This window comes from Micromys minutus (genome assembly GCF_963924665.1).
Source record: "Micromys minutus genome assembly, chromosome: X".
NCBI classification, from domain to species: Eukaryota; Metazoa; Chordata; class Mammalia; order Rodentia; family Muridae; genus Micromys; species Micromys minutus.
This window is the reverse complement of record NC_137970.1, coordinates 100,085,723-100,229,901: the sequence shown is the minus strand read 5'-3', so window position 1 is coordinate 100,229,901 and position 144,179 is coordinate 100,085,723.

The window sequence follows — 144,179 nt, the reverse complement described above, 5'->3', positions numbered from 1 at the left end:
GTCCTGGTTTTCTTTTCTGATTTCTGCACTAACTCCGGGTTATACACTCACATCTGAAGGTTTGAAGCTATGAGCCTCAACTAAGCTATGTTCTGTTTTGTCGGTTTGTGTGGGTCTGGGCTATGTCAATCAATGTTTTTTTTCTAGTTTCACTCATTTACTGAAAAAGTTTAGAATCTCCTTTATTTGGTAGCTGAAAAATTCTACCGTCTATTATGTGCTATATTTTCATTATTCATCAGTTGTTTCCATTTCCTAGCAGTTATCAATAGAGGAGCAATGGACATGGCTGTGCTTTTGGATTGAATGCCAATGATTGGTAGCACTGGATTATATGGTAGATTTTTTTTTCGAGGTTTGAGAATTTACCACCAGATTTCCAGAGTTACTGCACCAGTTTCCAATCCCACCCACAGTGAATGAGGGTTCCCTTTTCTCTGGATCTCCTCCAGCATTTGTAGCCAGAGGTTTGATTTATCTTAGCCACTCTGACTAGGGTAAAATGAAATCTCAATGTTCTTTTGATTTGTGTTTCCCTTATGACTGAGGATGATGAACTTTTTTTTGAGATATTTCCTAGTCATTTTTTATTTCTTCTTTTGTGAATTTTCTCTTCGGAGCCACGGAACATTTTTAAATGTGTCATTTGTTTTCGTGACTCTGGTTTCTGAGTTCTGTATTTGTTTTAGATATTAATCCTTTGTTTGCTGTGCAATTCTATTCCACTCTGTGGGCTTCCTTTCCACTAGGTTGTTTCTTAGCTGGACATAAGCTTTTTAGTTTTCATTTGATGTTTTCTTAGAGGTGTTTCAGAATACCAAGTTTCACATTTAGATCTTTGATCCATCTTGCAAAATAAACCAATATCTGTGCAAGGTGATGAATACAGGTCTAATTGCATACTTTACATGCAAACATATAACTTTCTCATGCAGTATTTGTTGAAGATGCTATGTTTTTTCCAGTGTATGATTTTGGCATCTTAATCAAATGTCAGCTGGTCGTAGTGACATGTTTTCATGCTTTCATCTTCTGTTTTGATCCACTTATCTTTACGCTTTTTTTTTTTTTTGTGCCACTACCCTGCTAGTTTTACTACTATAGCTTTGTAATATATCTTGAAATTAGGAATGGTAATCTCTCCAGGTACACATCGACCTAGAGAGATTAGGTAAAGACGAGGACACTAGGGAAGATACATGGACCTCTCTGGGAAGGTGGAGTAAAGTAGACCTTTTGGCAAGACTGGGGGCAGGTGGTATCTGAGTTGGAGGGATCAGGTAGGAAATAAGGGGTAGAAGGAGAGATTATGGGAGAGACAGCTAGAATTGGGCTGAGAGATGGAACTGGGAAAGCTAGTGAAGTGGAAATTTTCTGGAATCTATGAGTGTGATTGTTATTAGGACTCCTGGTAATGGAGTATATGAAGTCTCAACTGCACATGTCTTACAGAAATTCAAGCCTTCCAGTAACAGGACTGTGTTGCATTCAATTGAGTCATTGGCCAAGGGAGGGGCATGGAATTTTTCAAACCACTCAGGGTGATGATAAGATAAAGGGTTGCTCTCTGCAAACTGATAGTGGGGCTGCTCTCCCAAGAATGACATCTATATAATTAATTGAACATGGAGAAGTCAAGCTGGTGCCTGCATAGACTCCCCTATGTTCTAGTCTCTTTGCTGTGGGAATGTTCTCTGAAGGCTACCCAAAGAGAAACTTAAATACCAAGCTAACCACAAAACCCATTACCTACAATCTCTCCTTCCTGCAAAATATGCTAGGGCAATGTTGGCACAGAACTTGTGGGAGTAATCCAATGTGTGATTTGACTTAAGACTCTCTCCATGAGAAGGAATCCATACCTGACACTGCTTGGGTAACCAAGAACCAGAGACTATATTTGCTAGAAACCTACAGTAAAACCAAACCAAACATTACTGTTCTAAAAACAAAACAAAACAAAGCAGCAAAAAAAAAAAAAAAAAAAAAAAAAAAAAAAAAACTCAACAACAATGAAAAACAAAGAAATGTTTACTGATGCCTAATGATATCCTGCAATACTCACAGAGCAGTGCCTGGTCCAGTTGTTGTCAGAAAGGCTGCCTCCAGCAGCAGATGAGGTTTGGTTCAGATACCCACAGCCTTATCCATCAGTTCCTTCTTGTTGGTGATCAAAGAACCCTGCTGAACAGGCAGAGGAATGATTGTAGAAGTCAGAGGGGGATGGAGGACAGTGACCAGGAGAGTATGGCCCACTGAATCAAGTAGGCAGGTTCATATGGGCTCACAGAGATTGAAGTAGTAAGCATGGGGTCAGCATGAGTCTGTATTAGGTCCTCTGTATACATGTTAAGGTTGTGTAGTTTGGTGTTTTGTGCGGACTCTTAACAGTTTGAGCAGGTATATGTTTTCTTCCTATTGGGTGGCCTTGCCTTAGTATGATGACTTTTGCCATGTCTTGCATCTTGTTTTGTCCTATTTGACTGTCCTTTCTTTGAGGTGTTCTCTTCTCTGAAGAGGAAATGGAGGGGGAGTGGATTTGGAGGACAGGAGAGGTAGAGGGAGCTGAGAGGAGTGAGGGCAGGAGAAACTGTGTTTAGGATGTTTTGTATGAGTGAAGATTCTCTTCTCAAAATAATTTTTAAAAAGATTATCTTGCTTTAAAATAAGAAAATTATGAAAATTAATACAGATCAGTATTTTTATTGTGTTAAGAGTGGTGAGTTGATATTTAAGTGAGTATAGAAAAAATACATAAAGTTGAACTAACATTAATTGGGAAAATCTTGCAATAGGCTAATTAGCATATCTGTGTCTCGGTACCCTAGTCAGTAAAGATAATAGGTGCTCAAAACAGTACCTAGTTTGTAGGGAGCATGAAATACTTGATCCAAAGAACCTAGAATGGGTTGCTTTTAAGTCTTTCTGGTGGTGCCTTGGTACTTAGGGACCTGAACACTGGCCAATGTATTCTATCGCTGGGCATCTACAGAAAGTAATAATTTAAAGTTCTGTACCAGGCATCTCTTAACCTGAAAGGTTAATAAGAAGGAGAGATAAATAAAAATAAAGTGAGCTTTTCTTTTTCACTCACTCATATATATATATATTAGAGATGGAAGGTTTTAGTCTTAAGCAAAGCACTAAAAGTCACTTTGCTTGGAGGAGAGACTTCTTTCCAGACTTAGAGGATGCTTGGTGCTTTGCCACCTTCGAAAGCACAGGTGTAAAGTAGTTAGTTAGTTAGGCATGGTGGCTCTCTGCGATTTCCTCATTCTTCAGTTGATACAAAGAAAGCCTGATTACTTGGAGTTGGTGCCTGACAATAGGCAGCAGCTGTGGGTTCACAACAATTGCTGGGAGGAAACATTTTCTCCTACCCAGGACATATTTAAATCAGGGGAGCTGCTTTATGGAAGAAAGGCTGGAAAAGATTGCTGCTGCGGGTGGTCTTGCTTAAGAAGCTTAGGCATGTCGAACTCCCCTAAAAGATCTGCTACATTATTGGGGTGGTTATTTTTTAGACTACAAAAGAATGTCTTAAAAATTGAAGGTGCTTTTGTGCTTTGTTAACATATCATAGGCCATTGATTGAGAGGATTCAACACTACAGTGTTTGCAGCTATTGATCATTGAAGATCCATTAGGAAAACACATCAGTCTCTGGAGTGAGTGAAAAAGAAGAGCTCACTTTATTTATACTCCTGCTGCTTTGCTCCCTGTACAGAGTTTCTACAATAGGCCAGGCATTGTAATAGACATTGGGAATATAAAAGATACCCCCTATCATCAACAGTTTCCCTTTTGGAATTTGGAGGAAATGGTGACCTCAATACATGACGAAGAGTATGGGCACCAAAGTGAGGTTATTTGTACACTTCAACTCTATTCACCAGCCTCTTCTAGTTCCTACTCAGTAGATAATAAGAGGCCATTTCCCCCTATTTAAAACAATGGGAGTGTATTTCTCATACTCTGCAGGAGTATAAGATGTACCTATGGATTCTAGCCCTAACAACCTGTGGTTGCCTATTGTTATTGCTGTATCTTTGAATCCGAGTTCTTTCTTTGATTAATAAGATAAGAATTTGGGTGCTAGCAATAGTCTCTCAGTGCCCCCTTTTCTGTTTTTTAATTATCTGTCTGTTTTTCTTCTACCTCATTTCTTATCTCCCTCCCTTCATGCTCTATATCCCCTTTCACTTACTTTGCCTCTATGCTGGTGATTTGTGCCCACTGAAGCTTTTAAATCAGAAGAGGATATGTGAGGCACACTTAGTATTAGAGAAGTAGTTGCTGTCTTCCTCCAGAAAGCCATAAAAATGAAGATACAAGCAACAGTTGGCCCTAATCTGTTCAGAAATTTTTGAATTATATAAGATTCAAGATAAGGTCTAGGAAAGAAATAATGGCAGAAAAGGTTACAATACCATAAGTTGAGTGTTTATGTTTGAGAAATATGTCACTCTGGGAACCTAGTATTTGTTAGTATTAAATTGGGGTCTTTGAATGAACTCTTTTGTATGGCTATAATAATGGATGGCACTAATTCTCTTTAATTCTAATATTGGAAACATTGCTGGGCTAGTTTTCGGCCATTGATTGATTGACTGACAGGATATATATGCCGGGTTGGTCAGAAACCCATTATGTAAGCAAGGCCAGCCCTGGACTTGCAATCTGCTTGTTTCAGCCTTCTAAGTATAATTACAGAGGTGGACAGTGATTTCCCCCCCTTCTTTTTTTCGTTGTTGTTGTTCTGACAGAAACTTATAAAATATCTTTAGTAAAACCATGAAGTAAGACGTAATCCTTGGTAGTCCTTCCTCTTCCATAGCATCCTGACCGGATTCCTCCATGTATGTGCATGCACACACATGAGCCCACATCTGAACATCTATGTTTTCATGTATAAAGCCTGAAAGATGATATCAGATATCTTCTATTACTTTCCTCTTTATCTTGGGACACTCTCAATGAATGTGGAGATGAAAACTTCAAATTGTTTTTTTGGGATTTGAATAGAAATTTCCATGGATAGAAATTTCCATGGATCCTTCTGTCTCTCTTTCCCTGGTGCTGTTACTGGCACATGAAACCATGCCTGATTTCCATGTTGGTGCTGGAGAACCAAGCTCAGCCTTTATGCTTACATAGAAGACACTTTACAGACTGAGATATCTCCTTGGCCTTCTTAACTCCTTGTAATCCTTTAAATAATCTGTCTGTTTTCCATTCTCAGTCACACATACATCAAATGCTTCTTCTGGAAGGTATGGGGGAGGTTTCATCAGAAGGGTAAGACACTGAGGGCTCCTTTAAGAGCCTTAAGATAAGGCAGGTATTTGACTGGGGTAGAGTCAATTTCCATATGAAATGTGCAGTATCTGATAGGATAAGGTGTGAGGTCAGGGCTTGCAAAGGATGGAAACATTTTGTTTTCTTTCTGATACACCTTGAATGTGAGACACACAGTCTCTCTCTGTTTAGCATCCTGTAAGAAAATCATGGCTTTGAAATTCAGTAAAGATGAAATCTTGAAATCTCCAGATTCCTCACTATGTAGCAGCATGATTTAAATAATTCTTTATGTGTACCACAATATTTGTAAATGTAGGTAGAAAAACAAAGCTCATAGGGGTGCTGTAAGGAATGAAGATAAGGCTCTTGTTATCATAGATAGTCTTGAGTTATCATACATTTACTATTACAATCTTCTCATTTTTTTCCTTAGAAACTTCCATAGTTCCCATTTTGCTAAAGAGTCAAGTTTAAAACTCTCTTGTTTTGGCATTCAGGATTCATAATATTGGAATTTTATTGGAAACACTCTTTGACTGTTTAAATTTTTCTTTTTTCATTCATTCCTCAAACCATAGAGTTGATTCAATTTTAAAATAGGAGTTATATCCTCCTGGAGAGCAATATGCTGTGTATAAAAATAAGTAAAGCCAGTTATTTTCTGTAGGAGAAATATGAAAATCTAAAATCCTCTTTATTTGGAGGCAGACAGAAACAGATCATGGATGCATTCAGGAAAATACTGTTAATCCAACCAAAACCAAATAACAGTTTCTCATCACAATTAAGAATCTGATGCTCAAAGAGAAAACATACACACACACATGCACACACACACACACACACACACACACACACACACACACAGAGAGAGAGAGAGAGAGAGAGGGAGAGAGAGAGGGAGAGAGAGAAACTATTTTGAGATTTTAAATTAGGGCTATGCAATCATGACTCTTTATCTGGCAGATTTTAGAACAATATGTAGTTGCTGTTCTGTGATGCCTCCTGTTAGCTAGGGGTTTGAGTGCAGGGATGAATGACAAAACTCATTGTCAGCCACTACGGATCAGGGGATCAGGTGTGATTATTTTCTCTAAGCAACTGGCAATCCCATGTGATATTCTAAGTGAAGGGGGGTCACTTAAACAGATAAGGGATAAGTGAGAGTCATGAGCTACAACAGGGAGAAGAACACCAGATGGTATGCAGGGATGACAGACAGCATGAGGACACTGGGCATCTGGAGAGCAGAGAGCCAGAAGGGGGATGAAAGCATGCCCCAAGCAAGATTCTATTTCTCAAACTTGTATGTGTATTTCACTTGCTTACCATGGGAACATGGGTGGGAGATTAGCAAGATAAAGGGTTGATTTGCTTGACATCTTCTGAAGAGAAGTCATATAATCCTGACCTTTGTTCACTCAGTGAGAAAAATTCTGAATTAAAGATTGCTTATTGCAGTTTTAAAAACATTCATGGATGCATGCTTTTGTAAATGATATGTAGTACTGAATGGTACTTGGGTATGAATTTACTGTTGAAGAGTATATGAGGTTCAGTTTATCAAAATTACTTAGGAATTCAGTCTTCTGGGATTGTCATTAATGAATTCATTTGTATGCTCAGAGATTCCATCAGGTACATGGCTGGACCTCAACATGACACCTAACATCATTGTTTAGTGTAATGACATCTTAGAACCCAATCTATTGTAGTTGTTACTGCTGTTGGTTTGGCTTGGTTTTTGAGACAGAGCTTCTCTGTATAGCCTGGCAGTCCTAGAACTTGCTCTGTAGATGAGGCTGACCTCAGACTAAGAGATATGCCTGTCTCTGCCTCCTGAGTGCTAACATCTACCACCACCCACCCAGTTTTCAAAACCAATCTCAAACCCACTTAAAAAGTAACTAGATTTACAAGACCCATGCAAGGTCAAACCAGGCTAAATTCCAACATGAAGAGGAGAGAATATATTGACTCTATCTGAGAATATGTTGGCTAATAGTAGTGGCTGAGAGAGGAAGAACCAGTTTTTTTTTTTTTTTTTTTTTTTTTTTTTTTATGGTTGTAGTCCTTGTTAGGTTGGCCAATCACACTCCAATGAAAGTCCACATATCCAAGTATTTATGGGTAGTATTAATTGGACTATGTTTCGCTGTTGTTGTTTTTTGTTTGTTGTGTTTAGAAAAAAATTAGATGAGTAGGAAATGAAAGTGAATCTGAGTAGTTAGGGAGGAGGGTGAATATGATCAAATCATAGTATAAAATTTTCAAAGAACTAAAATTAAAACAAAACAAAATAAAATAAAATAAGAACAACCAGATTTCAAAAGAGTATTTCCGTGGACTCAAATTCTTATGACAGGTGACAATAGGAGTATCTTTTTTTTGTTGTATTTTTCTTTTTTTTGAACAACTTTATTTTAAAAAACAAAGATAAATGTACAAATTTAAGCATTTTTGCATAAAAGTATATGAGTACATTTTTGTCAGTGCTTGGCTTTTTTTTTAAAGGTTTGATAGCATGCATTAAGATCTTACTAGTTACAATGAGCATAAAGTACATGTAAAACAGGATGTAAACTGGAATTAGTCAAAGTTTTCTTGGTCTGTAAGGAGGAGTATCTTTTAACATATGTGTGCTTAAGGGACCAAACCAGTAAGGTAGTCTCTTCATATTGGGAAGAGTAGGTAATGATTATTAGCTGATTAACTTGCTGATTGATTCCTCCTGAATCTAGTCTCTCCTCCATGAAAGCAGAATAATTTCCTGACCTCAGAATACTAGGACGCCTGCACTGTCAGCAGCTATTCTGAATCAGGCAAAGGCCTGAGGGTTTGAAAAAGAAAGACATAACTCATGACTGTGTCTTTCATATTACAAAAATGCCATTTTACTCTCTGAATCCAGCTCTCAAGATATCAGCTACAAAGGCAGTATGCAAATTCTCTAGCTGCTCCATAGAAGAGACACCCCCTGGGTTGAACCTGTAACCTGCAGCATTGTAAACAGGAACACAGGTGTGAGTCATTGGCTTGTGACTGGGCACATCTAAACTTCAAGGGAGGGTGCATTATTTTCCCAAAATCTAGGCATACAATCGGTCAGTTCAGCTAACCCCTGGGGGGGAGGCATCGCTCCCAACAATAAGATTGTGTTTTTTTTTTTTTTTTTAACTATTAAATTTGTTTAGTAAAGACAATTTTGCTCATACAAAACAACAGTTTACAACAGTTGAACACACCATTAAAGACATGGGAGGGGCTGCAGACATCTGGGCCCTGCCCCAGGCCCACAGATGCCCAGGAGCCCCTCCTCCACCAACCCCTGAGGGAGACACCCCTCCTCCAGCAGGAGAAGAATGGGGGACCATGGCACAAAGACTCTTCCCCACCTGCTCCTCCTCAATCCTGGGGAGCCCCCACCCAGGTTGAGTAGTTCGGGGTAAGGTGGATCGTAGGCAGGGACAGAGTCAAGACATCTTTGGTGCGAAGACTGTCCCACCCACCAGACCACATGGTGGAAATCCAGGAAGACCACGTGTGGTTGTGGTTTTGATTGAACAAGGAAACATGTAAATCTACATGGTGACCTGTAGCATATAGAAGGATACCACTGGTGGAACTGCAGCTAAGAGGAGATAAAATACTATATATACAACTGTAAATATTAATATTGCAAGTTAGTAAAAGGCAGTGGTTTAGCGTTCTGGAATCACTGCATGATATCGCATTCTGCCTCTGCCATCTACTAGCTGTGAATTTTTGGGCAACTCTCCAATGATTCATTTGCTTATTTATACAGTGGAACAATAGCAAACTTACTTCTGTAAAATAACTACAAATAGTAGCTTCTCACAATACCTGGAACAGAGTAAAACTGTAAAGACACCTTCCACTCACACTGTACAGCAACAGCCAAATTTTCCACATGCAAATATATTTGATAATTGAACAACTTTGTGAGATTAATTGAACAACTTTGTGAGATTGACACGTCCTCTCATCACCATTTTACAAAGATGTTGATTATTCACTTAAGAATCCACAGCAAGTGGATGATAGGCATTTGATTAGAACTGCAATTCATGTCATATGGCTGCAAGTGAATTTTGAGAGCAGCTGGATAATGTCAGACTAGTAAGGCAGAATGTTTTGCCTTGCTCACTCAAAGGTAGCAGTAGACATCCTCTTCTGCTCATATTTAGGCTGTGAACTAGTATGTGGAATATTATTTCTATGGACTGAGTATTTTTATGTCTCCTTTATAAATTTATATATCAAATTTCTATCTCCCTACTGTATAATGGTATAAGGAGTGAGGGCTATATGGATGGTGGTTATGTCATGAGGATACAAACTGCATGAGTAGAATTAGTAAGGTAGAAGTTGCCTACCTGGTATATATTACACCCTGGCTTTGATGCCCCATGTGATTAACTAATGAACTAAGATTAATCTCCTTATAAAGGGGATGTCAGAAATAGGCCCTTACAAGAGAGTAGTACATCTACTGGCAGAGTGATCTTGGACTTCCCAGCCTCCATAATTATGAGAAACAAATTCCTATTGCTCATATGAATCTTAGTCTGTGGTATTATCATATTGCAACCTAAAAGGAACAAGACAAATATTGAGTTATCTAATGGGTCATGAGGATAGAGACAATGAGGTTTTGTTCAGTCTGTGTTCATACTAGAATTGAATTTCTTAACTTGTGGTCCACAGTTTTGCTTAATAATGGAATCAGGTTTTGAAAAATGCATCATTAGGTAATTTCATCATCGTCATCATCACAAACATTGCAGGGCATACAAACAAATCTCACTATTTGTAGAAACTATTGAACACCCGGGCTATGTGGTTTTTTACATTTGTATGAAAGGTCTGCCAATGATTAAAGTACCACTATATTGTACATGATTGTGCTAATAAATATATTTCACCATGAACTATTTTACAACTTCTTTCTAGTATAAAGTAAGAATATCAGTTTAGTCTTGTGCTATATAAGCCTTTCTCTTATATGCCTGTTTCTTATATGAGGCTGTCCTTAAAAAAAAAAAAAAAAAAAAAAAAAAAAAAAAAAAAAAACTTTGTTAATCACAGCAGATATCTCTGTCATTTGGGGACCCACTTTGTATTAATGAATATGGATTTGACTCTTCCTAATTGTTCTCTGAACACCTCCTAATTTTCAAGAGGGTAATTGATTTCAATCAACTTCTTTAGTGCACTCTCTACACTCTTGAAGCTTGCAATTTTCAAGTTCAATATTTGTGTGCTCACACCCTCAGGAGTGCTTCCGTTGGATCTCATTATAGCCCTGGAATTCTATCTAGTCACTGGCTTGAAATATATATGCATGAAACTTATTTATTTTCTAGTACAAATGAACTATTTTTTTTTAAAAAAATACCTTATACTGGGTAATACCTAAATTGCCTGAAGAGAAAAAATACCAGTTCTTTAACATTTTAAATATAAACAATGTAATACCTTGAACTGGGTGATGGCTCTTAGAATATTTAAAGGCTAATGGTGCAGGTTCAATCCCTGGAACCTAAATGGTAGAAGAACATTGACTTTTCACATTGTTTTCTAACCTCCCAGTATGTGCACCACCCCTCTCCCCTCCCACAGAGAATCAAGGCCTAATAAATAAATATGAAGGAATTTAATTTCAGTGCATAGTATATCGCCCTTGGGATATAATAGCATCTGGGTCAAAACAATAAAGGTCAGACATTTATTGTAGACAGTCAAAGACAATGCAGGTGCTCATTGAGAAAACTGTATTTGATTCAAAATTCAATTTTAGTTTAATTTCTAGGAATGCTAGAAACAATGCATATATTTCCATATTTCACATGGTAGATTTTGTTGTTGAAGATACTTTTCTCATAGTGACATTGTTTCTTTTCTCCAAGATCTACATCCAAAGGCCTCTGCAGATGATTTACTATAGTGGTGACTAATTGTACTCTGCTCTGGGAACTCCATTATTATTTTTGACTCTGCAAGTACAAATTCTTTACTAGATTTTTGGAACAAATGCCTCAGTTGAGAATTTCAGCACTTGCATTGCCATCTCTGCATGAAGATTTTGTTGTTTTATTTTCTCTCTTGACAGATTCTTACTCTGTAGCCCAGTATTGGTTCACATTCATTCACAGCAATACTCTTTCTTTGGCCTTCCCAGTGCTAGGATTACAGGCATGGGCCTCCATGCCTGACTCTCTCTGAGGTTCATATCATCATTCAACTTGTCTACTGTAAGATGTAAGGGGATATTTTTTCCCTTTCTCTCCAAACACACTTCCCAGAATATGTCCCCCAAGCATTGTGTCCTTCCCTTCTTAGATTGGTAATAGCTTCCTTTTATCATCAAGTGTAATCCGATACATTTTACTTCACTTTTCTAATTTGATTTGATGTTACAAATCAATATACCATATGCATCAGCCAGCCAGACACATTATTATGATACCTTGAACATTCCATACACAGGTACACCTTTGGGACTGCTTATGCTACTCTCTCAACCAGCTTTATCCTTCCTAACTTTCTCTATGTATTTGAACTGCATATGTCTGCATTTGTTAAGATAAACATATACTTTTTAAACAAAGAGAATAGAAAGTGGCTTGCCATTGGAGAAGTTAATTTCCCTCTCACGCAATAGTTTCTTGTGGCGTCTTTCGAAACACCACTATTTCTGTTTTACACGATTGTTCAGGACATGAGGTTTCTTAGCTGTTGTCAATTGAATAAATTATTGTTGCACCGTCCCCGAGGATATGGTCATTTGAGCAGTCAGAGTTGTGTCAGTTCACTCTGTGGCTTCGATTCTAGAAAGAAGGAGACTGAGCAACACACACACTCTTTTGGAAGTAGAATATGCTTCTCTGCTCATATCACATTGGAAGTTAGTCACATTCCCACACAACTGCAGGGAAGTCTGGAAAATACAGCCAAGTCACTTGCATTAAAAAAAAAGATCAGTGGACATTTTTTTGATAGCTTTCTCAAAATTTGTGCTGCATTCTTACAGTACACCCCAGGTGTCATGTTTCTTGAGGCTTTTTCTGCCCCCTGAAATGGAAGAATTTCTCCTTTCTCTGAACTAACTATACTTACGGGTCTTTTCAAATTGTAATAAACATAAGACTAACCTATGGAACTTTTTAAGACTACAGAGTCTGGATCAATTGGTCAGGGCTAGGGGGTGAGAATCCATATTTCTAACAAGCTCCCAGGTGATACCCATGTATTCATCAACAGAACACACTTTGAATGTACTATTTTTTTGTTTCTCTCATATGAGGTATAACCTTTTGTACCCCATATTACTATTCATATGCATATCTTAGCCTCCATACTAGACAGTTCCCATAACAGACTCTAAATTTCTTTGGCATCTGTCACTTTCATCCTGCCTCCCTCCAGCACCAAGAATAAAGCCTTGAACACTTACGGGTAATTAATAACTGCTTGAATAATTGATGAGTGACTTCATCTAATTCAGAGTTGAGCATAAACTTCAGAAGGGCAACATGACTTATGCTAGTTTCAGGACTCTTCTTAGTATAATTACTTGTTTGAAAATGGCCCATTGAAAATCCCTCTCTAAGTCTAGCCAGGCCAAGAGAAAAATGCAAGAGTGCTGAGCTAAGTGAAACTCAGGAACTAGAAACCACATTTTATCAAGGACTTTCCTCTCTATGTGCTGTGACTCTTTCAAAGAAAATGTTAATGCCTATGTTGGGAATGCATTTTCCAAGAGCCTCTCTCTTTAACAAGAGTGAATTTTTCTTGCGCCCACAACATTTCATGAGCCAATTTGATCAATTTTATTGAAGGAGTGGCTTTTGTCTTTCACCTGGAAACACTCAATGATCTTCCACTTGGAAAATTTCAAGTTGGGTACCAATTAAAGCAAATGAGAATGATTACTCTCAGCGTGGCTTTGTTTTAGCTCATTCTTTACCAAGTTCTGATATATGCAGTCATGCTGTGGGATATGAAACTTAGAGGAAGATACAATATGTGTAGAGCTTAAAACAGAACTTCCTTTGTAATCTAGGCTAGTCACATGGAGCAAAATAAGAAGACCAGAATGTCTCCTTCAACAACATACCAGCATGAAGAAACGCCTAACTGGAAGCATTTTCAACTTGGAATTTATATTGGAATAAGATAATACTGAGGATCCCTTTTGGATTCTATACAAGGAAAGATTCCACAGACTATTATGATATGAATATAAAATATCCCCTGTAGTTTTATGTCATGAGCTCTTCTTCCTCAGATTGCCTATTGTTTTGGGGGGCTATGGAATCTTTATGAGACTGGCTCTAGCTGGCAGAGGTAGATTGTTAGGAATGGACCTTTGAAAGTTATAGCCTGGTCCTAATTCAATAGCATTACCCTGCTTTCCAAACTATGAAGTGGTAAGCCAATGTAAAACTTTACTCTGTAAGTAGTTTATGTTGGGGATTTTGTTACAATGATACAAAAGTAATAGGCAAGCAAATGAGTTATGTTATCCAAATTTCAGAAATACCATAGTTGAAGAAATCAGTTCTGTTTTCTACTAACTCTTAGGTTGAATCAACCAATGCATTAGTACAACCCATAGAACTTCAAGGTAGGACATTTAGCCTTCACCTGTAGACTGTCTTCTTGGCAATGTCACGTGGATATTCAGACATGCTAGTACTTTACAATGGCTTCTGCCTTTCCTTATAGTAATGACATATAAGAATTTATGGTATTATCACCATATGTTCTAATAAATATTTTCCACATCGGCACATGATTTTATAAGTATCATATATTTTTGTTGTTTATGCTCTTTCAGCTAGACTTTAGAACATTATAGTTCAAGAAAAGAAGTATTATTAATAGGCCAGTGACTAAGGTGAAGCTCTACAGACCTCAAAGGAACAAAATTTCTTGCAGTGCTAACTCTCTTGCTGACCAAGTATAAGAACCTCCCTAAGTTTCAAGCCCTATGTATTTTGCTTGTCTTACTCTGATTTCGTTTCATAATTTCAAGAGACTATCTGAAATATGTTTCATACAAGAGTCAGTCCTAATATTTTACTCTATATTTTGTTACCATGTCTGTGTGACAAGAGATACAATTAAAATGTAGTTCAGCAAAAATGATTTTATTAATTACACGGAGGTAAGACTAGCCTTCTGTTTATATGCCCTCTATAATGTGGCTGAGCAAAGTCTTGCCATAGATTTTTTTAATGAACACACATTAATTATTGGCTCTGAGGATCTTGAGTTTAACTCTTGACATTACTTTTTAGTCTCAAAGGTCCTTGATTTTTTCAGACCATCAATAGCACATGTAAATGTAGAAAACACTCTTATCCTACTGCCTAGCTGTAGCTCACTTGCAAGGCATGTGTGAATACCACCTAATTAGCTGTGAAGTGCATTTTGGCATATGTCGGAAGTTAAAGCCACTTTCTTAGAGGAACTCAAACTCTGAATTTATCTTTATTAAGGCCTTGTCCAAATGATAAATATACACTGCCTCCTTGCTATCTACTGCTTGGAAATAAATCACTTTAGGATTGATTTGCTAACGGCTTTCTTCACTCAAAGGGTCCTCCTGCCCGGGAGGTCACACTGTCCTTCTTTACAAACAAATGCTGATAACAAAATAGAAGACACTGCACTGACCATATAGAGAATGAAGAAGGGAGTCTGGGGTGATGGCAAGCATGTCCTTTTACACAGCCTGGAAGCAACAGTTTCACTAAGACATAGTATTATTTTATGTAAAGAGAGACAAAAAAAAGAGAAAGAAACCCAAAAGATTTTTGAGTGTATGAGTGAACAGATGGAGTGCATTTTGTTTGTTCAATAAAGTAGCATGAAGTTTGATACTTTAGACAGGAATTACAAACTCCTCCAGGATTCTGAGTGGAAATATAAATAAGTGAAAGTGTATGGGTCTGATACATTCAGAAATGATATAGAATCCATGGGGATGAAGAATCATCTCCCACCCACCGCAGCCTCCTTCTGCCACTTGAATACATGGTCCAAATCTTGTTACATTTTTTGATTCTTCAAAAGCAGCAAACAGGTAATTTGATTTTTTTTTTGTTAAAACATGATAGTTTCAATTTGTAAAGTTTAGAAAGTAAGCTTAGGAAACTTTTAAAGTCATTGTGTGGGACAAATACGATATTACCAAAGACACTGTCAAATCCCTATCTACCTAATAAATGCAGGTCTCTTGCAGCTTCTCTGCTGCTGTTCCTAACCCAGCACTTAGTTGACCAAGAACAACTAGGACTATAATTAGCACGTGCAAAATTGATTTGCAGCTTCTGATGCTCACAAGGCCATCTTCCTCTCCATCATTGGATGCCTTCTGTACCAGAGTGTGATATTGGGCATGTAGGTAATGATGCCTAGAGTAACAGAGGCATCCTGATCCTGAAGTAGCCCATTGGGCACAACTTTGTCACCAACTAGGATAACACAGAGAACTGGTGCCATATCTTTTACAATAAGGTGCATATTTACCCCCAACTGACACCCCTGTGTTACTCACCAAAGACTGCCCGAACCTCAAGGCCAATCAGGAAAACATGACCCAGATCATGTTTAGACCTTCTACACCCAGCCATGTATTGAGCCATTCAGTAGGTGCTATCCTAGATACTTCTGGTCTTACCACCAACTTGTGATAGACTCCAGGCTTGCTTGGATCTAACAGATTATGTCATGAAGATCCTGACTGAGTGTCATTATAATTTCTTTACATAGTCCAGTGGGAAATTGAAAATGACATCAAGGAGAAACTGTTCTATGTCACTATGGACCCTGAATAAGAAATAATCATCACTGTGTCTTTCTCCTTCCTGGGGAGGAGCTATGAGCTGCCTAATAGCCAGATCATCACTATTGGTAATGAATAGGCCCACTGCCCAGAGAATCTCATCTAACATTCCTTCCTGACTATAGAATCCTTCATCATCCAAAAAATTACTTTGAATTCCAACATGATATGGTGCCAATATTTGCGAAAAAAAATTCTCTGCTAACATAGTGGTGTCTGGTGGCATCACTGTATGACCATATATCAATGACAGGATGAAGAAGGAGATTACTGCTCTTGCTACTAGAACCATGAGGATCAAGATTTCATTCCATTAAATACACATATTCTGTGTGGATCAGTGGCTCTATCCTGGTCTCATTAACCACTTTCTAGAAGATATGGGTAATTAAAGAAGAGTACAATGAGTCTGGATCCTCCATCATTCACTGTTTTTGGTCTCCTTGGAAATGCACAGAGGTGTCAAGGCATCTAGGGCTTGCATATACACTAACTTGAGACAGGTTTATTAAAAGTACACACCTTATAAGTAACAATAAGCAAATTATCACTGAAGAACACATTTGCCTTTCTAAAACTTAAAGCCTAGCTACTTTAGATTTGTGGACCACATTTCAATATGGTTTTTATGTCTTTTAATGACCTTGACTTTATGTATAGCATATATATATATTTGTGAGATGGAGAGAAGTCTTCAATGGTGTAGCTACTGCTGTATAATGAGGCCCATTCATGCCATTATAAGCAACAGTAATAAAACTAATTGGGTCATAAAACCAAAAGGAAACAAAAAACATTGCAATGGCTATTCCTGGCTCTACCATCCCATGCAGACAACTATTCCTTCTTGGCATGGCATTTCTTTACCTGCTTGGGTTTTAGTGGAACCTGAACATTTAACTAAGGGCAACCAAGTTACCTTGTGACCTAAGTTGACCATCATGAACTGGAATTTATCTGACTCACCAAACCATAAAGTAAGTTGTATAGAGCAGCAATCCATTATTAAATGGAAGTGGTATATATGTGATTGAGCCCAACCAGGTTCTGAAGACACACGCAACTTATATGAAGATGTTATCCAAATGTTTATGGTTGCTAGTCCTGCTACAGTGTTATTTTCTCCCAAGTATGCACCTATAGACCCATTTGGTGTGTCCTATGATTGATTGACTGAGAAAGAGAAGAGAAGGGTGGCCAGGTTTACTGATGATCCTGCACTTCATGCAGGTAGTACCGAGAAGTGGGGAGCTATACCATTACAATCCTGTTGGCTTAGATATTTCAAGCCCTACTTTAATAAGGGTGTTTAAACACTTTAAAATCCCTTTTAAAATATTTTAACTTTCCTTCTAGCCCACCACTCACCAGAGGTAGTGGGAAAGAAAGGGTAATATGAAACACGGCTTGTGGCCCTGTTTGGAAATAGTTCTTTGGGGGCTATCCCAATCTTAGTTGTCAGCAATTCACCCCACTAGCAAAACATGCATCAGCAGCACAGTTCAGTCTACTTGGCAATCGCCACTCATGAATCAGCAATGACAGTTCTATTCAGAAGAAACTCTGTGGCTCCAACAATCGGCCTGAGTCCACAGAAGCAGCAAGAAGCCACTCGAGTATGATGGTAAGTTCTTTGGCAAAGTACTCGCTACAATGTCACAATTAGGAAAGATCAGCAACGTGGTACAAGGTGAACAAAACATCCTCTCGCCCGTGTCTGCTTCAGCAAAACATATGACATAACTGAGTTTCCAAAGAAACCTGAAAGTTCCACTTCACAACCCCTTTCTTGGCCAACCCTGAAAGACACCAGCAAAGGGAAATCTTCATAGTAGGTAGAACTTCAGTCAGTACACACTTTTGAAGGTGAAGGAAAAATGGCCAGGTGCACGATGTCTCATTGATTCATGGGCTATAGCCAATGGATTGGCAGCATGGTAAGGGGGATGTAGAAAACATGTTTCGAAAGTTGGTAAGAAAGACATTTGGGGAGAAAGTATATGGCTAGCTATGGACAAGGATGTGAAATATTTGTGTCCCATGTAAATCTCAACAAAATGTGACTCAGCTGAAGAGGGGTTTAATAATCAGGTAAAGAGGATGATCTGTTCTGTAGCTCATTAACCTCTTTCTCTAGCCATCTCTATCATTGCCAAACGGGATCATTAACAAAGTGGTCATGGTGGCAGAGATGGGGCTTAGACGTGGGTTCTAGAACATGAACTTCCACCATTTGTGGACTAACAGAATGCCTTATCTGCTGTCATGGTATTCCACAAAATATTGCTTCTGACCAAAGAACTCACTTCAGAGCCAGAGAAATAAATTGGTGGGCCCATGGAACCCACTAGTCTTACCATGTTCCTCATCATCCTGATAGAAAGATGGAATGGCATGCTGAAGACATAGTTACAATGCCTATTAGGTGACAGCACCCTGAAGACTAGGGCAAAGTTCTCCAGAATTCAGTGTATGTTTTGAATCAGTGTCCAATATATGGTAGGTTTCTCCTATATTCATAGTCCTAGGAATCAAAATACAGAAAAGGAGATAATTTCACTCGCTATCATCTTTACTGACCCACTAGGAAAAGTTTTGTTTCCTGTTCCAGTGACCTTAAGCACTGCTTCTCTAGTTTGGTTTCCAGAGTGTGGAGTGTTCCTGCCAAGAGCCATAAAAAACATTCTATTGAACCTGAAGCTTATACTTCCCCTGGTTACTTTGGGGTTCAGTTATCTCTAGGAGGGGTAATTGGTCAAGATTACCATGGGGAAATTGGATAGCTTCTCCACAATGAAGGTAAGCAAGATCACATTTGGAGTTCAAGAGCTCCTTTAGAAAATCTCTTGGTAATACTATGTCCTGTGAAACTACAACAGCCTAATCCAGGCAGGATGACAAATGGCAATGACCCATCAGGAATCAAGTTATTGGCCCATAAAATACTCTTTCAGAAAAAAAAAGCCAAGACCTGCTAACGTGCTTGTTGTGGGTGGAACAAAAACAAAAAGGGTAGTAGAGTAAACCAAGGTTAAAATGATATGAGGGGTCCTTGTCATATATTGTTAAGAATGTGTTTGTATGGATGTTTGTGGGTTTCTTGTCTTGTTTTGTTTTTAACAACTTTATTTAAAAAAACAGAGATACATGTACAGATTTTTAAAAGCATTTTGCCATAAAACTATATGAATATATTTTTGTCAGTACTTGATTCTTTTTAAAGGTTTGATAGTAGGCATTGAAATCTTACTAGTTACAATGAGCATGAAGTACATGTAAAACAAGATGTAACATGGAAATAGTCAAATTTTTCTTGGTGTGTAAAGATTAAACATAATAATTTTTTTAAATGTCAAAAATTGCCACAAGGCTATTTTCTTAGTTCTTGAGTTATTAATGATTTAAGGTCTAGGTGTACCCCACTCTGAGAGGGTGCTATACACATATTTTTTTCTAAAAAGGACTGAGGCTTCCACATTTTGGCCTTTCTTTTTTTTGAGCTTCATATGGTCTGTGAGTTGTTTCTTGGGTATTCAGAGCTTTCTGGGGTTAGTATCCAATTATCAGTGACTGCATATTATGTCTGTTCTTCTGTGACTGGGTTACCTTAATCAGAATGATATTCTCTAGATATATCCATTTTCCTAGGAATTTCATAAAATCATTGTTTCTAATAGCTGAGTATTACTCCAGTGTGTAAATATACCACAATTTCTGTATCCATTCATCTACTGAAGGACATTGGGTTCTTTCCAGCTCGCAGCTATTATAGATAAGGCTGCTATGAACATGGCGGAGCATGTGTCCTTATTGTATGTAGGAGCATCTTTGAGGTATATGTCCAGAAATGGAATAACTGGGTCTTCAGGTAGTACTATGTCCAATTTTCTGAGGAACCGGCAGACTGATTTTCAGAGTGGTTGTACCAGCTTACAACCCCACCAACAGTGGAGGAGTGTTCCTCTTTCTCTGCATCCTTGCCAGCATCTGCTGTCATCTGAGTTTTTGATCTTAGCCATTCTGACTCTGTGAGGTGGAATCGTAGGGTTGTTTTGATTTGCATTTCTCTGATGACTAGGCATGTTCAGCATTTCCTTGAGTGCTTCCCAGCCATTCAATATTCCTCAATTGAGAATTCTTTGTTTAGCTCTGTACCCCATTTTTTAATAGGATTGCTTGCTTCTCGGGCATCTAACTTCTTGAGTTCTTTGTATATACTGGATATTAGACCTCCATCAGATGTGGGATTGGTAAAGATCTTTTCCCAATATGTTGGCTGCTGTTTTGTTTTCTTGACAGTGTCCTTAGCCTTACAGAAACTTTGCAATCTCATTAAGTCCCATTTGTGGATATTTGAACTTAGAGCACAAGCCATTGGTGTCCTGTTCAGGAAATTTCTCCCTGTGCCTATGTGTTCTAAGTTTTTCCCCACTTTCTCTTCTTCTTGTACAAAGCTCAAGTGCAAGTGGATCAAATATCTCAACATAAAACCAGGTATACTGAAACTATTAGAAGATATTTGTGATTTCTTTTTTTATATTTTGATTGGTTATTTTATTTATTTACATTTCAAATGTTATCCCCTTTCCATTTTCCCCTCCACAGATTCCCTATCATCTCTCATACCCTGACTTTATGAGGATGCTCCCCAATCCACCAACCAACTCATGCCTCAGCATCCTAGCCTTCCCCTACAACTAGTCATCCAGAGCTCCACAGGATCAAGGGGCTCTCCTTCCATTGATGCCAGATAAGTCCATCCTCTAGTACATATCTGGCTAGAGCCATGAGTCCCTCCATGTGTACTCTGTGGTTGGTGGTTTAGTCCCTCTTTGGGGGAGGGTTTGTTTGGTTGATATTTTTGTTCTTCCTGGGGGTTGCAAACTTTAGCTCCTTTAGTGGGTGCCAACTCCTCCACTGGGGTCCCCGAGCTCAGACCAATTGTTGGCTGTGTACATATGCATCTGTATTGATTAGTCTCTGGAAGAAAGCTATACCAGGTTCCTGCCAGCAAGCTCTTCTTGGCACCAGCAGTAGTGTCTGGGTTTGGTATCTGAAGACAGGATAGGTCCATATATGGGGCCGTCTCTGGATGGCCTTTCCCTCAGACTCTGCTCTACTCTTTGTCCCTTCATTTCCTCTTGACAGGAGAAATTTTGGATAATCATTTTTCAGGTGGGTGTGTGACTCAACCCGGGCTGTACCTATCCACTGGATATGGTCTCTACAGGTTCTATCTCTCCTTTGTTGTATATTTCATCTAATTTCCTCTCTGTTGGGTTTTGGGCACCTCTTGGATTCCTGGCATCTAGAACTTTCTAGTGTCTAACCCCAGTTCACCATCCTTTACTGCTACTCTCCTCCTTTCAAATTCCTGACCCTCTGTCCTTCTCCCCATATCTTCCTGTATATGAACCTGCCCACTTTTTTCCCCTCTCCCTTCCCCCTCCCTCCCTCCCAAATCCTCCTCTCCTTCTACCTCCTGAAATTGTCTTCCCCCTTCTGAGTAAGACTGTAGCATCCACACTTTGGTGTGGTCTTCTTTCTCCTTGGGTTTCATATGGTCTGCAATTTGTATTGTGGTATTCTGAGCTTTTCTGTTATGTTCTTTTCTTTTCTTTTCTTTTCTTTCTTTTTTTTTGGCTAATATCCACTTACCAGTGAGTACATAACATTTGTCTTATTTCGTGACTGGGTTACCTCACTCAGGATGGTATTTTCAAGTTTCAGTTCCTGAATTTCTTTATCATGTAATGTGACATCAATTAAGAGAATATCAGAAGGTATTATATTTTAGTTTTGAGATTATAAAGAATATCCCTCAAGGGACATTTCCAAATATTCTAAAATTTATAATGTGTTGTGGTTGTTCATGAGACAGTTATAGTTTGTTAGGCATAATTATAATCTGATTATTGTTTTCATTAGGAAATTAAGCATGCCCTAAGGAGATATGATTGTGTGTCAAGTTGACAAGGGTGCAATTGTGATGGCTCTTCGTGGTTGTCAACTTGATTACATCTGGAATTAACTAAAATCGAAGTGGCCTGGTACACACCTGTGAATGATATTTTTTTTAACAAAATCATTGAAAATGTGAAGACTCATTTTGGGGGGGTTGATGATTTTTAAATTGGATTTCTGTATTTACACATTTCAAATGTTATCTCCTTTTCCCTACTCCCATCCCCCTCCCCCTCCACTTCCTTCCATGAAGCTGCTCCCTCTTCCAAACACCCTCTCCCACCTCAGCTCCCTGGCATTCCCTTACACAGGGAGAATGTGCCTTCACTGGACCAAAGGCCTCTCCTCCCACTGATGGCAGACAATGCTATCCTCTGCTACATATGCAACTGGAGCCATGGGTCTCGCCATGTGTGCTTATTGGTTGGTGTTTTAGTCCCTAGGAGCTCTGGAGGGTTTGGTTGGATAATAATGTTGTTCCTCCCATGGAGTTGCAGACCCTTTCAGCTCCTTTAGTCCTTTCTCCAGCTCCCTCATTGGGATCCCTGTGTTCAGTATAATGTTTATTTGCAAACATCCTCAACTGTATCTGTATGATTCTGGCAGAGCCTCTGCAGAGGTATCCATATTAGACTCCTGCCAGTAAGCACTTCTTGGCATCATAAATAGTACCTGGTTTTTTTTTTTTTTTTTGGCTGCATATGGGGTGGATCCCCAGGTGAGGCAGTCTGTGGATTTTTCTTTAATCCCTGCTCCTCTATTTGTTTCTTTATTTCCTCCCCTGGGTGTTTTGTTCTCCCCTCTAAGAAAGACTGAGGCATCCACAATCCGGCCTTCCTTCTTTTTGAGTTTCATAAGGTCTGTGAATTGTTGTTTCCTAGGTATTCAGAGCTTTGGGGGGCTAGTATCCACTTATCAGTGAGTGCATACCATGTGTGTTCTTTTGTGACTGGGTTACCTCACTCAGGATGATATTCTCTAGTTCGATCCATTTGCCTAGGAATTTCATAAAGTTATTGTCTCCAATAGTTTTGTAGTACTCCATTGTCTAAATATACCAAAATTTCTGTATCCATTCTTCTGTTGAAGGACATCTGGGTTCTTTTCAGCTTCTGGTTATTATAAATAAGGCTGCTATGAACATGATGGAGTTTGTGTCCTTATAATATGGAAGGCCCACTTTTAAACCATACCTTTAGAGTTGGGAACATCCACTTTTATCTTGAGCTACACCTTCTGTGTGCAGCCTATATAAACAACACAAAAGAAGGAAGCATTTGCTCTTTGCTTGCTTGCTCTTACTGGCAAGTCCATTCCTTCCCTGTCTTTAGAGCCTACCTCTTTCGGATTTTCATGTCTACTGAAGACCAGCTGAGACATCAAGCATCATGGATTGAATAACAACTGGAATCCTGCGCTTTTTGTTAGTAGCTCACGGATTCTGAAGTGGGACATGGTGGTAGTTGAAAAGGGGAGATGGAGAAGTAGGAGTGATATAGGTGATGTTCTGATGCGTATTAAAACATGAAGTTTCACAAAAAGAATACAATTATATTTAAAAATATTGTATGTTCTTAAGAGTGCCTGATGAGCTCACCCTACCTATGTAGCAGATGTGAAAGTTAGTCCTCATGTGGGTCCCCTAACAACTGGAGCTGTGGCTTACCCTGACTCTGCGTTGCCTGTCTGTAGATCCTGCTCCCATAACTGGATTGTCTTGACTGGCCTCAGTGCGAGATGTACCATACAGTGACTTGAGGTGCCAGGATTCATTTTGCAATAAAAACAATACCAGGTGTCTCTGAAAATCTTGCCAAAATAATTCTATGTACAAGGGTTTTCCAGAAGACAACAATTGTTGCTTAGACATAGCCAACAATTTGGACAAAGACTAAGAAGATCTAAGACTCTTACTTCTTCAGTCTCTGCCAAGGAATTGCTACCTGTGTGAATAACCCAGGACACAGGGGCTTCCAGTGCCCTTGTCTTCCTGGGATAAAGGACAGATAACCTATGAGTCTTCCACTGATTCCTGTGAGGGACCACCTGCCAACATAGAGACATCTTTCATAAAGACTCTGAACTTCATATCTGTATCTGCTCTGCTGGATATGCTGGGAGGTTCTGTGAGACCGATCACAATGAGTATGCTTCCAGCCCTTGTCATAATGGTGCTATGTGCCAGTATGGAATCAATGGACACTCTTGCTTCTGAGTGCCTGGATACCAAGTCATTGTGACTTAGAAGTGGGTGAATGTGTTTCTTAGCCCCACACTAATAAAACTGTGTGCCCCAGTGATACAGGAAGACACACATGCGTCTGTCTTTGGTAGTACTCTGGTGGAAACTGTAAGTTAGAAATTGATGAATGTGGATCCCAGCCATGCCTACAGGTCAGTGTCCCCTTGAGGCTTACTTACCTGAATCCCTTGGGGACTACTGTGAGCTCAACTTTGATGAATGTGCCAGTCAGTCATGCCTTCATAGAAGTCTATGTGTGGATTCCGGAGCAACTACTACTGAGAGAGCATAGGTAGTGGATTCACAGGCACACACTGTGAGATTTTGGTACCTCTTTTGGTCAAAGCCTTGTCACAATATACATGTGAAGACACTGTTGACAGCTATATTTGTTACTGCTGGCCTGGATACCCAGGTGCCCTGTGTGAGACAGACATGCAGTAGCAACCCCTGCCAATTTTGTTTTTTGGGAGGTGCTGAACTATCCTCAGAGGATCCACAGGGTCACATTACAGGCCTGTCTCCATCCTTCAACTACCTTGGAGTCTCAGGCCATCTTTGTATCTGTCAACCTGGATTCACAGACAGGAGCCTGGCACAGCTGTCCTGTGAGAGACTCGACCCAGCAGCTGACTGAAACAGATGCAGAGACCCACAGCCAAACACTGTGTGGAGCTTGGGAAATCTGTGGAAGAGTTGATGGGAGGATTAAGGAACTTAGAAGGGGTAAAGATTCCACAAGAAGACCAATACTCAACTATCCGTGACCCTTGAGGGGGTCCTAGAGACTGAACCACCAACTGAAAAGCATACGAGTCAGATTTAAGCCCCGCTGCAATATGCAACTTGTTCTTCATGTCTGTCCCTCAATAACTGTAGCAGTGGCTTACCTTGATTCGGTTGCCTGCCTGTGGATCCTGTTCCTCTTACTGGGCTGCCTTGTCTGATCTTAATGAGAAAAGATATGCCTAGTGGATGTGCCTAGTGACATGAGGGGCCAGAGTGGTTTGATACTTATGGTGGGGACCTCTCCCTTCTCAGAAGTGAAGTGGAGGGGTGGGGGAGGTTGAGGGATGCATTCAGGATATAAAGTAAATGAATGAATGAATGAATGAATGAATGAATGAATGAATGAAAAGGGATACCTGATGGTTTATCGCAAATAGAGTGGGGAGCTCCTAAAAGATAAGCAACCCATACCCTGCGCCTGTACCTTAGAGGACATTTCAGAGAGAATTACCAAGGTTGGAGAGAATGTCCTGCACAGGACACAAATCTAGATGGAACACAGAAGTAAAAAGGAGAGTGCCAGGTAGTGAAAACATTTCTTTCTGTTTCTTGTCTACCATGATGTGAGTACCTCTGCCACAGGCTCCTTACTGCTATGCTTCTGACTCATGGCCCAGAATCAATGGGGGAAAACATTAAAGATTTAAATATTTAAAGCCAACAGCTTAAAGAGATAGGGTTATTTCAGCAGTTCTCAGAGCAGTACTCTGAGAGATTGTTCTACAGATATCCAATCTCCCCACCTGGAGAAGTGATTTTGTACACACTGAAAGTCTCCTGAGAGGCTCTGCAGAGCTTCACCAGTACAGATGCAGATGCTTACAGCCAACCATAGAACTGAGTACAGGGACCCTAAAGGAGGAGTTAGTGGAAAGACTGAAGGAGCTGAAAGGCTGTATAACACCATAGGAAGAACAATAATATCAACCAACCAGACCCCCAGAGCTCCCAGGGTCTAAACCACCAACCAAAGAGTACACATGGAGGACCCATGGCTCCATTTGCATATGTAGCAGAGGATGGCCTTATCAGACATCAATAGGAGGAGAAGCCCTTGGTTCTGTGGAGGCTAGGTTCTCAGTGTAGGGGAATGCCAGGGCAGTGAGGGCAGGGAGGGGGGAATGGGTAAATGGGTGGATGAGCACCCTCATATAAGCAGGGGGGTGGGATAGGGTTTGCATAGGGAAAACTGGGAAGGGGGTTTTTGAAATGTAAATAAATAAATAAAACAACACACACACACACATATATAAACTATATTGAGTATTTTCTGTCAAAAACAAAAAATAACACACAGTTGCTAAAATAACAAAGCTTCATTTTTGATAGTTAAGTTTAAAATAATCTGTCTGTGTACTTACCCTGGAGCATCCTGTTGGCAGTCTAATCACCCTCTTAGTATTTCCACTGCACAGCTGGGGGAACCTGATTTTCATTAGCTACTGCAGCTGACTGTCCTACCTTCAGAAGGAGGTCATAAGAGTCCCTGGTAATTACCTGCTTCAGGAGTAAGATAAGGCAGGTAGAAATAGTGTCTTAAGCTTTGAATTTCTAATTTTTTTGATATTTTGCTCTTCTCCTGGCCTTATTCATTGTGACTTCTCATATGTGTATTTTTGAGTTTGGTGATTGTTCACTAATAGAGATAGAACTTGATTTCTGCTAGCTGCTGCTTGACAGAATTACGTTCTCTTTTCTTTGTTTTCCTTGTCGATTGGGATAGCATTTCTTCAATTTTTCCCTGTCTCATATATATTCTAAGTCAGCTTGTAGGTTTTTCTTCACTCATGATATACAATGTAAAATTTTCTCATGACCTATGTAAATGCAAACATACTTAAAACCATTTAGCTACCCTGTTACTTGATATAAATAGAGATCCCTCTTCTGCTTCTCTTACTGCTTTTGTGATCAAAATCTGTCCTTTAACTTAATAGATGTTGTTCAGTATTCTGAACAGGGTGACAATACTTTTTACACAGTACTGCTTCATGTTACTTCACCTGTGCCCTCCTGTCTTATTTCTTCTTTTTATAATGCATAGGAGAATTCTAAATTACTCTCTTTCCATTTAGAGAGAGCTGCCTCCTTTCCTTTCAGGGTCTTTGCTACTTAACACTCTCAGGTCATTAGAGTTAGAGGATGAACTTTGTGAACCTGTAAAAATGAACTAAGTTTATTTTTGGAAATCAACTAAAGAATATAATACTGAAAACTTGCTATCTAATACCTTGGGTTTTCAAAACTTTGTCCCGTGAATCTTATTAGTAATAATGGAACATTTCAATCTTGCCTGAAAGCAGTCTTAATTTCCCATTCAGTTGTTGAGTTTCAAATAAAGGATTTTAGACACATTTGTTTTAATGCATTAGTTTCCAAGGAGTCAGGACACCAGATCTATTTCTGATCCTAGGGATGATATTGACCTATTTACATATACCCCCGCTTTCCCTTGAGATTACCAAAATGATATTTCATTTAAATTTCATCTGTATTGTTTTATCCCTCCAATTAGGTATAATGCTCTTTTGTTTGTTTGCTTTTGGTTAGGTGCCTATATTTTCTGATGTTTGGTCTATTATTTTATCAAATTAACAAATTTAGCTTTGTTGCACTACAATTATGTATCTGGAAATCTTCACTAAATGTCCTTTATTACTTTTTGCTCTATTGCACCATACAATGCATATCTGTTTTCTCTATAAGAGAACTTACCTTTATTATAGTTTAATTCCTGAGAGGCAAATTTGCATTTTATCTTCAGTAGTATAAAATAATGTTTAGGCCATGCTGAGAAAGAGGGGGGGGAGGGATAAAAGAATGAGTGAAGGAAGGAAAAAAAGGACACCCATAACTCTAAAGTTGTAACAACAACAACAATAACAACAACAACAACAACAAAGCAAAAAACAAACAGACAAACAAAAAACCAAAACTAAACTAAAAACTCCTATTTTTGTCTGGGGAATCAGAAGATCAGGAATATATCTGTCAAGCATTCAATGCACAATTGTGAAAGTTAGGAAGCTTGAGACCAATGTGCCTATGCATTTAATGTCTAACTCCTAGAGCATTTTTGCATTATGGGGGGCTTAGATATCCTAGGTTCTATTTTTAAACATACTAATTCTTATAATGAGGGCTCTTCAATCAAGACTAAATCGATTTACCATCTCCCCACCTCTTATTACTATCATCTTGAGAAACAGGACCCAAGAATGTAGATTAAAGCAGACTAATTCCAAGTTGTAACTAGCTACATGATTTTGGACATGCTATTTTTTTCATGCTAGTAAGTGGAGATGAGGCTACTTATTTGATTTTGAGAATTAAATGAAATGGCTTATGAAAAAAGGCTTGTTATGAAATCTGAACATATGGTAAATACTCAGTAAACATGAACTGATGATTTTCATCATGAAACCTCTTGCCCTTAATCTTTCAAGATGCCATATACTTACATCCTTCTCTGCTTCCTTGAAAGACTATGTTTCACTTAGTTATTGCATTAATTATTTTGCCAGGGAGAATGAATTTGCTTTGACCCAGTTACAGAGTATTGAATCCATGTTTGGATGGCTCCATGCATTTGGAGCCTGGGTTCTTGAAGACATGCCTCTAATGATATAATTCCTCTAGTGTTATCTACCTCCCAAAAATCTATAAACCTCTCAAAATAGTAAAATTTTCATACATATATAATGGTGTTATTCAACATCACCATACACTAAAGGTTTGTTGCTCTTCAACCTCTTCTGAGCCCAGAAAAATGAACAAATGGTTGTCAAAGGATGAATGACAACTAGCTAATAAGTATATGAAGGCTTCTGATTAATCCTCCAATGCCTGAGCCTGTGGGTGGCATTTTGTTGGCCAGTCATAACCATCCTAGAGAATAGTACCATGTATGTATTTTCTTTGTTTAGATATAAAATCTATTGAGTGTGAAATTTTTGTATTATTTATCCATTTTCTCTATAGGAAAAATGCATTTATATGCCATGGGTACGTGCTAGGTACTCTACATTTCTGTCATTAAACAGTTTTCCTGAAAAAAGAGCCAGAAGTAATGTGCAGAGCTGGGCCAGACTGATCAAGGCAGTGCTTGCAATGGCTGTTAGCCGTTTGTTGTGTGGCATGAACCACTTCTTTCTGGAGTAGTTTTAGAATCTATCAATTGAAGAGTATTTATGAACCCCCTTTCTTATAGTTCATTTGGGAATTGAAATTAGAGGCAGAAACCTTGTGGTGATGGCACATGCCTTTACTCTCAGGACTTGGGAGGCAGAGGCAGGCAGATCTCCGTGAGTATGAAGTCAGCCTCTTCTACACAGAGAGTTCCAGGACTTCCAGGGCTATACTGAGAAAACCCTCTCTCTAAAAACAATTTTACAAAAGAAAAAGAAAAAAATAAATGAAAACCAGAAAAATCGATACTTTTGCTGTTGGATGGGTTTAGTTCTATGAATGTCTGTTCAGTTCTTGAGGTATTTTTGTGAACTTCTCATTTCTACACACCAAGAAAGGGAATAATAAGCAGGGGTAGAAAGATGCGAAAGTTTCCCTCTGAAAGTTCCACTTTTGTGTCTTTCCGCAGATGCCGTCGTCTCAATGGCACTACCACTGTGGTACTTTTAGTATTCTCTGAGGGGTTATAATGGATGTTAACGAAGCTGCCTTTGATCCCCTGGTGTGCTCTCCGAAAATAAAAACCCCAATATATAGTGCTGGCTTCTTTTCTTCCTCCCACCTCTCTCTCTTTTTCATTTCCTCTTAGATTCCAGTGTAAACAGTCAAATCTCCAATGCATTCTGCCTAGTTTTTCTTATTGTCACCTTAGTAAATATAACTTGAGTTTCTTAGCTATGTATGGCAAAACGGAGTGTTATTCAAAAAATATATTCAGATGTCCCTGGGAAACCTTCTCTTTTTTGAGAGTGGTGAGGGAGTTTGGGGAGAGACTAGGGAAGGGAAGGCGAGGGGAAGCTACAGCCAGGATGTAATATATGAAAGAAGAACAAAATAAACGAGGAAAACAAGAAAAAGTATATTCTGAAACTTTATACCCAACCGAAACAACTTATTGATAGTAATTTTCACCCGTCACTGCTCTCTGCCAGATGCACCGTTCTTAACCTAACTGGGAATATTTAAATGGACTTTACTTTTTAGAGTTTTGACTTCACAGCAACATTGAGAAAAACATTCAGAGATTTCTGATACACTTTCTGCCACTGAACATGACCAGGTCTCTCTCCACTGTCAACAATCCCCACCAGAACAGTTTACTTGTTACTAATGGTGACCCTTTATATACCCAAAGTCCACAATTTATATTAGATTTCACTATTGTACATTCTATGGATTTCAATAAATGGTACTGTACCTGTTTTATTGCTATTAAGACTCTTATGAGACCAAAGAAATGAACAAATAATTATCAAAAGATGCAAGACAACTATGTAATGCGCATATGAATATCTTCATCAATCATCATAGACATAGAAATCAAAACTTAACCAACCTCCCATCTTTTCTACCGCAAGAACGTGGCCCTCAGAATTAACTGACCAGGACTCACTCATGTAAATTTGAGAGATCAGGGAGTCTGTAGGGGTCTGACTTAGGTCTTCTACATATATGTTTTGGCTGAGTAGCTTGGTGTTTTTGTGAGAATTCTAACAGTGAGGGTGGGAGCTGTTCTGATTCTTTTGCCTACTTGTGAAACCCTTTTCATTAATACTGGGCTGCCTAGTCCTGCCTTGATGTGATGAGATCTGCTTGGTCTTATTGTAACTTGTTATCCAGTGTTTGTTTGATGTCCCCGGGAGGCCTGCTTTTTTTTCTGAGGAAAGGCAGGAGAGAGGGTCTGAGGGAAAGTGTCAGTAGGAGAAAAGGCTGGGGAACAGGAAGGAGGGGGAATCTGTGGTCAGATGCAATATATGAGAGAAAACTGAAAAAAAAAAAAGAACCATCAAAAAGAAAAACAAATAACAAATGCTGTCAAGGATGTGGAGAAATGGGAGCCTTTTATTTACTCCTGGTGGGAATATAAACTAATCAAGCCACTTTGCTGTTCAATATGGGCATTAAAAATGTAACTAGACTGTTAGTATGACCGAAAGATACTACTTCTGGGTATTTGCCTGAAGGATCCCAAGTTAACATATCCCAGATAACCTGCACCTTAATAATTATTTCAGTATTATTTCTAATAGCTACATTATGGAACCAACCTAGAGGTCCAATGATAGAAAATAGATAAGGAAAATGAAGTTATGTTGTTTGTAAAATAAGAAAAAACCTAGGGATAATCATCTTAAATAAATGAAGCCATTCTCAAAAAGGACAACTATCATATGTCTTCTCTCACTTAAGATGACCAGATTTTATATAGGCACAGAAAATCCTAACTGTATCTACAGCATAAAAGTAGAAGTGAGAAGACTTGTGGAAAGGTGAGGCGTACAGAAAGGGCTTGTGCGATAAGGATCAGAATATGGGGAATATAGAGTGCACTTCTGTAAAACTAAACATTATGTCCTCTGAGCCTTGCCTGTTCATGTCCCTTGCTATTGGAAACCACTGGCTTATTTTTTTAAAATCTCCCCACAGTGCTGTCTCCAATATGTCAGATAATTGAAACCACATCACAGGCTTCCTTACTTCACTTAGCTATTTAAGTTGCCTTCACATCTCTTCAGGGCTTGATGCTCATTTATTTTTAGCATGGAATAATTTTCCGCATCTTGATGTGCCATTATTTATCCATTTACTTACTAAAGGACTTCTTGGTTGCGTCTATGTTTTGACAATTATAAATAAATCTACTATAGCAACCATGCATGGGTGTTGTTCAGGACAGAAGTTTTCAGTACATTTGAGTAAGTATCAAAGAGTGTGATGGCTAGCTTTTTAAGGTAACAGTATGATTAGTTTGTATAATAGACTGGTATAAGGTGGCTCTATCATTTTTCATTCTAATAAACCAATGGTTCTCAACCTTCCTAATGCTGAGACCATTTATTATGGTTCTTCAGTTTGTGGACCCAGACCATTAATTTTTGTTGCCATTTCATAAGTATAATTTTGCTACTGGTATGAATCATAATGTAAATTATTGGATATGCAAGATATCTAATATGTAACCCCCGTGGAAGGGTCATTTGCCCCCCAATGGGATTGAGACCCACAGATTGAGAACTGTTATAATAAACAATGAACAAAAATTCCTACTGTATCATATCCCTGTTGGCCTTTGCTGTTGCCAGTAATCTGGATGTTAGCCATCCTAGTAGGTATGGTATATTAGCCAAGTGTTTTAGTTTGCGTTTTCATGATGGGCAGCATTTTTCATATGTTTGACATTTGTATGTCTTTTTAATTGAAGTATCTGTTAAGGACTTTGACTAGTTTTAATTGGGTTATTTTCTTATTTGTTTTCAATAATTTCCTCATTTTGGATTATAGTTCTTTATCAGGTATATACTTTACAAAAACAATTTTGTATATTTTAAAAATGCAAAGCAAGATTTCTATTTTAATATTTTATTTCTTCTTCTCTCCCATCTCTCTTCCTCCCTCCGCTGCCCTACCCTGTGTGTGCATGTAAAAGAGGACAACTTGCAAGAATATTTTTTTCTCCTTCCATCATATGTGATTAGTTAGGTTTTGTGGCAAGAGCCTTTACCCGAAGAGTCATCTATTTCCTCCATTTTGCAGAAGAAAGATCCATCTTTCAATGATTTACGGCTTAAATTACATTTTTTACTCTTCTCATGATTTGCCTCTCTTCTGCCCACCTTGCCTAGCATCCTGCATGCATTTCTTGGTTTATCCTGGCAGTAACAATCAAGAGCACTCTAGCCCAACTACTGATATTGTATAATTCCTTCAAACAATTTTTAAAAAGTCCTATTTTCTACCTTTCTGTTTTTTAACCTGCTTGCATTTGCATTACCATGTGGCTTAGTTATACAAGATAGACTACTCTTTGTTTAGAATTTGATACAGTTTGGCATCATCCATAGCTTGAGCCCCACTTACGTAATTTTATCATATTATAGAAGCAGGGGAGAGAAGCTGGGATACAGGGTTTCTGGTGGGCAAACTGGGAGAGGGGATAACATTTGAAATGTAAATAAATAAAATATACAATAAAAACTACAAAAAATAATTTGATAATGAAATGTGTTTCCGTATAAGCTTAAGAAAGCAAAGCACATAGATGACAAGGCTATCTATATTTTTATTAATATCACCATGCAAGAGTGAAGAAACAAGAATACTTGAATATAACATACCTAAATATAAGTACTGCTCAAAGTTCAAGGCCAGCCTAGTCTCTATAATGCCTTCCAAGCTAACCAGTGCTATAAAAGTAAGAATAATCAAAAACTTCTCCAGGCAAAAGTGAGGAGTTGAGAATCAAGTTCATGTTTGGAAATGTGATAAATGCTAGTCCACCTGGAAGCGTCTGCATACTTCTTTCCAAATCCAGATTCTTTCTCTGATTCCTTTATGGTCTCAAATGTTAAGGATGAAATAGAAAGGCTTCCATGAAGGGTAGTCTATTCAGTTTCCATAGAGGTAATGGTCACAAGAAGTTACCTAAGATGTCATATCTACATATTATAAAATGGGGCTTTAATAAAACATAGGTTTAAATAATGGAGAAGGGATAGTACAGCAATAACCACCTGCATATAGGATAGGTAAGGGAACTGGGAGCTTCTGAGTCCAAGTACTTGAACATCTTAGCCATCACAACATAATGCTGAAGGCCTGAAAGCTGCATACAGAATGTTGATACTGAGTTGACATCAAGAGGAACTGGCTCAAGAAGAAGCAGGGAGGCCTATGCCCAAGCTGGTTTTCCCCTACACTACTTCTTTTTTAAACTGACAGCCTGTTAAAGGCATTGCTAATATTTATGTTTTTTTTTCCTTTTTAGACACTGTCATAGATGTGAGTCACCTCTAAAAATACTTCTATAAACCCGCAGTGTGTTTTACCCTAGATAACACTAATCTGGTCATCCATCACAGGAAGCTTCTGGGTCTTGATTGTTATTAGTAATTATTAACTTGGTCAAATCTAGAATTCTCTAAGAGATGGGCCTATGAATGTGTCTTTAGAGAATTTTCTTGATTATAGTAATTGAAGTGAAAAGACCCATCCACTACAGGTGGCTCCATTCCATGGGACAAGTATTGGAATGAATAAAAAGAAGAGAGAAAACTAAACACAAGCCTCTTGTTTTTTGTTTCTTGATGGTAAATTCAGTGTGGCCAGCTAGCTCTTGCTCCAGATGTTGTGTCTTCTCCACAAGTATGGGATGTAGTATGCTATTTCCACAATGATGTGGAACTTTGAGCCAATATAAACCCTTTATCCTTTAGCTTAAACTTGTCAGTATATTTTTTACTGAAACAGAAAAAGTGAATCACAATGTTACTGAAAGCTAATCAGTTGGTCTTCAATAGTTAGCCTTCAATATCTCAAATCCAGCTGAATAATTCCAATATAGATTTGATTATCAATTCAAATCAATTTTCAATAGGTAATTTCTTTTTATAACTTGACAAAGCCTTATTTTTATCTTGTGTGTATGAGTGTTTTGCCTGCATATATGCATGTAGACTACACATATGCCAGATGACCACAGAGGCAAGAAGATATAAGATCTCCAAAGAAGGTATGGTATTCCCTGGAGTTGCACTTACAGATGGTTTTGAGACGCTATGTAGAATTCAAGCTGACATACTCTACAAGAGTAGCAAATCCTCTTAAGCACTAAGACTACCTTTCAACTCTGTCTTTTCAGATATTTTTTTCTTTAATAGGCAAATACTTTGTTTATTTTCCATGGTTTATGAGAACAACAACACAAACATGTTGTCCATGGAATGTTATGCAGTAAAATACTGGGTAATGGAATTGACAGGGGAACTGAAATTAGATTCTTGTGTTATAAAATAAAAGTAGCAGCTGAATCTTATCAGTGATTCTTCTACTAGTTTTTAAAATTGAAGTGATTGTAATTACTATTTTCACAGAACCTTATTTTCACAATATAGTAATATAAAATAGAATGTCAATGTTGTTAGGAAATTTCTAGAAATTATTCATTTACACACCTGAAGCTATACCTATGAAACTGCAACCTGTAACTCGCCTTGTCTCAGTCTCTAATGACCAACATTCTACACTTTGCCTCTATTAATCTGATTCTTTTAAATTCACATATAGATGGTAGTGTGGTAGTTGTCCCTCTATAACTGGTCTATCTCAGCATAATCCAAGTGGGCCCATGTCTCAAATAATGAACTTTTTTTTCTATTAAAGGTTGAATAATGTTTCACTTTATGTACAGACCATATTGTCTATTTTCATTCATCCCTAAATGGGTAGTTAAGTTCTTTGTGGATTTTGGATGTTGAGAATAATGCCACAATGAACACAAAATTGCAGGATCTTTCTTCAGGATCCCCATTTTCCTTCTGCCATACACTCAGAATGTATTTGCTGAGTCATGTAGAAATATCTGCTTGTAGGTTTTGGAGGAGAAATCTATTTTGTTTTCTTTTGATTTTGTTATAATTGAGTCTCCAATTTATATTCCCGTTAATAGTGTATTAGGATCCCAATTCTTCTAGACCCTTGCCATTGTGCTTTAAATATAAAATATCTCTCACAGCCTCATGTACTGAGGACTTCATTCCCATTTCATAGTGCTGCTTTCAAAAATTTCTGGAATTTTAGGAGGTACTGTCTAAGCCCCTGGGGTTGTATCCTTGGGAACTATGTTTCTCTGGAACCCTATTTGACTTGAGCTCTTCTTTTTGGCCAACGTGAGAGAACAAACTCTACCCTTCTATGTCATTCCTGCTCTAATGCTCTGCCTCAACGTGATGTGAATTAATGGATAGAAATTTTAAAAATTTAGGGCAAAAACAAAATCTGTCCTCATTTGCAAGTGCTCTGTTGGGTGTTTTGTTACAACAGTGTTAAGTCTAGCCTCCCTTACAGCAGTTAACCTTTTGTTTGTTTGTTTGTTTTTTGTTTGTTTTTTGGCAGTGACCATTGTAGAAGAATGTTAATCCACCAAAACAAGTGCTCTGGCAAGGGATCATTTCCAAAGACCTACATATGTGTGATCTGGCTGGAAGACAGACCTGCTTTTAATCCCAGGGGACAGAGGCAAGCAGATCACTGAGTTCAAGAACAGCCTGATATAGAGCAAGTTTCAGGTAAAGAAAAGCTTAGGTCTAGGTGTAATGCCTTTAATCACAGTGCTCCTTAGAGAGAGGCATGCAGATCTCTGAGTTCTAGTCTGCTCTGTTGAGTCAGAGAGTTGAGAGAGGTAGTGGTGGAGTAAAGTTCATGGCAGTTCATACTGAAGAGTGCAAAGGCAGTTTTTACATGACCTTTTACAGAGGCAGGTTGCAGAGTGAACAAACAAAAGACAGGTAAAGACAGACAAAGGGAGAGAGTGGGTGGCAGGTCAGAACATGATAACAAATTGCCAAAGTTAGATTAAAGCCAAGCAATTCAGTGAGAAGTTGAGAGAATTCATATTGAATCTGAGCTTGGAGAAGAGTTTGGCCAGAACTGCTAAATTAAACTAGCCAGCCAGATTTCAGAAAGAGCTAGAAAGGGTGAGCTTTTTTCAGCAATAAATCTCAGAGGCTGAAAATATTGTAGACCCAGATTAGATTGTGTAGAGGCTACAAGCTTCCAGGACTAGGCCTACCTAGGTTATCAGTTGGAAGCTGTAAGCCTCTGAAACTACAATTACATCAGGTGAATAAAAGTTACTTTTATAGGCCATCTAAACAGTATTGATGAAACATCTCATTGTAGTTTTGACTTTTATTTCCTAAATAATTGATGACACTGAACATCATTTCATGCACATGTACATTTCTGTCTTTAAAGAAATACCTGTATGCATCCTTTACTCACTAAAACCTCATTTGCTGTTGAATGGTAGGCTGTTCTCATCCATTTTGGGCAGTTACATCATATAAATTCTTATATGAAAGCTCCCTTAAAGCTATCAGCTTGAGGCTACTGAATATACTGTTAGAAAGGGATGGGTTCAATGTAATCTTGTTTATCATTTTGTATGGGTTACGGCATCCTACTGTTTTGAACTTTATCACCTACAACTTTTAGTTTTGACCCTGTTCCTTTTCTCTTCTGTCACAACATACATACATACATACATACATACATACATACATACATACAATAGTTTAAAATATCAAAGTTAAATAGAAAGCTGCTGATTCTAAAATAAATCATGAAAAGTGAAAGGGTTTCTATAGGTTTTACTTCCATACACAGACAGGGTTGTGTTGATGGTTACTGTTTTGTAGCAATTTAAGCAGGAGCAGCAGGAAAGACTGCCATTATATAGTTCTGTTTCTGATTTGACAAGAGAATGCCTGAAAGAAGATATTTGGTTATTCTATAGTAGTAGATTCTCTAAGATACCTCTTATAATAGACAAAGTCCTCTATCCATTATTTGTGGTAAAGCCAATAGGGATCATGATGTGTGTGTGTGTGTGTGTGTGTGTGTGTGTGTGTATCAATATATTGTTCATCCTTGTATTTTCCTTGTTCTTACATGCTGTTTTAAAAGCTCCTTCCAGTTCAGATACTTTTTTTTTTTTTTGCTGTCAACAGAAATTTCTTCAAATTAAATGCAATTGCCCTAGTTTAGAAGACAAGCATGGATGAATAGAGCTGTGGTTACTTGCAATCGGTCCAGTTGGGGGAAGCAGAGAGACAGATAGAACAACTATTTGGCTAAAACTACTTAACATGTATGAGGTTTTGTCTTCATTCCTTCCATTTTCCTAGATGTCTCCTGCTTATGCCTCAGCCCCTGCCCAACTGCTTCATACAGTCCCCACTTTCTTATCTTTGTCTCTCAGGCTGGAGTTCAACAAACATCACTTGCAGAAGCTTAAAAAAAAAAACTAAGCAATGGACTACTAACTTCGGATATATTCATAGCATTCCTGAAACCATAGGGACAAATTACCTGTTCTGTGCTAGTAAAAGCTGAACAGGTAATTCTCCAGAATAAGTTAAAAGGGTATATGCCTGCGAGTATATATCTACATTATACTTATTTTAATATGGGTACTTATATATACATATATATTATTCTTTCATCGAATTCCATGGGGACAGAACATTCTTGCAGAATGTTGTGTTGATTTTTGTCAACTCCTATATATAACCAAACTACAGTTGTGAGTCATAAGTGAATTTCATACCAACACAAATGTGGTAGACATTTCCAGTTATATTAAAGGAGTACTAAAAGTGAATTAATGAAGATCCATATTAGAACCTTATTAGTTTATTAGTAATGTGGACTTATTTTCTGAATCAGAAAATAATTTTTAATGACAAAACAAGTCATTTATGTTTTATGCAAATGTAGATGTAATGGCTACAGATATAACAGTTTTAAATTTTATTTGCATTACTAGATCCATTATCTTTCAATATCTAGACTATCAATAAAACAAACTATCAAATCTTGAGTTTTAGTGGTTTCTAATCTTCATGCTATAAATATTCTACCCATGGCTGATATCACACTACAGTTGTAATGTCAGGAAAGGAGGAGTTTGAAGAGGTTTGTAGCAGCCCTCTGCTATGTGAGATCTCAACCATACAGATCCTATGAACTACTTTCAAGGGCAATGGGAGTGAAATATAGTTGCATGGGTTAGAAAGAGGTACATATGCGGTGTCACCTCTCATTTTAATATAATTCAATTATAAGCATTTGCAATTTAAGGTTTAACAATGGCTTTCCAGATTTAACAAATGGACCAGGAAACAGTTGGGTCTTCTGAAGTGGAATGCATTAACTTTCAGCACACTGAAAATAAACCAAACGTTTAAAGGACCTATGACAGATTTCACGCTGTATATATAATTCACCTTTAAATTTATTGTCTTAATTTATCTCTAAGGTTACTTAATTCAACATCTTTACATCATGCTGTAATATCTTTAATGTCTTTGACTATTCCAGTCCTCCCTATTCAGGCAAAAAGCCTAGAGGATTGGTTTAGGAATCAAACTCAAGTGACAGATACACAAATGTGTTTTGTAGTATCCCTGAGATTATGCTATTCCAGTCTTGGCAGTAACTGATCACGGTCAAAGAATCTCTTATTTTTCTTTGCCATGATTATCTTCCAGGAACTCTCTCAGAATACATGGGAATAGGATATTGTTGGTTCATTCATGGATTTTACCAGGTATATTCAAGTCTGTCTGAATCCTAAATAGATACTAGTTGTGGGCCCTGATCTATATGCTGCGTCTCATTTAATTTCTATTAAATACCATAGAAACAGTTCATAAAATCTATTAAGTACTTAATAATAACATGTCTTTCTATGAATTAAGTGTTTACTTAAATTAGTAATAAAAATTCTATGATATTTGGTCTATTAGCGTTTTTCATTTTTTTTCCAAATGCAACCTAAGTTCAGAATGGTTCTTCTCTTGTCCTTAGCCATTTGGGGATACAATTCAGTCAACATGTATCTAATACTTAATTTTTGCAGGCACTGGTTTTAGCATTAGTAGGAGGTAGAGAAATGAGTATTAAGGAGCTTCCAACTTATTGACAGAGAACACTATATCCTAAAATACTATTTTAAATAATGTGGAAAAGAACCTAAATGTATTTGTTTTATTATAAACACAACCTGCTCATTTTGAGGGCCTTGTCTTATGCGTTAAATTTGATGGATTTTCATGTTAGAATGATTCTTTTGTGAGTATCAATAATCTGTGTCTGTAAGAATCATTCTAAGGATAGGCCACCACCGTAAGGTTACAAATTGACTGGATAACCCACATTACAGAACATTACAAATTGGCTCTTGGCTTGCACAGGGGGTTATGTGTAATGCTTTGTTCTTGCCTGGCTCCTCATTAACAGTCACTGAAGGGCAGCCTAAGCTTCATCTGATTTCCCATTGCTTCCCAGACCTTTCACCCCACTTTCAGGTTGGCATTTCCTGCCTTCCCCACCATCCACGGTTTCCCTTTCCGAGTCTAATTAGTAGATTGTGAGGGAGGTAGCCTCAGGAAGGAAAGGTTTGTTCCTATGTTCCTAGCATTCTTAGCTACAGGCCAGCCGTTTGGACTTTAGCTGGCTTCAGAGGGCCCCTGAGTGCCTTGTCCTTTGTGGATCAGAAGCTTAATTACTTAATAAACTAAATAGGAGTCCTTCAGAAGTGCAAAGTTAGCACTTCTTCTTAAGAGTACAACTTATGCAAGTTGGAGGGTATTCCAGGCAGTGGAAGAAGCAGCCAAAGGCAAAGCTGGAGAAATCTGTTTTGAATGCTCCTAGTGTAAAGTGTTCTTTCATTATATAGCTAGTAGTAAAACCACTATACAGCCTCCAGATACCTTCTGCCTTGTCTTTCCTTTTCCATGCTTCTTCCTACATTAGATCCTTTCCTAGAGATTCCTTTAAACACAGTATATGCTTTATTTTTATTTTGGGAAATGTTCAGTTGCTCTGATTAAAAGATGTTTCTATTACTACTAAGGACCCACCCTTGTAAGATGTAAGCCAATGGACAGGCATTCTGTCAAATTACCTAATATTATTAATGATTTTATGAAATTGATATTTTTTTGTATTCATGATAGAGGTAAAAAAACAAAAGAAAGTTCAGGAAGACTAAGTGACTTGTCTAAGACCATAGTTCTAGGAGCCAGGGAATATACAATAATTATCTTTCTATGTTTGTTTGTTTTTATTTGTGTGTGTAGTATGTGGGTATGTGTTGATAAGGCACAAATTTGGAGGTCAGAAGACAACTTACAACAGTCAGTTCTCTCTTTCTACCATATGGATGTCCAGGATCAGAAAGAGCAGATATTTTAATCCAGGATAGCTCACCATAGTACCCACATTCTACAAATGACTAAATTTCAATGACAACTGTATATTTGAAGGACTTGCCATAGTTTGCATCAAAGTTTACATAATTTCTTAACTTTTTTTCCCAGAATGTCGATCCTATGATTTAATTTGTCATATATCTATTGAGTACCTCCTGTAAACCAGATGATATTTTAATTTTAGCAGTAACATTTAATGTTGCAATTTTTAGAAATGATTAATGTAGATATCGTGAGTGGATTAAGAAACAATTAAATGTTAAATTGCATGACATCAACAGTAAGTACCCTAGTATCGAGGGAGGTACAGTTTTGTTATGGTTGGATTGTTGTAAGTAAAGGAACATAGGCATTACATGTTGTGGTACAGCATTGCAAAGAATGGAATTAAGAAAATGAGGAGGAAACACCTGCTGGTGTTTTTCAAGTCTTTAGGTAATTAAGGTTTTAAACCTTGTGAACACAGCCCTTCCTGCTCCATTGACTGAGGAAATTTTTTAGAAGGGCAGGCATGTTGTTCTGTAACACAAGTTAGCATTTGCAACGACATAGTTTTGTACAACGTCTAGAAGAGTTTCTTCATTTTGTACCCAAAACAGGCTTTACCCTTGAGCTGCTAGTCTCTTCCACTTCTGGATGAGAAAACAGAGTTTCAGAGATGCCAAGAAACTTGCTAAAGGCCAAATCACTTGGAATAAACAGTGCTCTTTGGTGAACAGAGGTAGTCTGGCTCTAAAACGTATGTTAACCATGAGGCTGTTATTGTCTGTTGAGCTAAATTGCCACTTTTAGGTCCACGTGGTCCCTCTCTCAGACATTCCTCTAGTTTGTGAAGCCAAACAACATTTTTTTTTTTTTTTTTTTTTTTTTTTTTTTTTGCTTTTGAGAAGACTAGTTTGGCCTCCTTTGTATCCTACACAAAAAGTTGATCAAATTATCCTGATTTTCCTTGCCTAGGACTCAGTGTTGTTTTTGACCTTGAGAGCCTTCACCAATCTTGAGAAATTCAAGTCACAAAGACAAAACTCAGTGTAAACACATCATTCCTCATACAATCTAGAGTATGAATGGCCACAATTATCTTCATTAGGGTTTTTGTGTTACATGGCCTACTAAATCCTGTTGGATCTTAATAAGGTACAAAGGCCCCTCCAATTGGACACTTGGATAGAAATAATTACTTTCTAAATAGGACTCAGTAAAAAGAACAGTTTCACAGACGCATCTGTTATTCTACCAGGAGTTATATCTTCCAACAAGACTGACTGGATTACTCAAGGCCGTTTTGACTTTCAGACTTAACTAAAGCCTCTCTCTGTGTTCTAGAGAACAGAGAGAAGATAGAGAGAAAACCTTAAGCTCTTCTTAGCCATTATATGCTGAAGTCACTATTATTAGAGCTAATGGTCCAGCCCATGGTTACACAGAAACTTTATATTTTCCTTTAATCAAAGGTCTTGATGAAAAGTCTAAAATTTCCACTTTATCAATGTAAGCTGATCTTTCTTTCTAATAGATGCTACCTAGGCCAAGGCAGATGAATACTTACACTTGTAAAACTTTTGTAAATACCTCTTTCATGTATTTCTTGTCCCTACACTTCTGAAATTGTTCTGTAGTACAAGTTAATTATATGAATCAAACTATAATAGAAGGCTACTTCATATTTCTTAATGCACCACACAGCCATATTAGTACAGCCTTTACAGAAAGGATTTACAACATATACATTATCACATATTGGCCCATACCCAACAAAAATTAACTCTAAAACCTTCATTTTCCTCTCAGATACACCTCTGTTTTCAGCAGTTACTTTTCTAAGACACAGCAGTATGTCTCCCATCATCCTATCAAACCAAACAACTTCACTTTCCTTTTCTGACAAAAATAGGCTTTACATAGAAGGTTGAACGTTGCTGTTTTAATTCTTGTGCAGTGGACCAACATGATGAGAATGATGATGCTGAAGGTTGATTCATAGCATATCCAATCTTTTTCTTAATGTATTAATCATTTTTATTTGTTTACATTTCAAATGTTATCCCCCTTCCTATTCTTCTCTCTATGAAACCTCCATCCCTCTCCCTCCCCTTTGCCTCTGAGATGCTGTTCTCCACCACCCTCCTACCCATTTCTGCCTCATCCCTCTAGCATCCCCCTTTTTTGGAGCATCAAGCCTCCACAAGACCAAGTGCCTCCCCTTCTACCGATGCCAGATGAGGCAGTCAGTCTTCTGCTACACATGCAGCAGGAGCCAAGGACCAGCCTATGTGTGCTTTTTGGTTGGTGATTTAGTCCCTGGGAAGTCTTAGGGGTCCTGTTAATTGATACTGTTGTTCTTCCTATGAGGTTGCAATTCCCTTCAGCTCCCAATCTTAATACAGCATTTCTTGCCTCATTCTGCCACTACCATGCCACTTTTCTTCTTCAAAAGTTGTGAACTCCTTGTAGCATACGTATTAATCTCTACCTGTGGTACTAGTGAAGAGCTAGTTAATGTAAAAGGGAAGCAGGAAGAGCAAATGATAATGGCAGAGTGGTACAAGGAGAGGTTTCTGTCCAGGTGGAGTAAGTAATGAGAATGAGGGTCTTGGTATGACCTAAATGAGTGTGCTACTACAAGTGTACATGCTAGTATAACATGGGTCAAAGAGTGAAGAATTTGAGAGAACATCAAGATTTGAAAGTTGAAAACTAAAAAGAAAAATGAAAAATATAAGAAAAATAGATAGGCCATACTGTGGATATTAAGAGAGATACATATTTTTTGTTCCATATTTGAGGTGAGAACCAATTGAGAGATTTTAGAGTAACAAATAAAACAATAACAAGATATATTAGTGTTTGTGAGCTATAAATCTTTTATTATATAGTGATTGTCTCACCATTACAATTGAGTTCTTTCTAAGAACATAGCTTATGTTGCTACATTCCCACATGACCCAAAATAGCCTCAACATACTCCCAGGTCAGGAAAGCATGAAAGAGAAAGACACAGTGAAAGTAAGTCATCTTTTTATGTCAAATGCTCTATCATAAGTAATTTAGGCTTTGTAAATTATAAGACTGAGCTCTATCAAGACTGTTTGCATTTTTTGTTGTGGTAAGAACATATCCACTGAAAGTAGGAAGATAACTAGCATAGCTGTGTTTCAATAAAACTTTATTGACAAAACAATGGAACAAATAGATTTCTTTCAGAGATTGGAGTTTTCCAATCCATGACAAAAAAACAGAGTTGAATTAACTCATCAATCTCACTAATAAAGCAGTCCTTGAGACAAAGAGGATGAGAGATCCCTTGAAATGCCAGATATACTATATTGGTGAGAGTTTCAACATGTAAATATAAAAACCAGAAAACCATTGTCCTTCTAATAGATATCTCTGGACAAAAAAAGGTAATATAGATAGATTTGTGGAGAGAAGAAAGTCAGCATCACACTATCTTTTCAATTCTGTTTGGTGATCACATTGATACCTCGAGATTGGCCATGGTAAGAATATAAAGAGCATGGGAACTGGGAGAATTTAGAAATCCTGGACCTCCCCTATTCCTCTTCAACAAGTCTCAAGTCTTCAAGCACTTGCTAGCATATCAATGAATGTTGGAAACATGGGTATGGGTTTAAAATATAATAGACGTAGAGTCTGGTGATAGTCTTCTGCTTGGACAAGAGACCTTAAAAGTTCATAATAGAGGAGCATAGTAAGCAAAGAGTTAGATAAATGGCCTAGTCACAATCCATAGTTCTTAAAATTGACAACAGAAGCTGAAATGAGATATAGTAAATGGAAAAGCAAGGAAGATGTACCATTGTATCACATCAGCATTGCTCAGTCCCTATGATGTTAGGCTTCTTGGTGAATGTATCAAAAGAAGAAAATCAGGTTTGCATGTAAGAGGAAAAAGAGACTCCAGGGAACCTACAGACTTGAGATTTGTGTCCTTCTTAGGCTTTCTCTCTGCCTTGCATGCTGAGTCCATTAAGGTCTTAGAAGACAATATTCAGAGCAACTAATATGATGCAACCTAGAACTAATAGTTTAAAGACCCAGAATTTCAAATGATCATAAGGATTAATTAATCATAATTCATAAGGATTCCAGCTGCTATAGTGGTTTAAAGCCATAGACTGCAGTCTAGGCTGAGAAATAGAACTAGAATTCTCTCTGATTAAACAAGAACAGTCTATCAGCTAATCTTATTTATTAGAAATGTTTTCACTAGTCACAGTTGTCTATTTGTATTGAGGTGAGGCATGTCAGGTCTCTATAGCGCATCCTCACTCCTTTCTGTGGGATTCTGAAACACATGAAGGGGTTTTTGATTTTGTAGTTCAAGTCTTTCAGTCCATCTTCTGACTCTGGTGCTCTTTTATTTCTGTCCAACACTACCTCCATGTAAGTTGCACACCACTCAAATAAAGCTCTTCATTTACTAATCATGTCCTATGCTCAAACATAAGAATTTCAGATAAAGCCACATTGAGGGTCATCAAAATATTTGAGCTATTATATCAGTCCTTTGCTAGTGAGGCTAATCAAAACTTTGGTGTCTTCTTATGGTGTTCTGGTCCTCAGATGTCACTCTGTGTTCAGTTCCTAAATTTACTAGGCTATCTTGGAGATTTGTGAGGCTAATCTGTCTGCCATGTCTTTCCTTTTTGGCTCTAGCCAATTGAGATTCAGTAATCCGTCACTGCCTTGCAGGACTGATTAGATCTCTAGTGGTTTAGGACCATCCTTTCTATGCTGTCTCTGCCTTACCCCAGTTTCACCTTTTCCTGTTCTGACTCTGAGTAAGAGGAATTCCTTGGTTTTTAACAAGCAGACAAGTCTGGAATTCAAGAAACATGTGAGAAAAGAGCTACCCCTAATCTTCCTGGTATGGCTGACTTATACTTTCCTATAATGACCCCCTAAGGGTTGAAAGTACACAGCCAAGGTGGAGAAATATCCTATCTCAGCCCATTTTTGTGATGCTCTAACAGGATACTACAGATCTAGTAATGGATAGAGGACAGTTTTTGTTTTCCTTCACAGTTCTAGAGGTTAAAAATCCAACATTACACTGTTGATACCCTGTGAGGGTTTCCTTGCTGTGTCATATCATGAAAGGAGACAAGGGCATATATGCCTGAGTGGAAGCAGAGAAAAGGTTTAAAATTATCTTGTAATAAAATCAACCAATGTTAGTAGATCCAATTCACTCTTTAAAGGTTCCAACCTAGGAATGTGGTTGGATTGAGCATTAAGTTTCAAACCCAAGTACTTTGGAAGGTCACAAGCTGGCATAGCAGCTATCTTGGAAGCTATCATCAGAATTAATATGTACTTTATGAGATATCAGGATGACAGAGACTGTTGGTATCCGATAAGGAATTTGGAAGTAGCTCAGTTGTAGATCTGGGATTGTTCCATCACTCTAACTTGTTTTAAAGGACAAAGATTATGTGTGGTAACTTTGAGTCCTTAGGAAGATTGTCTACATGGATCCTGGGAAATGTACAATGTGGCATTTCCCAGGATCCATGTGAAGAGTGGCTAAGATTTCTTACATATCTCTACAATTTTACTTTCTTGGATTCTATCTCCCCCAAACCGCCTTTTACTTGTTCAAAGTGTCCACTTCTAATTGTACTGTGCTTTCATTTTCATGACATATTTTGAAAGATAAAAACAAAGCTAAGTGGGAAGAAATCTCACACGTTAGAGAATTATTCCAAGAATGAAGTTCTACCAGTTCTTGAGTCTAGATTTATGTGAATGTGGTCATTTTTTAAAATTGTTTTCCAGAGATGTCTAAGTAGTTTGCTTTCTTTCCTTTACCCTGAAATGATAAGTGCAAGCCCTCTGGTTGTTGAATAGGTCCACCTCACCAGCATGTATGTATAACTTCTCTTCTTTTTTGTGAACCAGCCTGCAGAGGCTGGGGAGATTTAAAGAACCAAGGTTCATAAAGTAGAGTTCCAGGCCTTGGATTGCAAGGACCACACTGAGGAGCAGACACATGCCACAGGCCTGGCTGGGAAACAAGCTTCTGGCTCCCTTGGATTTGACTTAACTGCAAGATCACTCAAGTGTTCCCACTTTGTTTTCAAGCTGCTTAATAACTAGCAAACAACTCCAGCGTCTCAGCCAGTTGGCCAGCTGGAGATGCAGAGTAGCATGGGGCACTGATTAAAATGAGGTGGCACTTTCAAAACCTGGAGCCAATTGACCTTAGCTGTGTTTCTTCCTGCTTTTATATGTCATTTTTGAAGCTGCAGGTAAGTGATTTGCTGGCCTTGACTCTGGAGAGATTTTATATATTGTTCCTGTGGTCATAATTCTCACCCATTTTCCTTTCATGCTTCTCAGGTAGGGGAATAATTACTGCTTAGGGCTCTTGCTTTTGGAGGTCTGATTATGTGATTCACTGAAAAGCCTGGTTTGTCTGTCCTTTCTACTTCCTTCCTCCCTTTCTCCTTTTAACGTCTCTTTGTTAGAAGAAAAATCAATTTTTGAATTGATTTCAAATTGCATTTGAATTTGGAAAATTAAAACAGATGAACAGCAAAATACCATTATTTTTAGCGCTCATAAGACAAAGCCTGGCTGACTTAGGGTTTTGACTATTGGTTCTTATAACAAATGGCTCCTTTAAGATGGCACCAAAGTCAATACTAATGGTTATTATGATTAAGTACAGCTCCCTTGGCGTCCGTTTCCTGCTCTTTGGCTTCCCTCCCCTCACCAGTGCATACACATGGTTTCTGTAAAGTCAAATGTCCCTGAGATACAAACTAGCCAAGGAGAGAAAGTTTCTAGCTATAATTCCTTTCTCCTTTTCCCTATTTTATCTAAGAACTCAATACTCTGGGTTTATTGTGGCCCCACTGAACGTGGCTTATGTTCATCCTGAAAATGTATTCCTAGCTTAACAATACTACTTCCGTTATTTCTTGCCCAATCACTACCTCCCCTGGTTCCACCACTCTACTAGGGTACAGCTATCTCTGCTCATTGATAAAATCAAATGTCCCCACTAAAGGGTTGCATTTGTTTCAATGAATTATGTATCCCATATATGATAATAGGGCTTGGAGGGGGGGACTTAGGTTATTCATCCCAGAGAAAGAGCATTGGTGCCATTTGGAACTTCTTAAGTCATTAAAATATCTCTCATAGTTGTACAGGATTCTTGCCATTCGTTACTTCACTCATTGCTATGACAAAACACTTGCCAATAGTAACTTAAGGAAGAAAAGGTTTGAGAAGGGCTACAGTTCATCATGGTCAAAATGCTAGTGGTAGAAGCATGAAATGGCTGTTCATGTTGCATCTGTAGTCAGAACGTGGAGATGAATGATGCTGCTCCATCATTTCCTCCATGTTTTCCTTGTTTATTCAGTCTGTGGTCCCATGCACACTCAGAGTGAGTCTTCCCTCCAGAGTTAAACCTCTTTGTATATAGCCCTATACACACAACCAGTGAATGTGACATATACATCACCCTGGGTAATTCCAATGCAGTCAAGTTGTTAGTAAGGATTACCACTACAACTGTTTATATTACCATGACATTTTACATCTATCATCTTACACAGTTACTTGGAACCAAATGGCATTACAAGTTAGGGGATACAAATTAATATGAACAAATGAAGTAGCTTAGGCCCAGAAATGTTAACAGTTTGTCTGGCATCAGGCAGCTGATAAATGATCTTGCTGAAACTCAACCCAGCTTATCTGACTGACTTGAAATTCTCTGAATTTTCTGTTTGGGTAATGTAACATAATTAGTCATCTGTCAAATTGTTAGAGCACCAAATGTGCCAGGATCTGTGGTGAACACAGCGTTGGGTAAAACAAATGGATCCCTATTTTCGACTGGAGATTGTCACACACTAAATGTGGGGAAATGAGTGGACATGTATGTTAGCAATTACAAATCATGGGCAATTCTATGAAAGCAAGATCAGAATACAAATGGATTGTCTGATAATATTCCTTGTAGATGCTGATGTTTAGACTGATGTCCAGAAACTAAGAAGGAAACAAGTAGAAGTCTTGTGATGAGGAGACCAGATCATCTAGCAATTTGAAAAATGTTTCTAATACATATTCACAGAATACATATAGTTGTCTGTCCCTTTCCAAATTATGTGCTCAGAAGCTAGTTTCTGTTGGCACAGATAATTTTAGGACTTGAAAAAAACTCAATGGTAATTGCTATAGTATCAGGAAAACCATATATGCACACTCCCTTACATGCTGAGAAGGTTTTCCTATTATAATAAGGCTCATAGAACTTCAACTGATTCTTCAAGGGAGCTTCATAAAGGTTCACTGTTGAAGGAGGTTTTTTGTTTGTTTGTTTTTTGTTACCAAGCCACGCTTCCAGCTTCATTGGTTATTTTCACAAATATGGTATCTCACATAGGAGCCTATGGACACCGAAGCAAACATATCCCTACACTTGGATATACCATTTATAGGGAGCATACTCAGGGAATCATATTGTGATCAATGAAACTTTGCGTGTGAAGATTACTATAATGAGCAACACACTGTGTGTTTTAAGTTCATTAAAACAGGGGATTTGGGCCTCTTTTGTCAACTTGCTTCCATCACAGTAAGATGAGGAAGCATTGCATTTAATAAATGATTAAACAATGTCGTGCTAATGAAAAAATATTAGGATAAACTGTAGATTGTCCTGAAGTTGTTTGTATTTTAATGTTAATTCCATTTCTCCAAGAAGGGCTAGCTAGTCTTGTGACTTCAACTGAACCTTCTCCTTTTAATTAGCAAAATTAAGGAAAGCCAGTGACTGGGCAGGACAAGGGAAGCAGAGAGGGCTAAGAGCTCTGAGGAGGTGAGAGGACGGAGGTCAGAGATCTTGGCAACATGGAGCTTCCCAAGGACCAGCTGGACCCAGGTGGGATTTATTGGTGTTAAAAAGCTATGAACATTAAGGATTTTATAGGTCTAATATCTCATGTAGAAGGGCAGTCTTGTTGTGTAGAGGGTTTGTGGATTGAGAGTTGAATACATAAACCTGAATGAAAAGATATCAGGATGTAGACTTGTGTTTGTGGGAGTTTTGGGTACAGTAACACCCCGGGACAGAGGCAGAGAACAGACGGTAGTAAACCACCAAGGGAAGGGAGTTTCACAGACGAGTTGGGCCGTGGGGGTGGTTCAGACTGGGCGCCAGAGCTGCGTGGGGCTCCGTATCAGGGTCGGGCCTGAGGAGTGAGACCTCAGGGCCGGTAAAGAGATAAACCAATTTTTATTCTTAATATTTACTGCAACAATAAACTATTTACCTCTCTCACTATTAATCTTCCTTTCTGGATCTTCTAAATCACATACTTATTTACTTAACCCCCTAGCTGTGTGTTCCTTGTGGTAAAGCAAGTATTGCTATCATAGTCCTGTTCTGTGGCTGTTATAATCTTCATGAGCAATGCGCCTTAGAATTAGAGAAGAAATAAGATCTGAGATTTCTTCAAACGTGTCATGGTTATATGGAGAAGGATCATAAGCTATAAGCATTCAGGCAAAATGGTGATAAGTTTTAAATGGTCAGACTGGGCAAAAGGGCTAGAAAGGTGGGAGGAGCTGTATCTACAGAGAATGAGCATAAGAGAACATTTCATGAGGTAGCATTGCTGTGGCCCAGATAATAGTTTCTCGGCCTTTCCTGGTTAGGCTCTCTGTTGCTGCATCTGCAGACTAACAGATTCCAGCGGGTCAGGGAGAATGGTACACAGCTGCAGCAGCTTTGGTGCTGATAATGCCCCGAGGCAAGGAGTGGGAAACACTCCCTTTTCACTGAGCCTCTTAAGGCAGTCTGCTGTATTTGTAGATTTGTATTTTTCCTTTACAAGGATGCTCTTAAAGTTCAGTTGCAATTGGTGGTGGCGCTGGTGGTGGGGTAAAATTGGAAGAATGATATGGTTGGGGTTTAAGCAGATCATTTTCATTATTGGGAACATTTCTTAAGAATGACATGAGCTTTCAGTAATAGATTTTGTATGAACAGAAGTGTGGAGTTGGACTGGATGTAATTTAGGTATGAGGAGGGGAGCTTGAGATGACATGATTACTACAAGTGAAGAAATTTAAGAAATACAACTGCAAACACTACACAGTAGGTTTAGGGATGCCCACCAAAGCTATGGAGGTACTGAAGAAGCAGAAGACATGTGTATGCCCTTATAAACCATCTGGCATGGTTACAAAGCCATAGCACACAATGCAAATGTTATCACAGGAGGTCTCAGAATGTCCTGTGATGCAGTGTCTGGATCCTTTGTGTCTTGGGCATGTTATAGTGAAATAAAGGAAGGTTCTTGTTGCAGGTCCTTGGTCTTATTGAAAGAATTTTTTTGTTAAAGTTTTCTTGTTTTGTAAATTTTTTTTGTTTAGTTTTGTTTTCTTTATTTCTTGGACTTCATACAGTCTGTGAGTTATTTCTGGGGGAGTGCAAGCCTCTGGAGTTAGCATCCCACTATCAGTGATTGCATATTACGTCTCTTCTTTTGTGACTGGGTTATCTCACTCAGGATGATATTCTCTAGATGCAGCCATTTTCTTAAGAATTTGGTTAAGTCATTGTTTCTGGTGGCTGAGTAGTATTCCATTGTGTAAATGTACCACAATTTTTGTATCCATTCATCTTATGAAGGACATCTGGGTTCTTTCCAGCTTCTGGCTATTATAAATAGAGCCTCTATGAACATTGTGGTGCATATATCTTTGTTGTGTATTAAAGTGTCTCTGGGGTATATGCCCAGAAGTGGAATAGCTGGGTCTTCAGGTAGTACTATATCCAATTTTCTGAGGTATCGCCAGACAGATTTCCAGAGTGGTTGTATTAGCTTGCAACCCCACCAATGGTGGAGAAGTGTTCCTCTTTCTCTGCAGCCTCGCCAGCATCTGCTGTCATCTGAGTTTTGGATCTTGGCCAATCTGACTGGTGTGAGGTGGAATCTCAGGGTTGTTTTGATTTGCATTTCTCTGATGGCTAAGGATGTGGAGCACTTCCTCAGATGTTTCTCGGCCATTCGGTGTTCCTCAACTGAAAACATTTTGTTTAGCTCTGTACCCCATTTTTTAATAGGGTTATTTGATTCTCTGGTGTCTAGCTTTTTGAGTTCCTTGTACACCTTGGATATTAGGCCTCTATCTGATGTGGTGTTGGTAAAGATCTTTTCCCATTCTGTTGGTTGCCTTTTTGTTTTCTTGACAATGTCCTTAGCCTTACAGAAACTTTGCAATCTCATTAAGTCCCATTTGTTAATCTTTGACCTTAGAGCTTGAGCCATTGGTGTTTTGTTCAGGAAATTTTCTCCTGTGCCTATGTGTTCTAAGTTTTTCCCTACTTTCTCATCTAATAGTTTCAGTGTATCTGGTTTAATGTGGAGATCTTTGATCCACTTACACTTGAGCTTTGTACAAGGAGATAAGAAAGGGTCTATTTTCATTCTTTTGCATGCTGAGTGCCAGTTGGACCAGCACCATTTGTTGAATAGGCTGTCCTTTTTCCATTGAATGTTTACTGCTCCTTTATCAAAAATCAGGTGACCATATACATGAGGGCTCATTTCTGGATCTTCTATTCTATTACATTGATCAACATGCCTATTTCTGTACCAGTACCATGCAGTTTTCAGCACAATTGCCTTGTAATATAGCTTGAGGTCAGGGATAGTGATTCCCGCAGATGTTTTTTTGTTTTTGAGGATGGATTTTGCTATTCTAGGTCTTTTGTTATTCCATATGAAATTGCACATTGATCTTTCCAATTCCATCAAGAACTGGGCTGGAATTTTGATGGGGATTGCATTGAATCTGTAGATTGCTTTTGGTAGGATGGCCATTTTTAAGATGTTAATTTTTCCAATCCATGAGCATGGGAGATCTTTCCATTTTCTGAGATCCTCCTCAATTTCTTTCTTTAGAGGTTTGAAGTTCTTGTCATACAGGTCCTTCACTTGCTTAGTTAGAGTCACACCAAGGTATTTCATAGTTTTTGTGACGATTGTGAAGGGTACCTTTTCCCTAATTTCTTTCTCCACATGTTTGTCCTTTAAGTATAGGAAGGCTACTGATTTGTTTGAGTTAATTTTGTATCCAGCCACTTTGCTGAACTTGTTTATCAGCTGTAGGAGTTCTCTGGTGGAATTTTTGGGGTCACTCAAGTACACTATCATGTCATCGGCAAAGAGTGATGTTTTTATTTCTTCCTTTCCGATTTGTATCCCCTTGATCTCCTTTTGCTGTCTAATTGCTCCCGTCAGGACTTCCAGTACTATGTTGAATAGGTAGGGGGAGAGTGGGCAGCCTTGTGAGTCCCTGATTTTAGTAGGATTGCTTCAAGTTTCTCACCATTAACTTTGATGTTTGCTGTTGGTTTGCTGTATATTTCTTTTATTATGTTTAAGTATGGGCCTTGGATTCCTGTTCTTTCCAGGACTTTTAACATGAATGGGTGTTGGATTTTGTCGAATGCTTTCTCAGCCTCTAGTGAGATGACCATGTGATTTTGGTCTTTGAGTTTGTTTATATGGTGGATTATGTTGATGGATTTCCTTATGTTAAACCATCCCTGCATCCCAGGGATGAAGCCTAATTGGTCATGATGAATGATCATTTTGATGTGTTCTTGGATTCGGTTTGAAAGGATTTTGTTGAGTATTTTTGCATCAATGTTCATAAGTGAGATTGGTCTGAACTTCTCTTTCCTTGTAGGGTCTTTGTGTGGTTTAGATACGAGGGTTATTGTAGCCTCAAAAAATGAGTTGGGTAATATTCCATCTGATTCTATCTTTTGGAATAGTTTGGCGAGTATTGGTGTTATATCCTCAATAAATGTCTGATAAAATTCTGCACTGAACCCGTCTGGACCTGGGCTTTTTTTGGTTGGGAGGCTTTTGATGACTTCTTCTATTTCTTTAGGTGTTATAGGGTTATTTAGATGGTTTACTTGGTCCTGGTTTAACTTTGGGACCTTGTATCTGTCTAGGAATTCGTCCTTTTTTTCCAGGTTTTCCAATTTATTGGAGTATAAGTTTTTGTAGTAGGATATGATGATTTCTTGAATTTCCTCAGTTTCAGTTGTTATGTCACCACTTTCCTTTCTGATTTTGTTAATTTGGATACTCTCTCTTTGCCCTCTAGTTAGTCTGGCTAGGGGTTTATCAATCTTGTTGATTTTCTCAAAGAACCAACTCTTGGTTTTGTTGATTTTTTCAATGGTTCTTTTTGTTTCTATTTGGTCTATTTTTGCCCTAATTTTGATTATTTCTTGATGTCTACTCTTTTTTTTTTTTTTTTTTTTTTTTTTTTTTTTTTTTTTTGGTATATCTGCTTCCTTTTGTTCTAGGGCTTTTAGCTGTGCTGTCAGGTTGCTGATGTGAGCTCTCTCCAGTTTCTTTTTGGAAGCACTTAGGGCTATGAGTTTTCCTCTCAATACTGCTTTCATTGCATCCCATAGGTTTGGGTATGTTGTGTTTTCATTTTCGTTGAATTCTAGAAAATCCTTGATTTCGTTCTTTATTTCTTCTTTGACCCTGCTATCCTTTAACAGACTGTTGTTTAGTTTCCATGTGTATGTGGGCTTTTTGTTGTCTTTGTTGTTGTTAAAGACCAGCCATAGACCATGGTGATCTGAGAGGATGCATGGGAGTATTTCAATCTTCTTATATTGATGGAGGCTCGTTCTGTGTCCAATTATGTGGTCAATTTTCGAGAAGGTGCCATGGGGTGGTGAGAAGAAGTTGTATTCTTTTACTTTGGGATAGTATGTTCTGTATATATCTATTAATTCTAGTTGGTTCAAAGTCTCTGCTAGTTTTGCAGTGTCCTTGTTCAGTTTCTGTTTCCCTGATCTGTCCATTGGTGAGAGTGGGGTATTAAAGTCTCCCACTATTATTGTGTGGGGTGAAATGTATTTTTTGAGCTTTAGTAGGGTTTCTTTTATGAATGTGGGTGATTTTTTATTTGGAGCATATATGTTAAGGATTGAGAGTTCCTCCTGACAGATTTCTTCGGTAATGAGTAAAAAGTGTCCTTCCTTATCTTTTTTGATAACTTTTGGTTGGAAATTTACTTTATTCGATATTAGAATAGCCACTCCAGCTTGCTTCTTGGAGCTGTTTGCTTGGAAGTTTTTTTCCCACCCTTTTACTCTGAGATAGTGTCTGTCTCTGTCTCTGAGATGAGTTTCTTGTATGCAGCAAAAGGCTGGATTTTGTTTATGTATCCAGTCTGATAGTCTATGTCTCTTTATTGGGGAGTTGAGACCATTTATGTTAATAGATATCAAGTAATAATTGTTTCTGTTTCCTGCCATTATTGCTTTTTTGGGTTGAGTTGTGTCTGTGTTTTTTTCTTCTTTTAGTTTTCTTGTTTAGTTTTCTTGTTTTTACTAGGCTGTATTTTCCCTCATTGTATTGGGTTTTCCACCTATAATTTGTTGTAGTGCTGGGTTTGTGGTCAGATATTGTGTGAATTTTGATTTGTCTTGAAATATCTTCGTCTCTCCATCGATGGTGATTGATAGTTTTGCTGGGTATAGCAGCTTGGGCTGGCACTTGTGCTCTCTTAAGGAGTGCATGATGTCTGTCCAGGCTCTTCTAGCTTTCATAGACTCTGTTGAGAAATCGGGTGTGAGTCTGATTGGCCTGCCTTTATATGTTACCTGATCTTTTTCCCTTACTGCTTTTAGTATTCTTTCTTTGCTTTGGGCACTTGATATTTTTACTATTATGTGTCGAGAGTTATTTCTTTTCTGGTCCAACCTATTTGGAGTTCTGAAGGCTTGTTTTATGCTCGTGGTTATCTCATTCTTGAGGGTAGGGAAGTTTTCTTCTATGAATTTGTTGAAGATATTTACTCTGCCTCTTAGTTGATACTCTTCTCCCTCTTCTATTCCTATTATCCTTAGGTTAGGTCTTCTCATTGTGTCTTGGATTTCCTGGACATTTTGGGTTAGGTGCTTTTTGTTTTTTGCATCTTCTCTGGCTGTTCTGTCTATGTTTGCAATGTTGTCTTCTGCCCCCGAGATTATTCTCTCTTCGATCTCTTGTAATCTATTGGAAATGCTTGCTTCTGTGACTCCTGATTTCTTTTATTGGTGTTCTGACTCTAGGGTTATCTCTTTTAGCATTTTCTTTATTGTGTCAATTCTGTTTGAATTTCCCTCTTCCATTCCTTTATTTCTTTGGTTCTGTTTTCCTCTAGTTCTTTGAGTTCTTTGAGTGTTTTTCTTGTTTCTTCTTTAAAAGCTTCTGAATCTTTTTGCTTTTCCTCCCTTTCTTGTTTAAGTATCTCTATCAGCATCTTGAGGTATGATTTCAGGTCTGTGTCTTCTTTTTCTGGAGTGTTTGGAATTCCGATGTTTGCTGCTATGGGAGAGCTGGGCTCTGGTGTTGCTAGATTGTCTTGGTTCCATTGGGATATACTCTTTCTCTTTCTTCTTGCCATTTTGTTGTCAGTGATATGTTCTTGCCTTTCCCTTGTATCTGGTCTCTGTCCCTGGTTCTCCACTGGTCCAGGTGTCAGATGGGCCGAGCCCTGTTTTATGCCTCAGAGTCGTCGGGTGTGAGCAGAAGTTCCAAAGTTCTGTTTCTGGTTGCTGGATCAGGCACGGCAGGGCAGGGCAAGGCAGGGGGTGCTCTTTCTGTGTGTACTCCGTAGAGATCTCTCTGCTCCCCAACAGCCCAGGTCTCCCACCCACCAGTTGCTCAGCCTCTACGTGCCTCTGTTCCGGGTGGCAGAATGGCCAGGTCTGCTCTGCGTCCTGAAGTTGCCTCCGGGTGGAGACAGAAGTTCTAATTTTCTGTTCCCAATTGCTGGATCTGGCAAGGCAGAGTAGGGCAAGGTAAGGTGTGCACTTTCCGTGTGCACTCCGCAGAGATCTCTCTGCTCCCCGGCAGCTCAGGTCTCCCACCCACCAGTTGCTCAGCCTCTATTATTGAAAGAATTTTAAAACAAGACTCGAAAGGAAGCTCAGCAACCATTTTATTAGTGTTTGAGAAAAACATACACAGGAAAGGCAAGCTGTAGATCCTAGCAGTTTCTGGGAGAGGGAAACAGAAGAAGGGCACTGGTTTTTTTTTTTTTTTTTTTTTTTTTTTTTTTTTTTTTTTTGTGCGTGTGAAATCAACAATAGATGTCTGAAAAGAGATGTAGAAGGTTGTGTGGATTCTCCAAGGAAACAGGAATAACACCCAGAATGTCCAACCAAGCATGCTTAGAATGTTGACTTGGAAAAGAGATTGAAAGTAGAAAGTAGAAAAGGGAAAGTTATGCTTCTGAGTTAGAACTAAGAAAAGCTGACATGTTTAACAGTGAAGATCTATAAGCAATTGCCTACAAGGACTCATGGGATGTATAAATGCATTTATCCCATTAAGGGACTAATTATTCCTCCCATCTCTTTAACATGCTTTCAGGTGGATCAGCTTCCCTGAGGGGTATTCTCTTGGACAAATGATTAACTCTGAAGAGAGGGGAAATAATATGTAAGGTTTTAATATTTGGGGAAGAGTAGCATTCTGTGTCTCTGTCCAGGGCTAGATACAGAATACATATTCTATTCTTCTGACCAAGAGGAGGTATCTCTTAAGGCATCTCAATAGAGTTGTGATATATCCAGCGTTTTATATGGCTAATGGAAGATGAGGTGGAAAGCTGATCTTAAAGAAGACCTCCATCTTCAGTAGTCTCCAAGGTTGTTAATGTCTATCTAGCTACCTAACAGCAGGTGCCGGGGTTAGGACATCTGCAGGAATTCTTGGAAGGTTTCTGGGAATTAGGTCAAAAGGTGGGCATGTCATCATTAGAGAAGTTTCAGGAGCAGAAGAGGCTGCCTTCTGTGGCACTGAGCTTCTTCCTAGTTAAAATGTTTCAAGGTAGAATGCTTCCCCACTTGGGATGATACCATTGACACAAAGCATGCTTCACATACCCTGACCTCTCTTTTCTAGAGCCTGGGAGTTTGCAGCTTCAGGCCTTTTAAGTGATTTTACACGTTGACAGGCATGTAACCCACCCATGGTCCTAGCACATGTTTGTATAGCACATTGGAAGGGCTCACCAGACTAAAGACCTCAAGTCAGGCATGCAGCATGATCTGTGCCTGGCTTAGAGAGACTGAAAAAGACTTCACAGACTTCACTGCTTCAGGGCTGCTCTGGGTAAGTGGTTTCAGACATCTCTCTTCATAGACAGGTGTCAGCCAAATGTGTGGTAAGTCTCTGCACCTTGGGAGGTGCTTTTATGCAAAAAAGCTCAGGGAAAAAGTAGAACTAAAACATTGCCTGAGGGAATGTGCCTAAGGTTTGGCTCCGAACACCTTCCCATTCAGCTAATGAGGAAGGTCTGATTGAAAGCGGCAAAGGAAAAATAAAATAAAACAAAATAAAATAAAATAAAATAAAAAGAAGGAAGCAGCTTTTACCATAACAAGCTTCTGCCCACTTCATTAAGGCAACAGCCTGGCCACAACCCTCTAGTGGAGAATATGAAGCTCAAAGAACCTCTGTGACACTTTCCTCGTGGCTTCTAAATTGAATTTGGGGACCCTACTTTGGTATCAGCACTGAGTTCCTGGGCTTGGAAAGATTCTTCTTAATGGTCTCAGAGGACTAGGATTCTACTGAAAGCAAAATTCACTTCCAAGCCTTACACAAATCAGGAACAAAATTCATGGAGTTAGATTGAGCTCCATTAGAAGATGATAAGCTATTACTTAAAGTTCACAGAGGTCTCAGGAGCCATGATGAAGAGGGCAGAGAAGCCAAAGAGCTCTGCTTCCTGATGATATAGTTCATGGCCTAGGTCTAGCTTTCCAGTAGATATAAAGGAATTATCACAATGATTCATATTCATGGCAGATCCAATTTAGCTTTCCATTGCAGAATTGCCAACACGAACCCCAGGGGACTCACCTGGGGGCTATGATGGGGAATTGAAGTATGAAATCAAGGTCCAAGCTAGGTATGTGACATTTATCAAGAGTCTGATATCCATCTAATTTAAGGATTAGGTATAACCTGGCTCATCTCAATAGCAATTTCTACATTTATGGTTCTACTCTTAGTTGTACATTTGATTTTCTTCATGTCCCACCTCTTTGGGAGATTGAATTTAGTATGTAGGTAACTGCATGAGATAGGGTAGTCTTTTGTTTGCCTTTGGAAATTTATTTCTATCCTTAATGTCCTTTGTGGTCCTCAGCTCAGGGCTTGAACCAGCAATGAAGTCTGCTTTGACCTCAATTTCTCTGACAAGGGATAGTAACAAACTCTTCATTGGGTTGCTCTGTACCAATGATACCTTCTCTGTTCAGTTTAGTTAAGTGTTTTGTTTACTCCAAAATTAAGGCACTTCACATGGTAACTGCCTAGGACTAAGTGTGGCTTCCAAGACTCTCTTGGCAGATTATTTCAAGGTTTCCTGTGCCTGGGAGCAAAACTTGAATGTACCTGTGATTTTGTTATCTTTTCCTAGGGATTCAAAATCAGAGGCTCCTATGGCCCTGATATGTACTCCCACCCCCAGAATATTCTCCGTTCTCTGTTCTCTTTTCCCCTTGTTGAAATATGTTTCTAATCTTCCAGGCTCTCAAATGCATCAGTGTTTCCTGCTTCAGTGGTCCCGGAGGAGTCACTCATGCTGTATTTAATGTATTCCGCACTTTAAATGGGCCTGTTAATTACTCCCTCCTCACACTGAATTTACTAATTTATTGATCAAATTTCTTTTTGTGCATGTGGATTTTATTTTGTATGTGCAAAGAATTTATTTGGATCAATTTTATTGACCCCCACTCCTACCCCTGCCTCCTGGGATACTTTTCCAAATTTTAATTAAGTCTCTGGGAAGTCTTTTTGCTTAAAGAGAAGCAAGCCTTTAGCTTCCTCCTTTTGTGAGCATTGATAGCATAGCTGTGCTCCAGTCTATGGTGAGTCTAAGTACTTTCTGGGAGCAGGCGGCTATTTTGCAGACTTATTTGAGTGGAGAATTGGAGAAGGAGCTGTCAGAAGTATGCTTCAGGACTGAAGATATAGTTCAGTTAGTAGAATGTTTAAAGGGATCCCAGAATGATGAAGTTGCTGAGGGGTAAGTGTATACATCAGAAGTATTGGAGCCTTCTATTTCTTTACTATACCAAGAAGACTGCCCTTGGTCTGCATACCTGAATGATTGATTGTCTCTACCTCTTACGAAGTACCACTAAGAAAGTAAATGGAGGATGCAGATTTAGGGAGGTTCTGGGAAAGTGAAATGTCACCATCAACTCTGGTACCCGATCCACTGAGCATGCTGGATATTCTAAGATCCCCCTGGCACCTCTTAGATACACATGAGACCAAATATATCCAAAGAAGAAAACTGTGTTCCCTAGATGAGTTGCTTCAGCACCCACTAGGACCTTGTTAGAAAAACCTATCTTAAATCTACCCAGTCCTACTGTATCAGGAAGTCTGAAGTGGAACCCAGCACTCTGGATTTTACCAAATCCCTGAGGGGGGGGGGGTTGATGCTTACATACGTGTGAGAACTACAGTTCCATTTCAGGGCTAGACTATTGAAAATTTGTTCCTTGGTGGGATCCATATTGTGTTTTGAATGGCACATAATAGCCTACTAGTCTCTGCTGACTGGGTGCCAGGGGCACTTCTGAGTTGGAGAAACCAAAAATGTCTCCAGATATTGTCAGATATCTCAAAGAGGGATAAAATCATCCCTAATGAAGCATCATGGCACTAAAAGTCTCATTTTAGAATCACATTCTTGTTTCCCTTGGACACTGTATATGTTAAGTAAATATAAGACTTAGCACCATGGTTTCTAATATGTGGCTTTGTGTTGTTTTCTGCTAATGGATTTCCTATCTCCACACAATTTGAGGTAGGCAGATACTAAGCCCCAAACCTGATTTGTTCCAGCAGACCATTTTGTGCCCAAAAATGCATGTCTCATTTCCTGATCTAGGTATAAAACTAACTTTTCCACAGGATTAAGATTTCCATACCTCTCAGTGACTTGAAGTCATACCCAGGCAGTAGAAGAAGTGAGAATATTTAGAAGTCATCATGAAAGAGGAAAAGGAGAAGAAGAAGTTTTTTTGCCCATTTCTCTATCATTGTTGTGAATAGCCAAGTAGCACAGTCAAGATGGACAAGTGAAAGGTACTCTCAGTGCCTGGAATCAATGAATAAGGGTAAATGAATTTGCCTCTGGATACATGTTCTATTGACTAACTGGCTTCATCTATGCAGAGTGACTTCCTCTGTTCCTTTACTGTTCCAGAGAAAGGCTGCATACCTGAATGCCTATCTGTACTTCTCAATGAGTAGCACTGTGTAAATAAAGGCAGGATGCAGATTTAGGGAGGGCCTGGGCATATGGCAATGCCACCATCAACTCTAGGACCTGATCCACTGAGAGAGGCTGTCATGGAAACCTCCTTCCCTCTGCCAGAAATTTTTCTGGTTTTCATCATGCCAATCTGAAAGATGAAGTGCCTGACCCAAAAAAGTAGTGCCTTTAAACCCATGGGGCATATGCCCCTTGCCCAGGCCAGGTGGCCAATCAAGAGGCCGCCAGCTGGGGGGCTTTCCATAGAGCAGGTCTAGATAGGCCCTAAAGCATTATTGGAATAAACCAGCAGTCCTATGCCAGTTTGTTCAGGTTTCTGTACAGACTTCACAGAACTGGTGACATGTAAATTGGTTCTGCTCCTTCCCAAGTTGACGACATCCTCTAGTGCAAATTAAAAAGACAAACCAAACAAACACCACCACCACCAATTTTGCAGGCACAGTTAGCTGACATCCTAACGCCTAGTAATGTATGGCAGAGTGCTGATAATGGCAACAAAAGATTTCGTTGCTACACCTTACAACCTTTTAATATGAGTCTCCAGAAACTGTGATGCAGAAATGTGCAAAAGCACAATGAAGAGCAAGAATGAAGAAAAATGGGCAATATCTAGCTGAAACAGCTTCAGCGGGTGGAAGCGAATTTATAAACGACTGTGCTGTTACTAATAGAAAAATCAGCTTGCTGTTTTATCACGTTTAAATTATTGTTAAATAAATACTTGAAAAACATGCCAAAGCATCTCTGAATCTCAGGCCATCCCTGCTCCAGACTGCAGAGAGGATATAGAAATAAACCGTGCTCATTGGCTTTTGGGAATTAGAACTGTCAGGCCCTGCCTATCCTCTACCTGCCTGCACCACAGTTTGCTAGGTGAGCATCTGTGTTTCCAAATATGCCGTTTTCTGCCTAGTTTCTCCTTTCTCACTGTGCTTTCTTTAGACTTTAGTCGGATTCCCATAGAAGCTGCCAATAGGAATTTCTCCATGCGTGCTTCCATCTTTAGAAATGCTATCCATGTGCACCCGCGGCAGAGATGAATCTCAGAACCCAAATCAGGTGTGCATAAAATGTAGCTTTCTTAATTCTTTCAGTGGCTGTGAAAAAAAGAGCATGCAGACTTAGAATTTTTAATTAAGTCTTAGCTGGGTATAAGAAGTATATTACAGAAAGGAGAGGAGAGAGTAGTAGGCAAAAGCAAGAAGCCACTGGCTTATTACATCCCTGACACTTACATTGAAAGTACAGGCCACTTTTTAAACATAACATGCCTTTTCCACAATTCCAGGGAATGAGCATCCTAGTGACCCTTAGGTAGAGAAGTTAAGAGTTCCTGACACCTACAAGTGTGCAACTAGTAGACCTATGTTGCCAAACTTCTTAAAGGCTGTTTAAAAGAGGCACTGGTCCATCTGAAATGGAGGTCATTTTGTTTAGTGAAGCATTAGGGATACCCATATCTAAATAGCAAGGCTTCTTTTCTAATGTTGATATGTGTGTGTGTGTGTGTGTGTGTGTGTGTGTGTGTGTGTGTGTGTTTACACCATGGCAGCCAAAATAGGGTGTCAGATTCTCTGGAGTTAGATATGATTGTGAGCCACCTGGTGTGGACACTGGAATCTGAACTCAGGTTTTCTGCAAAAGTGTCAGGTGCTTTTAACTGCTGAGCTCTCTCCCCAGCCTCTGGAATGTATTTTTAGTGGGGGGAATCTAATTTTCTCTTAACAGTTTATCCTTTGTGATTCTCTGATATTTACTTGGAGTCATTTATTATTTACTTTTATGTGTACTTGGCTATAAACATGCTTTACTAAGGTTTATCCTTGTCAAACATCATTGTAAGAGAGTCATGAAGGAGGTAGATAGACAGCGGGAGGCAGGAAGGAAAGGCCTCCCTGGCAGATAATGTAAATTACAATGACAAGCAAGGTGAGCATGGTTAATAAGGCTTGGTTGGTATCAGCTCAGTTACTTTAATAGTTCAAAGAGTCTTACAATTAACTACCCATGTGTTTCATTATAATTGTTACCTCTGAGTCATAGATAGTAAAAACAGAGCTCACTTCTCTTTGACACTAAAGATGGCACAGGGCTTTGGGTTTTCACACTGCTCAGGCTGGGCTCAACCTCATAGCAATCCTTCTGCCTCAGTCTCATTTTTATTGCCCAGCATAGACTATGAGATCTTCTGTGGTATCTGTATTTTGCAGAGGAGTTAAGTGTGTTGTGTTTGGTCTTTGAATCATTAGCACACTGGTTTATAATTGGCAGGAGCTTTGCAGTTATAGATGTTTCTTCTTATATTCTAGACTCCACATAATTTAATGTGTGTGGGCCTAGGGATCATCATAGGATATAATTCTTTTTGTTATGTGTGACTTTGAGACGGTTTGACTTTTGGAAGACATTTACGAAGCTGTGGTGCCCTAGCTGGCATGGATGTCTTGGTGTGGGATGCAGGACTGGAGTGCAGGCAGGATAAATACTGAAAGCACTGTAGATAATAATCCTTGACTCCAAGGCTGCAGTGCACTCTTCACACTTTATAGTAACTGCCAGAATATAGCTGGAGGACAATTTCATGTAGGCTGAGTACCAGACACCAGTGCATTGTAACTCACAGGTCCATTCATAATTTGAAGGGCACTAGGCCACCTAAGGACTGTTTCATGGCAGAATGCACTTAGTCCTTGCTTACTGCTGTGTATTTTACTTTTGTTCCCACTTTGCCAGGACATTGAGGGTGGTAAAGAATATGTATTTGAAATTTGTTTTTTTACAGCTTTAGGTGCATGTTGAAAAATGTTTCCCATAAAGTAAAAGCATGGTCTGATTTCATGGGAAGAGGAAGTCCCCCGGAGAAGAATGTGTACCAGGAGCATTTATTAAAAACAACAGCAATAGCATTGTCCTGACAGCAGAGGAATGCCTTGGGCCATCCTGAAAAAAAGGCACCTTCCCACAAAGAGATGGGTGTTTCCCACTACCAGGAAACAGTTAATAAAATCAATTTGCTGGTGGGTGATGGGCAATCAAATCCAGTGGTGTCGAATGTCACATTTGGAACCGCTAGCCTGCTCTGTAAGCAGGGCAAAGCAGGTAGCTTACATACAAGGAGCAAACACTGTCATGGAAATATCCAGTGTAAATTAGGCCTTTTGATTTATTTCATCACCTCTCCCATTTACCTACATTTACTTTAAATTCAGTACATTAGCTAAAAGAGGGCGAGAATTCTTACAGTCTAGAGATTCCTGTTAAGATCTGGGACAAAGACCAGAGGAAGCATACTGTGTTTGAGCAGTCTTCTTACTGAGGCTCTATTGTGTGCATGCAGCAGCTGGGGCCTAGTGAAAGAATAGAGGACTATCATATATAAGGCAACAATCTGGATGCCTATATGAGAAACAGTATGAGCCATGGGTGTCACTTTGAGCATGTCCCTCTGAAGATTTTTTGTTACCTGACAAAGATATCTATCTGCTTGCGAAAGATAGGTCTCTTCAAAATCAAGTAAATGTATAAAATGGCCAGTCTAAAGGTCTTACTTTCTCTGTATTGAAAATAATATCATAAAATTTCACATGAATTTATAGCTCCAAATTAATTACACATATACAATTATACTTCTAAGGGTGCCCCTAACAGGATGAATTCTGTCACTAATTACACAGACTTATAAATATTAAACACACAGTTTCCTTCCTTTATCCTCTTTTCATTTATTATTGAGATTATAATCCACAATTCCCCCTTCAAATAGTCTCATATATCCTTCCCCATTCTCCTTCAAATCCAAGGCCTTTTTTTCTCTATTATTTGGTGCATATATGGATGTGAATATGCACACAATATAAACATTTCACACCATGTAAGGTTACTTGTAAGTAGGTATTCAGGGCTGACTGTTTTTGACACTAAACAACAAATTGGTGTGCTCTTCCATGTCTAAATACAGTGAGTTGATTCTTTTAAACTTCTCTATGCCTAATTAAAAAAAATCCATTCAGGCAAAGAAAAAGTATACCAACTTAAGAATGGCTCTTACCACTGAGATACTCAGGTTTGGAGGGCTGCTGGATTCACATGACAACTCTGAAAAGGGGTCTTGGGCCCTATTTACAATTTTACCAGTGAGTCCATAACCTCAAGACATGAGTGGTAGATGGCCCTTTCTCATTGCACTTACATACATTATGAATTAACTATGCAGCTTTCATCCCAGTTGATAAAATCTTATAATACATTAACATTTTTCTTATCCCAAAGAATTTGGAAGCAGATGGGATCCTTAGATATGCTGAGACATTTTACATTCATTCATGTTCTTGAGACTGCACATATCTTAAAGATACTTAATTTTGTGCAGAATTAAATTCTTGGCGGTTTTTTGGTTTTATCTGATTTCAAATCTCAGTTTCAGGGGGACAACTATGAGTGCCTATCATCCAAGCCAAGCAGCTACCACTTGGAGGAGTTGAGCTGTGCTAGCCTGGATTGATCGACTGTTTACACCCTTGGTGGAGGGTAGAACGGGTCACAAGACATTATCTGAGTGTCCCTCTACTTACTACCACTTGTGGAATAAATCTCTGCCTTAATTGAACAGGGCCTCAGGGAGGGACTAAAGTGTATAGGCCAGGAAAGACTGGGAGAAGGAGGGTTCCATTTGTCTTATGGGGGGAACCCTCATCCCTGTTAAGTAAAGGCTATGCAGGTGTTGCTTATTTCAGACGAGGAGCATCCACACCCTTGTAAATATTCCAGACTCATGTTCTGTAAGGAAACCTATTTGTAAGAAACTCATCTGTTTCCCAGAGTAAACTTGGGCAGAATTGCCCCCTCTGTTTGTTGTTGGGACCTTAGGAGAAGCAATAGGTGTCGTTTATTTCTCCTCCTGGGAAGAACATTGCTAACAGCGATATATCATAATTTTGCCTGTTTTTCCAAATGCCCATCAACTTGCATATGTGATATTTTAGTTCCTCTATTCTCCATTGATAGAAAAGATGAGTTGATAGTGCCTTATGAGTGAGATGCAAGGCTCTATAGAAATGCATTGTATTCTGTTCATCTAATTTTAGAAACATATGTTACTATTTCTCTTTGTAGGGTCATAGAAGCAGGGCTTCTTGGAGAGTTACTGTATTTCTTTCAATTCTAAGCATTATTATCTCTGGGATGTGCAAATTATGATTACTTTGGTCAATGGAAGTCATTTCTATTTTTATTCCTGAATACTTCTAATAGTTAATAACAGAAAGTTTTGTTGCTATTTGGCACAAGTCTTTCTAGGTTCACTTTTCTGCCCCAGGCATAGAATCTCTTGTTTTTTTCCCAAAGAGCCATGATTCTTTTATAGTGGAAAAAATGGTCTCAGAATCCAGAATCTGGACACTAGAGGGCAATGTGGGGAGGAATATTACTCCTGGATTATTTCAGTGAATAGAGGTAGAAAGATCTGTGATTTTTTTTCTTGTATCTATTGCTATTTTCACTTCATTTCTCATGGAACAAAATTTCTTTCCAAATTTTTATATCCAACATAGTAAATATAAAAGTCCTTGCTTATGTGGCTTAGAAAAAAAGTATGGGATAAAGCTCAAGGTTTTCTACAAAGCTTTTTTTTTTTTTTTTCCTTAGCTGTACTCCACTAACAACGTGCAATGATTTATTCTCAAATCATTCAAAATCCCCTCTGTATGATCAAATAGGTATTTGTGTGATGATGGATTCATTTAACTACCTGTTTTCTATTTGAAAACCTTGCCTGTTATCAATAGTCTTTATAATGTTTAGACCCTGAAGACTTTCTTGTAGCACTCTTTTCCTGGTAGAGATAGGAAATAAAAGAGATAAGAGGGCACATTTACCTGGAATCAATGTAAACATTCAGATATTTAATTGTCAATGTTTTATTTTATATATGATGCCAAAAGATTAATGCTTGTTGTTTCTTTCTGAATAGACTATGTCTGATCCTATATTTAGTTTCCAGTAATATTAGAATATCTTTTCTACACAGGCAATTACATTCAACTCTACTTATTACCATGTTTAAATGATTAATTTTTTGCTATTATCTTATTCCTTACATTGCAACATTCGTTCCAACTACATACTATTGATAACATTTATAGTTAATGGAATTATATTCTAATTTATATTGTATGACTGCAATGACATTCACAACCTTTATTTGTTTGGGATATATAGAATATTAGAATTCTCTATGATTCTGAGAATCAATGCCCACATCATTTTGAGGGATTTGCTCCAAAGCTTTTGATCTGTAGATCATGAAACAGATTTTCCTTTATAGGTGTTCAGCCAAAACTTTATTGGAATCAAATATATTTCTATTGTAGAATTTCACCTTCATGGGGCCTTTGGATAAATGGATTGATTCTATATGAACTCAGGCTTCTAAAAACCAATTTAAAACATTGGGAAATATAACCCAATTATTTAAATAATAAAGCATAGCAATTACTGGAAGCATATGGCTTTAAAAATTACCCGGAGGCTTCATGTTGATTTTTTTCTATAAATTTGAAACGTTTCCAGATGATTTTTCTTCCAGAATTTATAGGGAAATGCTTTTAAAATTATAACAATTTCCACTGAGATCCCATTATCGAGGTTTCATTTACATAAAGCTTTAAGTATTTTCATTTCAGTGCAGAAATCCAAATCTTTGTGCAGGCATAAATATGCCAGGCCTTGTTTTTAATTCTGTTTCCTATTGGTGCTGCATACAGCTGTGTTCTTTAATATTAAGGTGCATTGAAATATTACCCATTTTCTTATACAATGTATTTTTCTAACATATGCTAAATTTAAAGGCACTCAGTCCTAAATTCCAACACAAGTGACACATGGTTTAGAAATTATTATTTTCTAAAAAATAAGAGATGTGAAGTGGACTGATTCATGGCCTGTAAGCAAATTTCCCCTGTATGCCATAGTGCATAGCTGTGTTTTTCTGGCACTGCCTGTCTCAGGAAAGTGGGTCAAATATTTCTTGACCCCAGACTGAAGAAAACCCAGAGGTATCCCATTTAGTCAAGACACAAACGAATTCTTGCAAATTCTGAAGTTGAAATAGAAAATATTTACAATGAAATTATACTGGCCGACTATGTTCCTACTAGAATGTATGAAATTGTTCTAAAGAGAAATAAAGAAAACAAAACAAAAATATAGGTGAACAAGAGTCCCAGACAAGAAAGGGTGCTAATGAGGAGGGTAAAGTTCTGATAGGTGTCTAGAGGCTGCTTGCCTCACTGTCTTCCACTGTATTCAGTGCTGCCTTTTGTTCTGTAGAGGATTACTATTTCCTTGATTTAGAACCTGCAACTAAGGAGTTCTTGACACTGTTTCTGTGAAGACTCCAGGGCTCTAGCACCTTTTGGCTGTCTTGGAGATAAGATAAGAAGTGACAAAGGCCTTGTCTCTTTTATTTCCATAAATAATTGAAAAAAGACTCATTCACTTTATAATTTGTGCTAAGACACTCTGTCTTTACAGGAGACTGACTTCCGTACTTCTAAGGGCTTTTGTAAGCTTTCAGGACTTAAAGGGGCAGAAGGATTTGCTAGCTAGATCTGTTTTCTCCTCTGATATATGCTACTCTTGTGTTAATAAGCAGAGTTACTTGATTTCATGAAGGAAAAGGGACACCCAAGACGATTATTCCTTCAACCAATAGAGGTTTTTTTTTTTTTTTTTTTTTTTTTTTTTCTTTTTGACTACTATGATAGTAAATCTAAGGACCTTCAGACAGTGAAGGCTGTGGAAAATATCATATCTGAGGTTAGCTGAAAACTAAGCTGCTTTCTGGCTCTATTCTCACAGTATGTGTATGTGTGTGTGTGTGTGTGTGTGTGTGTGTGTGTGTGTGTGTGTGTGTGTGTAGATAAATTGTGGAAGTTGATTTTCTTCTTCCACCATCTGGGTTCCCAACATTTAACTCTGGTTATCAGGCTTGGTGGCAAGTGTCTTTATTCCCCAACCCCTTTTTTAAAGCTGAGTTGGCAGAAAAGAAAAGGAAGTATGTTTTATTAATCTAGTAATAATGTTTAAAGAAAATAAACTAGGCATGTTAGTTAGGGTTTCTATTGTGAAGATACACCATGATGCTGGCAACTCTTATAAGGTAAACATTTCACTGGAGCTGGTTTACAAGCTTCAGAGGTCATTGTCATGGCAGCATGCAGGCTGACATGCTAGAGAAGGCATGGACAGTTCTATATCTTGGTCTGCAGGTAGCAGAATGTTGCCCCACTGGGTAGAACTTGAGCATATGAAACCTGAAAACTTGCCTCTACAGTGACACACTTCCTCCAACCAGGCTACACACCTACTCCAATAATGGTCACACCTCTGAATAGTGTGAGCCAAGCATTCAAACACATGAGTCCATGGGAGCCATACTTATTCCAACCACCTCATCAGGTTTTCCACTTCACTCACCCAGGGAAATGACTGAAGGAAAGGTCAGCCTCGAGAGATTCTGACTTTTAAGGGATATCTTTTCTACTCTCTCCCTTCTCTCTCCTCCCTAGCCTCTTCTTTCCCTCCCCTCACTCCTCTTTTGTCCCCTCTACTCTCCCCTCTTTCTTTCTCCCTTCTTCTCTCCCCTCTCTCTGCTTCCTTATTGCCATATTGCAACTGTAGAGACAAGATAAAAAGATGCCAGTTCAGGAAATACAGAAGGTACAATGGATAAACAGAAAAAAAAATAGAGGACTTTGTTGTTACTACAAGTTTAAATAAAAAATAATGCTGGAGATAGACAGGGTCTTATAAATATCACTTTGTTATATCCCCAGAACATTTGTTTTGTGGTGATGCTTTGGGAGAATGGGAGACATTAGATCCACAGAGGAAGGGAGTAGGTACTTGAAGGCAAATTATTTGGAGCAAGAGAAAGGCATGCAGTGCTAAGTGATGTATAGAATATGAGTCCCATGAGGAGTTTGTGAGACTGTGGACACCCACTTGGCAGCAGACCTCAACAGTGCATAGTAAGTTACTTATCACTTGAAAAGTATTTCTGAATATCAGATAATATCACATTCTAGAATCTCAATGATAAGCTGAATGTTAATGGCTGCAAACAAACAAGCGAAACCCCCAATGTATCCAACCATAAGGGAGTGAGGCTGCACCTGCACATCTAAAAATATATAGGTGGTAAAAGATTCAAGAACATTTAAGTGGTGAAAGATTCAAGAACATTTAGACAAGCCAAGTTGTTGGGTAAATTATCATTGTCTTAGTGAGCGTTTCCATATCTGTGATAAAATGTCATGATCAAAGACAACTTGGGGAGGAGTTTATTATACCTTACACTTCCAGGTGATGATGTATAGAAAATGTACTTTCAGTACATCACTGTTGCTCTCTCCTGGCTTGCTCAGCCTGCTTTCATATAGTACCCAGCATCACCAGCCCTGGGATATCACTACCCACAGGGAATGCTCCTACATCCTACATTCTGATTTTTTAAAATGCTCTACAGGCTTCCCTTTCAGGCCAGTCTTCTGGAGGCATTTTCTGAATTGAGAATTCCACTTCCCTAATGAATCTAGCTTGTGTCAAGTTGATATAAAGTAGTCAGCACAAACTTTTCTCAAAAACCCTCAGAAGGCCATTCCTATCAATAAGTCTGTATTTTATTCTTTATGCCAAAAGATGAACATAGGCAATTTTTTTACTAGATAAATTTAAAAGAATGAGAGAGAACTTTTGAAGTCTCTAGTATCACTTTGAACATTTTATTTGTTCTAAAAGTATAAAAGACAAAGAAAGGGATAAAGCCTTTGGCTTGGTATAACAGGGCAAAATTCAAAAAGTTCCTTTAGAAACTCTTGGCCTACCATGTGGAGAGTGGCATTCAGATAGGCTTAATAGTCCACAATTCTATTAAAGTCACAAGCATGCACCCTGTGTTTAGTAATTATGAAGTACACTTATGCTAATGAGCCCAGATTTACAGATTAGCAATGCATTTTAATGATTTAATTATAACCCTGAATTCATATGTACGGTGTAAAATTGTACACTGGAATGTTGTTAGTGAATAGAACTGCTTTGTTTTCTTATTATTTCTAAAGGTGTGCACTCGTGGATGGGGGAATGGGAGATTTATATGAGTTCCAGGAATGCTTATGTAATAGATCCCTGGTCTGTAATAAACCAAGTAGAGCAGAAAAACTGCAGTCCTGTACAGTCAGCAGATGGGATTTCCAAGAAGTGCTCAGTCTCTGAAAAGATAAACTAAGCAAGAGGCCACCTACCTGCAAATGTCACCCCATCCCCCACTAACAGACCATAAATGAAGGATTTCACTGAAATTAGTATTTAACCAGTTAACACATAGTAAGCTGCTTGGAGTCAGACCCTATCTTGTGCCACTTGCCTATTTAGCACCCACTGTCATTTAGTCGAGAGCAGAGTCTCCAGAGGAGACTGAAAGAAAACTTGACAGGTGTTTAGCAGCAAGGAAAAGATAAAGAGTTGGCAATGTGAGTCTTCCTTGGACTTGGAAATCACAGCAGAAGGGCATCTGGGCCAGGAGAGAGACAGAGGATTACAGACAAAACTCTACCTCCCTTTTTCCAAATTTAGCGCTAGTTAGTCTATCATTACTCCACCAGGAAAGCTGGAGCTAGACAGATAAGCCGCTCCATTTTTATAACACTTTCTAGCTTTGTAATGGGCTCTGCTCATTATCACTTTGGATTTTCACAAGACCTTGTGAAGTTAGCATAGTCAGGTTCTATTCTATGCACTTGGCAAATAGCCTCCTGTGTTTTTATCCTCTTCTCTTTTGTGGCAGATCATTCTTAAGCAGGGAAAGGGTTCAAAGAACTAGGTAAGTACTTAGAGAAATAAGCTGCTGACATGAAGCAAAAAAGAATATTTACTGTTCTATCTTGATCATGCTTAAAATTTTCCCAATTAAGGTGTAATGAGCATCCAAAATATAATCACACAAACAGAACATGCCTTCTTCGATAAGTTTACATGTGTACACACACACACACACACACACACACACACACACATGCACACATATGTGTGTGTCCACACATAATATACTTCCAAAAAGTTATCATACCATCAGGTATTGAACCTAACAAACACTCTAAAAGTGCTTTTCTCCTCTGTTGTCATCCCTTCCTCTCCCTCTCCCCCTCTTTATCCCCCCCTCTTTCCCTCCCCCCTTTCATCCCTGCTCTGATTCTTTTGTTTTTCTTTCTAATTTGGACAACATGTAATTCTTATAATTTTCTAAGGTAGAAATTGAGGTCACTAATTTTAAGTGTTGCATTTTTTTCTATGCACTTAAAAAAGCTATGGAATCTCCCTCATGAATTTATCAGGATCTCAGAAAAGAAGTGGGTTATATGATTTTTAAATTTTAGGTATTTTTCCTAGATAATTTTACTTAATTTTCCACTATAGTTTGTCCTTCTTTATCTATGGCTTTGGTCTTTGAAACTTCATTAAATCCTGACAAAGCACAGTTGGAAGATATTACACTAAAATCACACAAATAAGTTTTAAGACTCATACAGACACTGTAATGAGGTGAAAACCCACACAAGTCATTTTGAACATGAGTCATCCCTAATGTATGTGTGTGTGTGTGTGTGTGTGTTCATATATGGTTTTAGCATTTTTCAAAGTTTCAAGCATCAAACATGAGTCATGCAATGCACATACTGTAGGAAATAGGGTTCTAACATACTGGTTTATCATTTAGTCACATTGTAGAGAAAGATTATACTTTGTATTATTTGAATCCATTGAAATGTATTGAATCTTTTTAATGACCCACAATATGCTTTTTGTTGGTAAGTTTTCTGTATGTACCCAAAAGTAATGTGTGTTTTTTTTTGTCATTGAATAGTGTGCTGTATGAATATCAGCTAGGTCATATTAGTCAGCATTTTCGATGCTTCGTGTTCAACTTGACAGGGATTTACCTAGGAGACAAGCCCCAGGCACACTCATGAAAGAATATCTTACATAGGAAGACCTATCCTAAAAGAAGGCATGTATAAAAAGGGAGATGAGCACTGATTATAGACACCACATGACCAAATGCCTCTCCTGTCACAGTGACTTCTCTGCCATGATGGATGTGAGTCAAATTAAATTCTTCAGTCAAGTTGTCCTTGCAAAGCATTTTGTCACAGTACTATAAAAGTGACTAAGATAGTAGTGTTGTTAAAATATAGCATGGTTTTCTGTGAAATGCTATTATAAGTTACAGATATAAAGGTGGTAAGAACTCAAATTATGGCTTTGCTCATAATAATAATAATTTTAGTTTTAATTCTATCATCTGAAATTTATTTTCCATATTTGTCCCACCTTTTTTTAAGTCCTCGTTTCTTGTTTTGTGCATTCATTATAAATTAACTGAATATTATTATGATTGATTTTTTCATTCCTTTGGTGGTCTGTTTGTTGAATTGTTTTATCATGGTAGTCAGATTAATGCTTATAGTGATAGTCTAACTTTTCGGTTACAGTGTAAATAAACTTTACAACAATTTATTTCTATTTCTCTTATCCACAACTTTGTCTATTCATTGTCTCATACATTTTGCTTACATATAAACCTCTGATTACATTTTAGATTTTGTTCCAGCAGTACATTATTTTTAATGTAATATTAAAATGAAGACAAATGTGTCACATATTTCCATATATAGTTACTGTGATGCTTATTTATTTGTGTATGTCTGGATTTCCATCTGCCACCATTTCCCTTTTTCCCCATGGTAAAATCTGTCAGCCCCAAATAAAGCCTCCCGAGAAGAGGAAGAAATACTATTGCACTTCTAAAACAATGAGGTTTGTTTTCAGGGATTACTGGCTTATAGAGCTCTGGTCCTATCTATGCCAGGAAGAGTAAAAGTGTCTAAGCTGTGTTTAGTAGCTCTGAATATAATCCCCATTGTGGTGCACAGGAAATAGCCTTGGATGCTTATTGGGGAAGAAATGACAAATGAGTATATAGTGATCAGGTATAAGTTTACCTTTTAGTCTAAGACTTGTCTTGGAAGAGTTCATTATTCAAAGATATGTCTGGGGACTGTTTATCAGATTGCCATGTAGAAAGGTGTTCCTAGAAAATATAATGGAAATATTTATATTAAGTTATCCAGTGTAGTAAGTATGTATAATATGTTTGGTACATGGTATTGTATAGAAAAGGATAGTGAAAATGTTAATTAGACTCCTCTAACATCCTAAGGCTACTAAAGTAGTCTGAATTATAGCTAAAGAGGTTTGAGTATTTCAGTGGCTATGAATAATATGAGCATTTATTATGATGAAGATAAGATTAAAATTATGTAGAGACTAAATAAATAAATCTTTTACAACAATAATGATCTCTAGAAAAGAACAGGCTTTCACTGTGCTTATTTACATTCATCAAATTTAAACCACGTATTTGGCTTTGTATACAAACAGTTATTCCCATTTTCAGTTATGCCATCTTCCATAGTAAGAAGATTACCAATTTCCTGTTTAACTTACCCTCATCAACAAAAAGAACTGGTTCGTTGTTAGATGCAGTCATAAAAGGCAAATTGAGTGTCACTTTTTAAGATTCTTTGTAAAAAGAAAATATCTCCTTCATTCCTTTTCTTTTCTCCTCCATCTTTATTTAATTGTGGGTGAATGTAAGAGCATAAAGCACTTGGCAAAGGAGAACCAAATTCAAATTTCACATGTCTCACTATCAGACTTTATGTAATAAACTCAGCTACTTTGTTTAAAATGCAAATATTTTGTGGTCTATCTTATAACTTAACAGCTTTAACTAATTTGCCTATCTAGCTATATAGTAAGAACAGTCAGTAGAACATCTTATCATGTGAAACACAAAACATATTCCTCCCAAATCAGAATGCCATCTTCCACACTGTGTTCCCCTTACAAACAGTGCTCCTCTATAAATATAGACCTGAATTTAATAAAATCTTGAAAAGAAGATTTTTTTCCTGTTTAATAAAAAAAAGTGCTTGTCTTAGGGTTTTTCTGCTATGAACAGACACCATGGCCACGGCAACTCTTATAATGACAACATTTAACTGGGGCTGACTTACATCAGAGATTCAGTCCAATATCATTAGGGAAGGAGCATGGCAGCATCCAGGCAGGCATGGTACCGGAAGAGCTTAGAGTTCTATGTCTTCATCTGAAGCTCTCTAGAAGACTGTGTCTTCCAGGATGCTAGGAGGAGGGTCTCAAATCCTAGTCCCACAGTGACAAACTTCCCCCAACAAGGCCACACCTATTCATACCACTTTCTGGGAAAGGCATATTCCAGCCACCACAGTACTCTTTGAAATCCTCCAAAATGAAGTTATAGAAAGTATTAAGTGGGTTTTTTTAAAGTAATATATTAACATGAATAGAAAGCAGGAGCTTTGAGATGGATTTAGTTGGTTGCTTGCTTGATTTCTATAACCCCTATATTTGATGTAATAGGATGAATAACATTTTTTTAAAAAATATTTCCTAGAAATTTGATAACTGTATTAGTTTTCTTTTGAAGTATGGGGTAGGTAACACAATGTTCCCTATTCCTCAGAAGCCTGCCTACTAATTTCCAAGTACCCTTGTGAACTTGTATATGACAAAGCAGGCCTTGGAGATATGAGGGAGTTAAAAATCTTGAGATGGGAAGATGATTCAGATTATCTGGTTAGATCTCATATAGTTAATTACAGGAGTCTTGATAAAGTGAAATTGGAAATATCAGACTAAGTGAATGAAGTGTGAAAAGAGAATCTGAAATTATTAATTATTAGAGAGATAAAGGGATGGCTTTTTAAAAAATTGCTTCTGGCATTGAAAAAGAATGCAGAAAAATGAGCTTAAAAAGCCAAAGAAATAATGCAGGTGGCCTCAAGGAGCTGGAGGGGTCAACAACAGATACCTGACTAAAACCTGCAGAAATAGAATCTATCCAATACATTAATTTTAGGACTAACAAATTTCCAAATTATGTGATAGTACACATCAATTCTATCAAATAATAGGATCATGATAATAAGTTAGAAGAGCAAAAAAGAAATCAAATATCCTATATAGAAATGATTCCAAGATTAGGGAGAAACAGTATGCATTTATTATAGATTTTGCAGACCAAAAGTTTGGCTGGGGTTTAAATAGGTCCTTAACAAATTCCTGTTAGAAGGTCTTGAGTTGCCATGTAAAGAATAGCATTCAGTTAGACTTAATAGTGTAAAAGTCTAATCACAACTATTCAAACCCTGTTTAGTAATTATGGAGTATGTTTATGCTAATGATCCAAGATTTATAGATAAGCAATGTATTTTAATGATCTAATTATAGTCTCAAAGTAACATATACAATTTAAAATTATATGTTGCAGTGTTGTTTCCTATCAGAGCTCACAAAGCTGCAGCAAAGTTGTCAGCCGTTTGCTTGAAGTGGTGGTATACACCTATAATCTTAGTACTCAGAAGAGTAGAAGTAGAGGTTGAAAGATGACGTGTTCAAGGCCAGCCTCATCTACCTTAGGCCATCCCTTGAATTAAGCCAAACAAACAACAACAACAAAAAAAAAATAAGTCAACTACTGATGTTCTGTTTGGACTTTTAATTAATAGGGATCTGTTCACAAGGTGGTTCACATTGCCAGTTGACTGTATCTCCTGCATAATAGCTCACTGTTTTTCCTGGTTATAGACCAGATGTTTTTGGTATCTACAGTCCTTGTCATATAATCTTCTCCTTAGGTCCTTTTCAGTATGTGTATATTTTCATGGTAGTGACATCTTGTCAGTAAAGCTACATATAAGGATAATGTATCCTAATGAAAAGATTGACACCAAACAGCTCTGTCCCTCTTTGATTTAGATCCGAATTAGAGGTCACCCCACAATCAAGAAGAATGGACTTTTCAGGATGTATCATGGAGGCTACCCTATGTTCTGTTCAGCATCCTTGGTATTTAAAATGTACAATAATTAATTAGTCCTGTCAGCTGTTGTCTAGTGAGATTTGGAATCAGGCAGAGCTTTGAGCTTGGCAGAGATTAAAAAACAAAGTCCATGAGAACATGCATATGTTCTTCAAAATACATGGGCTAGAATGTTTGTAATAATCCTATTTATGACAACTAATGATAGAGAATGTTTGAATTTCTTCTCAATAGAAGACTGGCTAAGTGAATTATATGACTTTACTTGAATGGAAAATAAAAAGTAAGAATAAACAGCAAAATTGTGTTTAACTATGAATAAATATCTAAAATACAAGATTGAGCATAAGAAATCAGAGTGTATAGTACCTGCCTCAGTTAGGCTTTTATTACTGTGAAGAGACACACCATGATCACAGCAACTCTTACAAAGAAAAACATTTTACTGGGGCTAACTTACAATTTCAGAGGTTCTGTTGATTATCACCATGGTGGGAAGCATGGTCAAACACAGGCAGACATGGTGCTGAAGAAGGAGCTGGCAGGTTTTTAGTTTCTTTGTTTGTTTGTTTGGATAGGCAGGCAGTAGAAAAAGAGTGACATTGGGTCTGACTTGAGCATTTGAAACCTCAAAGCATACACCCACTGACACACTTTCTCCAAGAAGCTCACATCTACTCCAACAAGACTACACCTCCGAATAGTGTCATTTACTCTGAGCCTACAGGGATATTTTAATTCAAACCACTACAGTACTTAAATTTATATAAAAAAAGAGATAAAAGTCAATCAGTACTGATATAATCAACACAGTAAAAGTTTTTGGGTGATAGAGGTTGGATAGGATCTGGTAAACTTTGGGGAGATGCTAGTAAAAATTTAGTTTTGATCCAAGAATCAGTTATATGAATAGGTTTAGTTTGTGAAAATACTTATAATTTGTGCATTATCTGTCCTCAATATATTATGTTATAATTGAATGCTTTTAAGTCCAGGCATCCCCCAAATAAAACAAAACAAAATAAAGGTTTTGGATGGCTTAGTAGGATTCAGTGAGATGTACTGTGTTGGCCTAAAGGTACCAAACACTGTTGTAAAGTGGTGGACAATCCATTCAAGAAGGGACCTGGAATTATATCCAAAAGCTGCCTGAGGTCAGCCCTTGGCACAATGTCAGGATATACTCAGTACTTTCCAAGGCCTATGTTTAGCACCTAGTGGAAGCAGTCTTGGAAGAAGTGAGGTTTATACTTTCCCCCCTTTTACCAAGGATACTTCTGAAAAAGTAAACTACCCGTGGATGAGAAAAACGGATCCCCCTTTACTCCTAGGGAGATAATAAACTATTAGTATGGAATCAAGAGGCCTTGTGTGCCTATGTGAAACCCATCTTGCCTAGGTTCCTGAGGGGCTTGTCTTTTTGTGGGCTGGCCATAAACTGTCAGCCGATGATGCTAGGATCTAAAATGGAAGAAAAACCCACAAACACTCTCAGAGTCAATTAGGTGCCCCAACGGAGCATTCTGGTATGTGGCTTCACGTCACAGACTTCATGTTGGCCTTTGTGGACCTTTTATTTACTTTTAGGATAGCACTTCTCACTGGAGTCCAGAGGAAACGGCAAGCAAATGGCACAAAGCCAGAGTCCTCCACTAGTGAGCTCTTTATCTTCCTTCTACAGAAGCTCAGTGCAGAAGCAGCAACTCTGGCTCTCGCTTAAACAGCTTCATTGTCAAAGGCTCAATAGAATTCTCCTTTCGAACAAAGGAAGATACATTTCTTTATCTTGCTAATTAATGCTTAGACTTTAAAAAAAAATGTGTTCAGTCTGCAGCCTGGAGGATGAGCTATCTGGAAAAAAAAGAAAAAAATGTTTTCTTTTAAAAGGAAAAAAAAAAGTTGCTGTTGTTTCTGCCTTATGGATTTTCACATCATCCAGGGGGCTTGATAGAGATTCAGAGAAAAAGATTCTGGGGGGAGCGGTTGTATTCTCCTCCCTCCCAGACACTCAGGCTCCATTTCCCATTATCTAGCAGTCTAGTAGGTTAGAATGGAGCAAATGCAGATTTTTGTGAGCTACAGTAAATGTGGGTTGCACCAACCCCTGCTTAATATGTGCAATGCTTTCTGCCTTCACGGTTATGCATTTTCCAGTCCTCTGCCAAAAGACCAATCATCAAAATGTAGTGTGATGGTGGGGAGCGGAAATAAGTGCAGAATGCATCCAAACTTTCTGCCTCTCAGATCAATTCTAAATTGACCCTGCTGGCTTAAAGAACTGGGTACATGGATCTGCCAAAATGTACCTCTTTTTTGCTATTTCTTGTCTTGGTGACAGGCTCTCTCCACTGCTTTCTGACGACCATGGGACTCTTCCTGACAAATCTCAATTTGTGGTCATTTGAATATCTCACAATAGCCATGAAATAGAAAAGGATCATACAACTGGACAATGAAAGAAAGAGTGGCATTTCATCAATTGTCTAGCAAAAAGGCGTGGGATCTTTGTAACACCCACCTGTAAAGAATATAGGGCATTGGGTCTCAACCTTTCTAATGCACATACTTCCTGCTGCTGAGGTACCTCTGGCCATAAAAGTATTTTGTTTTCATGTCATTACTGTAATTTTGCTACTGTTATAAATAGTAATGTTACTATCAGATATGCAGGTTTAGAGATACTGATCTAGAGAGTGAGGGAGATATAGGCTTATATTCTGTACCTATTATACAGAAGAACTTTTGAAAGAGATTGTGAAGTCATAAACAGAGAGGAAAAGAAGCCAGACAGCAGAGCAAATTGTTCTCTGCTGCCTCCTTGGAAAATAGATATTATTCTATTTGAAGTAAGGCCTCTATTCTGTAGCTTCTTTGCTTCTGAGACCTAAGATGGTCCCTAGAGTCAACAAATCCAGGCTATATCTACAGGCATTGTGCCTTTCTGGGGATTCCAGGCCTACTTCTGTTCTTTAGGTTCGAATTTCTTTTCAGCAGATTGTCTTATCAGACTTAGCCCCTCTGACCCATTGTTGGTTAGATATTAGCAGAGTCCCCTGTGCACAGCTTTGGTTTAAGCTCTCCTATTGGTTGCCCTCATGAAAAGCCAACTAGGTTTGAGGAATGAAGCTTCATGATCAAGCAGAAAAGCTATGTATAATTCCAAAGAGGAAAGTTGAAAGGGAGTTGAGAGAGGAAAGAGGCACTCTGAAGGAGACAAGCTACAGCTGATAAGCCATGGAATCACCTCGGAGCTGAAACACTCAGACCACAGAAGGGCTGTGCTGTGTGGGCTGCATTGGGTCAGCTTGCTTTTTCTAGTTACTCATGAAAAGTTTTGGTGGCTCCATAAGACTCTTCTAAATACATTCAAACCACTATAACAAAATATCACATGCTAAATGACTGATATTTCTACTTTTTGTGGAGTCTGGGAAGTTAAGTCCAGGAGCTTCAGTGTCTACTGAGGGCCTTATTTCTGGTTCATATACTAAAATCATACTGTCTAGTCTCACACGGTATGAACACATTAAAATAGGGGGTAGAGGAGGACAGAGGAGAGGCAATTGGGTCACCAAACCCAGAAAATATTGTGGTTACCAAGAAGTGTATACTGATAGGAGCCTGATATAGCTGTCTCCTGAGAGGTTCTGCCATAGCCTGAGAAATACAGTTGGACGCTCTCAACCAACCATTGGACTGAGAATGTGGTCCCCAATGGAGGAGTTAGAAAAAGGACTGAAGGAGCAGAAGGGGTTTGCAACCCCACAGGAAGAACAACAGTATCAACCAACCAGAGCTCCCCAGAACTCCCAGAGACTAAACCACCAACCAGTGAGTACGCATGGAGGGATGCATGGCTCCAGCAGCATATGCAGCAGAGGATGGCCTTATCAGGCATCAATGAGAGGAGAGGCCCTTGGCCCTGTGAAGGCTCAAAGCCTAAGTGTAGAGAAATGCCAGGCAGGAGATGGGAGGGAGTGGGTTGGTGGGGTAACACTCTCATAGAGACAGGAGGAGGTGAAGGAGATAGGGGAGTTTCAGAGGGGAACCCAGGAAAGGGGGTAACATTTGAAATGTAAGTAAATAAAATAATAATAATAATAAAGCAATAGGGAAGACAGTTTCTCCTTTCTGGTCATGAGAATTAAATCCTGGCCATTCTAGCTGACTAAATATTAATATGATCACCCTCTCTCTCCTCTCTCCTATACTTGCATGCAGAGAAATCTCACTTTGATTCCTGTTTGATATATAATGCCGTTTCTGAAAGTTCCATTCTCAGTTCTAGTATCTGACACCCATCCAGGGGAAGAGGGCATATCTCACTGTCCTCTTGGGCAGCTGAAAGCCTTCTTCTGTCCAACATATTTCAGCTATTCCCACTCAGATAGCTCTGCTCCACAGGCCCAGTCTCCTACTAGATTTCTTTCCATGTTATTTAAAGAATAGTTTTCTAAATAAATAAAATTACAAACAACCTTTTAATATCTCATTAGTCAATATTGCCTCTCGTCTATACTTATCCCTGCTCTCTGGAGTGTACTGTCATGTCTACTTGTAATCAATCAGAATTGGGATGGAATTTATAGAGCTTGCATATTCTAGCATTATACAAGCATCAGCTCATTTAAGTTACCCAGTGTTTCCATGATGCAGTAGAGTACCATCAATTCTATTGTACAGGTAAGGAAACATATCCAGAAAGGTGAAGTACCTTAGCCAAGTTTTAAGTGACAGGGCCAAACATGAAAGCTAATATGATTTAACTCTAGATCCTCTTAGCCTCTTTAACTAGCTTTTATGGAGGCTATTTGGTAGAATCTGGCCTGGGGAGCTTTATCTATTTTCCCTATTCACTTGAGCCAGACTCTCAAGCTCTGACTAAGTAAATGGCATTGTCAGATTTATCCAGGGATTTTTTTTTTGGTTTGTTTGTTTGATTGTTTTTATATTGTAGGTGGAGTTTTTCTCTATGTCACCTCTGGAGAAATATAAAAGCTTGAGAAAGGTATCAGAAAAAGAAACTTTTTTTTTTTTTCCGGTGCTGGGAATGAAACCCAGGACTTCACACATGTGAAGGTAAGCTCTCTAACACTACCTCTGTCCCATATCCATAGACTTAGAAACTTTCAAAATTGATATCCTCTTTTTTAAAAAAAATCATTCATTCTCTTTTTATTTATTTTCAATTTTATTGGATATTGTCTGTATTTGCATTTCAAATGTTATACTCTTCCCCCCACTCCCCCTCAACTTGATTCCATGAAGGTACCCCCTCAAATGATCTTTACCAACTTCACATCAGATAGAGGCCTAATATCCAAGGTATAAAAAGAACTCTAAAAGCAAGACAACAGAGAATCAAACAACCCTATTAAAAATGGGGTACAGACATAAACAAAAAGTTCTCAATCGCAGAATATCGAATGGCTGAGAAACATCTAAGGAAGTGCTCAACATCCTTAGCCATCAGGGAAATGCAAATCAAAACAACCCTGAGATTCCACTTCACACCAGTCAGATTGGCCAAGATCCAAAACTCAGATGATAACAGATGCTGGTGAGGATGTGGAGAAAGAGGAACACTTCTCCACTGTTGGTGGGGTTGTAAACTGATACAACCACTCTGAAAATCAGTCTGGTGGTTCCTCAGAAAAATGGACATAGTACTACCTGAAGACCCAGTTATTCCACTTCTGGGCATATACCCCAGAGATGCTCCAACATACAACAAAGATACATGCACCAAAATGTTCATTGCAGCTATATTTATAATAGCCAGAAGCTGGAAAGAACCCAGATGTCCTTCAGTAGAAGAATGGATAAAAAAATTGTGGTACATTTACACAATGGAGTACTACTCAGCTATCAGAAACAATGGCTTAACAAAATTCTTAAGAAAATGAATGTATCTAGAGAATATCATCCTGAGTGAGATAACCCAGTCACAAAAGAAAAGACATAATATGCAGTCACTGACAGTGGCATGCTAACCCCAGAGGCTTGGACTGCCACAGAAACAACTCACAAACTGTGTGAAGTTCAACAAAAAAAGAATATATTTTAATTAAAATAGAACTGTATCACATCCCCCTTTCCTCCCTACAGCCCCTCCTAGTCTCTCTCCTATCCTCTCAAATAAATAGCCCCTTTTCCTATATTGTTGTTACCTATATACATATGTATATGTATATATACCCACAAATACTTTATTACCTTATAAATGTATTCGTATACTTTTATGCAAAAATGGTGAAAATTTGTACATTTATCTTTGTTTTTTTAAAATAAAGTAAAAAAAATTGAAGAGGAAAAGGAGAAAGGAGAATTAAAGCTTTTATTCGGGGGAAGAAAAGGTGCTCCCTTTCCAAAACACCCTCTCCACCTCAGTGCCTTGGCTGATGATGATGTTGTTCTTCACATGAGGGTACAAATCTTACAAATATTTCAGTCCTTTCTTTAGCTCTTACATTGGGGTCCCCAGGTTCAGTCTGATGTTCAGCTGCAAACATCTTCATCTGTATCTGTATGACTCTGGGAGAGCCTCTGAGGAGACATCCATGTCTGATTCCTGCCAGGAAACACTTCTTGGCATCAGCAATAGTGCTTGGGTTTAGTGGTTGCTTATGCAGTGGTTCTCCAGGTGAGGCTGTCTCTGCAGATCTTTTCTTCAATCCCTGCTCCTCTATTTCCTCCTTGTATTTCTTCCCCTATTTTGTTTTCCATTCTAAGAAGGGCTGAGGTATCCACATTCTGGTCTTCCTTCTTTTTGAGCTTCATAAGTTCTGTGATTGGTTCTTGGGTATTCAGAGCTCTTTTTAATTGGGTGTGGGGCTGGTATCCATTTATAAGTGAGTACATTCTTTTGTGATTGGGTTACCTCACTCAGATAATAGCTTCAAGTTCCATCAATTTGCCTAGAAATTTCATGAACTTGTTGTTTTTAATAGCTGAATAGTACTCCATTGTATAAATGTACCACAATTTCTGAATGCATTTCTCTGTTTAAGGACATCTGGGTTCTTTCCAGCTTCTGGTTATTATAAATAAGACTGATATGAACATTGTTGAGCATGTGTCCTTGTTAGGTATTATAGCTACTTTTGGGTATATGCCCAGGAATGGTATAGCTGCTTCCTCAGGTAGCACTATGTCCAATTTTCTGAGGAACCACCAAACTAATTTCCAGAGTGATTGTACCAGCTTACAACCCACCAACAGTGGAGGAGTGTTCCTCTTTCTCCACATCCTCACCAGCATCTGCTGTCACCTGAGTTTTTGATCTTAGCCATTCTGACTGGTGTGAAGTGGAATAAAAAGAAACTTCTAAAAGGGTTTCTTCAGGGTATATAATTTCTGAATCAGTGATGGCCTCTGTTCTTAAGAGTGTTCTTTTCCATGAAAATAATAAGGCAGAGAGAGCAGAGCCTAGTCTAGTCATGTGACAACTGAGTTTGATGTATTTTAAAGCCTTCCACTTTGGAGGAGGAATTCATGGAGTGGCATAGGAGGAGCATATTCTTGATTCCTCTTATTCTTCTTAGAGCTTGGTCCCCTGCTAATGCTCTAAATTCCCAGGGGCAGACTTCTGAGCTTTCCCATGAGATGTCTAGCCTGTCAAATCTTTTATTTCTTGGTGGTTCTACTAGAATGCCCATTGCATTCCCTTGTGAGTCCATGTTTTGTCAGTTTCTCACTTGCTTTCTCAATTCCTCTTAAAATTCAAGGACCACATCTGTCATGCAGTCTAGCATGGTGCCTCAACTTAATTAGATGTCCCATACATTTTTGTTAAATTGGAACAGTGTTAAATAGATGAATGCTTTTTGAAATTTCTGATTTTTTTTTTTTGGCACAGGTTACAAGGTATACATATTTCACTCATGGTAAACTTTAGTTACACACTAAAACAATATTGGTTCTTCTCTCTATATTAGACCTACCTGATCTCTTGATTTTTCTCACTCCAGACTAGAGCATCCTGATATGAGGTACAGAGTGGGCTAGAAAAGATAAAGAAATCCTAATGTAAAACCTTGGCATAAAAGCAATGTGCTTTGAATTGTCTCTATACATTAATAACAGGATCCAGGGAAAGGGCATTCTTCAGATTGAAAGGAAAGTCCTGAGATTAATAGCTCTTGGGTTCCTGATGGATACTATTTTCTCTATTTTGGCCTTGGAAAACAAACACTCTCTGGATCTGACTGTGATCACTAGTCTGCAGAGATTACATCACATGAAAAAAAAAAAAAAAAAAAGAAAAGAAAACCACCAAGAGGTGCTGTCTTTACCTAAATAGTTGGGATTTCAAAAGATTAGGGGTAGTGTTAGAGGCATGCTGAAGATTAAACCTCTGTCAACTACATGCTAGTCTCTAGGATTTGAGGGTAATAGGCAGCATAGGTTAGACTGAGCCTTGGGTTTGTTTATATCTACAAGTTGAAAGCCTACCTAGGAAAAACCCACTAGAAGAATTGCTACTTGGGCCTGAATATCCATATTTATTAAAACTCTGAAACTCTAAGATGGAGTGACAGTGAGAAGGGTTACTGGAATATCCTTTTTGACATTTTGTACTCTTGAGTCAGATAGATAAACATGGCTTCAGCCACTCTGAAGAAGCAAGAAGGGATTTCTAGCTAGCATTTGCTGTAGAGGTTGAATAGGACCAAGTAGCTTATATCATGCTTGATGAAATCCATAGAACTCAGAGCATCTCTTTATTGCCTTTATGTACCATACCAGGCCTAATTTGATGGACAGTAGAAAAATTCATTCAATGTTATTGTTTTTCATTCCTAAAATATCCACTATTCTTGGTATTGCTAAATTAGAAGATAAAAGCCTAGACATAATCTCTCCAAAGATATGCAATATATCATCTTTATGGTTGCTCTTATTATTTATGCTGTTATTGTGAATAATCGTCAGATGATTAATCAGGGAAAGCTCTAGGGAGTTGAGGATAGCTCGTGCAAAGGTGTTTACTCTGAAAGCATAAGCACCTGAGTTTGAAACCCAGAACCTAGGTAAAGAAAATCTAGGCACAGTGGCACCTACCTGGACTCCTACTACTCTTTGGAAGAAATACATGAGGCTTGCCAAACTGCCAGACTAGCCTAATCAATCAGGCCAGTGAGAGAACATGTTCCAGGCAAAAAGCAAACCTATCCTGAAGAATTGTGCCTGAATCCACACACATATGCAGACACGCACTTATCCCTTCCAACACGCAAACCCACATGAACTTTCATCTCCACACATCCACACATATGCCTACCCCTCAAAAACTTGAATATTGGGAAGGAATTGTGGCACATACCTGTAATTACAGCATTTGGAAGCTTGATGCAGAAGTATAGGAGGTTGTATTTACAGAGAAAAAAGTCTGATATGCTTATAGAATTAACAATAAACCAGGAAAAGATATAAGTATCTTAACAAGCAACTAGTCTCTGAGTTCATAATCATTGCCCACATCCTAAGTCTCTACCGAGTTCCTAATTATTAGGATGCCTTGAGTAACAAACCATCCATTTTTGACTGTTTTTTTTTTTTTTTTTTGTTCCTCCTCTGCCCATCTAATGGAGCAAAAACACCTATATGACATATGCCCATAGCTTGGATTCCATTGTGTCTCTCAACAAACAAGATAGGTAGAAAATTCTATTTATATATCTCTAGCTTGTCACTTTAAAGATTTAGCATTTAGGATTTATAATATTCATTACAAATGGATAGTACTGTCATTTTTTTTGAAAGTCAACAGATGAAGCAAGAATCACCCCTCCAAAGATGTAAAAGAGGGTATCATAAGCTGCAATGGACAAAGGGGGTGCATACATATATAGCTGCATATGCCTGTGGAGTCAAGACATTAAGCTCAGGCAATATTTCTTAGGAGAGGTCCACTTTTTACTTGTGTAGGACATGACAGCAAGATAACTTATATCAGCTATTGTAGCCTTCTCTTTCCTAAACCTCTTGGTGATAAGCTTGTTGTGCCTAGGAGGGGTGACATTTTAATCCAAGCATACTAGAGAAGTGAGGATCATAAAGGCTTTAGAAAAGCCTCTTGCCTGAAATAGGTTGAATTGTGGAGGATGACATTTATAATGAGGACTTACCAGATGTACACATTATTTTCATAGATGTTCTCAGTCAGTCTGTGTTCTCTAGTTCTACTTTCAGTTAATACCACGGGATCTTAGATGCCATGAATAGAAGAAAGGCAATGGGTTCTGTTACCTATAATGAAACAAAATGTTTCTGGATCTTCACCTCTTTTCTAATTATTGTTTGACTTAGTTTTGATGAAATTAAGCCAAGAGTGGAATGGAGATGCTTGAAATGTCTCTGTCCTAGTCTGTAGTGTCCTAGACTTTGTTTCTTCCATATAGTTAATCTTACAGCATCATAAGTGTGACGTAGGAGCACCCAGTAGAGTGGGTAGCAACATATCTTATATCTCATATAATAATATGTGTATGTGTGTAATGTAAATGTACCCAGAGTCTACTCCTAGGACATGTCTACATGTGAGTACTTTATGAACTGTCATCTTTGTAATGTATGTTGAATCTCTAAACTTGCCCTTCATAACTGGAATATTTGGCACTTTATTTATTTATTTATTTATTTTAACAACTTTATTTTACAAAACAAAGATAAATGTACAGATTTTAAGCATTTTTTGCATAAAATTATACAATATATTTTTTCAGTACTTTTTTCAGATTTTAAAATAATTTTTACATAAAACTGTATGAATATATTTTTTAGTCAGTACTTGATATTTTTAAAGGTTTAATAGTATGCATTGAAAACTTAATAGTTACAATGAGCATAAAGTACATGTAAAACAAAATGTAACATGAAAATAGTCGAAGTTTTCTTGTTGTATAAAGATTTTTTTTTTTGTTTTGTTTTGTTTTGTTTTCTTTATTTCTTGGACTTCATACAGTCTGTGAGTTGTTTCTGGGGCAGTGCAAGCCTCTGGGGTTAGCATCCCACTATCAGTGACTGCATATTATGTCTGTTCTTTTGTGACTGGGTTATCTCACTCAGGATGATATTCTCTAGATGCAGCCATTTTCTTAAGAATTTGGTCAAGTCATTGTTTCTGGTGGCTGAGTAGTATTCCATTGTGTAAATGTACCACAATTTTTGTATCCATTCATCTTATGAAGGACATCTGGGTTCCTTCCAGCTTCTGGCTATTATAAATGGAGCTGCTATGAACATTGTGGTGCATATATCCTTGTTGTGTACTAAGGTGTCTCTGGGGTATATGCCCATAAGTGGAATAGCTGGGTCTTCAGGTAGTATTATGTCCAATTCTCTGAGGTATCGCCAGACTGATTTCCAGAGTGGTTGGATTAGTTTGCAACACCACCAACAGTGGAGAAGTGTTCCTCTTTCTACGCAACCTCTCCAGTATCTGTTGTCATCTGAGTTTTGGATCTTGGCCAATCTGACTGGTGTGAGGTGGAATCTCAGGGTTGTTTTGATTTACATTTCCCTGATGGCTAAGGATGTTGAGCACTTCCTCAGATATTTCTCAGCCATTCGATATTCCTCAACTGAGAACGTTTTGTTTAGCTCTGTACCCCATTTTTTAATAGGGTTATTTGATTCTCTGGTGTCTAGCTTTTTGAGTTCTTTGTATACCTTAGATATTAGGCCTCTATCTGATGTGGTGTTGGTAAAGATCTTTTCCCATTCTGTTGGCTGCTGTTTTGTTTTCTTGACAATGTTTTTAGCCTTACAGAAACTTTGCAATCTCATTAAGTCCCATTTGTTAATCTTTGACCTTAGAGCTTGAACCATTGGTGTTTTGTTCAGAAAATTTTCTCCTGTGCCTATATGTTCTAAAGTTTTCCCTACTTTCTCATCTAATAGTTTCAGTGTATCTGGTTTAATGTGGAGATCTTTGATCCACTTACACTTGAGTTTGTACTAGGAGATAAGAAAGGGTCTATTTTCATTCTTTTGCATGTTTAGTGCCAGTTGAACCAACACCATTTGTTGAATAGGCTGTTCTTTTTCTATTGAATGTTTACGGCTCCTTTGTCAAAAATCAGGTGACCATATATGTGAGGGCTCATTTCTGATCTTCTGTTCTATTCCATTGATCCACATGCCTATTTCTGTATCAGTACCATGCAGTTTTCAGCACAATTGCCTTGTAGTATAGTTTGAGGTCAGGGATAGTGATTCCTGCAGATGTTTTCTTGTTGTTGAGGATGGGTTTAGCTATTCTCGGTCTTTTGTTGTTTCATATGAAATTGTACATTGATCTTTCCAATTCCATGAAGAACTGTGTTGGAATTTTGATGGGGATTGCATTGAATCTGTAGATTGCTTTTGGTAGGATTGCCATTTTTAAAATATTGATCTTTCCATTCCATGAGCAAGGGAGATCGTTCCATTTTTTGAGATCCTCCTCAATTTCCTTATTTAGAGGTTTGAAGTTCTTGTCGTACAGGTCCTTCACTTGCTTAGTTAGAGTTACACCAAGGTATTTCAGAGTTTTTGTGATGATTGTGAAGGGTACCTTTTCCCTAATTTATTTCTCCACATGTTTGTCCTTTGAGTATAGGAAGGCTACTGATTTGTTTGAGTTGATTTTGTGTTTGGCACTTTGAATTATGTTTACTTATTATTTCCACATACCCATCACTGGTAACTAGTACCCTTCCCTCTGTTTCTGAGGCTTTTTTCTTCCTTAAGGGGCCATTGATAATTTTATCCTAAAGGTTGAATGTCCTTTGTCTGGAAAGAGAATGTTACCTGTCAATGCTGGTCCCTGTGTATTTATATGTTACTTATTTATACATAATATACTGGTCTTCATCACTTTACCACATTGATAAATAATATTTAGGACATTTCTTGACTCCCTAGTGTGAAAGTTTGATTAGATGTGTAATTACTTGCTGTACATGTAATCTGACATGGTAATATATATTTTCTACCACTAGTGTTAGGGTTATCTGCACATAGATATTGCTTTGGGCCTTTTAACTTTCTGATTTATCAATTGGGGATTTTTATAAGGCACCATTTTTTCCCACAACAGATGGTTTATTAAGTAAAAATCAAATTTAAAACAAACATGTCACAATTATTTTATTCTGTAGAGCAGAATTCCTACTGTTGATGAACTCCTAATTGGAGTTGGATTCTGGCAAAGAGTGAAAAACAGAGACATACTGTGAGGACAGAATGCCAAAAATAGCACACTGATCAATACAAAAGACCAGAACCTTCCCACCTTATGATTCCTTTAGGACACTTTTTTTTCTTTAATGTGGAAGAGACCATTTGGCCTTAGTAAATCACATCTTGGGGATTATTAATTGAAAACACATGGGTCTGATTAAAGTCATCATTGTATAGAGATTCAGGATTTATGATGAGTTGTACCATGGGTGTGCTGGAATCAAGAAGATCCAAAGCTCATTTGTGTTTATTGCTTACCTTCCACATCCAACCCAGGACTCAGAACAACTGCAGCTATCCTGTTTTTCGAACATCCCTGTGGAAATGGTATGAGTCCTGGAGAGGTGTGGTGTCATTGACAGCGTCAAAAGGCTAAGTAGGCTCAGAGTTAAACAGTAGAAATACATTATTTCAAACACTGAAGAAATCCTGTGAATCTGGCTAAACACCTAGTTTGAAGATGAGAAAATGGAAGCTCACAGTGGTTAAATGACTTATTCAAGTCTGGCAGCTAGTAAGTGGTAGACCTGACATAAGAACTCAGTTGTATTTGATTGTTTGGGTGATGCTACTGACCTCGTGTGTGTGTGTGTGTGTGTGTGTGTGTGTGTGTGTGTGTGTGTGTGTGTGTGTGTGTGTGTTTGTGTATGTGTTTGTGCATGTGTATGTGGCCAGTAGGCTTCACTGTTTATTACTATTATCATACTAATCTTACTTAGAAGCTTATCAGTCACTGTGTGTGTATGACTTGGTGTCACATAGGACAGAGGAGTTTTAAAATAAGGCTAAGTGCATATGTGCATGTGCACATGCATGTGTGAATGTGAGAGGGCATTTATACATATAACAACATAATATAAGTCTAAAGGAAGGTAATTTTTAAAATACAATACAAGAAAATCTAAAGTTGTTTCATTGAGAGAAATATCAGAGGGACATCATGAAAACAAAATCTATGAAATCGGGTTCTCTTTCTGACAATGTATAATAAAATAGTTTTAATGACCCAATGACGGAGAGCAGTACATACTCTCGATTTTAAACATACTCAGTGCCTGGCTGATAGCTCAACTGAGACATGTAGTTATTACAATCCATGGAGGTAGAAAACATACAATGGCCCTTGCTGGGAGAAATAAATGATGCAGTCTCCTGTCCCAAGGGATGGCACAAGAAAAGAACCCCAGGTGGTTTGCAAAATTGTCAGCTGCCGAAAGGTAACCTTGTCTGTGAGCTGAGGGTGCCAGGAACTTCTGGCTTCTAATTAAACATATGGCATGTGTTATTGGGCTGGGCTGCCTCTGCTCTGGCTCCGGTGTGCTGTAGTACTTAATGCTGTGGAATTACTTCCTTTCTCAATTAAAAAAAAAATGTCCTGCTCCAAGTCCTCATTTGCTTCTCCCTACAAGATCCCCTTCTAGTCACCTAGGTTCCATGTGTATTTTCTGTTGTGATCCTTGCTTTTTCTTTTTTCTTTTCTATTATAAATTTTCCCCTACTCTGAGAAAGGAACACTGTTGTATATTCTGGCCATCAATGCTCACAAAGCAGCTAACATTTGAGATCCAGCTGTACTTTTCTTTATTATTTCTAGCTTGATATGTTTGCCAAGATTCTATGCATATCCAAGTTCTTGGACTCAATAGAAGAACAAAGCTCAAAATGGAGGTTATTAGGAGACTCCCTGACTTTATTTTGCAGCCCCTTGCTTTCTGCTAGTTTTCCTAAGTCTGCAATCCCATCTTGTTTTGTTATACATGTTCTATAAGCAGCTTTTTAAAAGATTTACTGTACCACTACCCTATTCAGGAATCCTCAAGTTTGTAAGTTCTCCTAAGTCTTTGAAAGATGCCCAGGCCTCTAGTTTTTATCTGTGTCTATTTCAGAGCTTGACAGTCCTAAGAATTCAACGATGTATCTAGAAGGCTCCAATGAGATAAATCAAGTGAGTACTTGGATACATTTTATATAGGTTTATGGGCACTGGTCTATTTAAAGTTTATATTAATGTATGTATTCCTGGATCTAATCCCTAAATCTGAACAATTAAAAATGTGTGGTGAAATGACATCTATGATGCCCAAGAAACTTCATTTGAAAAATATGCCTCTGACAGTGTGTACGAAAATTAAAAACATTTATAAAAGACTTCAGTGAAAAAAAGCATGATTAAATTTGCTTTATGTGGTGATGATATGGTTGTTTTTTTGTACCAGAACAAGACTTGTGGAAATGTAATTTAAAAGATTGCTACAGAGGGAGCTAACAAATGGGCCATCTATGGGAAACTGTTTAAACAGTGTTTACCTGTTAGGGAAGAATTTAAATGCCTTGAATGAATGGATACAATCTTTGAAACTCCATCTTCAAGCCTCTCTGCATTTGTCCAATCCATAAATAACTTTAGACAGTTATTTATTCCCCACCCATTAAAGGGAAGAGCTCATATACGATGATAGCCTAGTGGTACAATGATGCATATGTGTGAAGGAGGGCTGGGCCACCCACTGATGCAATGAACTCAAAGGTGGCTGTCAAAAGGTGGTCTTTTGTGGACTTGAATATGGGTCAACTGAAATGCTGGTTAAGGTGAAAATTCTTGGCCGCCTCCTCCTCAGACTTAACTTAAAATATCATCCTCCAATATGGTGGAGAGTACACAGCAGGCAGGCAGGTATAGTGCTTTAGCAACAGCTGAGATTTTACATCCTTATCTCCAAGTAGAAGGCAGAGAGCAACATAGAAATGTATGGGCTTTTAAAATCCCAAAGCATACCCCTAGTACCACACCTCTCCTAACAAAGCCACACTGTTTAATATTCCTTGTAGCCAGACATCCAGGTGACACTGATATGGGATTTGAAGAGAAATGTTCAATAGTATTCACTCATAGTATGTCTATACTTGTTCTTTCTAGGGAGATCTTTACCTGTAGTTTGACCTGTGGAAATCTCATTTATTCCTAATGTCCCCACATTCCCCTTATGGAGCTGTCTCAGTTTCTATACATGCAACCTCTTTTGATATTCTGAAGGCAGGGAGATGGCAGAAGTACAGGCAGTAGTTTAGAGTTCCTGAGGTCTTAGCCCTACTAGATCAGGAGATCATTAAGGTCGATCCTGAATCAAGGGAGATGCTGAAGCTTCTGGACTTTGGCAATCTCTCCAACTTGTAGACCACCCAGCCTTGAGTTAGGATAGATTTCAAAACCCTTTGTGGAGCCATTTGAATCTGTTCTGTTCTGTAATACTTTTGATAAATCTGGGCTCAGGGTTATTGACAAGGTTCGTTTATAAATAAATAAAAGTTTTATTACTAAGGTTTACTAACAAAGATTTATTAATAAAGAAACAATAGCACAGCAGCAACAACCACCACCACCACAACAAAACAAAACAAAATTTCACACTATTCACAGTGCCCTGGCCAGGTTGCTTAGGTTACATCAACCTGACAATGGCAATCTGACAATTGTGAGCTTGGTGCTTTCCTCTCTCTTATTTGAAGAATAATATGATGCATCTCATTGGCCTCTTTCACTAAAAACTTGAAAGGTGTTGGCATAGAAATCATCAGAGAATTGTGTGTATTCTTTTATAGTCCCATGCAATGCAGAGGTATTTCTAGGGAAAAGTTAAGTTTGGGACCACCTATATCAACATCATGTTTAGCCTAAGTAAAATAGCCACAGATGATAGGCTCGAATCAAATAAAGGTAAGTTTCTAGTTCAACAGAACTGAGGTAAATCATAGAAAATATGACAGTTCACTTTTCTGTCTCTTCCACTTCCTGATCAGCTTCCTCTGACTTCTGGTGCTGCCATACCAGAGGTCCTGCGGTGACAGGGAAACCAAACATTGTCTGGAACCTCTAACATTATGTGTTAAAAATAATCCTTTTCTATTTATAAGTGGTTCATCCCAGATATATTGTCAGAGTAATAGAAAAGTGATCCATTTAAGAGGCTACACCTCTAGTAAACTCCTAGAAGGTGATATATTTTTGCTCCATGGACCACATTTTGAGTACAAAGGTACTAAGATCTCAGACCACATTTTTAACTTTAAATGGCTGTCTTTAATTCATGAACAATGAATTCTAATGTCTTTACTTGGCCAGGCTAGTAAGTAACTGTAAATGTGCAAAACAATCAGGAATGAAATAAACATAGCCTGTTATAAACAGTCAAATGCACATTTTTAAAAATACACTGTGCTGCCCAAGTGGACTCCAAATTGCTTCTTCATTTGAAGCAACTTGTTTGTCCCTCCTCTGATTATTTAAGTTGACGTTTTTTTAGCATTTGTTTTTCTCTTCTACTGACTTTATGTGTTTTCAAATTTTAAGCACAGTTTGTTTTAGTTTTCCTTTCATCCCCTTAACTGGCACAACTTGGGTTTGCTTTCTATGCATCAGCAGGGGGTTATTATTTCTGACTGTGTGTCCTCTGTAAGCAATTGTGGTACCAGTCTTCAAAGGCAGGGACTGGTCCTTGTTTCTTTGTTTCCTCTCAGTAGTGCTTAGTGCAGTGTTCAGCTCACAGTGGACACTTCATCACTGATGACTAATTGACCCACTGTCAACACCAGGACAGTACTGCGGGAGAGAAGTGAGTTCAGTGTGATAGGTGAGATTGGGAGATAAGGCCCACGGCCTATGTGAGCAGCATACTGTTCCTTCTGGGTTGAAGACAAGCCAGAGGCTGTTTTTTCTTTTTAAAGAAATACTGATTTTCCTCAATATTAGAACACAAGCCAGACTTCTTTCACTGCTATTGTTTTGAATTAAGCAAGATGTGTGGTGCTGCAGCTTCTGGACTTAGTTGATCTGCTATTTTTAGTGTTCTTCGTTAAGTGAATTGTTGATATGTAAATATACAAGTTGCTATGCAAAATTGCCCTATTTTTCTTGTGAACTTTCTTTCTGCAGCTCCTGCAAAGGCATTATGCTATTTCCTCCCATTCAAGTATATTTTAAGTACTTGGAACTGAATTGTGCTAAAGCAGTTGTCAAAACTTGAGAGTGTACCATAAAAAAAAATTGATAATGATAAGATCAACCCATTTGCATGGTCTATCATTTATTTCCTTGTATGTAAATGTATCTGCTTGTGGCATAGAAATATGCACACATTTTGTTATGGCTAAAGATTCAGCTGGCATTAATGACCATACATAGGAAAGAACTATTAGCAAATTAATTAAGAACCTGTCTTTTGTGCTATTGTAGAATTAATTCAGTTGTTAGTTTAAAGAGAAACTCATTTTCTCACTAATAATTGTGATTTGTAAAATATTCATTGACCTCTTGGAGAGAAGATATTTCTGTGCAAATCAATAAGATAGTGTAGATGACTAGTTAAGCAGGTCAGTGTAAACATGAACTGAATCGAATATTCTTTGATTATTCTTCCCGGCTTCTTCATTGATTCAACCAATATTGATTGATTAGAGAGTTTTCTATGTGCCAGACATAGTACTGATAAACAGGAGTTTATATTAGTATCACTGACACTCATGGACTTTGCCTTCTTGAAACTTTAATTTCAAATTTTATCATCACCAATATTTGCATATTATAGCAATTAGAACAGTCTTATATGTCATCTTAATGGACTCAAAAATTATAACAGTAAATGATCCCTTACAGTGTTATTGAACTTCTTTTTTCATCTTCTTTGGAAGTTGTGTGCTACAGCAGTTTGTGCTCTATACATGTGTCTTGGATGCTCACCTTTTATGTGTATAGTCACCTGACCTTTTAACCATCATTGCCTATGAATATGGCCTGCATGCTTTTTCCGGTATCTGGAGTACATAGAGTTTGTGTTAGGGAGTTAACATGAACCCCTCTCTTATTATCTAAGTGGCCTTTAGCTAAGAATTTGTGCATAACCCCTACCCACAGCTCTATGAAATATTTCATATAATTCTCTAATGGTTTTTTCATGGGAGCTCACAGCCAGTACAACCAACAATGATGACCTGCTCAGTAATGTGCCTCTACCTGCCTGTCTTCTTTTCCCTCTCACATAAGTTCCTCATGAGACCATCTCTCTAACACACTGCATATAATTCCATTATTATCTTATGATGTTTTAGAAAATCTAGTCTAAGACATGTATCAGTCTTTGGCTATTTAAGAACCCATGACAGGATTGTTCATTCAAGGGGAAGTCAAGGACATATTTAATTTGAGATTTATTATATGAAGTATAATTCCTGATAAAATTTGAGCGTGTGTTTTTTGTAAAACAAAAAAAATTATTTGTAAATGATTTTTTAATCACATATATTTGGAGATTCCCTGATCTTTGAAAAAAAATCTAAAATGCTTCTTGCAATTAAGACCATACAGCTCACCTTTGGGGTTGGTAGCTCTACAGTTCTCTATACAGAAAAGTTTTATCTTTCATCACTCCTTCCTGATATAACCAGGATCCACATGGACTATGTCAGAATATTGGGCTAAGTAGTTGCAACATAAAGCAGATACTGGAACTCAGCTCTTTTTTGATCAGTCTCATTTTGTTTTCTCCTTGGCACTAGATTCTCATATCATAGCCTCTGTCTGTTTCTCTCAGTCTTGAATGGAAGCTTGCCTGTGTTTTTTTCTATGTCTGGTGTTCAAAGTTTCCCTTTGTTGCCTCATAAACCCTGTGCATATAGTTCTCTCTTCCTTTTTTTAGTAGTGAGGAAGTCATCTACTTTTAAAAATCAGACTTATAGTAAGTAGTCTTGCCTATGAATAATGTACTATGAGAAATGAAAATAGACAAGCAACAAAATTGTTAAGGAACTGGCAGGACCTGAAGGGGGAAATATAAAATAGACACTACTTTATATACTTGGGTATTTTAGTATATGTGCCTGGGTTTACTTATCATTCTCATTCTAACTTCCTTTTTTCATCCAGCTGCTTGTGCATGTTAAGATTATCTTAGGGCTAGAGATACAGTTTTAGAGACACTTTTCTACTGCTGTGAGGAGACCACCACTAACAAAGCAACTTATACAATAAGGAGCTTATTGGAACTTAATAGTTCCAGAGGGTGAATCTCTGACTATCATGGCTGGGGAGCATGGGAGCTGACATGTGGGCAGGATGCTGCGGTAATAGCTGAGAATTTACATCTGATCCGAAAACATGGGGCAAAGAGACAAAGAGAAATACCTTTGAAGACTGTGATCTTTTTGAAACCTTAAAACCCACCTCCTCTAAGACCACACCTCTAAATCCTTCCCAAACAATTTTGCCAACTAGGAACCAACTTTCCAATATATGAGCATATGAGGGTCAATTTTTATTCAAATCAGGGTATTAAGTTTTGAATAGATACTTTAAAAATACTAACTACATTTCATGATTTCTGTTTTATGGCTGATAGTATTCAAGCTCCTGACTCATGACTGTGAACTTTGTCCTAATCATAGACCTCTGTGTTATGTCACAGGGCTGTTAAGATCTTCTCTCTGCTGGGAAATTTTCCTTCAACATGAGTTCTGGTTTGATTTCTTGGGATTGTTGTTACTTATTTTGCTGTGACATGTATGCTAATGCTGACAGACTGGTGTAGATAATGCAACCAGTATTCTCATAGTAAGGGATCAAGTTAGCATATACAAAATCCCTAATCCTGTTGACATATTTATTTAGAAGAACCATTATGTCTTTGCTTAAGTAAGACTCTATGCACTGAATGGAGTGCAGTTGTCAGAGGAAGAAAGTGTTGACTAAGACTGGATTCCTACTGTGAAGTGCAAGATGCGTGAAATTCTAGCATATGTGCAGAAATCCAAACCCATCATTTACTGACAGGCAATAATTACTTTAATGAAGTCAGGAGACTATTTCAAACAAGCTATTAGACTTAACAATAAAATGGTAAACAGAATCCTAATTAATGAATTTTCAAACTGTACTTCCAATCTTTCACCAAATGGGGTATTTTTGCCCTTTTAAGTGATTATAAAAATATTATCCTCTAATGAGGGTCTACTTGATAATACAGACAATATATTTTATACTGTTGAATTTAAGTAAGTCAGAATTACTATGAAATTTACAATGCTATAAGGTTTCTTGAATTGATAGCTCTATTACTTTGAATGACTCTAACATTTTCCCAAACTTTCTTTCAGTTATGACACAACAGTCTCTCACTTCTTTTCCCATTTTCCCTAACTGGAAAACAGGAATAATCTTTCTAATAACCATCTGAAGGCAAACCTAGTCTCTGATTATAGATAATTCATCCTCTGATTTAGTTTTGTCTTGTAGCCACTCCATTATACACTTATATTATACGACACTTGGGTTTTAGCAATGGTCTTTTAATTGCCAAGTTAACCTTAATTGATAGAATATTTGAATACTTTCATATATTTGCAATATTTGTAGCAACAGAGTGAAACTCCTCAACATTACACTCAAACTCATGCTTAGTATATTCTCTTCTTTCCTTTCTGAACTATCTCTCAGTTTTATCAGACAACTTGAGTCTGGTGAAATTGTTCAACTCCTGTCTTGCAAATTTGATATGCTGCCTTATGCTGTTACTTATTGAAATGATATACTTTGTCTTCTTCAATTACCTAAATACTACCCTTTATTTGAGTCTCAGTTCAACTCGTATCTATTTCTCCAAGTTTTTCTCAACAGTGAGGTCATCTACATTCTAGTAGCACTTAACAATCTCTACATCATGACTGGAGTACTACTAATTATTTCATAGGAGTGGAATTGACAGTATCTTTCTTGGTTTTTTTAAAAAAATAATTACTTATTTTATTTATTTGTATGTTAAATGTTGTTCCCTTCCTGATCTACCCTGTCCTTCACATCTAAGAGGGTGCTCCCCACCCACCTATCCACTCCTACCTTATTTCTCTAGCATTCCACTTCTTTGCAACATCAAGCCTCCACAGGACCAAGTATATCTCCTTCCACTGAAGCCAGATAAGGCAGTCCTCTGCTACATATGGTTGTCTGTAAGTATCTACATCTCTCTTAGTCAGCTGATGGTAGAGTCTCTCAGAAGACAGCCATATTAGGCTCCTGTCTGCAAGCACAACATGGCATTAGCAACACTGTTAGGGTTTGGTGCCTCTGTATGAGATAGATCCCAAGTTGTGGCAGTTTCTAATGGCCTTTTCTTTAGTTTCTTTTTCATTTTTGTCCTTGCATTTCCTTTAGACAGAAACAATTCTGGGTCAAAAATATTGAGATGGGTGGGTAGTCACATCCCTCTACTGGTGAGTGTGTCTGACTACTGGAGGTAGTTCCATGTCTTCATTGTTGGGCATTTCAGCTAAGGTCCCATTGGGTTCTGGGAATCTTTTACATCCCTGGTGTCTGTTACTTTCTAGAGGTTTCCCCTGTCCCTCACCCTCACTGCTGCATATTTTTGCCTATTTCTGTTCTGTTCAGTTATATATGATTATATCTATCTATAAGGTTTCTAGATAGATATACTTTTATATAGTAAGGGCTCAGTAAAGTTTAGTTATTAAAATTATGTTATTGTTGTGTTATTATTATGGCTCATGTGACACACAGCATAATACTCTGTATGGAGTATGTATATATATATACATATATACATATATACATATATACATATATATATATATATATATACATATATACATATATACATATATATACATACATACACACGCACACATATATATATAGATATATCTATATCTATACCTATATCTATATCTATATCTATATCTATCTATCTATCTATATCTATATATGTATATATATATATATGTATATATATATATATATATATATATATATATATATATATATGCCACTTGATAGTATACTTGAAACTCTTAAGGAGAAAAAGAATTTTACAACTTACCAAATTGTCATGTAATGATAGAATCAATTCAAGAACTCAGAAGTGGACTTAACAAATATCTTTTGGTCAATGACTTTGTACCAAGTACTGTGCTGAGTGTTAAGGGGAGGAAGGGGGTGAAACACTTGTGGATGACCAGGAAAAAAATCTTGTGTTTGTGCTGTTTACTTACTAATTAGGGAAGAGGTAAACAAGACTATAGGCAAACTGAAACCTACAGTGACAAATGCTATGAATAGTAGTAAAAGAGACTAAGAGAATGAAGAGATTGGCAATCTAAGTGTTTTGAAGCTATATAGTTAACCAAATTCCTATACTACAAAAACAATATCTAAATAATAGAAGGACATTTGAAAAAACCCTGAGTTAAAAAGAGCTCAATGTTTTAGGGTAAGTGTAGAAATTTCAAAGACAGCCAGAACAGCAAGAAGGTCAAGATGGAGTCTTTAAGGGAGTTTTGATAAAGGTTATCATTAGACCCTACTATGTATTCAGTGAATTTGTCTAGCAAATTGACTTTTCTACCACATGATTCACAGGATGATTTTGATTCTAAGAAATAGTGATTTAAAGGAAGGATTGAAAAACTTTTGTTCAATAAAGTGACAGATAGTAAATATTTTTGGCTTTCTGGGCCATGTAGTCTCTTTCTTTCAGCTTTGTTGCTATAGAAGAAAAGCAGTCACAGACAGAAATGGCTGAGTATGGCTGTATTCCAATAAAATTTTATTTATAGATCTGAAATTTGAATTCCATGTAATTATCACATGTCAAAAATATTTTTCTTGTGACTGTTTCCCAAGATTTTAAAATGTGAAGATAATTTTTAACTCATAGGCTGTACTAAACAGGCTATGGGCCAGACTTGATCCATGGTGTCTAATTTTCTTAAATGTGACCTCTATCTGTCATCTTTCAAGAGACATATAGCAATATACAATGAAAGGATTTCTTAATTTTTCTTTATTCATACTATCATACCCCACTAAAATGTTCTACAATTATAGTTCCTGAAATATATTCTCATCATGACACAACTGTAGGTATTTCCACATGCCAAGCACCATCTTTTAGCCCTTACACAAGTTCGAGGCCAGCCTGGGCTACACCTTGCACATATTACTAAACACATCATTCTTAGTATAATAGGACTCTAGTTCTGCTGTGTTGTAGATGGTACAACTGAGATATAGGAAAGCTGAGTAATTCACCTGAGACCACACAGCTGGTAACTTGCAAAATCAAGATTTGATTTTAGTCAGTCTGATGTCAAAGTTTATCTCCTCTGCTTCTTCATAGAGTAGAATACGTTTTCACTATGATCCTCCCATCCCTCTCAAACACGAGTGTGTGCGTGCACACACACTCACACATACATGTAAACACACAAATGCACACACAAAGAGAAGGGAGCTCGCTCATCAGATTATCTGATTATTGAGGGTAGGAGGTACAAAGAACTTCAGTTGGGAATTCTAGAGACCCAGAGAACTGAAGGTATAAGTTCAATTCTGAAAGAGGAAGCCTGAAATCCAGTGTTTCAGTTTATAATCTACTAGATCTATAAAATACCCTTGTAAATACACATAACATTTCAAAGAATATCTGGTTGTACAAGTTAAAAAAATCATCATGAGCACCATATTTTGATCAGTGAAACCTTGATTTCTTCTTTGTAGTATTGGGAAATATGACTGCTTAGAAACTAATGCATAGTCATGAGTTGGAGATGATGGTAGACTTCCAATCAGTGAAGCGTTTCTAGGTCTGTTTACAGTGTCCTTCACTCTATGGTTCCTTCTGTGATGTTTGACCATACTCTGGACTCTTACGTGCTTTTAAATCTTTAGCTGTAAAAAATTAAGATTTATTTTAACTGTAAAATAACATTTTTCATATAATGTTTTCTGATCACACTTTCTCTCCCCCAGCTCCTCCCAGCCCCTCCCTACCCATCCAACTTCATGCCTTTTCTTTCTGTCTTTATAAAAACAGCAAGAGAAAATAAAATGTCCTAAACCAAGAAACACCCCCTCAAAACACACAGACACACAGACACATACACAAACACTCACAAAAATGGATTTCAAAATCTATAATGGAAAAACCAATAAGACAAAAACCAACCAACCAAGAATCTCTAAAAAAGGAACATGAAACACCTACAGCAATACCATTGAGTTTGTTTTGTGTTAGCCAGCTCCTCCTGGGCATGTGGCCTACCTTAGAGTAACTAACCTTTTTCTTCCTTGGCGAATGCTGTTTGCTTTTTGGTTAGGGTTGGGAGCCTGCATTTTATTTTATATGAATCAACTCTGCTAGTTAAACTCATCCTGTTCTTACAAAATAGAAACATTGTTGACAAATATAAACATCTTGAACCAGTTTTTCAATGCAACAGCAACTAGCTTTAAGAGGAAGGCATTTTAGAAATTTGAATTTCATTATTTTGTCCAAAGGAAGACATACCTTAAGCTTGTTTGCCTTGATGAATGAAATGCACTGGGTGTGTTGCATTTTACACACACACACACACACACACACACACACACACACACACACCCTTGTTTGCCTCAATGAGTGAAGATTTCTGCTTGCTAAATAAGTGCAAATTGTAATTGTATTTATTTTCTTATAGGCTGTGTTATCAAAACAGGGTGATTTGGGAGTTAAAACTATTTTGAGTATGTGCACTTTAAAGTGATTTCCATAAATCCTTTAATTATCTCTAATTCTAACCAACTGTATTGTCTAGAAGCTAAGCTGGTGGAGGGAAGAAAGTGGTTAATAGACAAAGGTCAGTGTGGGAGTGGAGAGGGCTGGGTTCTGAATCCTTATTGCTCTCTTCCTTTGCAGCTGCTTTATAGCACATAGGGTGAGGTGCTCTGTTGCCAGGGTGAAGTCAAAAACCCCTGACAAAAATGTAAAGTCAGCAGGAGGAGGCAGTACTAACACCAGAGAACATAGTCTCAGCCTGAGATCTCACACCTTTACAAGCCCCATTTCTTGCTGTACGGGGTAATCATGTATATGAATGTCTGAGATTACCGGCAGAGGGGCCTCACACAATGCAGTGTGTTTGACACCAGCTTATCTGAAAGAGAGATCTGAGGTTTCACTAAAGAAGTCAGAGAAGTGGAAAAGATGGGGTTTGCAGAATGGCAAGCAGTGGAACCCTGTCAGGGAACCTGAAATCAGAAATCCTATACTCTGAAACACACACACACACACACACACACACACACACACACACACTGTTGTGCCTATCCCTTGTTTCTACATCACAAAGGGAACTGGGTTATAATGTATTCACCACTGAATAAGCTGAAGATAAAGTTCAAAGGTCTGCACTGGGGATCTTATAGAGTGTTGTTTGAATAACAAAAAAAGAACCAGAAGACAATAGAAGCATAAGTATAGGAAATGGGGCAGAAAGGAAGAACTGGGCTCCGTGGAAGATAAAGGCAGGATTTGGCATATAAGCAACTGTGGTTTTTCTAAAAGGGAGCCTTTGCTTTAGTTTTCATCTCTCATAAGGTGTCAACTTAAGAAAACCTCACAGGTCCTGTGGGCTGCTTGTTCTCAAAGGGAAATGAATTATTTAGGAGTGTGATGAATAGTTCATCAAACCTCCCTCCAACAGGGTTGCTGCTTAGGCCCAGAGTAATTGGCTAGGAGCAGAAGAGGGAGCTGGCCCTAGTCTCAGTGATTCTTTCTTGTCTCTGTGGAGGGGGACACTAGTAGGAGGGTGAGGATGACTGCCTGGGGTGGAGCTTTCATCTCCAATGAAATTGTCTCCAACAGCCTAAAGAAAACCAGAGGTAATTTCCAGGAAAAACCTGCAGGAGGAGCCAGCGTCCTTCAATGGAGGAACCGTGTTACAAAGGGAGGGCTCTTCTCTGGGAGTGCTCCATAGAGCCTGTGCATCCCAATCTCCTGTCCTGTAGAGAAGGCAGCAGGTGCTCCCAGGCCATTTCAGCCTCCGCTTTCCTTACTGCAGGCCCTAGGGGCTTTTGGTGGCTATACAAGAAAAGGTTATCTAACAGAGGAGACATGGGATGCAGTATCAAGCTGCATCTTGTGCTTTCAGAGCTGAACTCTCCGAAGTCTTTAACGTTCTTGCCTCTCCCCATCTTCGCTCTCACTCCACTGTCATCTCTTACAGCTACCAGTTCCTGGTCAAAGGGATAGGCCGAACTTAGAAAGTCAGATTCCAGCATACAAAGGCTGCATCTTTTTAAAGGAAAAAAAAATCTTTAGCTATGATCACAGCTTAGAGTTCATATATATATATATATATATATATATAGTCACGATTGAGAAGATGTACAGGAACTACTTCAAGCCCTAATATAATCAGTTAACAAAGGGAACAGCAACATAATATAGTGCTTGCTAAATATAAATGTAAACCAGGGTCCTGCTTCTAAGCTGTTCAATGCTGACTTCTTTGTATAACCTCCTGAGCCTGTTTCCCCATTTATACATTGAAAATAATAGTACCTATCTCATGAGGAGATTGTGAAAATTAAATATATTACTTCAGTAAGTATTTGGCTTATAATAAACACTAAATGAATAGTAGCTGTTACTTCTATTATTAGTATGCTTATACACATACCATAGACCACCTGAGGGAATGAACAGGGGTGTTTGAATGTGGACAAATCTACCCCATATTGTTTAAGAGAAATATGCCATGTCTATATCATACATCCAAGTTTTCTTCTAGCAACAGGCAACGTTCCACCTCAAAGCGCTGTTGCTATGTTAGGAGCCACAACTCTCAGCCTTTCATTGATTCTGCTTCTGTTTTCAGTCTCTTCCTCTGGATCTTTCCGTGTGGTGTTCCTTCTGCCTGATCCTCTGCCCCTTGATCATTCTTCCTCCTTTGCTTTCTTATACCTCTTCTAGGAAATGCTTTTGAACTATGAAATGTCACCTTGTTGACAATGGGTTCTGTTTGTGACAGTGTCATACTATGTTATGAAACCCAGTTGGTGACAGAGTCATCAGCTCTCATGCCACACTTGGCCTGACTTCATCCAAAGACAAGTAATTTAGCTATACATACGCACAGATAACAGGAAGTGGTTCTTCCAAAATATTTGGAAAATCATTTAGTAAATCATTTCTAATAGGCTGACCATCAGCTCTGTGCAAAACAGCTGCAGTCATTTCCATCAAATAGGACAGAGATGAGAAATCTTACAGTGCCTTGGTACAAAGATAACACTGAATGAATATGCCCCCCTCTGGGATTTGACATTGCCTTTTCTATGCGGAATGTTCTGAGCTGGGGCACATTCTGCCTTTCAATAAGTAACACAAGTTGCAATTTGGGGACCACCATGAACCGGAAGATCGGAGGCTCAGAGAGATTCTTTTGACAACCATGGTTGGTTGTTCTCTGCTTCATGCCACAGTGTGTTCGTGGCCGAAGGGCAACAGGCTTGCTGTTAGTTAAAGAGTTCAGTGGAAGTGCAAGATGCTGTATGGGAGAAAAAAAAGCGAAGTATTTGTGGCCCAAAGGCTTTCAAATGCCCACTAACAGGTTACAGCAGTTTGATCATCCATTCATTTGCTCGGTGTTTATTCCTCCCTTCTATGTAACTAGGCAATGAAACTACAGGAAGGATTAAAGCATGCTCTCTGCTCTCAGGGAGCTTACAGTGTAGTTAGGAGACAGGCATATGAAATGATTCTAAATTAAGAGGCAAATACTGGATATGTCTGGCAAAATACTGTACTGGGTCCTCCATGCCATCTGTCTTTAATTATCTGACCAGCTTCATGTGGAAAAAATGATTTGATTTCCTTACTCTAGTTGCTCAGGACCTAACTAAGAACTAACAATAAAAATAATTATGCTCTGAATGCTGGACTCATGCCTGACATTTTATACATAGTGCCTTGTTTAATCCTTACAGTATCTATGTTAGTTGATGTAGGCTGGTTCAACATTAAATGCAGCAGGAAATTCAATTTCTAGTGAGAAAACTCTTCCCAGCTTGCAGAAGGTTGCTTTATGGCTGTGTGCTCACAAGGCCCTTTCTAAGTGCCTATTGTGGGAAGGGGAGGAAAAACAGATAACTTCTCATTTTTGTAGAACCAAAATTTTTGTAGGTTGGGTCCCATCCTTATTCTCTGACCTAACTTTATTTGCCTCCTAATGACCATCTCCAGGTGTAGGTGCACTGCAGGGGCAGGGGTAGGGTTCTAATGCTTGCAATATGATTCCTAGCAACGACCTTGTGTCTTAGATTATGGTTTAATCTTTGGTATAATTTCTCTTTTTGTTTCTTGTTTCTAGGGCACCTCCCATTTTTCTGGGTGGTACATTTTAAATCAATATAAGAAAAACTTTCTTGATGTCTGCAATAGAGTTAGTGTTGTTTAAAATTTAGCTTTGTCTCTCTGTGAATGAATATATGTGATCCATGCCTGTGTAATGGCTTGCACCTCTATACCAGAGGAGGATGCCACATGTTTTCATCTAACGCTGCCCATCATACCCCAGACATAGTTTCTTGTTTAAGGTTTAATTTTTTTTTTTTTTTTAGGCTGCTGACCAGCAAGCCGACACAATCCTCTTGTATTTGTATCTCTAAGTGTTGGGGTTGTAGCCACATATGACAACCACATATGGGTTTTTACATAGGTGATGGAGATCTAATCCAAGAACCTCTTACTTGAGCAGCAAGCAATCTCTCACCAAACCTTCCTTTAAGTCTGACACTTTAAAGAAGTGACATTTTGAGACAGTGAAGTTCCCCTGGATAAAAGTATTAAGTGGTGATAAGTTCTATACAGTCTTGGACTGGACAGAAAGTTGAACTGGAGCAATGATTTCCAAAGCTACATAAGGTGAGAGGGCTTTAGGATACCCATATTCATGTCCTCTTCTAACCACAGCTACTCATAGCCCATCTACTGTGACTGAAGACAATATATATTGAATTTTTATTGATATTTAGAAGCTTACTGTGTATTTTTTTATTTAGCTACTACCATTTTACTGATGGCAAGGAAGCAGAGGTATGGAGAAGTAATAAAATCTGTCTAAAAGTTCTACCTTCAGGGCAAGTAGAGGAGTTGGTATTTTAACTCAGTTGCTTGGTATGGCAGTGTGTTTCCAATAAACATTATGCTTACCTCATGCTCAATTTTATAAGAAATACAAGGTTTATTGTTGTGAAGTTGTTTCTTCCCAGACTGATGTATTCTATTCTTTGGGGAAGCTCCTTAAGTCAGAAGGTAAACAACTCAAAATAGCTCCAGGAAGACCCTGAAACTGACCAGATTCTTTAACCTCTCTCCCTGCCAGAGTAAGCAATAAAGAAGCTTTGGAGTCACTCTCACATGAGCCAAGCTTCAAAAGACAACCTCAGACAAGCCAGGCTACAAAGAAGTCTCTTAGACTAAACCAGCTCTACCTTCAAGAAGCAGAAACCAGCTGAGCTGCATGGAAAAAAAATTAAAACAACTGAGTCACTTGGAAAGGATACTCTCCAAACTGTTAAATTGCCTGCAGGCAGGTTCCCAGACTTTGTGAGTTTTTGCCCATGGTGAAGTAGACTTTGATGATGCAGATTTATTTAAAAATTTCTGCTCTTGTAAGTAATCCCCCACACACATTCCTGTACATAACAGCAATGAAATTCATAGGCTCACCAAATCAGGCTTGGGTGATATCTGTGCAGTATTGCCTCATGAGCTTCCTATCTGGGATGTGTGTGTTCCTAGCTGTGAGTTGCATTTCTTTTGCAGAAAAACCCTTGTCATGCAATATTAATGGGTGAGCATGCTACAGATCAGTTTTGGCAAGTTGTTATATATCATGGAACTCTTATGATTCAATAAATGTTCTCCAGTATGAATTGGTCAGGAATATCTTGTGATAATTTCCAGCTAAGATATGACAAGCAGTTTAGGAATCCTTTGTTTGAACCAGGTGATGGATCAAATTTAATTTTCACTACAAGTGTATATGGGATATTTGTTGTCTATTTTATGTCTGTTTAATATAGATACTTGTAAAAGATCACATAAATAAGAGGTGCAACTTCAGGCCTGTTTGGATATTGGATACTGCTTCCACTGTAACATCTTATTGCATCACACATTAATAGTGTTTCTATATTCAACTGCTAAAGGAATTTGTGTGTTTACTAATTGGGATCCTTAGGTCTACCTAGAACTTGTAACACTTACTAACTCCTCCTTGGTAAACATGGTAATTAGAAGTCAGAATTTTACCTTTTTTTGTCAATTGGATATTTTATTTTACATTCCAAATAGTATTCTCTTTCTCAGTTTCCCCACTGCTAACCCCTATACCCCCCATGAGAGTGCTCCCCACTACTCCAGCCTCACCACCCTAGCATTCCCCTACACTGGGACATCAAGCCTTCACAGGACCAAGGACCTCCCCTCCCATTGATGCCAGATAAGGCCCCTTCAGCTCCTTCAGTCCTTCCCTTAACTTCCTCCATTGGGGTCCCTGTGATCAGTTCAATTGTTGGCTTCAAGCATCTATATCTGTATTGGTCAGGATCTGACCAGGATCTTACTAGTTTTGTGTTTCTCCTTTCACATTTTATTGGAGATTTTTTTCTACTTTCTAAATAGGTGCCTTTCTGGTTCAGTTCTGTAAAATAAAAATTATTTGTTTTCATTATGTGTATGAGTGGTTTGCCTGCATGTATGTCTATGCACATGTGAATGTAGTACCTGCAGAGGCCAAGCAAAAGTATCAGATTTCCTAGTACTGGAAATACAGTTGGCTGGTAACCAACAGGTAAATGCTAAGAACCAAACTAGGGTGCTCTGGTTTGGTTACCAGCCAGTGCTGGTAACTATGGAGTCATTTCTCCAGCCCAGTTTTTATTTTTGGAATTCTGGTTTTCCCATATGAGAGAAAGCATGTGAAATTTTCTTTCTCAATCCAGTATCCTTGTTCTGAATTTTCTTTCATAGTGCTTATTTGGAGTTCTCAACACTTGTGCATACTAATTGTAGGTGATTTATTAATCTTACTTAGCTTGGTTATAAATTCAAATTAAGGCTAATTTAACACTGTTGGTAAAATGGTTGAAGAGGTAAACTGAGGAGGATAGAGGTCCTTCCTTAGTAAACAAGGAGGGAGCCAGAAGTAATCTGGCATGACCATGTAAGAAAAAGCCTCATTAGCAGAGTGGAGGTGGAAATCATTATGTAATGTAGTTGACTATATCTCACATTTGTCTCCTGGCCAAGACTGTTAGGGACTCATGTCTCAGTACAATAGAGGTTAAAGGGTTTGTACTTTAAGACAGCTAAAAGCTCTGGCTCTTATCTAAATCTCCAAGATACCAAGGCACCAAGAATGCTGCTTATGTTTGTCTCTGACACCAACATCACATGCCAAAGTCATTTAGTTAGTAATAAGGATTGAAGAGCTAAACTGTCCAGAAGCCAGAGTTTGGTTCCCTAATGAGTAAGGAACACAAATATTTATCAGAAAGCAGATAAATAATAAGGTATTGTTATGATCTTCATTTGGAAATGTCAAAAAAGGGGAGAATGTACCCTATTAAATAGAGGTATTCATAGCCAGAAAATACTGAGGTGTGTACTGACCTCATATAACACTGTTACAAGCAACTCAATTTCATGTCTTCCAACAGGACTAATAGCACTTACCATGTAGCACTGTGGGGTAGCTTAAATAAGAAAAATTATATTAATGGATATAAAATGTTTACTGAAATTCTTATCTGTGGTACTTAGTATGAGCCTGGCCTCCAAAGGCTCCTATATATGAATATTTGATCCTAAGTTGGTCCATCCCTTAGGAAGGATTTAGGTAGGATGAGGAATAATTTCAGAGGGTTGGGTGGGAGGCTATGAGATTTCAAAGCCCTCTTAAGTGAATATCTCTCTCTGTTTCTCTGTCTCTCTCTGTCTCTCTGTCTTTCTCCATCTTGCTGATAAGACGTAAGCTATCAGCTACTGTTTCAGTGCCATGTCTGCCTATTGTCATGTTTCCCACCATGATCAACTAACCCCCTAAAATCTTAAGCAAGCAAGCTTCGAATTTATTTATTTCTTTTACAAGTCACCTTGGTCATGGTATATCTTCACAGCAATAGAACTGTAAATTAGGCACTATCACTTAATGGAGCTGATAAACCAAAGATTGTTGGTGGTGAATAGTAGCAATGAATATAGTATAACTGTTATTTTATAATCATTACTATCAACAACTATAAATACATTATTGCATGTTACAATGTATATGACTAGTGGTCATGTAATTGTGGTTATGTTTTGTTTGCTAATACCAGTTTCAGTAACTTATTCCTTGTACCCTTCTTATTCCAGTTTTAATTGGAAATTCCTTTAGAGAAGCGATTTCTCTTTCATTAAATTAGATATGTGATATAGAAGAAAGTTACAGCCAGATAGTTTGACCAAAGAATCTACCTATTATCTGAAATCCCAGTGCAAGCATTTTGTTTTTAAGTCTGTATGTAGTCTGAAATGCAGAAGGAAGTCATTGGCAGATAGTATTTCTGAGTTGAATAAAATCATTGTTTTCCGTGCTAATGATAGTGACTTGGTGCTATAGTTTTCTTGAGTTGAAGTCAGAAGACAGGGACGCAAGCAGAGTAAATAAGGGTCCAGAATCCCTATCATAGCTGATGTAGTTCAGATTCTGTAGAACACAAAACAAATAGTTTGTGCTCCAATAATTTGCAGCAAGCAAATGTTGCCAGACTCCACACTAAAGATGTTTTTCCTTCCTTTATTTATTTATTTTTAAGCCTGAGCACATTTCGGGACCTATTGAATCTATGTGCTTCCAATTGATTTACATTTAACACATCAAAATGTTATTTTTCAAAAGAGATTTGATATACAGGAGCCCACTGAGATTCTTTTATGAATGTTTTAAAGCATTTTTCTTTGAAAGGATTGAAATGTGGGCAGTGCATTATGATGTTTGCGTTTGCTGCAGCAGAAGGCCATAGGGTACCAGAATATCTGGAGGTGGCCTGGCTTGGCCTGGCTCATGGAGAGTGACTAGGAATCTGGGGGAGGCCAGAGACTGAAGAGAATCATGGATGGAATGTAGCTAGAACACAATTTTTTATGCATGGTGTCCAGGAAGACATGTGATATTCCATATAATTGCCCATTAAAACCCAATTCAAGTCCCAACATTCAGCATTAATCTTTTTCCTGCCTTTAGTCTTTCTGTTTCTCAGGCCCCTGACTTTTATTGTCACAGTGTAGTTTTTGGTCAGAGAGAAGTTGCTTGACTTGAAATGTCATTGTGGCCAGGGGACGTAGAGTAGCATGTGTCTGTTGGAGGAATAACAGTGTAAAAACCCTAAAGAGCAACTAGGGCTGGATGAGTATTAGTCACAAGAAGCACATAATTCAGCAGTCCTAAGAAGCACTGTCTAGGTATGAAGTTGGGGAGTGGAAGACACTGGGACGTTGTAAGCACTTAGAGGAACTAGAGCATATAGTTTTTACCTAAAATCATTTAAGAGTTTTGAATACTGTGTCACTGTAAAAAGTCTACCAACTGGTCCAGGTCTATCACACATCTCCAGTTTGTAGAACTTTGCCAAAATTTAACACTGTCAGTGAGGGCTGAGAACTACCAAATGACCTGTCAAAGTGCACGGAGCCAGTAAATGGCAGAAAGAGACTTGAACTTGAGCTTTCTGACTGGAAAGACTTTAACTCCAGTGCTTTTTGTTGCTGTCACCACACTATGCTGCTTCCTTGTGCTGAGTCTTATAAATCAGGAAAAATGAGAGCAAGACATGGGAAACTAGCGAAGGAAACACAGAAGAGCACTAAATCGACAGAGGAGAAAGTATGACAGAGTGGCCTGGGTGTTAGAACTGAGGAAATGCACTCCCGAGACAAGCTTATCAGCAATTGGAAATGGCTCAGAGAAAGTGGGCTGTAGGATCATTTTTTTTTTTTTTTTGGACTGGAGATGACAAAGAAAACTAAAGAGCACATATACACAGACAACCATCCCTCTGAAGAGTGAAGTGAGGAAGTCTGAAATGAACAATTCATATAAAAGTTCACCTCCCCATTGGAGTTAGCATTTTTAAACTATAATTAGAACTATCTAAGCTAAGAAGACAATGTCTGTGCTCATCTGGAGGCTTCAGTTTTAAGAACTGCCATGTATGCATACATGCACTGATGTGTGCATATTCCTGTGTGTGTAGAGCTGCAAATGAACTGTAATTCAATGTCTAAGATCAGAAGTTTGAAAGACAGAAAAATAAATTGTGCTGCATGAAGATCTGTTCATATATATATATATATATATATATATATATATATATATATATATGTATGTATATATACACACACATATATATTTGGCAGACAGCTTCTCCTAGGGAAAATTGTGCCATCCACAGGAACCACAGTCCTTATTTAATTGGTGTCTAATTTTTACCTGTAGTTAGAAGTTGATATTATGCGCACCTGTAAGGTGCCATTTCATACTGCTGCTTTCCTAGATCTATGTGTGATACTATTTTAGGGGGTAGATACTATTTAATAATATCCATAAAGAAGCAACTTTGATCTCAATCTAAGGACTAATAATGTTGATTTCTCTGAGGATATCTTCTTCTATGTATTGGGTGGTGGTTTCAAATCACATTCATTATTTGAGATTTTTATGTATATTAGCTTGCTTTGAGTCCCTAAGCCTATATGGGTGACAGATTTAAGATCATTTCATGCAGTGAGTTTTTTCCTTGCTGTTGTATACATTTTTTCATAAGGCTACCTATTGGACAAGTTGTACCTTCGTCATAATTCCACCTAGCCACTTCAATTCTAATGACTAAGTATACTACCATGCTTCATTTGGAAAAATCATCCTGCTCCTTTGTAATCATTACCAGACACAAACATTTCTTTTTTTTTTCTTTTTTCATTCCTCAACTTTTTTAGACCAGGAGACAGGTTACAAACATCTTCTTCCTGGGTTATTATTATCTTTACATACTCAAATTTGCTCTCTGCTCTTCTTATCATGTGCTTAGAAACAGTCTAAGGAAATATAGAATACTTCATTCTTCAATAAACATATCACTTCATATCTCTATTGGGTACTATTATCAGAATCATTAGTCTCATCACTTGCATGTACTTTGGGTTTTTAAAGATCAAGAGTAAGTTTCCTTGGAGTTAATTATATCACCCATGTTTTTGGAATCTACAAGGATTTTAGCTTGTGATAATAGTAACAGTTGCCTGGGGACCAGGGAAAACACCATACAGAATGGCAGTTGGAAAGGTAACAAGTCTTCCTTTGTATTCTTTCTCCATTTTGTGTTTAGTTTAGGTTGTTCTGCATAACTATGTCATTTAATAAACTCATTTTTAAAATGATGCCAGAGTTTAAGTATCAATTCTTTCTAAAATTTGTACTGAAATCTAATTACCAGTGTGGTAATGTTGGTAAGTGGCATATTACTAGTGTCTAGATCATAAAACTGCCATGGATGACTGGTCTAAGAGTTATCATGAGAGTTGACTAGTCTCTTCTTATGCATTCTTTCTGTTCCCCATCTTTTCCTCTCTCTAGTCTCCTGCGTTCTTCCTTCTCTCTCACCTTCCCTGAGTCTTTTTTAGCATATGCTTGTTCCTTCTGTCACAATAGAGAAAGAAAACTTTTGGAGGATGCTAGTAGCTTGATCTTGGACATCTCAGCCTCCAAAACAGTGAAGTAATAAATAAATATTCATTATAAATTACCCATCCTGTGGCATTCAGTTGTAGCAACATAAAATGAATGAAGGGATGAAATAGTCCTTTACCAGTGTGAAGAATCACTATGTTTACTTTCTGGCCTGCTTGACATTGACATCTAGATATCATTGCAAGTATTTTTAAATCTGATTACCAACTGTGTGTGCAAATATAAATGTATTTACATAAAGAGGTAAGGTCCAGAAGGGACACAGACTGCCAACAGAGAGAAAGAAAAATAATCACTTAGGGCAACCTAATGTGTAGGGCAATAAACTACATTCAGTTTCAGAAAACAAATAAGCACCCAAATTATGTATATAAGAAACAGGAAAGAATTGGATTCCTGGAGGGTTAAAATAGAATGCTTGCTTTGTTGTCAATAAGAGAAAAAGGCTTTTGGGAGAAAAGAAACTGCAAATGTTAATTTGCTCTTATCCATCCCTCACTTGCTTTCTTCCCAACCCACCTCCTCATCCCATGGTGAGAAATAATGACCATGTTCTGCACTTGGAAGATTGGGTAATGAGAGTCATGGTGAGAGGAAATGACTTCCTCAGCTAATTGTCAGCAGAGGTTGAAGGACCCAAAGCAGTGGCTCCCAGGGTGCTCTCTTATACTCTTCCAAAACAGACTCTGGCAGGTTAACTCAGCTAGCCAGAACCCTGTGGTAAGAAGAGAAAGGCAGCAGTTCTAATTTGGGCCAGATAGCTTTACTTTGTTTCTGCATAATAGACTGAAAGCAAGACATGGAGATTATCTCAACCCAAGCTCTAACCTGTGCCCCATAAGAATCTCAAATCCTAGACCCAGAGTCATAGGTAGGTTCCTAATGTTCCCTACAGTCTGAGACCCTAACCTGATCATCAGTTGAACCTCTGCCATGCATAGAGCCCCTAAATCTTAGCTATAGATTAAAGCTCCGACCATAGGCTGCATAGTAATTGACCCTTATAAATGTGTTATGTGTCATCAAAGTAACCAAGAAAGAAAGGGAAATGAGTGTATCTCCATTACTTCTAAGAAAAGAAACAGGCCCTGGTAAATAGGATGGGGATACTCTATCTTCACCTGAAAACAAATGATCCAAATGTGTTTATACTAAAAGAGAATATTTCTGGAGAGTTCTTTGATATCTGTTGCTCCAAGCTTTCAGGCTAGAGGCTAGAATAGAAGTGGCAAGATCTCTTTGAAAGTATCTACCATTCTTTTTATTTGTTAAGCTGACAGCCATGGTATTTGTCTTGCTCCCACACTCTCTTGTTTAAGATAACAAGGCTAATGGCCATAAGAGGCATTTTTGAAAAGGGCACATAGCACTGAAAACCTCTTTATCTTCTGAATCCTTTGCCCCATTTTTGCTAAAGCCTCTGAAACTTCCAATATTACACACATCCCTGTCAGTTTTGACACTTTCAATTCTGGTTTAATTGCAGATCTTACTTGTGAAATGTCACATATGTAGATGATAAGAATGAAACTACGTTTAGGAAAGGAAACTATGATAAGCTTTCTAGAACTCACTGGTGTGCTTAAGTTGTCTGATTTCAGGGAATAGAGGATATTTAGTTACAAAGTGGCCAAATGGGATGCCCACTGAAGCAAAATTCACTTGATAGCTCAAAAATCATTAATGATAAGTTCAGAAGATCACTCTCAACATTTGTATACATATAGGGAACAAGCTGGTTGCTAACCTCAGATGCCCAAAAGATAGTCACACCCAAAGCATTGGAATCTGGGATGCTTCTCCCTCTTAGGCTGTAGTCAGGTCCTAGGTAAGGACACTGAGGTTTATAGGAAGACTATTTCATATAACAGGGCTCTGAGACAAACCTATAGCCTATTTAAGGTGTCTGGTTGGAAATTTGTATGTCTTAGCAAATGTTCTTTAAACTATCCCTTCTGATTATAAGGGGACTGTAATCTACTACGGAAGCAGGAAGTTTGGATGGCATGAAAGTCTGAAGGAAATTATAGAATGGTGCTTTCTGTTTTCAACCTCTTACCTTATCGGGTTTTACTCAACCTCAAGTAAGTTGCCCCCTTAACACAAAAGAAAGAAATTTATTTTTCTTTTATTTCCATTTCTCTTCTGTACTTTGAAATTACCAAAGTTCACTATCTCTACTAGCTTATCTATGTGGTGCAGTTTATACTGTTTGTCTCTCAAAGATTCATGTGTTAGAAGCTTGTTTGCCTTCAGGGTGACAGTGTTAAATGTGTTTCAGACCTTTAAGAAGTGAGGCCTACTGGAAGGTTCACTGATCTCTCTGGGAGTTTCATTCTATGTAGAGATTAAACGAGTTCTTGTGGCACTCTAGTTGCTCTTTTGAAAGTGGGTAGTTATAAACAAACAGGACTAGCCATTCCTTGATCTGTTTTTGTTGTTGGTCTTGTGTTGTACCATGCAGCTGTCCATCTGCCATTACATGACCTGCCATGAAGACCCTGGACCAAAACTGAAAAGAAAATGACCTTTTCCCTTTTGTGCGTGTGACCTTTTCTGTTTTACTTAATCTTTTCTTTTCTTTTCTTTTTGTATAAATAATCTTGATCTGCCACTGAACCACCCAAGCCTTGGTAGCTTTCCTTTATTTATGATAGTTTTGTTTTCTTCTGCATCCCACAGAGTTCAACTGGGGTCACCTATGTGACCATGACATTTGAACTATTCATTAGAGCCTGGTGGATGCACCAATTGATACATCCCTGGTTAATGTCCCCCTCTCTCTAGACATCAGTTAGTTTACAACAGGTCAAAAATAAGTAATGAGGTCCTCTAGATCCCTTGACCATCCATAGCTCACCTCTGCATAGGCCTGACTTTCATAGGTCTAGTAACAGTAGGGCAACTGCTCTGAGCTCATGATTGGCATGGCTACATTGCACTAAGAAGGTAGCAAGCTCTTCACAGACCTTCTTATCGTCTAAAATTTTAAGATCCTCTTTTTTTTATGTCCCTCAATCCTTAAATAGTGCATACAATGTTGTTTGTGTGTGTGTGTGTGTGTGTGTGTGTGTGTGTGTGTGTGTGTGTGAGTGTGTGTGTAGTGGTGGTGGGGTGAACCCTCTATTATCCCTCCTTTTCATCTTTTCAGCATCTTATACAACCATGGGTCTCTCTATCTACTGCAAGGAGATGGTTTTTCAAGTAAGAGTTGCAGTAACCTCTGTCTGTAGGTAACATAAAATATGTATTTAGAAAGCAGTATTAAACTATGTCTATTTAGCAAAGTAGCTATGGTAGGTTCCCCTGGGACCATAGTCCTAGTTTTTTGTTTGTTTGTTTTTGTTGTTTTATTTTTTATTTTTTGACAGCTTTATTTTAAAAAAACAAAGATAAATAAATTTTAAGCATTTTTGCATAAAAGTATACGAATACATTTTTTGTCAGTGCTTGGCTTTTTTTTTAAGGTTTGATAGTGTGCATTAAGGTCTTACTAGTTACAATGAGCATAAAGTACATGTAAAACAGGATGCAACCCGGATTTTACTGAACATGGCTTCCTGTCAACAGGGAGTGGTTGGTGCCACCATAGCAGAGGTGCTACTGTTGTGCCAATGGGCATATTTTGCCTATCAGGTGGGTATTTTCTTTCCTAGAGACCACAGCTGGATACAGCCTCTGCTTGTCTTCCACACTCCTCTCTAATCCATATATGTCACTACAAAAGCCAGGTATCAAGAAGAATGCTTCCAGCAATGTTCCAGGTTGATTCTGTTTTTTTCCTCCTCTTCTTTTGACTATCACCATACCTTTATTTTGTTTGTTTACATTACAGTCATTCCCCTCTTTAGCCACCCCCCAACAGTTACTTTTCCAATTCCTCCTCCTCCTTTTCTGCAAGAGAGTGTTCCTGCCACCAGGCTTTCCCCTTCCCTGGGGCCTCAAGTCTTTTGAGGATTAAGCCTCCCACTGAAGCCAGATGAGGCAGACCTCTGCTACTTATGTGCCAGGGGCTTCAGACAGGTTCCTGTATGCTCCAGGTTGGTGGCTCAGACTCTAGGAGCTTCCTAGGGTCTGGGTAGTTGAGACTGCTTGTCTTCTATGGGATCACTCTCCCTTTCAGATGATTCTGTTTCTTACCTATAAAGTAGATAGTGTTTTCTACAATAAGGTCTTATAAACTTGTTCTGTTGGACAGACAAGAAGAATAAGAAGAGCCTGTTTTATTTGAAGGGCTGCCATAACATCCCTTTACTACCCCTATGTAGAAATGATATATTTGGCACTGGAGGGTATATGTGTGTTTGTGTGTGTCTGTGTCCTATTACTTCTAGGGCCAGCATTATCTAACATTGCAGGAAATCTGTCTTCAAACTTTCTTGTATGTATTTTAATAGAATTACTGAATAGTAGCTTTCTTTGTGGCTTTTTCATGTTTTCTTTGTTTTGGTTAATCTTTCCCCTTGTCTATCTGATAGTCTCCCTTATTGGACCTCCCCGTTTAAATACTGGGAGAAAGGTTCAAAGTTTTCTTTGTTTTACTAGTTACTCCATCTCAGATATTGAAATTGGACTAATAGATATTCGATTTCAATTATAGACTCTACAGCATATATTTTAAAAAGTGTATGCTTAATGACTTTTAACATATCTATTCACCTGTATAACTACCACCAAATTATGATATAAACATTTCTACTATCCTCAAGTTAATTGTTCCTTCTTTGTTAAACTTCCCCAGGCAAACAGTTAACTGCTTTTTGTTATGATGGATTAGTTTTTCCCCTGGTGTTTCATATTAGTAGAATTAATTGAGTATAATGTGTCCTTTAATTATTTTATTTCCATATAATTTGTCCTCTCTCTTATTGAAGTATAATTGACAAATAAAAGTTGAATAAATTTAACTTGAACAGTGTGATGACTTGATATGTGTATACATTGTGAAATGATTGTCATAATCAAGCTAATTGGCACCTCTGTCACCTCACATAATTACTGTTTTTTTTTAATGTGTGGTGAGAATACTTAAGATTGATTTTTCTCATAATATTTTAGAACACAACAGAATTAACTATATGTACCTTACTTTATATTAGATCCCCAATGTTTACTCATATTATACATAAATGTTTGTGCCCTTTGACTAATAACCTTGCTTTATCTCCTGACTAATCTTTCCATTCCCCACCCCGTTTTCTTTTTCCCCACACCCAGCTTCTGAAACCATTCTATTATTTTAGTTCTATTAACAAATTATCCATTCAATTATGTATGTGTGCATGCATATGTGTATTTGTTTATGTGACTATATGTGCTCTTATATATGCTTCTGAACATGTTCAGAAGCCAGAAGCCATTATATGTACTATTTTATTCTCTCCCTGACCCTGAGCTTATGTGTGTGTATGTGTGTTGTTTATTAATCTGGAAGCCATTGAACCACAGAGATCTATTAGACACCCAGTCTCAAACTCTGAGGTCACAGGCATAAACTAGATATTTGGCTTGATATATGAATGGTGGGATCCAAACTCTGATTCTCATAATTGTACAGTGATGCTTAACCACTGTGATGTCTGCATAGCCTTCTGTCCACAGTTTTTACTGTTTTCATTTGCAAATGTTATCAAGAAGTAGTCTATGTCTATCTTACATTCACTGATAATGTCCTCCACGTTCAGTGAAAATATTATGAGCAAAAAGGCCACATTTTAGATACTCATCTATATTTTATTTTTAGTCATTTTCACCTCACAGTTCCTGTATATTATCTGCGGGAGGTAAAGATTCAGTGAACATGAAAATATAGATAGCTCAAGATGCTGATTTGAATTTGCATAGTATTGAGATTACTGAATTATGATGATTCTGTTTTTAATTTCTGGATGCCACACTTACACTCTTTTCCAAGTAGCTATGCTAATCTGTGCTTCTACCAACATATGTAGTAGGTCACTTTTCTTTACACTGTCCTCATCAGTCAATCTAGGTTTATATTATCTGTTTGATATTATCAGTGGAACAGGTGTGGTATGCTATTTTATCATATTTTTCATTCAAATTTCTTTGATGTTAATAACAATAATTATAATTGTTAATAATTATTAATAAACAACATATATTTGCACCCACTAAATTGTTTGAGTTTATATACATTTTTATACATAAGATATTCAGGAGTGGCACTTATTTAATTCTTTTCTGTTTTCTTATGTATCAGCAGATTATCAGATGTAGAGTTTTCATTGATGTTCTTAATAATGTTGAAGAAGTCCCTCTGTATGACAACCTTGCTAAGAATTAGTTTTAAAAATCAGGAATAGAGGCTATATTTTTGTCAGATGTGTTTTCTGCATCTTTTACAATAACTATGTGTATATTTCTTTTGAATCTCCTAGTATGGTACATTATTTTGATTGATTTTCACATATTAACTCTCCCCTGGAATAATGGGATAAATAACCCTTGTTCATGATTCCTTTTATTTATTGTTGTGTTTGTCTTAAGAAAGAATGTGTCTGCTTCTGAGATATATTGATCTGCAGTTTTCTTATAATTTTTTGTGCTTTCATAATGATATTGCTGGCTTCATAGAATTAGTTGGAAATATTCCTTCTTTCTCAGCATTCTGAAAGAGTGTATATTGAGTCAGTATTATTTATTCAACTGATTGGTGGAATTTCCCAGTGATACAATAGGGGCCTGGGAGTTTCTTCCTGGAAAGGCTTTTAACTATAATTCCAATTTATTTAATTGGTATAAGGCTTTTCATGTTATCCGTTTCTAAGAATTAATGCTTTTTATTTAAACTACTTAGGTAGTTTCTATATTGCAAAGATTTTTTTTTCAATTTGTCTTTGGTTGTCACATTTATTACCAAAGTTATTTATAATATCTCCTAATAGTCTCTTAATAGTCATAGAGTCTATAGTGAGGTCCTCACTCTCATTCCAGACTATGTTAACTTATTTCAAGCACCTTTTCTATTCACCCCAACTATAGGTTTATTAATCTTATTTATCGCTTTAAAAAAAAAAAAAAAAACCTCTGATTGTTATCTACTCTCTTCTATTTTCTGTTACAGATTTCCATGCTGATTTTTATTATTTTTTTTATTGCTTATAATTTTGAGTGATATTTGCCCTTCTTTTCTTTTATAGGTGCTTATTATCTTTGCAAACAGACATATTTGTTTTAAATGCATTAAAACCATCCTAATTGCTATAAAACTTTTATATTGAATGCTATGCTATCTTGAAACTGCTTTTGACAAACAAATTAGTCCATTACTTTTGAGTTCAGCCTGTCTTGAAATCCCAGGACATATGTAAAACATAGCCATGTTCTTTGCTAGAATTTCACATGAATGGCCTCTAGCCTGGTTCCTGATTGGTTTCTTGTTCCCTTCTGAAACCTTATAAACCATGTTTACTGTCTGTCTATCTATCAGCAATTTGATCTTCTGAATGTGTCAGAATGGCCCATTAATCTCTGCTTTAGGCATCCTTGTGTTTCTCTAGCCCATAGCTACAAACTCTTCTAAATTCTTCTCAAAGATCAGTTGGTTAAAGCCCATGAACCACTTGGTCAGCTTTATCATAGCAATGACCACATTTCTCAAAACCCATTTCTTGTATTTTATGGTTTTTCTTGCTGTGATAAAACATTTGAAAGAAAAATAAATGATGGAAGATAGAGCAGTTCTGGGGAAAGCATGGCAGTGCCTTGCAGTTGAGGCAGCAGGAGCATCCGTGGGGGTGCCATAGGAGTGGCAGTGAGGGGATCATGAAGTTGAGTCATAACTGGTCACCATGTCAATGCAGTTCTTCCATTTTGCATGCCTATAAAAGACATACTTTGCAACCAGCATGAGATATAAGCTGCCCCCTCAGACCAGAGATACAGGAAGTCTGTGTACTTACATGGATGAATCTTTTTTTTTTTTTTTTTTTTAAATCCCTGCTCTGGTAGGATGCCTTTGAGGCTTTGTGTTCTCTGACATTCTGTTTTTAGCCTGTTCATCCCAAATACATTTGCATTTTTATGCCTTACAACGCTTGTTCGGTGGAATTTTGCCCTCAAGGTACTGTAACTTTTGTCCAAATGCAGAGTGCATGGTTTCTCCTTAACTGTGCTCATCCCTTCATCTCTTTAACTGTTATCTCAGCCCCGTGCGCAGCAGGGTTTCCATAGCTTTAAATACATCCACAATTTTTTTTCTGGTCAAACTGAACAAATTTCACATTTTTAAATTGCATTAGCAATAAAGCATTAGCATTACATTTTTAAAGATATTCTCTTCCAAGTATAGACATTTTTTGACTCATTTCATGTAGTTTTCACTTGGATAAGTACAATCAATGTTGAATTTTTAAGTAATCACACATATATGCTTATTTGTTGTGTTGTAAGTGCATCACTTGAGGCCGAGCAAAAGGCCTTCAACCAAAACGTATCAGAAAACTTAAAAGATACTTTATTCCTATCAAAGGAACAATTATGCTAAACATATATGCACCAAAGACAGGTGTGGGGCAGGTAGACCATGTTGGGAATCCTGTTTCTCAGTTGAGATGGTAGAAGCCCCTGGGAATGCTAAGTGAGATGGCAAGTAGCTTCCTGGACTCCTGTGAATCAGGGACCCTTGTCATAGGCACTACACTGCCCCTTTGGGCACTGGCCATACCTCAAGTTCTTCCCCCACAGGTAGACATGACTGCAGATCACTTAAGGTAGTCAGAAGCTAGGGGAAGAAGCTGGACCACTCCCAAATATGTAGATGAGGTTTTCCCAAGCCCTCAGGCCAAGCCAATAGGAAGTACCAGTTGTCAGAAATTTGAACCATTTCAAAACTGTATATATATATATATATATATATATATATATATATATATATACACACACACACACAGGAGTTGAGGTCGAAAGTAAAAGGATAAGTATAAGAGTCATTCCTCTGCTTGAGATCCTTTGATCTAAAGAGCTGATAACATCACCATTGGGAAGAGATTTCCTGAAGCTTCTTACATCCCACACTGAAGCCTCTCACTGTCTCAGTTCAGTCTGGCCAGGTGCCCCGTGGCAGCTGCGGAAATGTTTACCCTGCTGAGCAGAAGCAGCAAAGCTGGTCTACCGGACCCCGCAGTGAGGCCGAGCTGGGCCATCTCCCTGTTCCACTGAGCTTGCACCCGCCAGCTGAACCCAGTGGCAGAAAGTCGCAGGGATTGCCCCTATCTTTAGTCAGAGAGCTGTGTGGGATTTTTGGCACCAGGTCCCGTAGTCTGGTACACACAATTTCATCAAAAGCATACTAGTAAAATTAAAGACATTAATTAACTTCAGCTCAGAAATAGTAGATGATATCCACATTCTCTAATAGACATGTCATCTGGACAAAAATTCACCAATTTTTACATTTTTATGTTTATGTTTTGGTTTCTTACTGTAAATCTAAAAACAGTGGTTAATAATAAGGTAGCACATTATGTGCTATGCTGTCTTTAAAAATTAACACTCCAATTAGAATTTCTCATGATTTCATTTTTTCCTTGTTTATTCCTTAAAACATTATTTTTAACGTGGTAGTGGTCACATACATACCATATCACATGTGGGAAGGTCAAAAGACAGTTTAGTAGAGGGAGTTTTCTTCCATGTTTATGTGGTTTTCAAACACTGAACTTGAATGGCAAATACTTTACTTACTGAGCATTCTCAATACTCTTAGTTGTTTTTTATAATGTGAAGATTAAAAACAAAATAATCACTTGTTTCCTGAATATCAGAAGTAGGCTTAATTGATACAGGGATCTCAAATGTAGCACAACTCAAACAGAAACTATTATCTCTGAGTTTCACACCTTGACCTCATAACTTACTTGTTCTCTTGTTTCTTTCTGTCTTTCTTTTTTTTCAAAAATAAATGCTATCCAGTTTGCAATTAGAAACTTGGGCTGAACCTTCAGTTTCCTATTGCCTTACTATATGCACCCAAACCTATGCTTGATGATGGGTAGTAATATCAATAAAATAGTATAATACCTATGAAATATGAATGGGGGATTAACTGGCTACAGATAAAACTTGTATATAAAGGAGCTTTGCCTGTTTGAAATTGATAAGAGGGGCAAATAATAGTTTTCAATGAGACTCAGTAGTGTCATTGTCATGCAGTCAGTCCTGAGATATTGCAAGTTTTACCTCTGTCAAGTTACATAAAACTGTCTCGCCAATATGAATTATGTCTATAAAAAACTCTATATTTAGTCCAAATTGTGAAAACTATTATTCTCCTAAACCAATCTACTGTTCTTTCCTTAACTTCTTGTTATAATCCACTTTTAAATCATCATGATATGTGAAAATTTTATTCTGAAGAAAATGAGGTTTATTTTGGCTCATAGTTCTGCATGTTCAGTCTAGGTACCTTATCTTGTGATTCTTTTGTTAGTAGTAGGCTTTGAAAACAATACAAAGAGGATATGTCATCACGTGATAAGACTTAGAAAGTATACTTCTGCTCTGTCAATCTCCTTGTAAAACTAACACTGATTTGATATGTGGTTCCACCCTGAAAATTAATCTAATTATTCTTTTCAAAGGTGCTACTTCTGAACAGCATAGTCAGATTTAGTTTCCACAAGTGAAACCTTTGGGGGCACTTGAATCATATCCAAATCATAGCAGTGCTCTGAGAGATTTCCTAGGGATCCCCAATGACACTCTAATACCATCTCTTCCCAATCCATTCTCAATTCAGCAACCAAAATTCTTTTTAAAAATGTAAATGATCCTTCAGTAGATGAATGGATACAAAAATTGTGGTACATTTACACAATGGAGTACTACTCAGCTATCAGAAACAATGGCTTAACAAAATTCTTAAGAAACTGGAGAGCGGAGCCGGGCCTACCTGCAAGGCAGAGCGGCTGCTCATAGAGGCTGAGCAACTGCGATTGGGAACAGAAAATTAGAACTTCTGTTTCCACCCCGAGGCGACTTCTGGACGCAGAGCGAAGCCTGGCGTACCTGCCAGGCGGAACAGCAGCTCATAGAGGCTGAGCAACTGTGCCTGATCCAGCAAACAGAAATAGAACTTTGGAACTTCTGCTCACACCCGACGACTCTGAGGCATAAAACAGGGCTTGACCCATCTGACACCTCAACCAGTGGAGAACCAGGGACACAGACCAGATACAAGGGAAAGGTAAGAACATATCACTGACAACAAAATGGCAAGAGGAAAGAGAAAGAGTATATCCCAAGAAAACCAAGACAATCTAGCAACACCAGAGCCCAGCTCTCCCATAACAGCAAACATCGGTACTCCAAACACTCCAGAAAAAGAAGACACAGACCTGAAATCATGCCTCAAGACACTGATAGAGTTAATTAAACAAGAAAGGGAAAAAAAGCAAAAAGATTCAGAAGCTTTTAAAGAAGAAACAAGAAAAACATTCAAACAACTCAAAGAACTAGAGGAAAACAGAACCAAAGAAATAAAGGAATGGAAGAGGGAAATTAAAACAGAGATTGACACAATAAAGAAAACACTAAAAGAGATAACCCTAGAGTCAGAACACCAAAAAAAAAAAAATAAATCAGGAGTCACAGAAGCAAGCATTTCCAATATATTACAAGAGATCGAAGAGAGAATCTCACGGGCAGAAGACAACATTGCAAACATAGACAAAACAGCCAGAGAAGATGCAAAAAACAAAAAGCTCCTAACCCAAAATGTCCAGGAAATCCAAGACACAATGAGAAGACTGAACCTAAGGATAATAGGAATAGAAGAGGGAGAAGAGTATCAACTAAGGGGCACAGTAAATATCTTCAACAAAATCATAGAAGAAAACTTCCCTACCCTCAAGAATGAGATGACCACGAGCATAAAAGAAGCCTTCAGAACTCCAAATAGGTTGGACCAGAAAAGAAATACCTCCCGACACATAATAGTAAAAACATCAAGCGCCCAAAGTAAAGAAAGAATACTAAAAGCAGTAAAGGAAAAAGGTCAGGTAACATATGAAGGCAGATCAATCAGACTCACACCCGATTTCTCAACAGAGATTATGAAAGCTAGAAGAGTCTGGACAGACATCATGCACACCTTAAGAGACCACACGTGCCAGCCCAAGCTGCTATACCCAGCAAAACTATCAATCACCATCGATGGAGAGATGAAGATATTTCAAGACAAATCAAAATTCACACAATATCTGACCACAAACCCAGCACTACAACGAATTATAGGTGGAAAACCCAAAACAATGAGGGAAAATACAGCCTAGTAAGAACAAGAAAACTCCTAAACAAAAAAACTAAAAGAAGAAAAAAAAAAAAAAAACACAGACACAACTCAACCCAAAAAAGCAATAATAGCAGGAAACAGAAACAACTATTCCTTGATATCTATTAACATAAATGGTCTCAACTCCCCAATAAAGAGACATAGACTATCAGACTGGATACATAAACAAAATCCAGCCTTTTGCTGCATACAGGAAACTCATCTCAGAGACAAAGACAGACACTATCTCAGAGTAAAAGGGTGGGAAAAAAACTTCCAAGCAAACAGCTCCAAGAAGCAAGCTGGAGGGGCTATTCTAATATCAAATAAAGTAAATTGCCAACCAAAAGTTATCAAAAAAGATAAGGAAGGACACTTTTTACTCATTACCGAAGAAATCTGTCAGGAGGAACTTTCAATCCTTAACATATATGCTCCAAATAAAAAATCACCAACATTCATAAAAGAAACCCTACTAAAGCTCAAAAAATACATTTTACCCCACACAATAATAGTGGGAGACTTTAATACCCCACTCTCACCAATGGACAGATCAGGGAAACAGAAACTGAACAAGGACACTGCAAAACTAGCAGAGACTTTGAACCAACTAGAATTAATAGATAAATACAGAACATACTATCCCAAAGTAAAAGAATACACCTTCTTCTCACCACCCCATGGCACAATCTCGAAAATTGACCACATAATTGGACACAGAACGAGCCTCCATCGATGTAAGAAGATTGAAATACTTCCATGCATCCTCTCAGATCACGATGGTCTACGACTGGTCTTTAACAACAACAAAGACAACAAAAAGCCCACATACACATGGAAACTAAACAATGCTCTGTTAAAGGATAGCAGGGTCAAAGAAGAAATAAAGAAAGAAATCAAGGATTTTCTAGAATTCAACGAAAACGAAAACACAACATACCCATACCTATGGGATGCAATGAAAGCAGTATTGAGAGGAAAACTCATAGCCCTAAGTGCTTCCAGAAAGAAACTGGAGAGAGCTCACATCAGCAACCTGACAGCACAGCTAAAAGCCCTAGAACAAAAGGAAGCAGATATACCAAAAAAAAAAAAAAAAAAAAAAAAAAAAAAAAAAAAAAAAAAAAAAAAAGAGTAGACGTCAAGAAATAATCAAAATTAGGGCAAAAATAGACCAAATAGAAACAAAAAGAACCATTGAAAAAATCAACAAAACCAAGAGTTGGTTCTTTGAGAAAATCAACAATATTGATAAACACCTAGCCAGACTAACTAGAGGGCAAAGAGAGAGTATCCAAATTAACAAAATCAGAAAGGAAAGTGGGGACATAACAACTGAAACTGAGGAAATTCAAGAAATCATCAGATCCTACTACAAAAACTTATATTCCACAAAATTGGAAAATTTGGAGGAAAAGGATGAATTCCTAGACAGACACAAGGTCCCAAAGTTAAACCAGGACCAAGTAAACCATCTAAATAACGCTATAACACCTAAAGAAATAGAAGAAGTCATCAAAAGCCTCCCAACCAAAAAAAGCCCAGGTCCAGATGGGTTCAGTGCAGAATTTTATCAGACTTTTATTGAGGATATAACACCAATACTCGCCAAACTATTCCAAAAGATAGAATGAGATGGAATATTACCCAACTCATTTTTTGAGGCTACAATAACCCTTGTACCTAAACCACACAAAGACCCTACAAGGAAAGAGAACTTCAGACCAATCTCACTTATGAACATTCATGCAAAACTACTCAACAAAATCCTTGCAAACCGAATCCATAAACACATCAAAACGATCATTCATCATGACCAATTAGGCTTCATCCCTGGGATGCAGGGATGGTTTAACATAAGGAAATCCATCAACATGATCCACCATATAAACAAACTCAAAGACCAAAATCACATGGTCATATCACTAGAGGCTGAGAAAGCATTCGACAAAATCCAACACCCCTTCATGTTAAAAGTCCTGGAAAGAACAGGAATCCAAGGCACATACTTAAACATAATAAAAGCAATATACAGCAAACCAACAGCCAACCTCAAACTTAATGGCGAGAAACTTGAAGCAATCCCACTAAAATCAGGGACTCGACAAGGCTGCCCACTCTTCTCCTACCTATTCAACATAGTACTGGAAGTCCTGGCTGGCGCAATTAGACAGCAAAAGGAGATCAAGGGAATACAAATCGGAAAGGAAGAGATAAAAACATCACTCTTTGCTGATGACATGATAGTGTACTTGAGTGACCCCAAAAATTCCACCAGAGAACTCCTACAGCTGATAAACAAGTTCAGCAAAGTGGCTGGATACAAAATTAACTCAAACAAATCAGTAGCCTTCCTGTACTCAAAGAACACACATGTGGAGAAAGAAATTAGGGAAAATGTACTATTCATAATCGTTACAAAAATTATGAAATACCTTGGTGTGACTCTAACTAAGCAAGTGAAAGACCTGTATGACAAGAACTTCAAACCTCTAAAGAAAGAAATTGAGGAGGATCTCAGAAAATGGAAAGATCTCCCATGCTCATGGATTGGAAAAATCAACATCTTAAAAATGGCCATCCTACCAAAAGCAATCTACAGATTCAATGCAATCCCCATCAAAATTCCAACCCAGTTCTTCATGGAATTGGAAAGATCAACGTTCAATTTCATATGGAATAACAAAAAACCTAGAATAGCGAAATCCATCCTCAACAACAAAAAAACATCTGCGGGAATCACTATCCCTGACCTCAAGCTATATTACAAGGCAATTGTGCTGAAAACTGCATGGTACTGGTACAGAAATAGGCATGTGGATCAATGGAATAGAATAGAAGATCCAGAAATGAGCCCTCATGTATATGGTCACCTGATTTTTGACAAAGGAGCAGTAAACATTCAATGGAAAAAGGACAGCCTATTCAACAAATGGTGCTGGTCCAACTGGCACTCAGCATGCAAAAGAATGAAAATAGACCCTTTCTTATCTCCTTGTACAAAGCTCAAGTGTAAGTGGATCAAAGATCTCCACATTAAACCAGATACACTGAAACTATTAGATGAGAAATTAGGGAAAACCTTAGAACACATAGGTACAGGAGAAAATTTCCTGAACAAAACACCAATGGCTCAAGTTCTAAGGTCAAAGATTAACAAATGGGATTTAATGAGATTGCAAAGTTTCTGTAAGGCTAAAGACATCGTCAAGAAGACAAAACGGCAACCAACAGAATGGGAAAAGATCTTTACCAACACCACATCAGATAGAGGCCTAATATCCAAGGTGTACAAGGAACTCAAAAAGCTAGACACCAGAGAATCAAATAACCCTATTAAAAAATGGGGTACAGAGCTAAACAAAACGTTTTCAGTTGAGGAACACTGAATGGCCGAGAAACACCTGAGGAATTGCTAGACATCCTTAGCCATCAGGGAAATGCAAATCAAAACAACCCTGAGATTCCACCTCACACCAGTCAGATTGGCCAAGATCCAAAACTCAGATGACAGCAGATGCTGGCGAGGCTCCGGAGAAAGAGGAACACTTCTCCACTGTTGGTGGGGTTGCATGCTAATACAACCACTCTGGAAATCTGTCTGGCGATACCTCAGAAAATTGGATATACCTGAAGACCCAGCTATTCCACTTCTGGGCATATACCCCAGAGACACTTTAATACACAACAAAGATATATGCACCACAATGTTCATAGCGGCTCTATTAATAATAGCCAGAAGCTGGAAGGAACCCAGAAGTCCTTCAGAAGATGAATGGATACAAAAATTGTGGTACATATACACAATGGAATACTACTCAGCCACCAGAAACAATGACTTAACCAAATTCTTAAGAAAATGGCTGCATCTAGAGAATATCATCCTGAGTGAGATAACCCAGTCACAAAAGAACAGACATAATATGCAGTCACTGATAGTGGGATGCTAACCCCAGAGGCTTGCACTCCCCCAGAAACAACTCACAGACAGTATGAAGTCCAAGAAATAAATAAAACAAAAAAATATACATATATTTACAAACAAGAATACTTTGACTGTTTCCATGTTTCGTTTTGTTTTGCATGTACTTTAAGCTTATTGTAACTATTGGGTTTTCAATGCGTACTGTCGGGCCCTTGAAAAAAATCAAGTACTGACTAAAAAAAATATATTCACATGGTTTTATGTGAAAAATTATTTTAATGTCTGAAAAAACAGTACTGACAAAAAGTATAATTTTAAGCAAAAAATGTTTAAAATCTGTACATTTATCTTTGTTTTGTAAAATAAAGTCGTTTAAAAAATCTTTATTTCTCATAAAGAGAAAAAGAAACAAAAAAATAAAAGAGAAAAGCCAAAAAAAAAAAAAAAAAAAAAAAAGGAAACTGGATGCATCTAGAGAATATCATCCTGAGTGAGATAACCCAGTCACAAAAGAACAGACATAATATGCAGTCACTGATAATTGGATTCTAACCCCAGAATGCTCTGAACACCCCAGAAACAACTCACAGACTGTGTGAACTTCAAGAAAAAAAAAGAATATATTTTAATTAAAATAGAACTGTATCACATCCCCCTTTTTTCCCTACAGCCTCTGCCAGTTTCTCTCCTATCCCCTCAAATTAATAACCTCTTATCCTATATTATTGTTACATATATACATATGTGTATGTACATGTACCCACAAATACTTAATTATAACCTTAAAAATGTATTCGTATACTTTTATGCAAAAATCCTTAAAAATTTGTACATTTATCTTTGTTTTTTAAAATAAAGTTTTTCAATAAAAAAGAAAAAATGTAAATGAAATCATACCATTGCCTGTTTTATGTCTCTTCCTCTTTACATTGAAATACAATGAACTCAGTATGTCAGTGTCCTTAATGCCATGCTTGGTTTTGGCATGACTTGTCTTTCTAGTTTTGTCATTTTTCATTCCTCTTTATTTGTGGTTTTGTTTAGATAACTTTTATTTATTTTTTAAAATTTTTGTCCTCATTCCAAATTGTCTTCCTGGAAACCCCCTATCCCATCTTCCCTCCCCGTACTACTATGAGGGTGTTCTTGCTCCCAACCACCCACTCCCACCTCACCACTCTGGCAGCCCCCTACACTGGGGAAGCGAGTCTTCACAGGACAAATGCTTCTCCTCCTATTGATGACAGATAAGGCCACCCTCTGCTGTATGTGCAGCAGGGGCCATGGGTCTCTCCATATGTACTCTTCAATTAAAACTTAAGGTTTCAAGGCAGGTGTTTCTAATGCCATAAATATTATCTTTTCTCAAAAACTAGCTTAGTTTCTCCACTATGGTCCATAGTACCTTAGACTTGCCTTTATTATATGTATCATAGTTTACTTACAATTACCCCCTAAAGGTTTTGCTTTCCTGGTTTGAACATGAAATCTTTGAAATCAGGACACTTTCTGGCTCATCATTGTGTCACTAGTGATAAACATACCATATTTTAGGGACAGATAAATTAGTTAAAACTGACTAGCGTGTGCGTTCCACAATGACATCTATTTTCACCTCATGTTCCTTTCTCTTCCCAGGGCATGCTTATAGGAAGGAGAATATATTTACCCATGGAATGTGTAGGGGATACATCAGAGTAAAATTTGAGCTAGATATAAGGAAAATAGGTAGGGTTTTAGACAAGTGATTATGGAGTAAGGCCATTTTCATACACAAGGAACTGTATTAGCAAAGATATATAGAGAAGTCTAGGTGTCTATTGTTTGGGGAACAGTATAGTATAATTATAAGACAGAGCTTGATATTTTTGGTATAATAGCAAATAGATGTAGAAAGAAAGGCTGAAGCTTGGACATGGGAATGTCTGTATGGCATGCTATGTGATGTAGGATTTGTTCTAAAGTCTTGTGACAGTATTTTTTTGGGCATGTATTAAGATTTCCTGATGACTTGGAAGTAAGTATTGAACTGTCTTAAAGATACACTGTGTCTGTTTGTCTTAATAATAGTCTTGGCTACTTCTACTTTATGTTAACTTCATATAACCTAAACTAAAAGCTTATGAGAGGAGAGAACCCCAATTTAGAAACTGTCTCAAGGTTGGGCTGCCCATATAAAGTGGAGTTGTAGGTGGCAAGACTTTGGGGCATTTTCTTCATTAGTGATTGCCAGGGGGAAGGCCCAGCCTACTGTGTTTAGGGACAGCCTGTTGGGTGGTTCTTGCTTATATAAAAAAGCAAGTTGAGGAAGCCTTGAGGAATAAAGCAGAAATCATTGTTTCTTCATGGACTCCAGATTCCTGCCCTCACTGCTTTTCATGATGAACTGCTACATGTAATTGTGAATGGAATAAGCTCATTCCTCAACTTTTTGCTTATAGTATATCATCACATCAATAAGAACCCTTACTAAGACAGAATGTATTTTAGAAAATGTACAGTAAGGAAGGAAGGAAGAAGACTAAATTTAGAAACATCTATTTTGCATAGAGCATTTTCACAAGTATATGAGTTCCTATAAATAATTGGAATTTAAAATATAAGTTAATTTCAAACTTTATTGTTTATTTATTAATCTATGCTTCACATTTTCATATATGTATATTATTGAATTTTGCTGATATTCCCTATATGTGTTTTCTCTTATCTGCTTTCCCTGATCTGTTCCCTGACAATATAACATGTATGATCATTATTTTTAAAGTCAGATTTCACAAATGAGATTAAAAAAAACATGACCTCTGTCTAAGATTTGTTTACATGAGGAAAAGACAGTAATTTAAAATGTACCCATTTTTGAAGCATCCTGCTTATAAGTATTCCCTGAGATGCTTTACCCAGAAATTGATGGAAATGGATGCAGAGACCCACAGCCAAACATTAGGTGGAGTTTGGGAAAAGTTTTTGAAGAGGGAGTGGAAAGACTGAGGGATCCAAAGAGGTCAAGGATACCACAAGAACACCCACAGAATCAACTAACTTGGGCCCATGGAGACTGAACCAACAACCAGAGAACATGCATGGGATACATTTATGAGATATATGTAATGTATGTAACACTTGTGCAGGTAGGTTTCCATGTGGGACTCATAACAGCAGGAGCAGGAACTGTATCTGACTCTGTTGTTTGCTTTTAGACACTTTTCCCCTCACTGCATTGGTATGCCTAACCAGAATAGGAACAGATGCACCTAGTCATACTGCAACTAGATATGCCATGACTGGTAGATATCCATTGGGGGCCTCCCATTTTCTGAAGAGAAAGGGAACCAGGGAGGATGGGACTAGAGTAGAGATGAAAGGGGGGGTGGAAGGAGATAGAGGGAGGGGAAGATGTGATTAGGTTGAAAAGAAAATAAAAAAATTAAAAATATTGACAATAACGATTACAAATATTCATTTACATGAGGACCAGCAAGTAGTTTTAAAATTTACCTATTGTTTTGATGGACACTTGTTATGGTTCCCTTGCTAGCAAATGTATAGACTAAATACATAAGCTTTGAATCTGCTATACCAATGTCAACCATGCCAGATACCTATAATTATAGTTGTAATTTTTCGGGTCAGGAGCAAGAAGTGGGTCATTCTGTTGTTAACTGTGGCAGGAAAAAGCATTGTGAATTAGGGGCAAAAGTGTGTAGAGAAATGAATCTTTGAAGTGATCATGCCTAATACCTGCCTTCTAGCCTTTCCATCAATTAGATAGGTGATTTTGGAGGATACAAGTTTACTTCTCTGTACTTGAGTATCTCCAACTGTGATATACACTTTTTTTTTTTGTCAATATAGTTCAATCAAAACATCTGAGTGTGTTTAGGGGCATACCCTTTAGCCCTAACAATTTGTGTATAGTGAGTTTTTCCCATGATCACTCACCTAACTTACTTGCTTTGGATTAATAAAAATCAATGTGCTGCTTTTGTTGAAGATGCAAGTCGGTTTCTAAGATAACTATTCCTTATTTGGAAATTTGTCTTGGTCACCTCATCATACTTTTTTAGTCATTCACCCTGCAGGTGACCTAACCCAAGGTGGAACAAGGCTTTTACAATGTATATATTTTAGTTTGGCTTTTCTCCTAAAACTGGGATTTGAATTTCCAAGTGCTTATGGGATATTTTTACATAGGTACCATGTAGGCATCTCAAACTCAAACTGTCTTATAAGTGAGCTTCTTCCTGTCAAATGATAACAGCAATGATAAAAAACAAGCAAAACCCCTAACCAACTCTTGTTGATCCCCAAATCACTGAATAGTGTAGAAACAGGTCCTCTTTTGAAGCTTTAAACCTAATCAATTACAGATGCCTTAACATCTCTCATTTGATCCTTCTTTTCTCTTGTGGTGTCATTACACACTTAGACCTTAATTGTCTAGGTTTTACTCTGTTGAGGATACTTAAATGGCTCTAATCTTTCTACTTCTATTTCTACTCTATCTTCTCATCAGAGTTATCTTCAAAAGCACAGCTCTTGTCCTGTCACCTTCCTCCTCATAAACTGCCACTGTCTTTTTTTCTCATTGCTGACAGAATAAAATCTAAACGACTCTACTTGATATCTGAAACCCTCCACAGTGTAATTCCACTATACTCCTGACTTATCTCACTCTTGCATCCTAAGCTTGGCATATCCCATTAATTCTCTCCCCTGTGCCTTTTGTAGATATATTACCTTCTGCCTCCACTGTATTTTTAATCTGTCATTGCTGGAGAAATCCCTGTCCTTCATTATAACCATTGCTCCTCAAATATTTTGTGATTCTTGATTTTGAAATTATCCTTTGAGACAAGATTATTTGCTTCATCGCTTGGTGCCCTGTTTATGCTGTTCTCTATGAAATGCTTGTATGTTTTCTGTGCAAGTAGAAGTGCATGCCGATGTAATGTCTCCTGAGAGGCTCTGCCAGAGCCTGACAAATACAGAGACAGATGCTTGCATCCAATCATTGAACTGAGAATGGGGTCCCCAATGGTGGAGTTAGAGAAAGGATTGAAGGAGATGAAGGGGTTTCTACCCCATAAGAACAACAATACCAACCAACCAGAGCTTGCAGGGACTAAACCACTATCCAAAGTACACATGGAGGGTCCCATGGCTCCAGCTGCAGATGTAGCAGAGGATGGCCTTGTTGGAGATCATTAGGAAGTAAAGTCTTTTTTAGTCTTGCCAAGGCTGGATGCTCCAGTATACGGGAATGTCAGGGCCAGGAGGGGGTGGGAGGGTGGGTTGAGGGCACCCTCATAGAAGCAGGGGGAGGGGGATGGGATGGGGGATTATGGAGGAGAAACTGGGAAAGGGGATAACATTTGAAATATGAATAAAACATATCCAATATAAAAAAGAAATTATCCAGCAATTCCTTCAATGCTATTGTTTTGAAGAACATTTTTCATAGATTACAATCAGGATATAATCATTCATCTTTTCTTTTGGAAGTAACCAGACTCCAAGGATACTCTTATGCATTTGTATGAAGTGAGGCATCACTATTGCTGTTGCTTGACTCACAGTAAGGAAAGGACAGGGGGATACACAGAGTTTGGATGCTGTAATCACTTCACTGACCTTTTAAGCAACTGTCTTGTTTTCCCCTATGTCAAGTTCCGTCTCGGGTTCACTGGCTTTCAAAAGTGGAGTTTCCTTTTTGTTTTCCTTACCTTTGGTGAAAACAGCTTCTGGTACTTAATGTGTTCATGTCCTAAGTTGCCACTGCCTATTTAGTTTGATCTGCTGAGTTTCAGGTTCTCAGGAATTATTTTCAGAATGCTGTCTCTTCATGTCTCTTCTTGGTTTTGAGAATATATGTAGAGTCTTTGTACTCAAATATATATATTCTTTGTACTCAAAGAGACACACACATACATCTTGGCTTTGAAAGAGAAAGAGGGCAGATGCAATAGATTTACCTAGTAGGGAAACAACCACAATGATTTGCCATTCTGAACCTTGACAGTGCACATTCAGTTGTCCCTGAACTGCTTCTTTTCTCCTTGTCTTCCCAGCCATCTTCCAGGGACTTCCAATTCCACACTCTTCTGTTTGAATGCTTTGGGGATACCAGAAAGAATGCACCTATTGTTTCATTGATTATACCAGCAAAGAGAACAAAACTTAGAGCATATCAGTTTTTGGGATGGACATTGAGACATTGGTAGGGCATGAGAAACGGTTGATCAAGAAGAGATCCTACTACCCAGGCTAATGGAGATTGTGCCAATTGTAACCACATACTCAGTTTATGAGCACTGAGGACCCAGAACTGTGGTGTCACAAAACAGGCTCTGTTCTCAAATAAGTTTAAGAAAGGTTCACATAGTGTTTTGGTTTGTATTTGAGATTTTGTTAGCAAAAATGGGGGCTTTTGTTTTCTTTATTTCATTTGAGAGGAAGACAAAAGTTTCCCTTTTATAAAATGACACTATGAGATTTATAATTAGATAATAGCAGCTGTCTCCTGAAGGGACTGTCAGTTTGCAAATGATTCTCACCAGATTATGGTGGGATCAATAGAAGCTGAATAATTAAAATTCGATACTACCACGTTTCTCTCAATAACAGTGTGGAAAATGATGTATGACAGATTTAATTGAATTTGTCAGACACCATGGCTACATGCATAGATCACGGGGGATATTTTTAGAGTTATGTATTTGATTTTCTGATGAGACTTGCAATCGGCCTTTTAACATCCGAGCTTTCTCCTGTGCCCTGGGCTGCTGTACTCTGTAAGTGCTGACAAGGCCAGGGAGCACTGGCCTTACTTTGTCCTAAAACGTCAAAGAGTCAAAATGTAAAATGGCACCATGAAAGCAGCTTCTAACCAAATGCGTGGAGAAAGTTGATGTGGGGAGAAAAGGTCATAAGAGAGAAAAATCATCTACTAACCAACAATTTTTCTTTCTTGTAGCATTTGGGTACCAGTGAAAACACAATTTGGAAATAAGTCTGGCAATGTGAATTCTAGTCCCAGTGGAATAATGTCATTCGAATGCTATTTTCCCTTAATAAATTTATCAGGGAGAAATAAGATATAAGGTTTTAAAATAGTTTGGAAATTCTGATGCAGCACCATGTTCTGTGAATATGTAAAATGTTATGTCTTCTTTTTGTTAGCATAGCTATGGTTCTTTCTTTGTTTATTCATTCTATAATCTGATTATTTGACCCTCTAACCATTCACTTACCTATGTCTTAATTCAGTGGATCATTACTAAGAATGAATTATCCCAATGTCATGCATAGTCACTGTCCTTAATAAGTATCATATCTGTTGGAGCCAACAAATAATTATATAATCAAAGACTGTAGTTACTATGGTAAAATCATGTCCTAGCTATGGGGACATACATTTAGTCATGATAATATCAGAGCAGGTGACAAAAAAAGAATACATGATCTGACTGTGAGTATTGGGGTTCATCAGAATAATGACAGGTCGTACAAGAACATTTAGGATGGAGTAAGCTTCATGAACAAGATGAATATCCAAATGTGATCTAAGATCTCCAAAATGTTTGGCGTTGAAAGAAGTACTTGGGTATTATGTGAGGGTTCCAGGTTTGTGTGCTTATGGCAGGGAGGAGTTACTTCAGGGTTTGAAGTTAGGAAATTCTGTGTAGAGATTTGTGTTTGAGATGGACTTTGTGGCAACAGGGTAGAAAATAGATTCAGAGGCAGGGAGATAAATTAGGTTATTAGTTCTGAGAAGTAATTATGTAGACATGAGATTTAGATTTAAATACTAGGTGAATGATGTCTAATAATCATTTTGGTAAATATGCCCAAGACTGCTATAGAGGTTCAGATAAAATTTTCTGTGATAGTATAAGAATTCTTCTTCATCTTTGCCTTTGTATCCTATATTCAGTATTTGTAGAACCAATTGTGTAACTTTTCATTGCAAAAGCCAGAGACCTTCCATTTTGTAACTTTTGCAATCCAACTCTGTTGATTGTGTCACCTACCATATCCAGTCTTGGCTATTACCTTTATACTGTAGGAAAGACAGAGTGAACAAGGTTAGAGAAATGGACAACAATTCAGTTGATGGGAAAGGTTAGCACTCATTTTTGGTTCATTTAACTATTTGCAGACAGACCTCTTCTGTCTGGTATTGAAGGAGGAAAGGGGGCACGACAGATTCTGAGCTTTCACATGGCTTTTCCCCTTTCTTTCATAGGATGGAGGAGAATTAAGGAGGAATTTGTCTATTTATTTTTAGTTAAACCTAAACATTTATGTTTAATGATTCTCTCTCTCTCTCTCTCTCTCTCTCTCTCTATCTATCTATCTATCTATCTATCTATCTATCTATCTATCTATCTCTCCCTCTCCCTCTCCCTCTCCCTCTCCCTCTCTCTGTCCCTCTCCCTCTCCCTCTCCCTGTTTCTCTCCCTCTCCCTTTCCCTTTCCCTCTCCCTCTTCCCCTCCTTCTCCTCCCTCCAACCTCTCTCTCACTGTGTGTTTGTAGGTTGGGTGATACTGGGTATTTCTCTCTCTACTCTACCTCATTATTTGAGAAAGACTCTTTCCCTAAATCTAGAGCTTGCTGTTTTAGCTGGACTAGCTGGTCAGCAATCTGCTGGTATGCATCTCTCTGTTCTATCCCAGCACCGGGGATACACGTCACATGAGTACCATGTTAATGCCTGGGGTTTTTTTTTTGGTACTAGGGACTCATACTTGGGTCTTTATGCTTAAATAACAAGTACTTTACCCACTGATCCATGTTCCCCAGCTCCTGCATTTTTCTTTAATGAGATTCTAAAGAATAATTAGATTTCTTTTTTTTTTTCTGTTTCCCTACAGTGAAACTCAGGCCCCAACTATCCATTGCTCTATAACTCTCATTTATAATAACCAACCTTATTCTTTTCACAAATGTTTGTGTGTCTGGCACCTTAAATAGGTTGAGTAGACAGCTAGATCCATGACAGGACTTCATAGACTCATAAGTTATTAATGCTGGAAGGAGACTTAGGTATTATCTGAGCCAAGCCCCTGGAAGCAATGCGGTCACCATACACTGACCTGTTTGAAAATCCCTCTTCTACCCCTCACAAGCTTTGTGGATTTGAGCTAGCCATATAACCTCACTGAACCTAATATTCCTTATCTCCAGAGTCAGCATTGTAATAACTGCTTGAGAAGATTAAAGGAATAATTGATATAAATAGCTTTGAGCACAGGGTCTAGTACATGCTAAGAGCTGTATAAATTCTAGTTCCCTTGATCTTCTTCACTTTCATTTTATTAAAATGATAAATTTAGGACACTGAGTATCAGGATATTGAGACTAAGATAAAAGTTACTTCCCCAAGGTAACATAGCTAGTTCAAGTTGGAGGATAGTTGCCTGTTTCCTTTTTCTATTTGTGATGTTGGCCTAGGATCTCTTCTGTTGGGGTGCAAGAATGGGTCAAAATGGGAATTTAGGAGCCCTCACATTGCTGCCTTATGACATGGGACAGAGAGAAGGATAGTAAGGCTATTAAACACAGCCCTTACCTTCCTTTGGATTTTTCTAAGGACAACAATTGCTAATCATAATCCTGAACTTAATGCAGTCTCATTATCATGGATGAGTTCTGCTTACCATGACATACTGTCAGCAGCTTCTGAACACAGGGAAACACATAATCCCTGGAGCTGTTCTTCCCAGAGCATCTGGGGTGATAGGAGACATCTCTTGGGAGGAGTGTTCAACATCAGAGGGATCACTGAGAAATGGCTGGCTTCAGAGGTTGCTTAAAAAAAAAACAGCACATGCATGAATCTTCAATTAATAGTAAGCAGAGCTTAGTTGTTTGAAATGAACTGCCTTGGGTCATTCAAATATTCTCTTTTGTACTTCAAATATGATACCATTAAGAGATTGGAATTTATCTTAAGGACTGTTATTTACAACTCAAAGCTATAACAAACGGCAATGGTGTCAGCTGTTTCATATTTGGGTGCTCCCAAGGTTATTGCTCTCAGGCACTTACTGTCTGTTCTGCTTATAAATATTTACTTTTGTGAATATTCTGACACCATGGCTCAGTTGTTCCTTTGCCAATATGAGCAGAGTCAGGGTTATGTCAACAAGCATAGTAAAAAGTACATCTTGATATGGTTGACAGTGAGGCTCATGCTTTAGGTGAAGGGGGCTCTCTTGTTTCAGTTTATTTGTTCATCCACAGACACACTTTCACTGTCCATTTCTATGTGCAATTTCACCTTTTACTGAAGGATTATAAATTATGGTTTGCAATATGATAGTCTTCTTATAGCAAGGTAGCCCTGTTGATTAATGCTCACATAGATAAGATGTGGCCTGTGAATCTTGCTTTTGTTGGTCAGCATGGGAGTTTTCTGAGTCTTTCTCTTGTTCTTTATCTGTTTTCCTTTTCTCTTCTTTACTTTTCTTTTTGGACAACCTTTCTGCAACATGGTCCTATTATGTAGCCCTGACTGCTTGGAACTCATAACAGAGATCATGATGGCCTTAAACTTAGCGCTTCCCATTTCTTCTTCTCTTATATTCTTCCTCCTCCCCTCTCTCCTTCCTCCTCTTAATTTCCTTTCTCTTTATACTTTTTTGGCTATTTTTTTAAATAACCTCAAGCAGGTGTCCCATGGTGGGAAGGGACAGAAATCAATCTGTGGTCAGTGTTAGGGGCTCTAATTTGGGACAAAGGTAAGCTGAGTGTTAGGAAAAACAGGAAATAGTTCAGGTTGGACCCCTGTTGACCAAACTTTACTTGGAACACAAAGGTTTATTTATTTATGTTTTCCAGTGCATATCACATTGTATTCAGAGATAGGATGGTCATAAAGGATGCTAAGAACTATCTTGGAAGTAGAGGCAAAGAACGAATGTGGAAGTAAAGATGCTAAGGCAACAAATGGGGAAGTGTTCTGTATGGACAGGTTAAGGACATTATGTATTGCTAGTTTGACAATGCCAGAAGGAAGCATAGAAACCTAAGGCTTGAGAGCTCTGTACTTTATACCTTTGTCATTGCAACCCTTGTAGAATCTAGCATGATTTTCTGAACAAATTTAAAAGGAAGCATTTTGGAATACAGTTTGTGGAATAACAGATACAACATTCATTATCTTCCCTCCTAAATGCATGGTTTGCCTTTTGAAGAGTTAACCACCTTGAACAATCCCCTGGCTACATCAATAGTCAGGACCTCTGCATGTGGGGCCTTCAAGTCTGGTCACGTCCAATGTTTAACCTGAAGGTCTGAACCTTCTGCCAGACCTCTCACTTGGGAGAGGACAAGGCTTTCACTGGCTGCAGAATGTGCTGCTGGACGTGATAATCAGAGATGGTAAAAAAAAAAAAAAAATTAGTCTCAGAGGAAAACCTTATAAAGGCATCCAAATTTAATGTCACTAGAGATGCCTTGTGTAGCTTTGTAAAGGAGACAGAAAATGCCCTTGGTGTCTTCTAGGGATTATGCCTTAGACACTAGCTGCAATAACGGGCAGGTTAACAAGATGCTGTGGAAAATCAGGCAGTACAAGAGGATAGTTGCAGAGGACTGCTGTTAAGCAGTGATAGTTAAAAACCACTGATTTTCCCATGGTCTCTAAACATGGAGAATAAGGCCCAGAAGATCTGGACAGTTAAATTTTTTAGCTATTCCTTTTTTATAACATTGCTGCATAAAAGTACTTAACCTACAAGTCATTATAATAGATTTAAGGTCAGTGTTTTATTCATTGCAATGTGAATCCAACTCAAACTTTTGTTCAGTTTGAGACAACAGGATTGTTTTAATAGTAGAACACTGTAAACAATTAAAACTAGAGTTATTTAGCTACTTTGGCTACTCTGATTGTGTAAGAATTATGTTTGTAAACTCAGACCACACACTAGTTCTGTGCAATAAAATTAATGGTGTATGTGCATCTCTGAGCTGTTTTACTCTTTTGAGATAAGTTGTATGAGGTCTTATGTATAATGTTCACTTCTCCAAATTTATGATGAGAGTAACCTTGCATCGGGCTATTCCCAGCTGAACAACAAGGAGTGAGGAACTGCTCTCAGACCACCCGCCACCAGGAACAGCAGAGAGCCAGCAGAACAGCAGTGAGCCAGCAGCAAGCCAGCAGTGATTCAGGGACACAGGACTGGAAAACCAGTGAACCAGCAGTGAACTAGCAGTGAACCAGCAGTGATCCAGGGACACAAGACTGACAACAAGATGGCAAGAGGAAAGGGAAATAACTTACCCCAGGGAAACCAAGACAACCTGGCAACACTAGTACCCAGCTCTCCCATCACAGCAAACAGCGGAATGCCAAACACACCAGAAAAAGAAGATGCAGACCTAAAATCATACCTCAAGACTATGATAGAGATCCTTAAACAAGAACGGGAGGAAAAGCAAAAAGAATCAGAAGCTTTGAAAGAGGAAACGAGAAGAACACTCAAAGAGCTCAAAGAACTAGAGGAAAACAGAACCAAAGAGATGAAGGAATGGAAGAAGGAATTTAAAACAGAAATTGACACAATAAAGAAAACACTAAAAGAGATAACCCTAGAGATAGAACACCTAAAAAAGAAATCAGGAGTCACAGATGCAAGCATTTTCAATAGACTACAAGAGATGGAAGAGAGAATCTCATCTCGGGGGGGGGGGCAAAGACAACATTGAAAAAAAAAAAGACAAAACAGAGAAGATGCAAAAACCAAAAAACCCCTACCGCAAAACATCCAGGAGATCCAGGACACAATGAGAAGACCAAACCTAAGGATAATAGGAATAGAAGAGGGAAAAGAATGTCAACTAAGAGGCACAGTAAATACCTTCAACAAAATCATAGAAGAAAACTACCCTACCCTTAAGAATGAGATGACCATGAGCATAAAACAAGCCTACCGAACTCCAAATAGATTGGATCATGAAAGAAACTCCTCCCCACACATAATAGTCAAAACACTAAGTGCCCAAAGTAAAGAATAAATATTAAAAGCAGTAAGAGAAAAAGGCCATGTAACTTATAAAGGCAGACCAATCAGAATCACACCCGATTACTCAACAGAGACTATGAAAGCTAGAAGAGCCTGGTCAGACGTCATGCACACCCTAAGAGAGCACAAGTGCCAGCCAAAGCTGCTATACCCAGTGAAACTCTCAATCACCATAGATGGAAAGACTAAGATATTCCAAGAAAAAACTAAAGTTACTCAATATCTGACAACAAACCCAACACTACAACGAATTATAGGTGGAAAACCGATTACAACGAGAGGAACTATATCCCAATAAAAACAAGAAAAACTTCTAAGCAAGAAAACCAAAAGAAAAAAGACATACAGGCACAATTCAACCTCCAAAAGCAAAAATAGCAGGAAACAGCAACCACTATTCCTTGATGTCTGTTAACATAATGGACTCAATTCCCCAATAAAAAGACATAGGCTATCAGACTGGATACAAAAACAAAACCTAGCAATTTGTTCCATACAAGAAACTCATCTCAGAGACAAAGACAGACACTATCTCAGAGTAAAAGGGTGGGAAAAAACCTTCTAAGCA